Genomic DNA, 144,179 nt, shown 5'->3' on the forward strand with positions numbered 1-144,179 from the left:
TGTTCCTTGTAGGAACAGTCCAGCCCGAATTGTCAAGCCAGGTTCTCCCTGGACCGGAAACAATTATCCGGGGACCAGTTTCAGGGCATCACCCTTCATCGGCCAGGCTAACTTGAATCCAGTGCTGTAGCGAGCAAGGGACCCATGCCTAGGTATACCCTTCCCAATTAGGGGGACATATTCAAAAGAAACAATTGATGGATGGAATGATGGATAATGCAGACATTCACCCCCAGACATAAGGATCTGGGTTAAATCCATCATTCTTTTGCTCACACACCACCACAGTTTGGGCCCAGCCATATGCAAATCAGTCTTTTCCCTGTTCCCTGTGGGAACAGTCCAGCCCGAACTTCCATGCCACGTCCTCCCAGGATTGGAAACAAGCATCCAGCGACTGGTTTCAGGGCATCACTCTCAAACAGCCAGGCTAGCTTGAATCCAGTGGTGTAGTAAGCACCGGACCCACATCTGAGCTTATCCTTCCCACTTAGGACGACATATGTAAAAGAAAAAATTGATGGACAGAATGCTGGACAATGAAAACATTCACCTCCAGTCACAAGGATCTGGGCTAAATCCATCTTTCTTTTGCTCACCACCCCAGTTTGGACCCCGCCATATGCAAATCAGTCTTGACCCTGTTCCTAGTGGGAACAGTTCAGCTCGAACTGCCAAACCAGGTCCTTCCTGGACCGGAAATAAGCATCCTGTGACCAGTTTCAGGGCACCACCCCTCATCAGCCAGGCTAGCTTGAATCCAGTGTTGTAGTGACCGCGGGACCCACGTCTAGGCATAACCTTCCCACTTAGGGCAACATATGCAAAAGAAACAATTGATGGACGGAATGCTGGACAATGCAAACATTCACCCCAGTCATAAGGATCTGGGTTAAATCCATCATTCTTTTGCTCACCACATGTTATGTTATATTAAATTTATAAAGCGCACAGCTACTCGAAAGTTTCCCGGCGCTAACAGAAGGAAAGGACCAGAAAGTGCACAAAACAGCCACTAGAAGAGCAATGTTTTCATTTTTTTTTTTTTTAAATCAGGGGGTCCCGGATACACCTGAGCGCCCAGGGCAATGTGTTCCAGGCCAGACTGGCTTTCCGCACAAACGAAACACCACCCAGTCTTTGGCGGTTAAACCTGGGGACCTGAAGCAGCTGCTGTGCGGACGAGCGCAGCTGTCTTCCTGGTGTGTAGAAAGCAAACCTCCTCTGCAAACTGATGGGACCAAGCCCATGAAGGGCCATATGGGTGATGGTCAGCATCTTAAATTTTACCCTCGAGTCGACTGGAAGCCAATGCAAGGACCGCAAATGAAGGCGTACACTATGCCTAGACGTCAAACCAAAGAGCAATCTGGCTGCAGAGTTTTAGACAACCTGCAGTTTCTTAATAAGGTAGCCGAGCTACTTACCAGTAGAGCGTTGGCATAGTCCAACCGGGAAAGGATAAGAGCCCGGACCACTGTTTCTCTGGCATTGCCTGGCAAGAAGGGAAGAAACTTTCTCAACATTTTTAAAGTGCCAAAGCATGTGCCCGCCAGCTTCCTTATTTGTGTAGACAAATTCAGGTTGTCGTCAAACCAGACGCCCAGATTTTTTGCGGCACGTTTGTCTGCCATGGGACAAGGAAAGTCAGGAAGCCAGAGCCTTTCATTGAAGTCCAAAGATATTGACCCATAAAGAAGCACTTCCGATTTCCCTTCATTGCACTTCAATTGAGCATTAGCCAACCACTGGACAACCAAAGCCAAACAATGTTGGGCTGACACTACCGAGTCATCCTCCCTGCCCCACAAGAACAAGAGCTGGGTGTCATCCACGTAGGCCATCACCTTAGCCCCGAGAGACTCCGCCAGATAAACTAGGAGAGTTATGTAGATGTTGAAGAGTAGGGGGCTAAGTGATGACAAAACAGAAGTCCTTATCTTAGGTACCTCCCCTCCGCCTGGGACGACTCTTGGTGGCCAGAAGCCCTTGGAAAAGCACCCATCCCAACGGATCACGCACGGAACCTAGGCGTCATCCTGGATTCCTCACTCTCGATGACCAGACAAGTCAACGCCGTCTCCTCATCTTGCTTCAACATGCTTTGCATGCTCAAAAAAACATTTCGCTGGATCCCCACCGAAACTAGGAAAACGGTCACCCACGCACTGGTCACAAGCCGCCTTGACTACGGAAACACCCTTTACGCCGGTACCACCGCAAAACTTCAGAAAAAACTCCAACGCATCCAGAACGCATCAGCCAGACTCATATTAGACATCCCGCGTAAAGAACACATTTCTGGTCACCTGAAAAACCTCCACTGGCTCCCCGTCAATAAGAGAATAACTTTCCGCCTCCTCACCCACGCACACAAAGCTCTCTACGAACTTGGACCCGAATGCCTCAATTCACGTCTTTCCTTCTACACCCCCTCCCGCCAGCTGCGCTCTTCCAACCAAGCCCTCGCTACTGTTCCCTGCGTCAACAAAACCACCATGGGAGGAAGATCATTCTCCTACCTAGCGGCCAAAACCTGGAACTCACTTCCCATGCACCTTCGCCTCACTCAAAACCACCTAGCATTCAGAAAGCAGCTTAAAACCTGGATATTCGAGAAGTAATTCCCCACCCCTCCTCAATCGCCTTGAGACCCTCTGGGTATGTAGCGCGCTATATAAATTTATTGACTTGACTTGACTTGACCCCTGTGGTAACCTGCATCACCCCAGTTTGGGCCCGGACATATAAAAATAAGTCTTGACCCTGTTTGTTGCGGGAACAGTCCAGCCTGAACTGCCAAGCCAAGTCCTCCTAGCACCTGAAACAAGCATCCTGGGACCAGTATGGCCAGACGTTGGTTCCGTGCTCTCCATGCCACTGGAGTCAAGCTATTCTGGCTAATGAGGGGGGGAAACCCCAAAACTGGTCCTAGGATGCTTGTTTCCAGTCTAGGGAGGACCAGGCGTGGTAGTTCGGGCTGGACTGTTACCATTGGGCGCAAGGTCAAGACTGATTTGTATATGGCTGGGTTCAAACTGGAATGGCATGGGGAGCAAAAGAAATGATGAGGCCCAGATCTATGTACTGGTTGAATGTTTTCTATGTTTTCCCTTTTAATCCAAGAATTCGTGTATATATTTTTTTTGCCACTAATGTATAAATTTGTTCAACCTTTACTTATGTGAGAGTAAATTTTAATTCATGTCCATTGTCGATTGTACTATATGTTATGCATTTTTTTAATATATAATCTGAGAATAAAGCAATATACATTTTCTTAACCTCTTGTAGCCATTTGTCTGTGATTATATTCTATAGGTTGCCTAGGTTGTTTTTTGTCAACTGGTTGAATATATGACATTGTTCTGCATTCTGTCCATCAATTGTTCTTTTTGCATGTATCTAATTTGTGGGTTTACAGCTCGCCCATAGGCTTCCCATTTCATGGCTCTATCGTCGCTCCATTATTCGTTTTCTCCATTTGTCCATGACATGCATGAGTCATGCCTCTTCCAGTATTTAGCCATCCATGAAAGCAGCGACCAACTCCTTTTAAACATATGCAGCTGATATTTTAATCCATTGTTTTGGGACTTCTTTCTTATTTTTTTTAATGGGTGACCGGTCCTGCCACATGGTAAACCATTAGAGTGCATGTTAGGAAAATATGAACTACTGGGAGCCTGGCAGGAGCTGCTGCTTCCCCAGACAGTTTCAGTTTGAGATGTTTGTGGCCACTTGCTCCGGGGCACACCGAGGGTGCCCTGGCTGCCTTGGCTGGCCCTCGAATGTCCGGCACAGCCCTGAACCCTACACAGTGCTTCTTGGAGCAGAAGAGAAGTTCACGCTGCTTTCCCAGAAAAATGACCAAAGGCTAGAAAATCCTACCAACAATGGATAACCCTCGCTCATTTGGCATAGGACAGATGTGTTCTGTTTACAAGGCAAAAGCCACTGCTTGTCTTGTTTTTTTGTATAGAACTTCCCATGTAGGTTTTTCAGCAGGCGCATTATATTGCAATTGAAACATAATAAATGTTATAATAAGTAATATGTGAGGTTTCTTGTTGCGTGTTGCACTAAGCAGTGTGTATTTTTCTCCTGCTTAGCCATGCAGTCACTTATGTAAAAGCTGCCGCAAACAGCCGGGTCTTCAGCAAGACACAGAAGACTGGACCCAGTAACTAAAGTGTGTAAAGTACAGCATGGAGAAGGGGTGTGTTCCAAAGCCACTGAACACCAACGGCAAAAACTTAGAAACAGTAGTGATGGCAGGCAGAATGAAGACAGACATTGCCCCAGGTCCATGGAGGCCACAGATGGAATAGAGATTGGCAACCCTGTAGACTGCGTGGTCTGTTTCTGTTGCCAGTTCCTCTGAATCTTGATAAAATTGTTTGAGCTCTTAGATACATGATTTCCTTACCTCGAGCACATCAGATCTTAATGGCTGTGGTCTCACCTGGATGTTGGTTATGTGGAGCCAGGGAAGCAGCTGAAACCTATGGTTTCATCTTTAGTACTACTGACACTGCCCTTGCAACCCCTAGTTTCAAGTATTCAGAAGGCAACACAGCCCTAGAATCAGTTTCATGTTGTACTTTCCACTACATTCCATTGCATTCTGCTGCAAATAGGTTGTGTTGGGGTGAAGGTGTGACGATGGTTCACATGCCACGCGGACTGGAGTATGTGTTGTCACCTCGGCTGCTTCTGAATTTTGTTGAATTAATATCTGTGTGGAGTGGTTTCTAGTTGACTGGTCTGTGACAACATTCTCTTTGTTTTATTCTAATATCAACGAATCGCTATGTTGTTTGACAAAACATTGACTTCCAGATTAACTTCCTCAAATCTCACTCCGGTGGATTTTTTGACTGTGGTGTCTGGGTTTAGTTTTGCTGCTGCTTTTATTGCTGTTACTGCTTCTAAGAGGTCTGATGCCTCCTTTCAATGAGACCTTTTTTCTCCCCCCTTCTGCCCGGTTGCCTCTTCCTCTTGCCTTCTTCCCGTCTGTTGTATAGCCCGGCCCCTTCCCCATGTCACCTTTCTTTCTGTCCCCTCTTTTCCTTCTGCTTAGTCTTGCCATCTCCCTCGGCCTACCTCTGTTTGCTCCTGATCCCTTTCAAACCTTATATTTTCTCTATTTCCTTCCCAACTTTGTGCCCCTCCGCATCCTAATCTTACACTGTCAGGGAGTGTCTGGATGCGGACTGGATGCCGCATACCAGGGGGCTCAGCATTTGCAGAAAGATGAGCAAAAGTCCAGTCACGGAGGGGTTAACAAACTCCTTGCGTCTTCTCTCCTACAGGATGACGCAGACGAGGACGACCAATCCCCGCTGAGAGAGGCGGAGAAAAGCAGTCTCTCGCATGAAGACGGCGCGAACGCGGAAGCTGGAGATGGAGGAACCAAAGACGCCGCGGGAGCCAAACAAGAAGACGTCGGACTGAGGAGCATTCCTGCCGAACCGAGGGAAGAAACACCGCAGACCGTACACCCAGTCAACGCAGCCCCGGCAGAAGAATCCGAGACGTGGAGCGAAGACTGGTGGACACCCCCAGGAGCCATGAGCTGTCCGCCGTAACTCATGGAGAGTTATGGCTTTTGTCGGTGAGTACTCCGTGACCTGGGGACACTTGAAGGGAAGGAAGGGAGGGGGACACGGGACTTCCAAGGGGTTCAGGACCCCAGTAGGCCACAAAACAACCCAGAGCACACCCGGCCGAACCCATAATCGGAAAGCAGATCTGTGTGTTTTTTGTTTTTTTTTCTTGTGTGAGGCTCATTACTTCTTTAAGTGATCTGCTTGCTTTTACAAAGCCTAACTGGCTAATTGTTTTTTTTTTCCAATCACGGAGTGCAGGGGAGGGGGAAGCATCAAGCTGAACTTGAAGAGGGGGCTCAGTTTAGTTTTTTTTGGTTTCCAGTGCACAATTTCCTTTCCGCTTCCCTGGCACCACCTTCACTCACATGTCTCACCGTTATGACCTTTGTACAGCACGACTGGCACAAGGTTAGGTGAAGGGTAGCAAAGGAATCAACAATCATACTTACTGCCATTTGTTTCTCTTTCCTCTGAGTATCCTGGGAGTCGTCACCAGCCAGAAGAACCCCACAACCTGGAAGTAGAAGACATCCAGCCCATAATGCACCACCATCCCACTTCTGCTGCGCCATACTCAGACTATAAGATTTCATTCTGGACAATAACTACCCACTTACAAATACCCTCAGATATTTTTTTTCTTATCCCAAAGACTTCAATAAACCAACTTATCACCATACTCCGGCCTCCTAGCTTTCATTTCCGACCCTCGCTTCGAAATACACATAGCCCTGATGTTTCCCCTCTTGAATCAGCTCTTTCCACAGCCTCCTCCCTACCTCGCCCCCTTCCCTGTCCCCACCACTTTTATTTTTCACGGTTTCTTGTTTTCTTCATTCCCCTTCTGTCTACTCCTGCTCTTCCCTCTTCACTTTACCTCCTACCTCGACGGCTGCGATTCATGCTCCCAGTTCCATCTGTCCCTGCTACGTCACCACTTTCCTCAATGCAGCAGGCGATGCCACCCATCCCCCCTTAAGCTCATAGACGCCTAGACAACATTAACATTGAGCATGCGCATGCGTACATTGCCAGCGAGGACCATGGGTGGTTATGTCCAACCTCTATCTTTACTATCTCTCTGCACATCAGCTCGACATCCATAACTTGTTCACTAGGGTGTGGTCAGACCCTGCGTACAGAGTGGAGCCCACACAGCTGGACTTCTCCCAGATTTAGAGCATGCTCTATGGAGCTCCGAACCAACTCTCTGTTAGGAATAAGCTTTAGCCCAAACCACCAGAGTACTACATATAGGTAGGACATTAATGCATGGTTAAAAAAGGGATTGTGAAATCCACCGATGTGGGTACTTTGGAGACAGCCCCTAAGGCTCGTAAAAGGCTGTCTCCTACATAAGTCGTTGCTTGGCTTACTGTTCCTGATACGTGACCACGCCCCCCCCTTGACCCGTGCTAGGTCCTGGTTGCCGCGTGTTCAGCGTTCTGATCAGCTTCCAGCCCTGTCTTCGGTTGCTTGACCTCAGACTCCTGCGGACCTCCTGGGCTCTCCTTCCAGTGAGTTACCTTCTTGCTGGCTTGTACGTGGCTGTTCGCTTCTCCCGCTTCTGAGCCGGGCAGCCCGTCTCGCCCCTATTTTAGTATTTGCCCTTCGCCTCGGTTCGCGTTGCTGCTCTGCTCCTGCATCAGAGCCGGCCATCATGCGACACCGCAACCTTCTATTCTTTTTTGCTCCTGAGTTCGTCTGCACGCACGTTGCTGCTCCGCTCCTGATTCCTGAGCCGGTCAACATGCCGTGTCCTAGGTGCTGCCCTCTCTGTTCTGCCAGTATTTGTTAGCGTATGTGTTGCTGCTTCGCTCACATGTACTTGCTGAGCCGGCCAGCTCACTACGCTTTTGGGAATTCACTGCCTGTGCACACTCGCATGGCTGCTCCGCTCTGCCCCATACTCTGAGCCGGTCAGCACATGATACTTAAATGGCACTTCTTACTTTTCCCAGTCATGCACCCCCATTCTCTTCTTGCTTATAAATTCACATGAAGACACCTGAGCCCTCAATATCAGTTGTTTTTTACGACACCACCCATTATCCTCCATCAAACCTGGTATGAATAAATGGATGATAGTGTCCCAATTGTTGCTGCTCTGCTCCTGCATTAGAGCCGGCCATCATGCGACACCCCAGCCTTCTATTCTTTTTTGCTCCTGAGTTCGTCTGCACGCACGTTGCTGCTCCGCTCCCGATTCCTGAGCCGTGTCCTAGGTGTTGCCCTCTCTGTTCTGCCAGTATTTGTTAGCGTATGTGTTGCTGCTTCGCTCACATGTACTTGCTGAGCCGGCCAGCTCACTACGCTTTTGGGAATTCACTGCCTGTGCACACTCGCATGGCTGCTCCGCTCTGCCCCATACTCTGAGCCGGTCAGCACATGATACTTAAAAGGCACTTCTTACTTTTCCCAGTGATGCAACCCCATTCTCTTCTTGCTTATAAATTCACATGAAGACACCTGAGCCCTCACTATCAGTTGTTTTTTACGCCACCACCCATTATCCTCCATCAAACCTGGTATGAATAAATGGATGATAGTGTCCCAATTGTTTCGAGCATACAAAACAGAATCCTTTTAATAGACAGTCTTGATTCAGCAACTACTGCCTCCTATTTCTTTCAAGAAGTTCCGGGATTTTCCTCTGGGTAAGTGGATTGTATATCACTGAATTTGACATGCATTAATGTTCTATGCTGCTCTGTTTTGTTTATTGTTCATCAATAGTAAGCGCAATCTTGCATTTTGTTACAGCACTCTGCATATCTGGTTCTCTCACTACAGAGTTTCCTGTGATATCTTCTGGGGAAGTGTGGTGGCCACTCTATGATTTATTTCCCATACTTTTAGTGAACAGTTGTTTGTGAGCGTATTACCTAATATTCCTCCAGGTGCTGTTTTCTTGAAGTTTTGGGAACAGCATCTTTGTTCCTGTCGAACCACGCTTGAATCAAGCTGAGATTTAGCCTTTGGCGCGACACTCTCATTGCCTACAGAGATCTGGGTGGTATTTCTTGCATGGAAATCGACCATGCGACACGTGCGATGGGGGAATACGCTTAAGCAGCAAACTCCACTGTGGCTTAGCACCTGGTTTAGGGAAACAGCATCCCTTAGGGGCTTCGCCCCTGGGACTGTATTGGTATCACAAGGTTGGGGATGTCTAGTCAGGGACTCATATACAGTCCTTTCACAAACTGCAGCAGGCATACAACCTCACAAACTCCCAGTTTTACAAATATCTCCAGCTCAGACACACACTTGCCGCCCACTCTCTTCCACCGTCCCCCTGTCACAGTTCAGTCTGCTGGAAGCCAAATGGCTGATGGGACACATTGGTAGAGAGGGATCTCACACATCTACCGCACACTCATTAATTCACCCGGGAAATTGGACCACCTCAAGAACCAGTGGGAGGAACAGGTGGGACCTAAGGAGGACGGAGACTGGAGGGACACATTAATGGATCCATGGGAACTTACAACCTTGGCCAGGCTGCACCTCATTCAAACTATCTCTACTCTGTTTATCTCTCCCTGCACTGCCTGCATAGGGCTGCCCTGCGACCTATCCCCACCTCCCTACAATGTGCTAGATGAAACACGATCTAACACCCAGCAAATAAAGTAAAAATAAATATGAACCTTAAACAAGAATTGGCAAACCCAGTAGGTCTCACCTGTACAGGAGCTATTGGTTTTGCCAAATGTTTCAGCAATGTTGTACACTAGAGTGGCTGCTTTTTAGCATGGCTAAAAGTCATTAGGGTAAAGGAGAGTGTCATGGAGTGTCATAAAGTGGTGTATAGTGGAGTGTAAGGGAGCAGTGTGAAGTGGGGTACAGTAGAGTACCTGTGCTCTTTAATGTTTATGTTTCAGAGTTGGCCTCTTTGATCAGATCTTTTGGCTGTTCCCCTACTTCTTATGCAGACGACACCCAAATAGTGGTGTCGGTCGCTAACAACACTGAAGTAACCATCTCTCAATTTCACAACTCCATGAGAGCAGTTAGTGGTTGTATGGGAAAGCATTGTCTCAAATTAAATGCAGAATGAACTGAGGTGATACTCTTTGGTAATAATCCTTTATTCTGGAGCAAGGCATGCTGGCCAACAGAGAGGGAAACCCTTCCTACCCCTGCTCACAAAGTAAAAAAACATAGGTATAATGATAGACGACAAACTGAGCTTTAGTAAACACATTAGCTAAGTTGTATTGGCCAGTTTTAAAACTCTCAGAATTATTAGAAAGATCCTTCCTTTTAATCCGTTGACCACCAGAAAAACTGTTGTTTCTTTATTAATCCTAGACAAACTGGATTACTGTAATTGTCTTTTCAGCAAGCTTCAAAAACAACATATGAAGAAACTTCAGAGTGTACAGATTGCAGCAGTCAGGGTCATCTTAGACCTGCCTAAATTCCATTCAGTTTCATCCTCCATTAAGGAACTGCATTGGCTGACTGTAAATAACTGCATTAAATTCAAGGCATTATGCCTTACCTATAAAGCCTTGCATGATCTAGGTCCCAGCTACCTTAAAATAATTCCTCTCATTGTACGTACCAAATAGAGATCTTTGATCTAATAACACCCTGACAGTGTCCTGTCCCAGGTTTAGCAGACTTAAATGGGGAGGCAGTTGTTTTACCAATGCAGCCCGGCCCTATGGAATAGTCTACCAATGAGCATTAAAGCAGCCCCCACACTGCTGAGTTTCAGGAAGCTAACAAAATCCTGGCTTTTTAACCTCTAGGTATCCAGTACCCTCACCTTCCTGCCAATAAAACAGCGCCAAGACACCCATGGGTATTCAAGCGCTTTATACACTTTTTAACATAACAGAACATAGAGTCGAGTGGCATGGAGAGAAGTGAAGAGTCATGGAGTAGTGTACAGTATTGTGGGTGGAGAGGGTGTCAGAGTGGAAGGGTGTAGAGTTGTGCGGCGTAGAGTGGAGCACAGTATCAAAGTAGAATAGAGTGTTGTTGAGTGGAGTGGCATAGAGTATCGTGGAGTGACATAGGTGTTGCGTAGAGTGGAGAAGAGTGTTGTAGAGTAGGGTGGTGTACAGCAGTGGTACCGATAACATGGTTGGCTTAAGGTCTCAAGGTACAAATGCCCAATTTGCAATTCGGTCATTCATTACCAAATTGCAAATTGGGTTTGCGAATCGGTATTAGACAGGGGCACGTTTGGGGCATCCCTGCTTAATAGCAACTCGCAGTGTTATGTGTGAATGTTTGCGACCGAAATGCGGTTGCAAAACATTTGCATTTTACTGCCATCTCCGGGATGGTTGTAACCCATTTACATGATCGGAACAGGGCCCCAAGGAACCCTTTCCCCTTTGTGAATGTAGGAGAAAAGATCTTTTAAGAACAGGCAGTGGTCTTTGGGACTCTTAAAAAATTAAAAGAAAACAGTTAATTTTACATTTTGAAGCATATCCCGTTTTCCTTTAAGGAAAATGGGCTGCATTTAAAAAAAAATACTTTATGTAAAAGCAATCACACATATGGTGGTCTGTTGCCCCAGCAGACTACTTTTTCTGTGATTTTTGCCATTCACATTGGGTTGCAACCTAAAACTTATAAAACTTACCTCATTAATATCATTGAGGTTTGCCTATTCGCGACCCACTGGGAATTGCCAAATGTTTTGAACTCACATTTGAACATCGCTGTCTGCAATTAGCGAATCACTTGATTTCGCTATTAGGTAATTGCAAACCCCAGAATACGTAAAAATTGCGCTAGATGTTTCAACTCCGGTATCTCCTAGAGTTTGATTGAATGATGATAGCAAAGAGCATAATTTCTTCCACATCAAGGCTCCAGAGGTAAATGTCATGCAAGCACTGCAAGGATTAACCAAGAGTGCTATAGCCCACATTTTTCTACTTTCACTTCTCTAGCTATTTTACATTTACTTCTGGCTGCGATCACAGAATCATCAAGCTTGCATAAAATGGCCAACATCACAACCAGCTATGAATATTCTCCAATGAGAGCTTGTTAAATCGGTTTGAATCTGTTGCTTTGTCACTAATCTCACAAATTAGCTGAAAATTCCTGAGTTAGTCCACACATTGTTAATAGTGTTGCTTTTCCAGGTAGCATGAGCAGGTGTCCTTGGTTTTTCTTCATTAGAACTCTCTCACAGAATAAAAACCATTGTGCTAGTCTCCCACAAGTATCCTGGTATGTCATATTTTTTCCTAGATGTAGGGGAAGGATCAACAGCAGAGGATAGACACTTTTATAATTCCCTCCTATTAGTGCAGTCTTTTACCATCTCCTTTCTAACAGCTGGCATTTGAATGTCCCACATAATTGCAATTTTATAATTTTTTATAATTCCGTCATCCAACAATAACCACTTTTTTGCTTGGGAGTATGTCCACTGATGGGTCAGTATTATTGTTGATGTACTTGAATTCTTACCAAATTTACTGCATCTCTATGTTTATTTCTATGTATGTTCAGTGATGTTGTGTGTTTGCTGATGTCTTTGTAGGTTAAAAAGTGACAAAAGCTCTTCACACATTTACTGCAATAATATGGCTTTTCCCTTGTGGGAGTTCGTTGATGTGTTTGTAGTTTTGATAATCAACAAAGGCTCTTCACACATTCACTGCAATGATATAAGTTTTCTCCTGTGCGTTTTCTGATGTGTTTGTAGGTTTGATAATTGACTAAAGCTCTTCATACATTCACTGCAGTGATATGGCTTCTCCCCTGTGTGTGTTCGCTGATGTCTTTGTAGTTCTGATAATCGACCAAAGCTCTTCACACATTCACTGCAGTGATATGGCTTTTCCCCAGTGTGTGTTCGTTGATGCTGTTTAAGGCCAGATAATTGACTAAACCTCTTCACACATTCACTGCAATGATATGGCCTTTCCCCTGTGTGTGTTCGCTGATGTCTTTGTAGGTCTGATAATCGACTAAAGCTCTTCACACATTCACTGCAATGATATAGGTTTTCCCCTGTGTGTGTTCGCTGATGTCTTTGTAGGTCTGATGATCTACTAAAGCTCTTTACACATTCACTGCAATTATATGTTTTTTTCCCGGTGTGCATTCTCTGATGGTGTTTTAGGCTTGATAAATGTATAAAGATCTTCTCACATTCACTGCACTTGAATGGTTTTTCCCTGGTGTGTGTTCGCCTATGTAGTTTTTGGTCTGATAATCGATTAAATCTCTTCACACTTTCACTATAATTATATAGTTTTCCCTTGTGTGTTCGCTGATGTCTTTGTAGGTATAAAAATGGACTGTATCTTTTTACACACTCACTGCAGTGATATAGGTTTTCTCTTGTGTGTATTTGATGATGTGTTTTTAGGTTTGATAATTGACTAAAGCTCTTCACACTCTCACCGCAGTGAGATAGGTTTTCTCTTGTGTGTGTTTGCTGATGTGTTTTTAGGTTTGATAATTGACTAAAGCTCTTCACACATTCACTGCAGTGATATGGCTTTTCCCCTGTGTGTGTTCGCTGATGGTTTTGTAGTTCTGATAATCGACCAAAGCTCTTCACACATTCACTGCAGTGATATGGCTTTTCCCCTGTGTGTGTTCGCTGATGCTGTTTTAGGCCGGATATTTGACTAAACCTCTTCACACATTCACTGCAATGATATGGCCTTTCTCCTGTGTGTGTTCGCTGATGTCTTTGTAGGTCTGATGATCGACTAAAGCTCTTCACACATTCACTGCAATGATATAGGTTTTCTCCTGTGTGTGTTCGCTGATGTCTTTGTAGGTCTGATGATCGACTAAAGCTCTTCACACATTCACTGCAGTTATATGTTTTTTTCCCAGTGTATTTTTTCTGATGGTGTTTTATGTCTGATAACTGACTAAAGCTCTTCACAGATTCACTGCAATTGAATGGCTTTTCCCCTGTGTGTTTTCGCTGATGCTCTTTAAGGAGTGCAGAATCACTAAAGCTCTTTTCACATTCAGTGCATTTGAACAGTTTTTCTCCTCTGTGTATTTGCTGATGGCGTTTTAGTATTGATGACAAAATAAAGGTTTCGCTGCATGTGTCAGATACTTCTTTCTTGATTAGTGTCTCTGAGTCGGGTATGTATTTGGCTACATCCCATGACTGTTTTTCTTGATGAGCCAAAATCACTGATGAAGCACCTGTATTATTCTCACATTCCCTGTATGTGTGTGGCATTTTGCATGTTTTCTTTCTGATTTACCAGTAAAGTGAAAAGGCCACTACATACTTGCCACACTCATCATGTGTGTAGAAAGCTTCTTTGTGGATGATTATATCTTTAAACTGGATAAAGGTATGGCACGCTTGCGGGTAAAGGTCCATCCTCCTCTGGTCGGTGCAAATTGGGACAGTATTCTGTATTTTAGATAGCAGAATGCCTCTTTCCATTACCCTTCAGTTGTTTGGCTTCACTCCATTGTGCTTTTCTCTGGTTGCTGTGGAATGGCCTGAAAGACTTTACAATACATATCTAGCCCTGATTAGTGGTCTGATATCACTTTTAAAAGGAAAGCAATGCTGTAATCACATCATACCAATCACACGAATATAGGTGTATTGGACATGTTTACCCAGGAAGTGGATTATCAGTGTTGTTGTCATTTTTTAAACGTAATTTCTTAGTTTTATGGCGTGGAGGTGCAGAGCTCAGACTCGTAGAATCATTGAATTGCCCTTGATGCTTCTTACAGGATCTGTCAGTTCAAGTTCTGGTTTGTCTGTCTCTGACTGCGCTTATGTTTTCCTGAATACTGGAGCTCAATATTTCAGACCGTGTTTTTGCAGAATTACAGGATTTTCTTCATTAGTCTTAAACATTTTGTACATTCAAGGATTGTTTTCTGTCGGATGAAAAGAGATTTGTAATTACTTACATGGAAACATTATGGAATGTGCATACACAATTCTTTTAGTGTAATTTTAATACACAACAAAAACAGAATCAAACTGAGCAGACAGAGGGAATAAATGGGTGGAAAGGGACAAGTAAGGTATAAGGATCATGGCTAATTCACAACGTCACTTGATGTAAATATCACAGCTGTCATTGATAATGTCATAACATTATACACTTACGTCTTACATGTTGATAATGTCATAGCCTTAAATGCATAATTTATCACATTTAAGTGTGACACATAACATATGAAAACGGGAATATAGTAAGTACCAACAGGAATAAAGAAGGGAAAACTAGAATGCCTTGTCTGGTGCCTTTTTCTAATTTAAGTGGGTGCGACAGGGAACTGTTAGCGGATATACAGCACTTGGGTTGCTATATAAAGCCATAATCATGGTTATAAATTCCTCTCGTAAGTAGAAGGCCTTAAGGGATTTCCTCGAGAAAGATTCAGGATACTCTATCAAACGTTTTTTTCAGCATCAGGTACAATGGCTATAGAGGGGGATGTGGATGATTTTGCCTTGTCTAGAACATGGCATAGGAGGGGCGTGTTGTCGTTGGACAAATACATTTTTTTTTAAAAATCTGACTTTGGTATTACCTATTAACTTTAGTAGATAAAGGTTTAGGCGCTTGGCTACTATTTTTGCATATATTGTTCAATCTAGGTTTATCAGGGAAATGGGTCTGTAATTTTTGGGTAGTGTAAGAGCCTTAACTTCTTTGGGTATCACTAATATGTTGGCTTCCTCCATGGTACCAGTGATAGTTCCAGAGTTTGCAAAGTGGTAAAATAGATGTAACATAGCTGTTTGAACTGGCTGGGTGAATGTTTTGTAAATTATGGCTGCGAAGCAGTCCAGGCCAAGAGCATTGTATTCATTGAGTATACCAATTACTTTAGCAATTTCAGTCAGAGAGAATGGTTTTGATAGGGTCATTTTATTTTATTCAGATATACGAGGTATATGTCGCTTGTTTAGGTATTTCCTACATTACTCCTGTGTAGTTACTTGTTCTTTAGAATATAACATCTCATTAAGTTTTCTAAAGGTGTCTAGGATTTTCTTCAGATCTCATTTTTGCTATCTTTGATTACCATTATCTTTCTATGGTTCTGTTTGTGTTTTATATATGAGGCCAACATGTTGCCTGCTTTATTGGCTTTGCAAAGTTTGAGGCCATTAAATGTATTAACCCACAGCATTTTCACTAAGAGCTTTGTTGTAATTATGGGCCACATGCATCATTGTTTGATTTTGCAATTCCTAATTTGCGATTTTTAGGGAATCGCAAATTAGGAATTGCAAAATGGGATGCATGATTTTTTCCCCATAATATTTGAGAATCGGTAAAAATCGCAATTTTTACCGATTCGCAAATATTATGGGAATACTAAATTGCGATTTCGCAATTCCCATTGATTCCTATGGGCCAAAAGGCCCATAGGAATCAATGGGAAGGCATTTTCAAATTGCTATTTTCTTTTTCAGAATCGCAATTTGTTCATGCATTACATGGGTGCAGGGGGGGTCCAGAGGACCTCCCCTGCACCCCTGTAATGTATTTTAAGTGCATGTTTCCCACACACATGTCCTAAGGACATGTGTGTCTGTAACATTACACTTTAAAAAATGCCTTTTTGTGCATATTTAAACATTTTTGCAAATTACCACGAGGTTCAACCTCGTGGTAATTTGCACCCCCTATTTTGAAATTCGCAAATTTCAAAACAATGATGCATTGCTTTTAAGGAATTGCAACATTGCGATTCCTTAAAAGCAATCGCATTTTTGGAAATCGCTAAAAATAGCGATTTTCACAAAAATGCATGATGCATCCCAAAAACGTATTCAGGAAGTGCAAACGGCCGAATTTACCGATTCGCACCGTTTGCACTTCCTAAATAGGTAGATGCATGTGCCCCTAAATGTTTCCTGTGTGAGTAGTGAGAGAATAGTTTGTTTAGATTTTTAATGTTTGGTAATTCAAGCTGCTTGAATTCTTGTGCGGTGTTCTTTGTTTTGTTGATATTTGCTTTCCTATCGATGAGGGGGCTTCTTAGTGTAGCTTTAAGAGCATGCAATAAAGTTTGTATGTTTATATACATTGAGGTGTTATCAACAATGATATTTGATAAAGTTGTTCAAATTTCTTAATGATGTCTGGATTTGCTATATTATTGTTATTGAAATGCCATGTCCTAGTTGGCTTTTTTGGGTTCGTTCCGGCTAAAAGTGTATTATTGCAAGAATGTTCAGAGATTAGTCTTGACAATATATTTGTTTAGTTTATTAGATGGGTTTGCGACCCGGAAAGGCGGATTTATTTGATTCTAGTTTAAGAGTTGGTGGGAGCAGAAAAGAAAGCTATCTGGAGTCAAAATATTGTAACCGGCAGGTGTCTTTCAAGATCATATTTAGAGCATATTTCTTTTAGGATTTTGTGGGATTTAGGTGAATGGTAATTACAGGTGTATTGGCGATCAAGGGTTGTTGCTAGTGGGAGACTGAAGTCGCCACCTACAATTTCATTTGAGGGTACATGACTAATCTAGCCTGGTATTTTATTCCTGAAGGAGGTATCATATTTGTGCGGGATATATATATATATATATATATATATATATATATATATATATATATATATATATATATATATATATATATATATATATATATATATATATGTGTCCAATGAACTATAACGTCCCTAAACATAGGGTTTTATATATATATATATATATATATATATATATATATATATATATATATATATATATATATATATATATAAAACCCTATGTTTAGGGACGTTATAGTTCGTTGGACATTTCTCTCATACAAAACCATAGAAATTCCCCCTTTATAGTTAGTTCAGCTAACTATAACTCGCGCACCCGCAATGCACTTCTGATGACGTCACATATTACATCATTCAGGACATGGTCAGTGACATCACCAATAACATCACTCATGACATCACTGATGACATCATCCAGTGACTGTTTGTTTCTGTAAAGTTTAAATATGTTCTATATATATGCCAAGGTGTATTGAAGAATGAGTGGGTGTATAAGTGTGTGGATGAAGGATTTTGTAGGTGCGTGACTGACTGTATAAGTGAGTGATTAGACGTGTCTTACTGAATGCATGGGTTGTTGTTAACGTAACTAGGACCCTATTTAAAACATTCCCGATTCATGCCCTTATGTGGTTATACCAAATCATATCCTTATAAAGGCATAAGAATCATATCCATATTAAGTCATAGCCAATGCAGTCCACATACGGCAAGGCTACTCCAATAGACTCCTAGAAAGCACAACCCGTCCTTAAACAAACCAAGCCTCCAGCAGTCCGGGAATTCCCCCTACTTCGGTATTGATTTGTCCTAGAACTCCTGGAGTCCTGAAAGAACTGCAAGTTCTTAGTGACGTCTTATGTCCAACCTTACGTCAAACTCGGCACCTTCCAGGTATAAATATACCGACATCTGCCTTAAGCAACACACAGTGGTTTGGAGCAGATCGGCTATCTACTTGCCCGACGCCCAGCTGATGCGAGTGCCGAAGGAAGCCGACTCTCCCTGCTGATGCACTGAGAGAGACGCTGTCTTTTCTCCTGCCGAGAAATCCAGCTCCAGTGTTTCCCTGTCACCCTTGCGGGTTGCTGGGGGATCGAGTACTGAGAGAGAGATACAAGACCTCCTCCATTCTATACCCAAGGTACGGAGCTGGTTAGACCCGTAGAGAATTCTTGACAAAGACTATAACTCATCTAATCCTTCCCACGTACTAGGCTTAGGTTAGGTACACCGGGGTAGGCGTATGTTAGAAACACCAGTTGAGTACGTTTAGTCATTATTTTATCATTGTATGTATTTTATCCATTTTAAGTATCTTAGGGCTTAGAAACCATATAAATGCTTTTACAGTATTATTTTATAATACTCATTTTACTGTGCGCACTTTACTTTATGACAAGTATTTCAATTGTAGCAATTCACTTCTCTTGCATGAGAAAGAAGACTGCTCAATAAATAACCCTTTTATTGAAAATGCCCGTCTCTCTATTTCTCTGCACTTCTGGTGAAACGAAGCATGCACGATTGACTGAGTGAAATAGCTATCTATTGTTTCCGCAACTCTGGAGATATTCCTTATTTCACGGGGAACAAAGTTGTCATGTTATATGGTTGTCAGAAGCTAATCCCTTCTTGTGTATTCGAGAAAGTTTCTAGTGACCTCTGAGCTAGCTGGCACGCACAATTAAGTCTAACACATTCAATAGAGACCTAGTCGACCTAAGTCCTACGTCTAAACTATCGTTTATGTTATTCCAATGCACAGAGCCTATTGGGAATATAGGAACTACACTACAGGGTTAGTGACTTAACTGTGTGAATGTCTGTATCAGTCTGTCTGTTGTTGTGTAAGCTGCTGCATGGGTTGGTCAGCAGCTACATGAGTGTCTATATGGGTTATTGTTTGGTTGCCTGGGTATTTGTATAGTTGCCTGTGTGTGTGGGTGGGTGGGTGGGAGGTGTGTGACTGTGCATAGATGTGTGACTGGTTGATTCGCTGGGTGTATAGGTTCAAGAGTGCATGTGCAAACAGCTGTATGGGTGGGTGAATGTGTGTATGGGTGTGTTGGTGAGAGAATGGATGTCTCAGTGGTATATGTCCAAGTAACTACATATGCAAAATGCCGTGCATGTGAGAGTTGGAGTATATAAATGACTGTACGTGAGAGGCAGTGATAGTTAGAGTGAATGTGTACTTGTATCAGTGATTGTATAAGAGAGTAAGGATGCGTTTGTTTCTGTTTGAATAAGTGATGTGGTGTGTGTTTAACAGTATAGTCAGTAAATTGAAGTGTGATTTATTCTTTGCATGACTGACTAGGTGTGTGAGTAACTCCATGGATGAGTGGTGATGTGTGAGTGCCTGTATAGGTGTACGAGTGCTTATGATAGTGTTGTATTGATGAGTGACTGCATGTATTAGTGACTGTATGGGTGAATGAGTGAATGTGTGTGTAGACCTAGGAATCAGTGAGTGTGTATGTAGTAACTGGTATTGGTGTGTCTATGGATTTGAAAATGGTAGTCTGTATTTTACTGTGGTTGAATCAAAGGTTATTTTAGAGTGTGAGGAGGTGCATCATATTTTCACGTGGATGAGGTTATCAGTGATGTCTTTTCAGAAGTACTGTGGCACGTTTTAAGTTAGGGGATTAAGCCCCCTTGAATCCTGAGGGTCCCTGAGGTCCTTGTGGGACCCGCTGAGCAGGCCTGAGGGGTCAGGGTGTTTCTACCCTGCCCACTTTTCTTGGTTTTTTTACCTCTTTTTGCTGTTGTCTTGTGACTCGATTCTACAGACTGACAAGATGGCTGCCAACACTTCCTATTTGGAGTGTTGGCAGCCAGTAAAAAAGAAGCTCGTGGTTAGGAGGGTTCGTGAACCCATTGCGCCATAGATATTTTCTTTTTCTAATTTCTCAGGAACTACTGAACGGATTTACACCATTTAACAAAAAGAGCTCTTCCTGAACCAAGACCTACCTTTTTGCCAAATTTGGTGTAATTCCGTTTGGCAGGTCGGCCTGTAGCGTTGTCTAAATTTCCCTATGGAACATAACATGGGAAAAACACGTTTTGGGACACCCTTTTTTTCCTCGGCCTCCCCTTGACGAATCCCCCCGAAACTTTCAAGACAGGAGGTGACCGGAGCAGGTGTCTAGTTTTGAAAATTTCGCAAATATTCATCAACCTGCACCAAAGTAATTGGTAAAAGAAAAAACGCTTTTCCTATCGAAACTAGGTCCTAACTATAACTACCTACTGGTGACCCCCAGTAGGAGGTATATATATATATATATATATACAGAAAGCAAGTATAAACAGATTTCTTGCTAGGGGGTACTCAAGAAACTTACTTGAGGGAGCTCAGAAAAGAACTAAGCTTGTATCCCGGGAAGTTGCACTGTTACCTAAGGTTAAAGAGGCAGATACATCCCCGGCTGGGGAGTTAATCAGGCCCCTCATGATCATTACGTTTAGCCTACAGCATTCTGCCATCAAAATAATTTTCAGTCAAAACTGGAACCTGATACTAGGAGATCCGGTTATTGGCAACAGGGTGTTGAGCAGACCACTCCTCACATTCAGAAGATCAATATCAATGGCTAGATCCTTGGTTAAAAATACCTTGGAACCGCAGATGTCTAATACCTGGAAGGCCCTGGGTAGGGGTTTCAAAAAATGTTCGCAATGCAAAGCATGCAGACATGGGATCAATAAGACCAAATACACTGTCCCTTTCTCTGAAACCCCCAGAGAGATTACAAAGCGCCTCAACTGCAAAACAGATTATGCAGTCTATGTGCTAGAGTGCAGTTGTGGGCTCCGGTATGTGGGTAGTACCCGTCTACCGGTCCACCAACGTGTGTTACAGCACATTAGAGCCATTAAGAACAAAGATCAGGCCTACCCAATGGCTAGGCATTTTGAGTTAGAACATAGTTCCAATCCATATCATCTTACATATTTTGCAGTAGATACAGTTTGGCCCATGAAAAGAGGGGGTAATCGAGATACGAGGCTTTGTTTACTCGAAACCAGGTACATCCTGGAACTAAACAGTAAGCAACCACATGGGTTAAATGCAACTGAAGATCTGTATACTTGTTTGTCAATTATCAGGGCCGCTATAGATCTTTTGTTATATGCTTTGGATCAGAAGGATGAGACTTGGCAAAAAGATTCAGTCACAGTGTTAAAATTACAACCTGGACTAATATATATCTCATTGACCAATAGGCATATTCACATAGTGGCGAACAAAGTAATGTTACTGTTAGTTTAAAGCAGGGATTTATCATATAGGATGCATTCGGTTGTTTGATTTGTTTTGTCTGTAGTAGTATAAGGTAAAAGAACATGTGTTTCAGTAATATATACTGCCTTTTCCTCTTATGTGTATTTTGAGAGCACCACTAATCCAAAGAGGGCAACCCTGGATGGCTATCCAGGGAGGTATCAATGATTCTATATCTGAGATTTTGATTGTTTTTAACTAGCACTTGCACTAGCACTTTAAATATTGAGAAAAAGAAAAAAAGAAACTATGCACTCACTGTTTTATGTGCCGAGAACATGACAAACAGCTAGAAGTTCAGTATTTTTTTCATGAAGTTTTTGCCCACTTGGGCTTCATTTAAAACATTGATGTTGTGCATATCGCATTTGAGAGATAGCAGGGAAACCTGCAACTAAATGAATTGAGTGGAGGATTGGATATATTCTCACTTCACATCACCACTGTATTTATACAGTTATAATGAAAAACAATGTGAAAACTGTTTTTTTAAAGAAATATTTAAATACATATTTATTTATATATTTTTTATATATCAGTCGGTTGCACAAATGAAATGTATAATGCAATGTTACATTTTGTATTAGCGCATGTGAAACATAGTATTTTTTCCATGTTGTTTACTTTATGTGAAAAAAATAACGCACGCACTGGCACTTTAAATCTCGGCATTTGCTCTCAGCAACTCGCCATGTGATCAAGCTTTGCAAAAGGCGAAACGCGTAATGGCGGCGGCAGGCTTGCTGGAAAATAAACACTTCAATTGAGCACTCAATCTGGGTCTGTTCCTTCGTCATTTGTGAGCTGGGGCGGCTGCTTTAGCCAGTGTGACGAATTTATATATTTATATATTTTCATGATAATGTAAAGTCCATTTGAGTATTCGTATTTTTGCACATATGCACATAACGGAAGTATTTTTTCTATGTCCTTGACCCCCTTAAACTTACTGTTATCATTTCTACCTCTATGTATGACACAGTATTTAAAGACCCCCATTGGTAATTTGAGGCCATGTGATCAAGGCCGTTTTGTGACGGCCGAAACGCGTCATGCCGATGGCGAGGAAAAATAAAGCCACATCTTAAATCTTATCTTGGAGTTTTGGTGATCTGTTCCACGGTGGTGCGAGGAGACGCATTGCAGGACCCTGTGTTTTGATATATATATATATATATATATATATATATATATATATATACACATAATTCCCATCTTCGTATGGTTGGTATGATCCATGTACCTTCTTCATCTATTAGATCTAGTATGATTCAACTGTGGCGTGTTTAGATATTAAAATAATTACACTTTTATATTGCGAGGGAGCAAGTGATTTTTGTCTCCTGAGGGAGAACAATATCTCCTTTGGGTTTTATAAAGATAGTCTTTTATTTTGCATCTTTTAACAGGATGGTTTAGTCCCTAATCGTATTAATAAGTGGTAATATAAAATTAAAAGAGTGATTCCTAATTATTACTGTTGAAACAATTGTCTGTGGAAATCCTGGAAGAGGTAGTGTTGATAAGAATAGTGTCTGTTATGTAAAATATTTAACGGTAGGAGATGAGCTAAAGGGCTATGGTCCTCCCATGTGAGTGAGAAGGCGTAAATGGGGTTATTTAATAATGTTGTGTAAATTAGGTGTTGTACTGATAGAAATAAAGTGAAATAAAAAATATAATAATGTATTGATGAAAGTAATATGAATAAAATAAAAACATCAAAGCCCCCCTCCCCAACCACTTGTCCCCTCCTCCCACAAACCATTGAACTCAGAGGAGGCGATGAAGTAGAGTGCTCATCCTACAGCGCTGTGCAAACTACTGTAGATAGCAACATGTTCAACATTCAATTTGATAGAAAGACAACATGAAAAACATTTGATTTGCTTGACCAAACCGCTTGCGGACAGAATAAGGCTAACTGTGGAATAAGGCTAGCTATAGACATATATATCTCTAAAGTTTATCTAGATATGTAGTTCCAAAACTCACAGAATTGGGTAGTGATGGGGAACTGGCCGCACCTCTTTTGTCATGTGCAATCAAGTAAATGATAGATTCCTTTAGTACTTCTCAGGGTGCATTTTGGTAAATTTGCATCCTTCTACCCAAAATGCAATACCCACTTGAGCAATGGCTCTTGTGTTACACACAAAACACTAGAGACCAACACACTCCTGCAAATAGTCTATAAACAGTTAGATATACAAATTTGTGATGTAGTCGTTATGAACTGAAGAAATGTTCCACACTGAGACTCAAATGTTGTTTAGATGATGTTTATATATTCAGAAGATACAAGCAACAGCTGACCTGTTTCATCAAGAAAGTGACTTTTTCAAGGCTGCAAAGTATATATGTAAACATATCAGAGAACAATTCATGATATTACAAATAAGTGATTAAAAGAAAATAATGCAAAAAAATCATCTTATTATTCTATTTTTGTGATCAGTGCGCAGACCTGCAAGGAAAAACCCTGAGCTAGGCGTGATAATTAATAAACCGTTTTAAGAAGGGCTGGATTTAACATAATGCCCCTTGTGTACATAGTGATCAAGTACAAAGATGATGAAAGTGTCATGCTATGCTATTAGCCAGGTGATTCAAGAGTGTGAAAAAATAAAACAGAAGGAAGAAGAAGAGCCTACGTCCCTCATTTGACTGACCATAAAGTGCACTGGAACAAGGAAAGTAAAGGCACCACACCTTCCATGTCTGCAAGGTTGTGGATAGTGAAACATAGAACGGATGAAAAAGTCATGTGCCACTGACCTAGAGCGTCAAAGTAAAGGTCGCTGGTCTAAAAGCGATCCAGAGAATAACTCCCAAAGTAAACAGGAGCTGCTGATATGTAATACAAAGTAATAACAATAATACTTACAGGGCCCATCTACAAAAAAGAGATTTTGTGATAACAGTAACCGCAAATACAAAGGAAAACTAACATGTAATGTTGGAATATTCATACACAGTCTGTGCGTTTGTTAGAAATTGCTATGATCCAAAAGTGGACCTTGTAAGGTTCTATAAATCAAGACGTTATTTATTAGCCATCTCCCCATCGATTAAATGTGGAACGAAACACCAATAAAAGTCCATAAAAATATGGTGACTCACCAAAGAAACAAGCATTTGCAATACAATAGGTCTCGCATTAGGAAAGTTTGAGCTATTGGTCTTGTAAATGACAATTTTTTTATTTATGTGTTGGTTTTGAAAATAGCTAAATTAATAGCTTTTTCATTTACAATGCCAATAGTTATAACTTTCACAAATGTGACACCTATAGCATTTGTAATGCAACATGTTTTGTATTTACGTGACTTAGATTTATTTATATTACAATGGCTTTTAATTTTTTTAAATAATTAATACTTAAATAAAAGTGATTTTAATTTATAATGACAATAGCTTAAACTTTTGTAAATAACTTTTGTGAAGATTATGTTCAGTGTATTTTATTGTGATGAAAATCCAAGAACAGAAGTGAAATATTAACATCTTTTTGTGACATTTGTAATAAATCTTGAAAAATTGAGAGAACATATTTGAACCTGTTGTTGTTGAATGGTTGTGCAGATTGATGTTGGGGTGGCGCTGAGGGGTGCTGTGGTGGTGCTGAGTGGTGCTGTGGTGCTGCTGAGTGATACTGGGATGGTGCTGAGTGATACTGGGGTGGTGCTGAGTGGTGCTGTGGTGGTGCTGAGTGGTGCTGTGGTGGTGCTGGGTGCTGTGGTGGTGCTGAGAGGTAATGTGGTGGTGCTGAGTGGTGCTGCTGAGTGATGTTGTGGTGGTGCTGCTGAGTGATGCTGTGGTGGTGCTGCTGAGTGATGCTGAGTGGTGCTGAGTGGTGCTGAGTGGTGCTGTGGTGGTGCTGAGTGGTGCTGTGGTGATGCTGATTGGTGCTGTGATGGTGCTGTGGTGGTGCTGAGTGGTGCTGTGGCGCTGCTGAGTGGTGCTGCTGAGTGGTGGTGCTTTGGTGCTGCTGAGTGGTGCTGCTGAGTGGTGGTGCTGAGTGGTGCTGTGGTGGTGCTGAGTGGTGCTGTGGTGGTTCTGAGTGATGCTGTGGTGGTGCTGAGTGGTGCTGTGGTGGTGCTGAGTGATAATGTGGTGGTGCTGAGGGGGTGAGAGGGTGAGTGAGGGTGTGTGAGGGTGGGGGGTGTGAGGGTAAGGGTGAGGGAGGGTGAGGGAGGGTGAGGGTGTGTGTGAGGGGGTGTGAGGGTGAGGGTATGGGAGGGTGAGGGGGTGTGAGGTTGAGGGGGTTTGAGGGGGAGGGTGGGTGAGGGTGAGTTAGGGTGTGTGAGGGTGAGTTAGGGTGTGTGGGTGAGTGAGGGGGAGTGGAGGTGTGAGAGTGAGAGGGTGAGGGAAGTGAGGGTGAGTGAGTGTGTGTGAGGGTGAGAGAGGGCGAGTGAGGGGGTGTGAGGGTAAGGGTGAGGGGGTGTGAAGGTCATAGAACAATCTTCACTGCAGCATTGTGCATATTAATTAATAATAGTGCCTGGCAATGGTCATCCTACACCCATGATGGAGAAGGAAATGGAGCATCCAGTATGTAGAAGAAAATCAAGCAGAAACCAGAGAAAGAAAGTGAATGGCTCTCCTTGGAAAGAATGAACGCGGAAGATGAGGCGAATACGTCACAATGTTAGAAGACATAAAACCACATCACTGGTTAGGCAGCTGATTCTAGTACAGAGTCTACACTCCATCTTAATTTTATGGCCAAATACCAGTTATGTTGCAGTGCCATTTTATAGCCTATTTCTAATCCATATCACTTCATAGGCATATTCCCAATCTGCTAGCACAAATCGCTCCCCTGTGGTTAAATACATTTCCAAAGTCTGAAAACCGCCCTGGGGCAGAGTCCTAAACTCCGTAATCACTGCGTCCATCTCCACAGTGAACATCGATAAACTAATGACAAATTCTGAACAAACAGCCTCCCCGTGAGAGAATCCTGTCGCTAGACTAACAGCAATCTATTCCCAAGGTACACCCCACGGACAAAACGACAAAGTCTCAGGTGTCAGCTACGGCGAGCTCACCTCCTCTGTAAAAGTGTTCCCTCGTGTATCCTGGTCCAGAACAGAAGAGACAGTGTTGGGAGAAGTGCCCGTTTAAATACCCTGTCTAATTAGAAAAGTCAACACACCTGTGTACCCTTAAACTTTCCATGATAAACAGTGAGCACATATTTATGTATTAGAGAGCGAGTTTTTAGCCATACTGCATAAGCTGGTAGCACATACAAATTCTGTATTTGCAATACCCGAAAGTAATTAACAAGATAAGGAAAACAGGTGGCTGACGGGCATCCGGTGCTGCTTTTGATATGCGCGCAGCCGGAACCGAAACCTAACTTGACAATGGGGCTAGGTAAAGAAATGGTGGGACCCTCTGAATCACCCTCACAGTTTGAGCCCTCAGGGCTCCCTTCAAAGGAACATGAGCATTGACATGATAAGCACTTTCAACTTTGTGCAATTTCAGAGTGGCAGATGACGTAAGTGCTGGGATCCTGAGGGGTTCGTACATCTGAAACAAAGAATGACAAAGAGCACAACTTTTACAGCATTGGTCCGACACATATGTGCTGCAATTGTTCCCAGGAAGTAACCGTAATGCAAAAAGTTTGACCCCAGGCACTGGTAACTACTGCACACTCTCAAACGCTCATGTTGCGGTCCTTGTGAGAAACAAAAACACAAGACGATAAGCACAGGCTATTGCTGTCAGACTATATGAATGGAAGCGTCTGAAAAGCCTCTAGGTGGTGCAGTCGCTTAGCTCAACTGAGGAAACGTATCTATTTCTACATGCTTTGGGGTATACAACAGTGAGCAGACTAATGTACTAATCAATCAGTGAAAACGAATTTGTGCCCAAGGAGATATTAACCATATGACTGCAGCAATAAATAAACTATTACTTCACCGTGCAGCAAAACAAACAAGAAACTCTGAGCAGGAGACATCCCAGGCACACGGAGATCTACCCAAACAGAAAAGAGAGTGGTAGAAAAGGGCAGAGACCATAGAGTCGGGGAGAGAATTGAGGGAGAAAGGAATACGAAGGGCTAGAGTTGGAGAGAAATGAGGGAGAAAGAGCGAGAGAGAGAAAAAGAGAGAGGAGGGAGTGAGGGGGGGATACGAAGAGAGAACGGAAAGAAAACGAGGAAAGTAAAGAGGAGGGGAAGAGTGGAGTCAGGAAAGAAGCTTTTAGGGGTGGGACTGCGGATCGCTTTGAACAGGGATGTAATTAGGGAGATAGTAATTAGCAGATAGTACAGCGACTCTCGGGTACTGCATGAAGCAGAATAAAAGACAAGTTAAAACGAGACCTATTGTGCACTGCACAGTGTGGGTGAAAGTGGCACTGCGTTTGAGTGAGTGGCGTTGCGTGTGTGAGTGGCGTTGCGTGTGTGAGTGGCGTTGCGTGTGTGAGTGGCGTTGTGTGGGTGAGTGGCGTTGCGTGGGTGAGTGGCGTTGCGTGGGTGAGTGGCGTTGCGTGGGTGAGTGGCGTTGCGTGGGTGAGTGGCGTTGCGTGGGTGAGTGGCGTTGCATGGGTGAGTGGCGTTGCGTGGGTGTGAGTGGGTTTGCGTGTGAGTGGCGTTGCGTGTGTGAGTGGCGTTGCGTGTGTGAGTGGCGTTGCATGTGTGTGTGGAGTTGCATGTGTGTGTGGCGTTGCGTGTGTGAGTGGCGTTGCGTGTGTGTGTAGCATTGCGTGGCATGGGTGAGCGGCGTGGCGTGGTTGAGCGGCGTGGCGTGTGTGAGTGGCGTTGCGTGTGTGAGTGGCATTGCGTGTGTGAGTGGCATTGCGTGTGTGAGTGGCGTTGCGTGTGTGAGTGGCGTTGCGTGTGTGAGTGGCGTTGCGTGGATGAGTGGCGTGGATGAGTGGCGTTGCGTGGATGAGTGGGGTTGCGTGGATGAGTGGCGTTGCGTGGATGAGTGGCGTTGCGTGGATGAGTGGCGCTGCGTGAATGAGTGGCGTTGCGTGGATGAGTTTCGTTGCGTGGATGAGTGGCGTTGCGTGGATGAGTGGCGTTGCGTAGGTGAGTTGTGTTGCGTGTGTGAGTGAGTGGTGTTGCTTGGGTGAGTGGCGTTGCTTGGGTGAGTGTGGCATTGCGTGGGTGATAGTGGGCTTGCGTGGGTGTGAGTGGCGTTGCGTGTCTGAAAGTGGTGCTGTGTGTGTGAAAGTGGCACTGTGTGGGTGTGAGTGGCTTTGCGTGAGTGAGTGAGTGGCGTTGCGTGGGTGAGTGTGGTGTTGCGTGGATGATAGTGGGCTTGCGTGGGTGTGACTGGCGTTGCGTGTCTGTAAGTGTTGCTGTGTGGGTGAAAGTGGCACAGAGGCTTTGATGTGGCCTGGCGCAGGAGAAATGCTGCTGCTGCTAATTAAATATAACTAGGGTTGAAGGCATGCAGTGGAGCTGATGGCCTATTTGTGGGGCGCACGTGCTTTCTGTGGATTCTGACAGTCTGGAGTGCTGACTCTGCCGTCTCTGGTGTTTCCCATTGTCTTTTTTTCCGCCTGCTGGCGCAGAAAGAAGCAAAAACAGTAATAACATTTCACTTTGAATTACTGTCCCAGTCGAGATAAGCCCCGCTGCAGAGGATGTTTCCTGTAAGCCTTCCTCGCTTTTGTTGGCGCGTTGTTGCCTGCCTGTACGTTGTTACGATCCACGGTACGCCTTACGTAACCCAACTATTCGAAGCCCTGACGTCACAGCAATGGCGAAGCAACCCAGTGTGTTTACAGAGGGAACGTCACCAAGGCTCGTAAAGAAAAACATGTGACGGATCTCTGCTTCTTAAAAGAATAGGCTCTGCCACACCTTCAGCTGAAGGCCATTTTTAGCGATGGACGTGATAGAAATAAGAAGATAATACCATGGTCTGAGAAACAAGGGAACTCCGAGACAGTTGAAATTGGAAAAAGTAGTTTTAAAGTAAAAAGAAAGCAAGTCAGGCCTGGGAGCGGACGGACATGTCGGCAACAACTGTTCACAAACGAACCACACGCAGGACGTGTAGGTTTACAACAACCACATCACGAAACCGAGGCCCTGCATCTGAGAAGGGCTGTCCGTACACGGTCAGGTCAGACACAGGCTTCGGGAGTGTATTTTACTAGGCTTGTGATAAGTGGACGAGAAAGGCTGGTCACTATCAGAAACCATGCAAAGGTGTTTGCGGGGAGAGAGAGGGGAGGTGCTGGTGTGGGAGGGGGTGGTGCTGGTGTGGGAGGAGTGCTGCTAGGGCAAGGTTGTGTTTCGTGGAGAGAGAGGGGAGGTGCTGGTGTGGGAGGGAGGAGGTGCTGGTGTGGGAGGAGTGCTGCTAGGGCAAGGCTGTGTTTGCGTGGAGAGAGAGGGGAGGTGCTGGTGTGGGAGGGGGGAGTTGCTGGTGTGGGAGGAGTGCTGCTAGGGGAGGAGAAGCCTGATGCCGGATGGGGGCGGGAGAGCCTGGGAATGCGAGAGGTTGGGCTTGCATGCAGATGTCCGTGAGGTGTGGGAGGAGTGCCTGATGCCGGATGGGGGCGGGAGAGCCTGGGAATGCGAGAGGCTGGGCTTGCATGCGATGCGCGATGCGCGTGCATGTACACATGAACTGCAAGAAAACCGCGGGGCTGAAAAGCCCTTGGTTTGACTTGTGTTTTGCCGACATGAATTCTCGCTCCGCTCGATGCGCTTGCGCTCATCGATAGGTCGCGAGACCTAAAAATGTAACGTATTGCAGGAATAAAGTGGGAAAAGCAAAATGCCCCCTATAAGACAATTGTGAGTGTGCGCTTGTGAGGGCTTTGTGGCAAAAGAAAGTGAGTGAATTGTGCGATGCGTGGGCAGAGAGGAGGCAGGCGCTGCAGAGGGAGGGGGTGGGCTGCCTGCAACTCGAGCTACCATATGGAGAGGGAGGGGGGTGGGCTGCCTACTAATGCGTGTGGCAACAGAGAGAGAATGGGGCGTGCGCTGGAGAGGGAGGGGGTGGGCTGCCTGGTTAGTGCGTGTGGCAACAGATGGAGAGTGAGAGCAATTAGGGGGGAGGAGAAGTGAGGCCAGCGCGAGGCTGATGGCTTTGATGTGGGGAAATGCGCGTGCTTGTGGTCACGTGATTCACGTGAACTGTTAGAAATCCGCCTGGTTAGGTAATTTTCTGGTTTCACCGCAATAGGTCTCTCTACGAGACCTAAAAATAAGAAAGAGCATAGGTATTCTCCTCTTGTGGTGGAGCAAAGAAATGGTTTCCTCAAGTGAGTAGTGTCCTCCTGCTATCCACCCATTGACATGAACTGAGAAACAAGCCGTGATATGCCCCATAAACATAACACATTACGTAGTGAATTATACTAAATGAAGTATATAAATGGTTGGTACAACCATAATGCACTAACAAGAGTAGAACGTGCCCAACGCAGGTTACCGGTATCATAAATTGTAGGCACAATATCTAGGCCAGGATAATGTAATATGAAAATCAACAAATTCAATGTCACGTCATCATTAAAACAAATGCTATTGTACTCCTCAGATCGCTGCCAAGGTTGCAAGTTCATTAGTAGCCATGCACATAGAGAATCTCAATCAGTGGCTGTTATCATCATAATTACATCCAGGGGGTCTAAATGGGACTTGAAATTCCCCTGGGTCACTCAAGCTTTGTGCCTCAATAAACAACATGAATCAAAAATGTGCTTGTCAGATTGCAGTCCGGGTGCAAATAAATCAATCGCTATACATAAATAGAATATCATACAGTAGTTACTATCACATAGGGGGTCTGATTGTAACCAGATACTAACCCTACGTTACTCGGAATACATATCTCAATCAGCAACACCAATGGAAAAGAAGAGAAAAACAGTCCTTTAGCCCCTCGATGTACAAGAAGCCGAACAATATCCATAAGTGGCATGATAACGGCAAAGCTAGTCAAATCCAAATGCTTAGAGAAAGCATACATGAAGGGTCAAAACCTGTACCTCTGTTGGTAGTAAAGGCATACTGCACACGTCCAACACGTCAAAAGATTCGATACCCGGTGGCCATGGGGATCGCGTTTTGAATGTCCAGAAAATTCCAGGGCCACCCCAATTGTAGTGTGAGCGAGTCAGACATCTCAAGCATAACAAGTGAACCTAGTGAACACTCTGAAATGTCACATTTTAGACCCACTGTTTATGGGGCATTTACCTCTTCTTTTTTAGCGGAACTTTTTTAGCGGAACTGGAGAGGTTCAGAGAGGGGACAAGACTACATTTCACAAAACAAACGGGTACAAAGAACAAGAAGAGGGGGTGCAGCAAACATAAAAGAAAGGGTAACAGCAAGGTCTGTGTCTTGCAACCAAAAGAACTGACACCAAAACAGAATGCCCCACTTGATCTGTCACAACAAATACCACATGATAACAGTGTATCAGTTATTATCTTATTAATCAATGATGGGTTCGGCCGCGGGGAGGGGTTTTGCAGGTTCCGGTCTATCAAGGAGGGGGTCTGTCGAAGAGCCAGGTTTTGAGGTTTCTCGTGAAGATGGGGAGTGATGTGGTCTGCCTGAGGTGTAGCAGTAAGGAGTTGAATGCACTGGCCGCGAGGAAGGAAGAAGGAGGGGCCTCCTGATCTGGTCTTTCTGGCGTGGGGAATCACGGCGTAGGAGAGGTGGGCTGATCGTAGGGTTCTTTAATCAATCAATCAAGGCATTTATAGAGCACGCTACTCACCCGTAAGGGTCTCAAGGCACTGTGGGGTGTGGGGGGGGGGGGTGCTACTGCTCGAACAGCCAGGTCTTGAGTACCTTCCTGAAGGTTAGAAGGTCTTCGGTCTGCAGTAGGAGTATGGGGAGGGCGTTACAGGACTTGGCGGCAAGGTAGGAGAACAATCTGGCACCGGTGGTCGTTCTTCGGATGCGGGGGACGGTGGCGAGGGCAAGGTCGGCGGAGCGGAGCTGGCGGTTCGGGGTGTAGAAGTGTTGTGGAGTGCCTTGTGTGCGTGGGTGAGGAGCTTGAAGGTGATCCTCTTGTTGACGGGAAGCCAGTGTAGGTCTCTCAGGTGGGGGGTGATGTGGCTGTGTTGAGGAATGTCGTGGATCAGGCATGCAGAGGTGTCCTGTATCTGTTGTAGTCGTTTCAGCAGTTAGACCGGGGCACCCGCGTAGAAGGCGTTTCCGTAGTCCAGCCTGCTGCTGACGAGGGCCGGGTGACCGTTCTTCTTATGTCAGTGGGGATCCGCCTGTAGATCTTTCAGAGCATGCAGAGGGTGTTCAAACAGAAGGAGATGGCATTGACTTGCTTGGTCATGGAGAGTGTTGAGTCGAGGATGAATCCCAGGTTGAGTGCGTGGTCGGTGGGTGTTGGTGCTGCACCCAGGGCAGTAGGCCACTAGGAGTCGTCCTAGGCTGAGGGGGTGGAGCCGAGGATGAGGACCTTCGTTTTGTCCGAGTTTAGTTTCAGCCGGCTGCTCTTCATCCATTCTGCAACAGCTTTCATTTCTTTGTGAAGGTTGGTTTTTGCGGTGCGAGGGTCTTTGGTGAGGGAGTGGATCAGCTGTGTGTCGTCGGCGTGGGAGATGATTTTGAGGTCGTGCAGTCTGGCGACGCGTGCTAGCGGGCCATGTAGATGTTGAACAGGGTCAAGCTGAGGCACGATCCTTGGGGCACCCCGCAGATGATCTTGGAGGCTTCGGATCGGAACGGGAGGAGACAGACGCTCTGAGTTCTGTCAGAGAGGAAGGAGGAAGTCCAGTCCAGTGCTTTGCAGCGGATTCCAGCATCGTGGAGGCGAGTGCGTAGGGTGTGGTGGCAGACCATGTCGAAAGCGGCTGAGAGGTCCAGGACAAAGAGGGTACTAATGTCATCGGTAGTTGCACTGAGCGTCGTTTCAGTGCTGTAGTCGCTGCAGAACCTGGACTAGGACGGGTCCAGTATGTTGTTCTCATTGAGGTAGTGGGTCAGCTGCCTGTAGCGGTCTTCTCAATGACCTTCGCCGGGAACGGGAGCAGGGAGATGGGCCGGAAGTTCTTGAGATCCCTTGGGTCTGCCTTGGGTTTCTTCAGCAGGGCGTTGATTTTGACATGCTTCCAGCTCTCTGGGAAGGTCGCGGTCTGTGGATGCTGCTCATGATTTTGATGGTGTCATCGTCGTTGTTGTTGGTCCATGTGAGCAGGGGTTGCTGTGGGTGATGACTGTGGGGTTCGAGGTGTTGTTTGCTGGTGTGGTGGTTTGGTTGTCGAAGCTGTCGTGGATGTCTATGATCTTGCGGTGGAAGGAGGCAGGGGAGTTGCACAGGTCTTGCAATGGTGGGATGTCGTTGGTGTTGGAGCTGCCGTTGGAGAGTTCCTTCACAATGTTGAAGAGCTCTTTATTGTATGCTTCGTTGTCGAGGCGGTCCTTGAAGGCGGTCTTTTTTGCGGATCTGATGCGGTGATGATATTGGCGCATGGCGTTCTTGTGGGCTGCTTGGTTCTCCGGTGTCTGTTCGTGGCGTCATTTCAATTTTCAGCAGTTTTGCTTGGATCTGGAGGTACGCGGTGAACCAGCTGGCATTGGACTGGGGCGAGGGTGTTGGCGCAGTTGTTGATTCAGCGTCTGAGGTTGCTGGCGGCGGTGTCAGGGTCGCTGGGGCAAGCGGGTTGGCTTGGGGCGAGGGTGGTGGTTAGCTGGTCTTCAGTAATTTTGCTCCAGCAGCGGCGGGGGATCTGTTGGGAACAGTGGTGCGTAGTGGGTTTTCGGAAGGCGAAGTGGATGCAGCGATGGTCGGTCCAGTGGAGTTCGGAGGTGTGGTTGAAGGGGATGTGGGAGCTTGCAGAGAAGATGGGATCCAGTGTGTGGCCGGCGGAATGGATGGGTGTTGTCACGAGCTGTCTGAGTCCGAGGTTGTCGATCAGGGTGGTGGAGTTGTTGTTTTCGAGGTGGAAGTTCAGGTCTCCTAGGAGGATGTAGTCTGTGGAGGCAAGGGCGTGTGTACTGACGAAGTCGGCGATGGAGTCGCTGAACTGTGGTCGGGGTCCGGGGGGTCTGTAGATCAGAGTTCCTCTGAGGGTGGTGTTGGGATCGGTGTGGATCTGGAACTGCAGGTGTTTGGCGGTGTTGAGGGTGTCGTCGGAGTTGGTAGAGACCTTGAGGGTGGATTTGTGAACAATGGCGATTCCTCCTCCAACTCCATTGTTGCGGTCTTTGCGGGTGATCTTGTAGCAGTCCGGGATGGCTATGGCGATGTTGGGACCAAGGAGTCGTTCAACTAGGTCTCTGTCAGGAAAGTGACGTCCCGGGAGGAGTTGTGGAGCAGGTCCCAGAGTTTGACGGTGTGCTTGCGTGTGGAGCGGGTGTTCAGGAGTATGCGACGGAGGTGGTTGAGTCCTGCGCTGGTGGGCAGATTGGCAGCTCTGGTGCTGGTGAAACTGAAGCTCTGGCAGGAGAAGGGTCCATGGTTGTGCTTTGGGGCCGCTTGGAAGCAGGTGTGTTCTCGTCCAGTGTTGAGTGCGTGGAGGGTTCTGGCATTGTAGCGGAGTCGGGCGTCATGGCGTTTGCTGGGGCCAGGGGTTCTGGTGCTGGGCGCGGTCCAGGCGCGGACGGGCGCAGACGGGCTTGCCTTAGGCACGCCTTCGGCATGCCCACTGTGCGCAGTCACACAGCGGCCGCCATATAAGGGGAGGTGGGAGGGAGTAGCAGCTGGGAGGCTGGAGCGGGACGGCGAATGGGAGTGCAGGGGGCGGGCCGCAGGGGAGGCAGCAGCGGGAAACAAGCAGCACTGAGGCGAAGTCAGCTGAGAACAAGTGAAAACAGTAAACAAGTACAGAATCAAGGGGTACAATTACAGAAAAAGGGGGCACAGATACATCAATCAAGGAGCACAATAACAGGTCAAGGGGCACAGAAAACAAAAAGGCTGAAGGGGGCAGCAGACTTACATCGGTAGCGAACTCGCAGCAGTAGCGGCAGAAGGCACGAACACACACGTGGTGCTGTGCGGTGTGGGGAGCGGCCTAACCTGAAGCAGGGTCAAGGGTCACTGGGTGAAGGGTTCTTTAGGGTGCATGGAAGTTAATTCGGCTGTTGAGGTATGTTGGTCCGTTGTTGTGGAGGGCTTTGTGAGTGTGGGTGAGGATCTTGTAGGTGATTCTTGCCTCAATGGGGAGCCAGTGGAGTGTGCGCAGGTGTTGGGAGATGTGGCAGTGTAGTAGTAAGTTGAGGACAAGTCTTGCGGTGGCGTTCTGGATGTTTTGTAGCTTGCGGGTATGTTTTTTGTTTATTCCGGCATAGAGTGCGTTGCCGTAGTAGAGTCTGCTGGTGACGAGGGCGTGGGTGATGGTTTTTCTTTTCTTGTGCGGGATCCATTTGAAGGTCTTACATAGGAGGCGGAGGATGTGGATCAGGAGGATGTGACGGAGTTGATCTGGTGGTCCATTTTGAGCTCGTAATCTAGGATGATTTCAAGTATGCGTGCGTGGTCCGTGGGGGCGGGTGTGCTGCCAAGGGCGTTAGGCCATCAGGTGTCGTTCCAGGCACCGGGGTGTGGGCCCATTATGAGTACTTCTCTTTTGTCTGTGTTGAGTTGCAAGCAGCTGCTTTTCATTCATTTGGCGATGGCTTCCATGCCTTCTTGGAAATTGTGTCTGGCTGCATGGGCTTCGTTGGACAGGGAGAAGATGAGCTGGGTGTCGTCTGCGTATGAAACAATGTTGAGTTCATAGGTTCTGACGATGGGGCAAGGGGAGCCATGTAGAAGTTGAAGAGCTTTGAGCTGAGGGAGGACCCTTGGATGACTCCACAAGGGGTAGGTGTAGGGCACGAGAGAAAAGGGGGGAGTCTGACCCGCTGTGCTCTGCCGGAGAGAAAGGAGTAGTTCCAGTCGAGGGCCTTGTCCCGGATACCTGCTTCGTGGAATCTGTGTATTAGGGTGCGGTGGGATACCATGTCGAAGGCCTCTGTGAGGTCGAGGAATATGAGGGCTACTGTTTCTCCTTGGTCGCATGGGAGCGGATGTCATCTGTTGCGGCGAGGAGGGCTGTTTCTGTGCTATGGTTTTTCTGAAGTCAAATTGTGGCGGGTCAAGGATGCTGTGTTCTTCGATGAACGTGACTAATTGGCTGTTGATGGCTTTCTCAATGACTTTAGCTGGGAAGTGGAGTAGGGAAATGGGTCTGTAGTTTTTGAGGTTGGTGGGGTCCGCAGAGGGATTCTATAGGAGGGGGTTGATCTTGGAGTGTTTCTAGTTGTCGGAGAAGGAGGCGTTCGCCAGGGAGCGGTTATTGGTGTGGCCAAGCATGGGTTCGATGGTGTTGGCGGCTCTGTTGTAGATGTGGTGTCGTGGAAGTTGAATTTTTTGTATTTTTCGGTTTTAATCTCTTATCTGTAATATCATGAATTGTTCTCTGATAAGTTTACATATATACATTGCAGCCTTTAAAAAGTCACTTTCGTGACTAAACACGTGTCAGGTGTTGCTTGTATCATCTAAAAAAATATATGATCATCATCTGAACAACATTGGAGTTTGGAACATTTCTTCGGTTCATAACGACTACATACAAAAATTGTATATCTAACTGTTCATAGATTATTTGCAGGAGTGCGTTGGGCTCTAGTGTTTTTAGATATGTAGTTAGATGGGTTTTATTATTATAGTATTCATATATCCAAAGACATTATTAAATGCCGCCCTCTAGCCAGATTTTATGGAGTGTAAGTTTGAGTGTGGATAACTGCGTTTCTCAATACAGTAGAAGGTACTTGCTTGACCGACTAAGGGGCATATTTACAAGAACTTAACGCCGCCATAGAGGATAGAGCATCGAAGGCATTGGGATGGGCGTGCAAACCTACTAAACAGACGCCTCTCTGGAATTGTCCCTGGTTAAAATAAATCCATAAGCTGAAGGGCTTCACGGAGTGGGATGCAGCAGGCATATCTGTCATAGGTGACGTTGTAGCTAAAGGTAAACTTAAATGTTTCCGCAGGTTGCAGACAGACTACGGGTTGCACACTTCCCAATTTTTAAGTATATGCAATTGCGCCATGCTTGGCAGGTGGGGAGCGCCCTATCCTCCTCACTGCCAGAATGTGCACCATTGTAGGGATGTCTGCTGCAGGAACAGCTGCTTACTAAGGCAGTAGCACTCACATATTGCACCTTGAATAATAATGCACCAGACATGTTGGGTAGACTGCGGGAGACCTGGGAAATTAATGTAGGTACCCTCGAAAACATTGACTGGGAGCCAGCTTTGATGCATCATCTGGAGGTGGCCATCAAATCCTGTCTCCGCCTAATACAATATAAGATACTTCACAGAGTCTATTATAATAGGGCCCGACTACACCGAATGGGCCGCGCCAGCAACCCTAACTGTCAGAGGTGTGGTCACGGGCAGGGAGACTTCTACCATAGCTTTTGGGACTGCACCAAAATACAGACCTACTGGGGGGAATGTATTGGGGAAATTGAGCAAAGTTCTAGAAACAACACTATCACTGGACCCCAAATTCATACTGGGCACACCTGGGGACTTAGATTTGGTAAGCCTGCAGCTAATTTTTGCCAAGCTGGCCCTGGTGGTGACGAAACGGGAAGTAGCATGAACATGGGGAACTGCACTGGCACCCCAGCTCTGAGAGTGGAAGGTGGGAATGGACATGTAAATGGCAGCAGAAAGAGTCACCTACAAGGCAAAAGGATGAACTAAAAAATTCCACAGGGTATGGGGTAAATAGAGGACATATTATGGGTGGATATATGATGTTACCACGCGTACTTTTAGCACGCATACCATTACCACGCATTTTTTACAACGCAGGTCATTTTACAACTAAAACCTTTACAACGCAATACACTACAACGCAGATACTATTACAACGCATACCATTACAACGTAAGTATAGGTAAGTATATAATATTAATATATATTGTAATTAATAATTTTTTTATTCAATTTAATTATTTATTATTTAATTATTAAATAATTTTATTAATAAAATTATTTGTAAATATATGTTAAAAATACCACTGTACCCCAAAACCCTATCCCAACCCGAAAACCTAAAAATACTCCTGCACCCCAAAACCCAAACCCAGCCCTAAAACCTAAAAATACCCCTGTACCCCAAAACCCAAACCCAGCCCTAAAACCTAAAAATACCCCTGTACCCCAAAACCCAAACCCAGCCCTAAAACCTAAAAATACCCCTGTACCTCAAAACCCAAACCCAGCCCTAAAACCAAAAAATACCCCTGTACCCCAAAACCCAATCCCAGCCCTAAAACCTAAAAATACCCCTGTACCCCAAAACCCAATCCCAGCCCTAAAACCTAAAAATACCCCTGTACCCCAAAACCCAAACCCAGCCCTAAAACATAAAAATACCCCTGTACCCCAAAACCCAAACCCAGCCCTAAAACCTAAAAATACCCCTGTACCCCAAAACCCAAACCCAGCCCTAAAACCTACAAATACTCCTGTACCCCAAAACCCAAACCCAGCCCTAAAACCTAAAAATACCCCTGTACCCCAAAACCCAAACCCAGCCCTAAAACCTAAAAATACCCCTGTACCCCATAACTAAATACCCCTAATAAATGTTTTAAAAAAAAGATAAACTTACCTATAATTATACTTACGTTGTAATGGTATGCGTTGTAATAGTATGTGCGTTGTAGTGTAATGCGTTGTAAAGGTAATCGTTGTAAAATGACCTGCGTTGTAAAAGTATGCATGGTAATGGTGTGCGTTGTAAAAAATGCGTGGTAACAGTTACATACCATTATGGGTTCGATGGAGGGTTAGGCAAAAGCTAGCTAGACTTTTGGGAGTTCCTCCTTCAACCCCAACCATGAGTACAGGTTTCCTGACAGCCCAGAAGGGAAAGAAGCATGAGATATTACCACAAAGTTGTGTGATTAGGTGGGACTTCGTGGACAGAGTGGCCGTACGGGTTACCGATATGGATTATTGGTGATATGGACGGTATATGCATGCCACTGTACGACTGGACCTGATTTTGTTATGAGTTCTTTTGATTCTTGTTTTTGCACAACCAAAATAAAAATATATTTAAAAAAAAAACTATGAGACCTAGTGTGCATCAGGTTCAGTTTTCTGTCATGTATTCCAATGCAGTCTTTTTGTAACTACGTTTAACTTGGATGCTGATAAAGCTAGGGATGGAAGGCATAATACTCAAGACTCTGACTCTACACTTCTGAGCATGCATACAACCGATAATGAGAGCAAACAGATGCCAGAAAAGAGGCAGAAAGAGAGGGAAAGGAACCCATTGGACAGGGCATGAGGCAGGGATGTCCTCTTTCACCCATACTCTTCCCGATTGCCCTAGAGTCCTTCGCATTTATCATATTCTCCTCAGAAGACATTTAGGGAACTGAAACCATAGCTGGAAACCTGAAAATTATGCTGTATTCGGACTACTACCTCCTTACCTTAACCTCTCCAGAATTTTTTTATGCCAGCACTGATGTTCTACATATCCGTTTTTACAGCATTTTCCAGGTACAAAATGAACTGGACCATAAGTGACGTCTTACCCTGTAGTAAGGAATAGGTGTTAGATGCGTACATTGCTAAGTTAGAGTAAGTAATAGATGCTTGGCTGCCATTCTACCGCATTTACACATGACACTACATAGCTCTGTTCTCGTAAATGCTTTGCTGGTGCGGCATGATAACCGTCTACCTTTCACATATTTAGCTGTGCACCGCACTCACTGTCTGCACAGTGTGTTCAAGGTCAAATAACAATGTATGCTTTTGATTCACTTTGGTCAGTCCCACGCACACAGACATAACATGAGGCGCAGTGGGCCAACTGAAACTCGGGTGCTTTTAATATGGCTTTACATGCATGTGGAGGCACTTGGAAAAAACCTTTCCAACATAGAAGAGCTGTGATGATCCTGGGATGTGATTCATAGCATCTTATCTCGTAGGTATGGCGTCTCGCTGACAAAGCCCAGAGGTCTTCTATAATAACTTCTATAATAACTCTAAACTAGCTCATGAGCACGACGAGGGTGGTGAAATGCGCTATAGTCCTGTTTCCACTGTCATTGTAATATGATTTCCCCTTTTGTGCTTTATGGAATTGTAACAATGCTGATTATATTGTTTTTATGCACTGTGCTGCTAGTATTGGCTAGAGTACTGCACCTTAGAGCACGTTGTGGACAAGTATGAGTGTGAACAAAAGAGTGTTCTAGTTTCCCACTATTCCCTAGAGTTTACTAAGTCGCATGTTCTAGGTTGTCTAATTATGGGTAGCTTCGCTGTAGTAAGGAGAAAGAACGAGACACTATTGCTAGTCGGATTGGGGTTCTGGGCAATGAGGTGGCTTTTTTGGTACACAACAATACACCGAGGTTCTGGTTTCCTGCACATAGTTCTGTGCATGAGCAGAATCCCTGCATCATGGCGCCCAGCGTTTGGTCTGGTACGTATTTACGAGACGGTTTAGTAATACTTCTTCTTGTCCACAATACCCTCACTCCATATTTTCTGGTAAACAGTGGTGACGGCATAACCTACCTGGATTGATACTTTATAGGTCTTTTCAAGCTTGATATTATAAAATGGTTTTCTCATTTGTATGAATTACGATCCTGTGCGCTGCCAAGCTTTTAAGTTGTTCTCCTTTTCTTAGTCGCTATGGCTGAAGTTGCCATTGTAGCGCATAGCCGCACACCGCTCCATCGTTATTTTGTCATATATGGAGTGCCAGACACGGGCATAGCACTTATTTTTGTAGTTGAATCCAATCCAGTTTTCCACTTTGAGGTATTTTACTCTTGGGTAATATTTCCGGCAGTGAATGGAGATGATGGCTTGTTCCATGACTACACTCCCACTGCGGTACCTGTAGCATATCGGCCATATACTACTCTCGAAGTTCCGATTACAGAATGGCAACATAGTATTTGGTTTAATGGCGCCCTCCCCCACACAGTGACTCGAGTCTGATTTGGCCCTTTGTCGATTCCAGAGGCCACCTAGCTAGTTTTGGCTGGGTACACACCACATCCACGTTATCTAGCAGCCACTGTGGCTGAATTGCGTGTCTTGCACACCTCCTTAATTGAGGTGCATAGGGCTCTAGTATAATACGTTTCCTGCAATCTCCAGATGGGTTCACCTGGGGTTGCGGCGCAAACAGCTGGCCAGGCCGGGATGTTCATTAGTCCCGTCATGGCTAATTTGGTTATGGGCAAGCGACCACAGAATAAGGATGATTTACCGTAGTGGTTTTCTGAGAAATTTGACCAGCTGGAAGCGGTATTTCCTAAGACCTCCCCTGTGGAGAAACACAGGATCTTAATTCTAAGTTTGCAGAAAGACTTCATACCAGAGGTAACAGATTGATATAATTGGGGTAAAGTGTACGCAGCAGTATATGTAAAGTGTTTTGGCACTCCCTCTATGACTGTGTTGCCCTCCATGATTAAGCATGTTCAGGATGAGCACGGACCGGAGGCAGCGGTGGAGTTGGGGATGAGGCTTGTCGGAGTGTTTGATGTTGTTGCTGATCTCATCCTTGCTAATGTCTAGGGAGATGCAGTTAACTTTCAGGTGTCTAATGCTTTGCGTCTTGTCCCAGAAAGGGACAAACCCCGAGAGTTACCGAAAATTATTGCGAATCCTTATTAGACCATTGGACGGAATAGTTTGGGTTTTAAGCCTTTTGCTAAAGTACCTGCACAACAGCAAACTCAGAAGGCACAGTCTACTAAAAACAACTGTCCTAATTTTTCAAAACCGAATTGAAAAAATAAAAAACAGGGGAAGCAACAACAGAAGCAAGGGTTGTGTGCAGTGTCACCGGTACCTGAGTCTTCTGAGCGCACTTATGATTTGCACGACCACACGCAAATTAGCTCTCCTGACAGGTTTCAGGTTCCTAATTATGGCACAATTTAATGGCTTTGCTTAGATTGAGCCGCACATCTTAGATTGTTACGCCAAGTGTAATCGTGACAATCAGTCATTAAGCAATTGCAACTACGGCGAGGGTGCTGAAGGTATGTGACACCCACCCACCAAGGTGTCGTTTCCTCCCAAGATCCAAAGGAACTTGGGTCACATATGCAAAGATAAAATACCTCAGCACACCCTTCTCATTATTTCTGTAAATAGTAGTCTCAGTGTTACTTGACACAATTTTGGCAAACTCAGTGCCCTATATGATACAGTCCAGGAAAAAAACTATAGTCTCAGGAAGTAATGATATGATAGTCCAAACAGGTCTCCTTGGATTGAAGTTTGTTTATTTTCATATACCACTGGAAGCAAGCAGCCGACGCGCGTTTCGCCCACAGGGCTTTTTCAAGGCTGCGAACAAAGTATTGATACATGTCCATCAGGAAAACATTCACTTCCATTGATTTACAATAAAAAGTGTACTTCTCCAATTCATGCAACATCACACATGGTTCCTGTTAATTAACTGGGCCATCCCGTGATATGTGCTGGTATTGTACACCATTTTATATTTGCAATTCACCCTGGTGCACCTGAACTCCCAGATTACACCTATCTGTGATGGTGGAAATAGAATATTTACAAAAGTGATAAAAGATAAGGGGATCAATAATAAAGCCATGATTAAGCATGTTCAGGATGAGCACGGACCGGAGACAGCGGTGGAGTTGGGGATGAGGCTTGTCGGAGTGTCTGATGTTGTTGCTGATCTCATCCTTGCTAATGTCTAGGGAGATGCAGTTAACTTTCAGGTGTCTAATGCTTTGCGTCTTGTCCCAGAAAGGGACAAACCCCGAGAGTTACCGAAAATTATTGTGAATCCTTATTAGACCATTGGACTGAATAGTTTGGGTTTTAAGCCTTTTGCTAAAGTACCTGCACAACAGCAAACTCAGAAGGCACAGTCTACTAAAAACAACTGTCCTAATTTTTCAAACCCGAATTGGAAAAATAAAAAACAGGGGAAGCAACAACAGAAGCAAGGGTTGTGTGCAGTGTCACCGGTACCTGAGTCTTCTGAGCGCACTTATGATTTGCACGACCACACGCAAATTAGCTCTCCTGACAGGTTTCAGGTTCCTGATCAGCGTTCTCCCCGTTCTTCACAGGAAACACCAGGCTCAGAAGCCGGTGGAGCTGATCGCCAAGGCCACGAAAGAGGTCGAGGTCCCCCGCAAGGACACGAGCCTCAACAGACTGACGGCAAAGGGAAGCAAGACAATTTTCCTCGTCAGCGCCCTCCGTTTCAGAAAAAGAACGTTGCTGCTTAACCATCGAGATATGCCACAGATGGTGAGAACCCGCCTTCCGAATCAAACTTGGGCAGTAACGCTGCAAGACAGCGCAGCGGAGGTTAGAATAGTGTGGCAAGCACTGCGTCAATTTCTGGAGGCAACAGCAACTGACACTTTCATCACAGTAGAAACTGCTGACACCGGAATGGCTCCCCCTGACAGATTATATGAAATTGTATTTCTGATTGAAGGTGATATACAACATGTTGTTAAAGGTATTTTTGGGGAAAATCTGACTTCTTCATATGACATCTTGTTAGCTGAAGCAGACTGGCCTCCGCCTTTTCTTTTAGTAGCTCTGCGGGGGGAGGAAGTAATCCTCCCTAGTTGTTCACACAATGTATCCAAGGAGCAAGCAATGGCTTTTGCGAAAGAGTGCGCTTTGGTGCTTGCACTGGCTCTGTACCGTACTCTGGTGACCTGGGATAAAACCTCTCCCCCTCATGAGATACTATTACAGTATATGCCATAGCCACAACCCCAATATCACCTCCGGCAGGAAGCGAAAGCTCCCGTTTCTGAAATTCTTGAACAATTAGAGTATCAAGGAGGGATTGAGACATGTGTTTCACCGATGAATAACCCTCTTTTTACTGTAGCCAAACCAGATTACCGATATTTGAACTCTCATTCTTTTAACTGTGCGGTTCAGAATACCAATAGCTCCGGTCTTGTAGACAGTCTTGGGCGTAAAAAATATAAAACTACCCTTGACATTTCCAATGGCTTTTTTAGCCCCAATGTGTCCTCTGTAAGCAGTCAATGGACAGTATTCACCTTGGGCGGCACATAAAAACAATTTAAAAGGTTAGTGATGGGCTACAAGAACAGTCCGGGCATTTTTGCCGCACGTGTTGTCTCTTTGTTAGATGACATAGACCCAGATGCGTACTCGTGGTTGATGATATTTATCTCACGGACGACGAATTATGGCCACATCTTTGTTGCGTGGGCCGCTTCATAGTTTTGTTTGCGGACTACCGTTACAAATTTAACTTTGCAAAATTACACACTGCAGAGTACACAGTTTTGTTCCTAGGCTATGAGCTCAATAACGAAGGTAGAGGCTTGGAGCCTCACTTCTTGGAGAAATGTGCACTTTGCGATCTCAACAAAAATTGAACGGAAGGTTCCCCTGGTTTACTTAAACACAGGTAGGGGGAGAGTGCTGCGATTAAAGAAGGGGGACCTGTGATTTTTGTGGTGGACTCAATAGGGTCAGGAATACTGACTAGAACAAACCAGTATTAAGACAAAACTTATTGACTGGGGGTCCTTAAAGTAATAACAACACCAGAAAACATGGGCGATCTGAATGTCAAGCACTATCCCAGGTTAAACAATGTATCCTAATTAAAATTATAAACATATATAAACAAACAGGTAAACACACCAGTAGAATGAAAAGTATGAACAACATTTATTAAAATACCTCCCTCTAAGGGTTACATTCTAGATAAAAAACATTAAAAATAATCACATAAAGTGAAACAATATAAAAAAAGGGGTCAAAGTACAAAAGGTCGACGCTGCGTCCTGGGATAGTGCTTGACATTCAGATCACCCATGTTTTCTGGTGTTGTTATTACTTTAAGGACCCCCAGTCAATAAGTTTTAGCTTAATACTGGTTTGTTCTAGTCAGTATTCCTGACCCTATTGAGTCCACTTGGCGATCTCCGACAACCCTGAAAAAATTGCAATCTTTGCTGGGATATTTAAATTTCTGACAAACTTATATTCCCGATTATGCCCAGCTTATTAAGCCACTGTATGACTTGATACACCTACTTTTCAAAAGCCTGCTGGCTTCCGGAACATTCCGTTATTCTGCAATCCTTGCAGTCTGATCTTCTTGAATCTAAATACTTGTTAACGCGTGATAACCACACCAACCTGGTGATGAGAATAGTGCCAGGGACAGTTGGTTTCTAGCTACTTGACGTTTAATGAAGTTGACACAGTACCTATTGCTTACAAGTCATGTTTGTACACTTCGGCTCAACTGCGTTTTTCAACTGTTGAAAAAGTATTGACCGCAGTCCAGATAGCGATCGTTAAGGAATGTAAATTGGCGCAGGGTAAATGCATGTTGGTTGTAACACCATATCCTGCTCTTGAAGCAGTGACGAAAGCAAGTGTACCAAACTCAAAAGCTTTACATCTGTGTTGGATACAATGAGCTACTTTGTTGACATTATCTGTTTTCACCTATATCTTTGACTCCTCTTCGCAAACTCATGAGTTCTTACAGTATGAATTTGTTCATCCTACTCCTCTGTCAATGCGCTTGAGGACTACCATTGTATCATTTACACCAACGGTTCTGGGCAACCGGCGACCGGATCTAAACATTCTTATTCAGCAGTATGCGCTATAGTGGCAGGTACCGGAGTGAACGGTGAGTTCAAGTCCAGTGTTGTACACACGCAGGCACTAGGGGACTGTACCTTCCAGTGCTGAGCTGCATGCTCTGGTGCTAGCAATAGAGTTTGCTGGTCCTAATGTGACTACCCTGATTGTAAGTGATTCTTACTACTGTGTTCGTGATTCTAGCAGCGCAAATAAGCATAAAATGCTTTGGGTTCGAGTTGCAAAACGTAAAGAATGTCTGCCTCTCACACAAGTGATTCATACTCTTGGCCACCAGCGCGAGGCGGAACACGTGGTTGGTAACAGTTTGGTAGATGAAGCAGCTAAAACAGCAGTAGCCACATACTCAGTTGCAGCAGTTACAGGATCCATGACTAAAATTGATGATGACATCTTGGCAGCTATAGCTGCTACAGAGAAGGGAAGTAAGTACCCACAGGGGTTCCCTTCAAAATGCTCTTATCATTTAAGTCCCAATAAAGTTCCCTATGTGAGAATTAATGAAGTTGGTGACAGGTTGATTCCCAACGAGGACCGCAGACTAGCCTTGATAACAGCCGCACACGAAGGCATGGCCTTGGCTCATGCCGGCATTTCTGCGACTGTCTCTATCTTGCAGCAGCGTTATTGGTGGCATAGGTTATATAAACAAACCTGTAATATGTGCTTTCTTGTGACATTTGTCAACAGATTAAACCTTCAACAGCAGCACGCCCACCACAAACACAGCTGTATATTTCTAATAAACCTTTCAGTTGTGTTTATTTAGATCACTGCGGTCCGTTTTCTTCAGATACTGCGTATAAGTTTATCTTAGTTGCAGATGATTCTTGCACACGTTTTCTTTGGGTTTGGCAACAACGCAGTGCTGACGCACGAACTGTCATCAGATATTTGCGTGTCTTTGTGGGAATATTTGCTTGTGGCACCTTTTATTCTGACCAGTGTCAAGCATTCGCCTCTAAGGCGTACAAGGATTCCATGAGGTCATTGGGGGTGCTGGTCAAATTTTCATCTCCATACAGGCCTGAGGGCAATTCAGTTGTGGAACGAATGAACAGTAACTTAAAGCAATCCTTGACATCTAGAGTTATAGGTACTGGCAGGAACTGGTTCGCCTATTTATATAGCGTATAACGTGTACTAAATAATCTCCCTAGAAAATCTCTGGGTGGGCGGACCCCAAACAAAAGGCTCGTTGGCATGAAGATGTTTGTTCCGGACCTTAAAGGTCTAGACATGGTGGCGACTGCTGCATCCTTTGACGTAGATAATCATTCTGATGTATTACAGAAACTACAGGAGACTCGTGACAGTCTTGCAAAGGAACAATTGCCCTCCGCCACTGAAGAGGTGCTGCAGATGCCGGTGGCAGCTGGCTACCCAAGATCGGAGACCTGGTCTGTGAGAAAGTGGAAAACAAGAGAGAGTTTGGCCCCTCTTATCGTGCACCTGTCCCAGTGCTTGGCGTGAAGGGTACTCATACAGTCCTTTTACCACAACTTCCTGGTCGCAAAGACAACAGATACATCACAGTGGACAATGTCAAACTAGAACGCGTGGCAGATTCTACATAGTATGACACCTGCTGCTTTCTGCCCAGTTATATCCAGGAATACGGTTATGGCCACTTCCAGCATCAGGCCTAACGCGTCCATAGAGATGACCACTGTTGCTAATCCTTTGCTGGTCCCTCCGGATTGCAGTCTACATGAAGAAACTGAATATGTGTATCCCACTACGGAGTCATTGCCTGGTTTGCGAGACAACAGACTTAACCAGTCACGTTTTTCTTTTGACACTAACTCTACATCGTCAAGTCCCCCCATCCAAATTTTCTATTTTTGTCACCTGGTTTAAACGAAATTATTTGGTTCCTCCTTGGACATACATTTTGTTGGTGCTCGCTATTTTTGTGACAGTTTTCTTCCTTTTAATAAATGGTCACTACCTCACTGAACGCTCTGCTGTAAAAGTGATTGATGGAACTTTGGCACACCACTCTGCATCTCACATCATGAGAAGGGACCAGACTTTCAGAAACATCTCTGCCTGGCCAGTTGCAGATGGAATAGTTTGGGATGCAGTAAACTTCTAAAGTCATGGCCAGACTTAGGTGGTTAATGTTCCAAATGTACTTCGTGTTTCTATGGGGGATGTAGTAAAACATAACATACGCTCTGATGAATGGGACGTACAAGCTTTATTTTCTGACTTAAAGTATTATGCTGCATTTGACGCTGAGGATTTGTATTTGAATGCTGCAAATTATGCAGATTTATTTTGTTACCAGCCCTACGGCCATCATTATTTGCATAAAGCTAATACATTCAGAAATGTTCAAAAGTACACACAATGGAAACTTTGCCAGGTCCCATTGAAGGCAGTTCGAAAACTCTTTTGAAAAAATGTGTATATTTCACAGATTTTAATAAATCTAATCCAGATTCATTTTATTTTAAAATGAATACTACATTCAATTCTAAAATCATGCTCACCCACACTAAATTAGTGTATTCCAAATTCTTTATTGATGAATTAGCTGTGGGAGGCTATGAGCTGTGGACAGATACAGTTGACCTTAAATCAGTTTGGGGTTCAAAATCCAGGCAGGTGCAAGGCTCTGAAGCATTGCATCACGCATGACTAATCCCACTCCAAATACTGTTCTTAAACAGTTCGATTTATCAGACAACCTGTCTGGGGTTAGCCACTTCAAAACAAATGGATGCACCTAAAATACCTGCTCTAGCTCCTTATGAAAACTGAAACAATCACACTGATTTAGTGATTGAGGATTTGCAATTATTGCTTACCAATATTAGCTTTATTATTTCTAGCCTGGACCCCTAGGGTTGGATGGTTTGGCAAACAAGTTCAGATTCTTGCCAACAACGTTCTCTAGGCAAGGCCCAAGGATACACTCAGAATAGACCTGATCCACGTTTTTCGGACTCGCATTTGGTTACCACCTATTCAGTAGGAAAATTATGTCAAAATTAGTTGCAACACTCAACCCTAACATCTGTAAAACACCATTTATCTTTTTTGTAAGGTGACATTGACTTGACAGATTTTATAAAAGGGCCTGCTGGTCCTAGATCAAAAAGATTTCTTTATGCAACTTACAATGAAATCTGGAAGCTGTCCTAAATTGAAGCTGCTTCGTGTCTAAGGGCAATAGAACAAGCAAATTTAGAATAGCATTTGCAATGCCATAGGTCTCGCAGTTACTCAAGTTTGAGCTATTGGCATTGTAAATGGCTATGCCTTTTATTTTGGTATTAGTAGCCCGCCCAAGAGTTGCCCGGGGCAGAAGGGGGCTGGGGGCAGCATGTCAGGCTTGCGTGCACTCCCGCCCCGGCTTCTGCCCGCCACGACATTGTCTGTGTCCCGGATAATGTTGAGGCGGGCGGGGGCCGGGGCGGGAGTGCACACAAGCCTGAAATGCTGCCCCCAGACCCTGAGCCTTACCGCAGTTGTTTCGGGCCAACCTTCCGCACCGGCTCCCTCCCGTCCCGTGTCCCAGAGCCTTACCTGAGCCGCCGCTCCTCCCCGAGCTCCTCACTTCACGGCCGCTCCTCATCGTCATCACGTACGTTGCGGCCAGCGCTACGTCGTGGCCGTCAGCGTCGCGGCCGGCGCTACTTTCAGGGCACTACTTTTTTTTACAGTTATATTTTTAAATTTACGTTTTTTTTTAAATTTTCTATAGCCTATGACCATCTGCACACCCTGAGGATTACAACAATGTATTGGGTTTGTGGATTGGCGCTGTGGTTCCCGAGTTTACCTTGCCAAAAGGTTTGTGTTCTCTCTTTATAATAGTAGTATAGATTGGTTTTTAAAACATAAATAAAAGACATTGTCATTTACAATGGCAATAGCTTTAACTTGCGTAAATGCGAGACCTATTGCATTGCAAATGCTTTTATTTACAAGCACCTGCCATCTTAGGTTTAATATTAAACCATAATTTGGTTGAGGCTATATATCCAACAGGATACATATAGAACGCATTTTATTTCCGTTGAATATAGTTCCTAATGTGGTTCCTGCTGCCATATAGTTGGCCAAAGACATGTTGGTAAGAAAACCATGTTTTATTTTAGAACCAAAGTGCAATGCAATGCAAGACTCACATATTTTCCTACAGAGCTATCAGTCAATGCTGTAGATAGGCCCTATTTTACAGTAGCTCTAGATGGGCACTAAAAAGCAGTAAAAGGTTGATCGACTGCCTTCCGGTAAATACCAAGGGTGGGCAGATCCAGTGGTGAACGGGGGGTTTTGTGGCCTAGGACGTGGACATTTTTCATCGCCTGTGCAGGCGGCCACCGCCCGCTGCAGGGGATGACTTCACATGCCATGGCAGCGGTTCATAATCTAACATGGAGGGGGTGGTTCGCAGACAGGAAGGTACTCGCAACACCGAGGTCAGATGCTGTGGACTGCGCTGGACTCCAGGGGAAGCCAGCCCTGAGAGAGCACATTCACCTACATTCACAGGCATTGAATCAGATTTCCTGCATGATCAGATTCTACTGACTACTTGTGCACGAAAGAGAACCACTCACAGGGTACGAAACTTCTGGCCAAATGCAGGGCCTCAGAGGCAGATTACTGGATCTTGCGATCTCTATAAAGCACATGGTACAGGTAATGTTAGTGTGACAAAGCATACATTTTCAAGTGCCATAGTGAATTTAACATTATTGATTAAAAGTGAATTGCAAACAACATGAAAGGCAAATTTTAAGGGGAAGGTGCTCAGTCTCACCTTACAAATGAGCATACTACAAACTGGAAGTCAGGCAGCCTTCGTTGGGACGTGTGCCAAAAAAACTGGATGGAACCGCCGGGGAGGACATCCGGAACTCTGCAGCAGGCTGCATGCTGAAGTCCTGGCCCCATCAGAGGGACCGGGTGAAGAGCGAGGCAGACTGGATGGTACTACAGGCAAGACTCCCGAGTGGTGAGGAGAGCCCCGCGGCGTGCCAAGAGATAGCCAGGGAACCTGCAGAACGAGCCGGTGAGTCAGAGCGTAACTGGATGCATTGCTGGTGCCCATTCTGTTAGTGGACCCACGCCATGAGTGTGCACATCGGCTGTCTCAAAGAGACGCCGTGAGCGTGCACATAGTAGAAAACAACAGGAGTATAACCCATAGACCGAATTGAGGTCTGGGTGTATCTGTATTAAGAGCAACAATATCTCAATCGGATTTAATGAGAAAGACAAATATACGTGTATGTACAAGACATTACAAGATCGCAAAAGAACGAGAGACTCTCAGTATCAAGTTTTTTAGAAAGTGCATATAGCATCATATATTTAAAAACATTTTATACAGGACAGTTGTGGAAGCACTGTTGGCATAAAATGCTGTAGCAACCCAAGGGGGCTTTGTGCACTTGGTGATCGTGAGACAAAGAGTGACGGCACGAGTGACAGGTGAAAAAACACAGCAAAGGACGCAAGGTGACAAACTGGAAGACAATATGTACAGAAACAATGGTTCGCCATCAATAAATGGAGAAGAATGTTTTGATTTGGGAACCAAAGTTGAGGGTGCCCTGTGAGTTGAGTCGAAAGCGTTTCGATCCTATTTAGTCAGGATCTTCATCAGGGCCGGATTGCCAAATTCGGGAAGTGATTTGGCCACAGCGCGGAGCGCTCAGTGTGGTCCAAGAGTTTATCCAGTGGCGGGGAAGGGGCTGGATCGAGCCCAGGGATCGAGGGGCATTCCTTTGTGTTGCGGCAGGCGATGCCAGTATGGCCAAGTGAGTGGTCGTGGAAAATGGCTTTTGTATTTGAAACGGGACTGCAGAAACAGAGCCCCGAACTACATTGAGGTTCCGTTAGTTCAGAAAAGGAGTGGTGGAGCAGAGTCGGACCGCCAATCTCCTGCTTGGGTCCGGGAGTGGTCACCTCACACTAGTAAAGAGTTCAGGAAAGGCGCCGAATGAATCAGGGGGTCATCGGTGGGTGAAGCATCAAGTTGTAGCTGTAGCGATCACGCCTGGGATCCAGGACACATGGCATGCGTGCACATGTCATGTCCGGGCGCCGTTAGAAGTGCAAGCGTATGCTGCGAGCAGGCATTGTGATGACGCCGCGAGCCGAGCCGTACGCTTGCACAGGTGATGTCTTTCAAGCGCGTTCACCTTTGGAGAAGTGTTGCTCAATGGTTGGAGCGGCAGACCCTGATGCAGAGGTCTGGCCTGGGACCAGGGTTCAATTCCCCGCCTCGGCGGGTCTTGGGCTCAAAATTTCACGGACCTGATAATTCTCGCCTCGGTGCCTATTCCAATCATGGAGTCCCACTCTGCAACTCTGGGAAATAGCTTGCTTAATCTTCACAACGGCCCCCACAACGCTAAGGATGCCTGGCCTCCACCTTGGGGGTGCCCAGGAGTGGATGCCTCACAGGGAAAGCCAGGATGGGTTCCACAGCGGTATTTGTACAAGCGCCTTGAGACCCTTGCGGGTGAGTAGTGCGCTATACAAGTATCAATTTACATTTACATTTACCTATCCTATCCCTCATGCTAAGCAAGTCGGCAACAATAGATCTTGCTTACGCGAGCAGGGCATGGCGCTGCATCGCTAGGAGAGACCTAAAAAGTGCTTGCTGTTGTTGATGATAGTAGTAACACTCTTTCTTCCCGCATTTACATATTAGACAATATTGTTTCCTCAGTTGTGGATATTGTTGATGAAGTGTCTGTTTTGTATCATGGTCAAAATCAATTGCATTCAATTATGCAGTTTGCATAGACATTGCAAACTTTGCAGATTGGGAAAGTTCCATGGGATTACATGAAGACGTCATCGTTATTTTCACCATTTAACTTGACAGATAAACAACAGTTTACATCAATGAAGGATTCCACATACACTCTGTTACATATTGAGAGGTTAGAAACTTTGCCTTTTTTGTTCCTGAAACTAACTCAGCAGATTGGCTCATTCATGGGGTAATAACTCTGCCATTTTCTTTGTTTAAATTTAGTTCATGTATGAAACATTATCCCTTGGGCCGTTATGAACCTTTAGGTAGTGCATTTTTACACAAGGCGCGGTCTTTATCGTTCACATACATATGCTTACTGGATGACAAAGAGGTGTACCTCACTGGGGAATCATGTGATTCCTCGCCTGACCATTCTCCTCTATGTAAGAATATACAGCTGCATGTAACTTAAAAGCATCGGATTTGGTGTGTGTTTTAAGGGATATCCGGTACCAGCTATCACACCTACATTTACCATGCTTGCGAATGGTAGATATTTGCTTTTAAATAACTAAGATTGCTGCGGCATGCTTGCTGGCATACTTTACATTGTAACAGTCCCACAACGTCTAGTTTGCTGTAAAAATTAGCTTTTTCCTCCCCTGCATGTGTCTTGACAGGCTTTTTGGCTCTATTTCGGAGTGATAAAGACTTTAAGCTTGCTCACACCTATAGGCTGTATTCTTCCCTTTTAAGCCCTTTCTTCCAGACCTAGAAGAGGATAGCTGCTTTATATGATGACAGATCCCTTACTCTAATCCATCTATTGCCTATTGGCTTTGCCTTTCATTATTTTGCCTATAGTAGAGGGTGGATCTTGTGGTCCTGACTTTATATTACACATTGGTATGGTTTATGTAGGTACTCTGACAGAGCTAAGGGTTATTTCATCCTTCTCAGGCCTACAAGGCCCAGAACTAGAGAGACTCCATTTTGCTTTCTATCCCTGCAGAGATGAGATGCTTTAAGGGAAAAGGTAATATTTTGGTTTTGAGCTGTTGTTCCCCCTAAGCGAACCGGAGAGAACCGGCCAGAGCTGAATCTAATCAAGAAGTGTCCCTGGGCTCAGGTCTCTAGACGAAACAAGCAGTTGATCACTGTGGGAGCGTCTTGAGCAAGGAGCCTGGTGCATGGACCTGGTGGGAGGAGGCTGATGGCTGGAACTTTCCATGAGGAAACAGCATTCCATAATAGTGAAGTGCAGAGGCGGAGTCAGTTAGTTGAGTTGAATTGGAGGAGCGGAGAGTGTTGGTTGAGTTGGAGGAGCGGAAAGAGTTTGAGCTGAAGGCAGTTGATCTGGAGTTGCAGAAGGAGTGGAGAATCAGAAAGAGTTTATGTTGAATTGGCGCAGAGGAGAGGAGTGGAGTTGCAGGAGGAGAAGAGACAGAAGATGCTTGGAACAGAGAGAAGACAGACAGACAGTCAGTGAGCTGGAACTGAAGGAAGCAGTCAGAAGCAGTTACTTATCAGGAGGAGTTGTGAATAGCTGGAGTCTGAAGTAATGTCTTTTAGAAGAGACTGAAGTTATATCGTGGATTAATCTGTGGGAGCAGCTGGAGTTAATTGGACATTGGCACGGAAGTAATCAAACACAGTGTGAAAAAGCTAGTGGAGCGAACGGTTATCAGAGCGGCAGAAACCATTAGATTGAAGTTGGAAGGTGGAGAGAGTCCGTGGGGGACAGGAGTCCAGTGCAAAGTGATCAGCGCAGATGTGTGTCCAAGAGTGCAGGAGAGAATCTAAGACGAGCTAAGGCACAGACGAGAGAGAAGCCCAGATGACAGCTAGAGCAAGACTTCATACTCCCAAGGTGACATCATTCCTTACTTTATAAATATTAACCTTGTCCTTATACTGTAGGTCTAATCCCTTTTCTTTCAGCAGTGTGTTAAAGTTCCTGTTAGTCACAGAGTCCCTGGAGATAACATTGTCCCTGTTATATTGTATGCCTAATCCTTTTCTTTCAGCGGTGTGTTAAAGTTCCTGTTTGTTATAGAGACCCCGCAGATTTGTGTATGTGCATTTTATGGTTATTGTAATAAAGATACCCCAGTTCTTAGTGAACTAGTGTGCATGTGTTGTCCTCCATCCCATAATATTATTGTAGTAGCGAACCCTTAGTGAATAGTGAGAGAGACTTCCCAACATAGAGAGACAGAGAGTTGAAGGTATTCATAGGAAAGTGGTCGTCATTGGTAAGTGGCGTTAGTGAGAGCACTGATTGTGGTCAGTGTGTATACCCGCAAGATTGCGGCTTGAGTGAGCACTGAGGGTAGTCAGTGTGTAGATCCGCCGGATTGTGGATCATGTTGTAAGTTAGAGAACACTGGGGAGGACACCAGTGCTTAGGTCCGCCGGATTGTGGACCGGATTGTGAGGAAGAGAGCACTAGGGCTGCAGCCTAGTGTGTAGACACGCCGGATTGCGTGTCGAGTGAGCACTGATGGTAGTCAGTGTGTAATGGTAGATAATCAGAACTGCCCCAGGGTAGATTAGTTTGGACCCATGTGGTCGCTAGACTATGAGGTATGAGTGTGGTGTAGGGCATGGACGTCCTTAGTAATCAGTGAGTATTCTTAGTAATCCCTATAGATTTAGTGGTGTTTCTGATGATATGAGCTTGTATATTGCGAGTTCCCCATCCTCAGGTAGGTACCCAGGTGCCTGGATAGATGGTCCTGAGGAGGGAGGTGGTTACGTTTTGGCCAGGTTGGTGTTGCTCAGTGAGCTGGTTCTATCTGGTCTGAGAATCTGGTCATTACATCATGGGAAGCTCGATATCTCAATCTGGCCTTCCATTCCGACCTTGAAGGCAGAGTACAATAAATTGAGCAGAATAAGAGCATTATTTTCCCAAAATGAAGTTTCACTCACATCTGCTCGTGAGACATTCGTCCTTCACGTGGCTAACACCCGCATAGAGGTGCAGGCGCTTCTTAATACCGACCTCCCACTCCATTTTGGTGCCTTAATCCGCACCATTTTCAATGCCTCTACCACTGAAGGCTTGGCCCATTATTTTAAGCTTGTGCGCTCTGGCCTTGTGACCGCTTTACAGACTATATTTGGTGTTGATTGTCCTTAAATGGCGACCGCGCGGCGCAGGTGATTGTGACCTGTTCTCAGGACACCCCTGCGCCGCACAGCCACCAGCTGTGTGTGTGCCCCTCGCTGCTGCTCGCAGCCTCGTTGTGCAGTCTGCCTGCCTCCCTAGCTGCCTGCCTCTCTGTTCCTTCCCCAGCTGTTCGCCATATCTAGGTGTTGTATTTTGTTGTATTCTCTGCCTAATTTGTGAAACAGTTGTTGTATTGAGTGCTGTTTTTCCCCTTGTGCCTGCCCGCCCCGCTCCCCGCTTCCCGCCGCCGTTCACGCGGCCATGCCCCCTTTTGCTCCGTGTCCTCCCCGCTCCCGCCTCCCAGCTGCTCCTCCCTCCCACTTGTCCTTAAATGGCGACCACGCGGCGCAGGTGAGTGTGAACTGTTCTCAGGACACCCCCGCGCCGCACGGCCACCAGCAGTGTGTGTGCCCCCCGCTGCTGCTCGCAGCCTCGTTGTGGCGTCTGCCTGCCTCCCTAGCTGCCTGCCTCACTGTTCCTTCCCCAGCTGTTCGCCGTATCTAGGTGTTGTATTTTGTTGTATTCTGTGCCTAATTTGTTAAACAGTTGTTGTATTGAGTGCTGTTTTTCCCCTTGTGCCTGCCCGCCCCGCTCCCCGCCGCCGTTCACGCGGCCACGCCCCCTTTTGCTCCGTGTCCTCCCCGCTCCCGCCTCCCAGCTGCTCCTCCCTCCCACTTAGCCTTAAATGGCGACCGCACGGACGCGCAGCGGTCACGCGCAGCGGTCACGCGCAGCAGGCGCGCCAAAGGCAAGCCAATCTGCGTCCGTCCACGCCTGGACCGCGCCCAGCGCCAGGACCCCTGGCCCCCGCCGATGCAAGACTACCCGACGGGCCTACGACGCCGCCACCCTCAACGCACTCAATGCCGGCCGGAACCCTGCCTGCTACCGAGCCACCCTGAGACGCACCCACGGACCCTTCACCTGCCAAACCTGCCGATTCACCTGCCTCCGGACCTGCACCACCCCCGCCAAGTCGAGCACCAGCAGCAACCACCTGAAGTGCATCCTACTGAACACCCGCTCCGTCCACAGGCACGCCGTGGAACTCTGGGACCTGCTCGACGCGACAGCACCGGACGTCGCCTTCCTCACCGAAACCTGGATGAACGCCTCCTCAGCGCCCGACATCGCCACAGCCATCCCGGACGGATACAAGATCACCCGGAAGGACCGCGTCAACCAGACGGGAGGAGGCATCGCCATCGTACACAAGAATACCATCCGCATCTCGACTAACTCCGACGATACCTTCACTGCCGCTGAACACCTGCACTTCCGGATACACACTGACCCAAAGACCACCCTCCGAGGCACCCTCATCTACAGACCCTGGGGACCACGCACACAATTCAGCGAAGACATTGCAGACTTCATCAGCCCGCACACCTTGCCCTCCGCTGACTACATCCTCCTTGGGGACCTCAACTTCCACCTGGAGAACAACAACGACGGAAACACCACCGTCCTGCTGGACAACCTCGCCAACCTCGGACTCAAGCAACTGGTGAACACTCCCACCCACTACGCCGGCCACACGCTTGACCCTGTCTTCTCATCCAGCAAGCACATCTCCTTCAGCCACGCCACCGGACTCTACTGGACCGACCACAGCTGCGTCCACTTCAGCTTCAGAAAAACTACGACCCACCACTACCCGCAACAGGTTCCCCGCCGGAGCTGGAGCAAGATCACCGCCGAGCAGCTCACCACCTCCCTCAGCCACAACACGCCACCAACACAACGGACCCCAATGAAGCAGCCAGCAACCTCACCAAGTGGCTGACCGCCTGCGCCGACGACCTCGCAGCACTAAAGAACCCTCCCAGCAGGCCGGGCAGCAAGAAAACCCCTGGTTCACCGACAAACTCAAGGAATCCAAGAACTGCCGCACCCTCGAGAAAGCCTGGCGGCTCGACCAGACCACAGACAACAGGACCGCCCTCAAGCACGCCACCCGCAAACACCATCAGCTGATCGGCGCCACCAAGAAGTCAGCACTCAAAGAACGACTGGACAACAATGCCCACGACAGCAAGGAACTCTTCAGCATCGTCAAAGAGTTCTCCAACCCCAGCGCCGGAAACAACGACATCACTCCCTCGCAAGACCTCTGTAACTCACTCGCCGCGTTCTTCCACCGCAAGATCACCAACATACACAACAGCTTCGACGCACAGACCACGCACCCTATCACCGAACCAACGCCCGCCACCACCACCCTCTGCAACTGGACCCAGATCAGCACCGAAGACACCACCCGCACGATGAACTCCATCCACTCTGGATCACCAACCGACCCCTGCCCACACCACGTCTTCAACAAAGCCGACTCCATCATCGCACCCCATCTCCGGGACATCATCAACTCCTCCTTCCACATCGCTACCTTCCCGGAGAGCTGGAAGCACGCCGAGCTTACCGCCCTCCTGAAGAAACAAACGGCGGACCCCACCGACCTCAAGAACTACCGTCCCATCTCGCTCCTTCCCTTTCCGGCCAAAGTCATCGAGAAGACCGTCAGCAGACAGCTTGCCGCCTTCCTCGAGACGAACGGATCCCTCGACCCATCGCAGTCCGGGTTTCGGGCCAACCACAGCATCGAGACCGCCCTAATCGCAGCCACCGACGACATCAGAACCCTGATCGACAACGGGGAAACAGCGGCCCTCATCCTCTTGGACCTCTCTGCGGCGTTCAACACCATCTGCTACCGCACCCTTGTGAAGCGCCTCAGCAACATCGGAATCCGATAGAAAGCACTGGAGTGGATCATCTCGTTCCTCGCCGGAAGAACCCAGTGAGTCCGCCTCCCCCCGTTCAGATCCGAGGCCACCAAAGTCATCTGCGGCATACCACAAGGATCTTCACTCAGTCCAACCCTCTTCAACGTCTACATGAGCCCCCTCGCAGCCATCGCATGCCAACACGACCTCAACATCATCTCCTACGCCGACGACACCCAGCCCTCACCAACGACCCAACCTCCGCCAGAGCCAACCTACACGAAGGGATGAAAGACGTCGCCGACTGGATGAGGAACAGCCGCCTTAAACTGAACTCAGACAAGACGGAAGTCCTCATCCTGGGATTATCACCCTCCGCCTGGGACGACTCCTGGTGGCCCCCGGCCCTGGGCACCGCTCCCAAGCCAACGGACCACGCACGCAACCTGGGCTTCACCCTGCACTCCTCCCTGTCGATGACCAGACAAGTCAACGCCGTCTCATCTTCGTGCTTCAACACCCTGCGCATGCTCCGCAAGATCTTCAGATGGATCCCCACTGAAACCAGGAAGACCGTTACCCAGGCACTCGTCACCAGCCGACTGGACTACGGGAACACCCTCTACGCCGGAACCACAGCCAAATTTCAAAAAAGACTCCAGCGCATCCAGAACGCCTCCGCACAACTCATCCTGGACATTCCCCAACACAGCCACATCACCGGACACCTGAGAGACCTGCACTGGCTCCCCGTCAGCAAGAGAATCACGTTCAGACTCCTCACCCACACACACAAGGCTCTCCACGACCTGGGACCCAAGTACCTCAACGACCGTATGACCATCTACACGCCCACCCGCCAACTACGATCGACCAGCCACGCACTCGCCACCGTACCACGCATCCGCAGAGCCACCGCCGGAAGAAGATCCTTCTCCTACCTGGCAGCCAAGACCTGGAACTCCCTCCCACCCACCTTCGGCGAACCCAGGACAATCTCTCCTTCAGAAAGCAGCTCAAGACCTGGTTGTTCAAGAAGTAACATACCCCCTCCCCCAGCGCCTTGAGACCCTCCCGGGTGAGTAGCGCGCTTTATAAATGCCTTGATTGATTGATTGATTGTTACCGAAATTTTTGCATTCTTATTTTTTCCAGCGTCTTCGGAGGCTTGTCTTTAATACTTGCTTTAGCTGCTATTGTTCTACTGTTGATTTGCCTGCTCCAGAACGGCTGCTCCCTCTGTGGCCCCAAACAGCCGTAACCGGCTGCTGCTGCTTCGTAGTCGAATGCTAGATTGCTATGGTACTTTGCCACTGGCCACTGGCCATTCTCTTTGCTGGAATGGATGGCTACTCTCTTTTCTGACAACAACAATGACTTCCTCTTGGAAGCTGTTGCTACTTACTGCTCCTATACCCTTGATGGATTGACTTGGCTGACTTCCATCACCAGCCGGATATTTTTTCTATTTTTTCCTTTTTTATCAATATCTATTTTTTTTTTGTTAAAGATATTTTTATTGAGAGAATAGAAAGATAGAAACAACAGAGGAGGAGAAAGGGGGATGAAGGCACATGAATTGCAAATCAAAGAAGTACCCACGCAGGGGCCAATGCAAAAGATCGAGCAGCAGTAATAGTTATGAAGGGCTGAGCAGTGTCATCACTCAGGGCAGGACATAAGAGTTCAAAAATAAAAAGTTCAAAAATCAGCCCGGGAGAATGTCAAGCCCCCTGCGAAATCCGGAGGGGAAAGCCCGCCTTGGTATCGGGCAAGTCTATCCAAGACAGAGGCTCAGTCGACCAAGTCCATGTACGCCTCCACGCAGTTCGGCCATAAGAAAAACAACGCGCCAAGGAAGATCATAAAAATCAAATCGTCCACATCCCCCTTCAGAAAAGAAAAACTAACCAAACCCCCCCCCAGAGGCTCCAACCTCCCCAATGCACCCATGTATGTATTGGCATTTATATAGCGCACTACTTACCCGTAGGGTCCCAAGGCGCTTCGACCGCTGCGAAACCCTTCCTGGCTTCCCTGAGAGATGGTCCCTTAATGGGTATCTCCAGGGAGAGACCAGGCATCCCCGGCGGTCTGGTGGGGCCGTTAGTGAAGATGAGGCAAGCTAATGCCCAGAGTTGCCGAGTGTGATCGCTGATCAGAGTGGGCACCGAGGCGAGAGAATTATCGAGTCCGCTGACCCTGGTCCAGAAACCTGCCGCGCCGGGAATCGAACCCTGGTCCCGGGCCGTCCTCTGCTCTCGGGTCTGCCGCCTCTAACCAGTGAGCCACACTACATCCCCCCCCCCGATGGTGGCAGCCAGACAACAACCATTCACACAGCACAGTTCACACTTGAAACAGATGTAGGGCCCGTATAGTGGGCGGCCAAACCGCTGACGGCAACGCCCGAGAGAGAAAGCGGACCAGTGGGCCCCATCTGAAAGTAAAGTTCTTAAAGTTATTCCTGAAAATGTCCGACATACCCTCCACACTCAGCAGCCTCCATAATCTAGCAAACCAAAGGGAAAGAGCCGGGGCCTCCCTCTTTTTCCATGCAGCAGCCAGAGTCAGTTTGGCCGCTCCCAGACAGAGCCAAAGGATGTGCTTGTCAGCCCTGGTTTGGTGCTCCAGAAGCGGGTCCCGAAGGCCCAGGAGCACGAAGCCAATGGAATCTGGAATCGGGTAGCCCAGGATCTCCCTAATATGAGACAGAATCTCCTCCCAATAAGGGCGTATGATGGGGCAATCCCACCAGATATGGCGAAAGTCCCCCAGGAGACCACAGCCCCGCCAACATCTGTCAGAAGCTGAGGGAAAAATCTTTTTCAACCGGGTCGGGTACAGATACCAATCTAGCATGGTCTTCATATGTGCTTCTCTCAGATCGATCGAGTGATTGAATGTGTGTAGATCTCGCCAAAGATGGGACCACTCTTCGTCGGAGATGTCCCGCCCCAGGTGCTCCTCCCACAAACCCATGTATCTAGGGCGAGGTGAGATAGCCGTGGTTAACAGTAAATCATAGAGGAAGGAAATCTCCCCCTTCATAGATGTGCGAGTAATGTAAGATTCGAAATCCGTGGGAGGCCTCGTCGCAGTGTCCGGCACCTCAGGAGACAATGCCCAATGTAGCAGCTGGGCGTGCCGGTAGCGCTCAGTAGGTGGCACACCATAGTCACGCATGCAAGTTTGGAAGGTGAGCGGCTCATAGCCATGAAACAAATGTGTAAGTGCTTGGCAGCCCCCCGCCTTCCACCCATCAAAGGGCCCCTCAACAAGAGCCGGCGGGAACGCTGGATTACAGTGAATAGGTGTGAAGGGGGAAGGAAAGGAGGTCCACCGTTCATCATTAGAGACCGAGTCCCAGACCCTCAGAGTGGTGCTCGTAGGGGTGCTAATGTATGCGTTGCGAGGCCGATCCCCCTTCGCCTTCCAAACCAGGTCCCAAATAGAGCGCCCCGCCACACTCCTGTCCATATGCAGCCAATGCTTCTCTGACTCCATTTGGGTCCATTCAGCCAACACCCGGAGTTGTGCCGCCTTGTAGTAAAGAAGCATGTCTGGAAGGCCAGCCCCACCCTTCCTCAAGGGCCGGCGAAGCGTAAGAAAGGAGAGTCTAGCACGGCCCCCCTGCCAAATGTAACGCAGAACCATAGTCTTCAGACGTCGAAAAAAAAAAACAGTCCAAGGGAATGGGAAGGGCTTGGAACAGATATAGAAGCCTGGGGAGCAGCGTCATCTTGACAGCATGCACGCGTCCAAGCCAAGAGATAAACAAAGGCTTCCAGCGAGTCAGCTCAGCCTGTATCTGAGTCAGCAGAGGGGGGAAGTTAGCCGCATACAGGGTGGCGATGGAGGAGGTCAGCTTGACCCCGAGATATTGAATGGAGGAGCCAGACCAGGCCAGGGGCGTGAGCGGTCGAATGCGCTCAACCTCAGAGGGCGAAAGCGGGAGATTGAGTATGTATGATTTGCCGGGGTTCACCCGAAACCCCGCCACCGCTTCGAACTGGGAAAGCACGTCCTGCACACGCGGAAGGGAAGTCCAGGGGTCAGCTAGCGACAAAAGGACATCATCAGCAAACAAAGATATTTTATGCTGTTCTCCCGAAAAGGGGAGGCCTACAATATCCGGGTCCTCTCGAACTCTAATGGCAAGAGGCTCTATGCTAAGCGCAAAAAGTAAGGGAGATAGGGGGCAGCCCTGCCTTGTGCCTCGGGAATGAGCAAAAAATGGTGAGACATGACCATTCACCATGACTCTCGAACGCGGGCCATGATAATTGGCCAGAAGCATATGTATAAATTTGGGAGAAAAGCCAAAAGCATGAAGAGTACTAAAGAGAAAGTTCCAGTCCACCCGATCAAACGCCTTTTCAGCGTCAAGGCCTAGCAGAACAGCTGGAATCCTAAAGCGTTCCGCCTTCTCAATCAGATGAATCAGCCGTCTGGTGTTATCATGGGTCTGACGACCCTTTATAAAGCCCGATTGATCCGGATGAATGAGAGCAGGCATAAGGTCCTTGAGCCGGGTGGCTAAGATAGAAGAATACAATTTGGCATCAACATTCAGGAGGGCTATGGGCCGGTAGGATTTACACCTGGAGGGGTCTTTCCCCGCCTTGGGAATAATCGAAATCATAGCATCCGCCATAGTGCCCGAAGTGTGGCCCGCCTCCCTCATGTTGTTGAAAAGGAGCACCAAGTGGTCTCCCAACTCGGACGCGAACGTCTGATAAAAGGAGGCCGTATAGCCGTCCGGGCCCGGGGCTTTTTGCGGTTTGAGGGACCGAATGGCTGAAAGCACCTCTTCCCTAGTAAACGGGGCCTCCAAGAGCTCATTCCATTCCTTGGATACCTGCGGTAGCGACAGGGCCTCCAAGTATGCTTGTTGGGCGGCCGGCACCAGGCGGTCCGCCGAGTATAGTGCAGCATAGAAGTCGCCGAAGAGCTCTGCCTTAACCGCATCCCTGTGTTCCACTACCCCGGAGAGGGTCCGAATGCCACCCACATATTCTCTTTCACGTTTATTACGGAGCTGCCATGCTAAGTGCTTCCCCACTTTGTTGCCCTGAGCGTAGGAGAGGCGCCGTAGACGCAGGAGGGTATATTCAGCTCGATTATTATAGTGCGCCCTGAGCTTCCCCCGCACCACAGCAAGAGGGCGAAGTGTCTTTCTAGAAGGATTCTGCTTATGCGCAGTTTCCAACGTAGTCAGTTCCGCCTCCAGCGCCTCCCTCTCCTCACGACGAAGCCTGTTCAGGGCGGAGTTCAATGCAATGCACGTGCCCCGTGTCGTCGCCTTGAAGGCGTCCCATTGGGTAAAGATCGAGGTGTCACCAATCTTATTCGGCTCAAAGAACTCACCAATGGCCGCCCTAAGCTTCTTGCAGGATTCCTCATCTCGCGTAAGGGATGCTGGGAAATACCATTTGCGATGAGGGGACGACTCTGGGGCCCAGATCAAGCACGTCGCCAAAAGGCTATGATCCGAAACTGAAAGTGGAAAAATTTTGCTATCACGCAGGTCGCCCTGTAAAGATTGATGCACAAAAATATGGTCGAGACGGGAGTATGTGTGGTGAACATGTGAATAGAACGTGTAGTCCCTAGTGCGGGGTGGAGGGAGCGCCAGCTATCAATAAGACGCAGACTTAACAAATTATCGCGCAGCTCCGGGGAAAAGAGACCCGTCTCCGTCCTCTGTTGATGTGAACAGTCAAGACTTTTATCCCAAACCAAATTGAAATCTCCCATCACAATCAACGCTCCCTTCCCAAAGTCTCCAATCACACTCAGAAGAGCCTCAAGGAACCCATCTTGCCCTGTATTTGGAGCATAAACCGCCACCCAGGTGCAAAGCTTACCCATGAGCATTCCCTTCACCATCAACCACCTCCCCTCTTTGTCCCCCCGCACCCCCACAGGCTGAAATTGAAGGGCAGATCGGAACAAAAGTGCAACCCCACGGTGCTTAGTAGTGGCTGAGGATTTATAAATCAGGGGATACTGCCTGTGCTTAAGCCTGGATTCATCTTTGCGGGCCAAATGACTCTCCTGCAGGCCCACCACATCTAGCTGATGATCTAAAATATACTTCCAAACTTTCTGGCGCTTTTGAGGAGAATTAAGGCCTTTAACGTTCCAGGAGCCTATCGTAACAGGCAACATCGAGACCTACTTCCCCCCCCAGCGCTCCAATCCATGCAGCCCAACTCTAGATACAAACCAGCCACACCACTGCCATACCAGGTCCCCATCCACCACCACCGGGATCCATCTCCAACAAGCCTACTGAAACCCACAGGAGCCTCAGAAACAAACCATAAAAAAGGGAAAGCAAAGAGTAGAAAAAGAACAATGAAAGCCGGACATGACCGTAAGGGTCGGGGGTAGAAGACCCAGGTAATGCCCCCCCCCGAATCCAGGGTCGGGGTAACCCTCCATCGGAGAACTGTCCCACAGAGTACCTGAGGTGGTAGAGTCCCCCCCGGCTCCCACGGGCCGCTGTTGAGGGGGCCTAAGCTGCCGAGGAGCTGTCCACTCGGCTTGATTCAGTCACCTGGGCCACCGAGGCCAAAGCTTCTCCCCTTTCACTCTGGCTCGCCGACGGGGATGGCCCCTCTTCTGCGCCATGTTGGCCCACTCTCTGCCAAGCCGGGGATCGGGAACGGCGACGTCTTCTTGGTGAGGCGCTGGCGTCCGCCGACGCAGATGTTTCCTCCATTCCGAGCAAGTCCCTGGCGGCTGCTACTGTTCGCACTTGCACCAATCTATTTTGCCACCGGAAGATAAGCCGAAAGGGGTGACCCCAGGAGTAGAACACCCCGTGCTCCCTCAGGAAGGCCGTGACTGGGCGAAAGTCCCGTCACTTTTGCAGGGTGGAGGCCGCCAGATCTTGGAAAAGTTGAGGGCTGTGCCCACGAAAAAGCAAATTGTTAGTGTCTCTCGCCTTCCGCAGGATCGTCTCCTTCAGCTGAAAGTCGTGGACACAAACCAAGATGTCGGGAGGCGGCGAGCGTGCGCCACGCGGCAGGCCTACCCGATATACTCTGTCCATCTTGACTTCATTGCGATCGTCCTCCGCCAAAATGTGCAAAAAGAGAGCCTCCACATATTCCCGCAGGTTTCCACCGTCTCCATCCCACGACACCGCTCTTATTCGGATGTTATTGGAGGTCCAGATTCTGCTCGCGAAGCTGGAGCAAGTCTTGCTGTAGCTGATGGACATCCCCACTGAGGCCCAAGTCGTGGTCCTCCAGGGTCGCTACACGCTCGCCGATGCCGTCTACATCACGGCGGACTTCACGGAGGTCGGAGGCTAGTTGTGCTTTCAGTTCCGTGATATCCTTCTTGATGGAGGAAAAAAGCTCAATCAGGAAGGCCTTCGTGACCGGGCCATCAGCGTCGTCTTTGGTGGGTGACTTGCTAGGACCGGGGGGCGATCCAGATGCCCCCTTACCGGGACCATCCTTCCCCGATTTATTCAGGCGATTCCTCGTCGACATGATGCGACGCCCCAGTGCAGATGGTGAGAGGCAAGATGGCACCATCTCTCCGCCCGGTCGTCGTCTGCGCTGTCCAGCAAAGCTACAGACAAGCCGGCGCCTCCTCGTCACCTCTGCTCGGCGACAACTGCCAGCTAGGACACCGGAATCACAGGCAGGCTCGTCACAATTCCGGTGTGGGGGACTCGCATAGAAGCGCTTCACTCGATCACTTGCCAGAGTCCCGAGTCCCCTCTTGCGAAGAGTCGATGCCGCCCAGACAAAGCCCTGTAGGCTGCTCCGGTGCAAGTGCGTCACCAAAGTAACACTTCGGCTAAGTCCGCCGTCCCGTGTCGTAGCTCAACGGGAGAAGGGACAAACCAATGCAGGGCGCCTCAGCGAACCCAGGAGAGTCAAAAGCCGGGGCTGAAATCGCAGCAATACCGCTAAACAAGGCTATGAAGGGCTCGGGGTGCCGGAGGAGCTCGCAGGCACGTCTTACTCCGTCGCCATCTTGGCCACGCCCCCCCAATATCTATTTTTAAATACAACTTTGTGCAACATTTGACAGTTTGGCCAAAATTGACTTTTTCTCAAGATTCTTGCTTACTCAGACTTGAACTCTGTTGTGCTCCATTGAGTCCATTGTCCATTGGCCTGGCCTCAAGGGGAGGGTGTAGTGAGGAATAGGGGTTAAACGCGTACAATGCTAAGCTAGCATAAGACATAGATGCTTTGCTGCCATTCTGCCGCTTTTGCACACAACACTACATGGCTCTGTTCTCGTAAATACTTTGCAGGTGCGGCTTCACATGAGAACCGTCTACCTTTCACATATTCAGCTGTACACCGTGCTCTCTGTCTGCACATCGTGTTCAAGGTTGAATAACAATGTATGCCGTTGATTCACTTTGGTCAGTCCCACGCACATAGACATAACATGAGGTGCAGCACCCAACTGAAACTCTGGGTGCTTTTAATATGGAATTACATGTATGAGGAGGCACTTGGAGAAAACCATTCCAACATAGAAGAGTTGTGCTGATCCTGGTATGTGATTCATAGCATCTGATCTCGTAGGTATGGGTTCTTGCTGACAAAGCCCAGAGGTCTTCTATGATTACTCTAAACTAGCTAATGAGCACGGGGAGGGTGGTAAAAGGTGCTAAAAGGTGCTATAGTCCTGTTTCCACTGTCATTGTAATATGATTTCCCCTTTTGTGCTTTATGGAATTGAGAAGTGTGGCTCAATGGTTAGAGCGGCAGATCCTGATGCAGAGGTCTGGCCCGGGACCAGGGTTCAATTCCCGCCTTGGCGGGTCTTGGGCTCAATTTCCTCGGACCCGATAATTCTCGCCTCGGTGCCTAATCTAATGAATGGGTCCCACTCTGCAACTCTGGGCAATAGCTTGCTTAATCTCCACAACGGCCCCAACAGCGCTGGAATGCCTGGCTTCACCTTGGGGGTGACGAATAAGATGAGGAGTGGGCACTTCACAGGGAAAAGCCAGGAAGGGTTCCACAGGGGTATGCGTACTGCACCTAGAGGCCTCAGGATATAAGTGCGCTATACAAGTACGAAGTTTAGAGTTTTACAATGTTGATTATATTGTTTTTATGCATTATGCTGCTAATATTGGTAGAGTACTGCACCTTAGAGCACCTTAGTTAAAAAATAAACATTTTAAACTATACAGTATCTCTGATTACTCACGCTGTGGACAAGTATGAGTGTGAACAAATGAGTGTACTGTTTTCCCACTATTCCTGAGAGTTTACTAAGTCGCATGTTCTAGGTTGTCTAATCATTGGTAGCTTCGCTGTAGTACGGAGAACGAATGAGACACTATTGCTAGTCGAATTGGGGTTCTGGGCACTGAGGTGGCTTTTTTGGTACACAGCAATACACAGAGGTCCCGGTTTCCTGCGCATAGTTCTGTCCATGAGCAGAATCCCTGCAAAAACCCACTATGATCTCTACCACAAGGGAAGCCCTCCATGAACATCAGTTTTGGTAAAATCCCAGCCAAGTTGATATATCACAGATGATTGATTACTACCGATTATCGAATATGACTGTACTGACTAATCAAATGCACAGGGAGTTCACTAAATGGTAGTAGTTTATCAACAGGGAGGGATGAGGAATCGATGTGTCCGTTTCTTTCCCCAGGGTAAGAATTCCAATTTATCAAAAGTGAAAAAGGACACTTGTTACACTTTTCAACCTTAGGTTCAAGGAAATAGAATACCCTCAAAAACTCAATGTTAATCGGAGTGCGGTATATGTGTTTCATCCGCCCCACGTTGTAGTTATGGCAGTTATCATAGGGTGTTCTTAGTTGTGTTGGCTGCCAGCCTCATCCAGAGGCACCTCTGGTTTCAAGTGCAGTGTCCAGAGATTGAGGGTTTCCCCACTTACAACGTGCAAAACAAAAAGGTGCAAAATAATGTTAAAAATGGAAAAGAATCCCAGTGATTTATTAAGGGGTAAATTTGTCGACATGTTTCAGCTCCTTAGGCCCTAGGGGTCTGTGGAGCTTTCATCAGGACTTACACACAAGTATAGGTACTCACACAATTTGTGCAGTATCAATTTCCATAGAAAGATTAATTCATGGTGGAATCAACTCTCCAGGTTCTGATAAGAGATATGATGTTAATAGGAGCAGCTGCAATTTTGCCTCATGTTCGATAAGGTAGTGGGGAAGGTATTCCTTATGTGGAGTAAACCTATTTGTTTCTCTTTTGCGGGAAAAGGAAGGGAGGTTACAGGATAGAGTTATCTTGAAAATATTCTATTGTATAGCTATGCAATGTTAATTCCTTGTTGCTAAGGAACCAAAAACTCCTTATTTCTACTCGCTCCCAAAAACCCATAAAAATAGGTCACCAACACCGGGACGGCCTATAGTCTCTGGGATAGGGTCAGTCCTTGAGCCACTATCAAAATTCGCACATGGCACATCAGATCTTACAGCAAGCATATCATTTTGCCACAGATCTGGAACGCACCAAATGGGTACTCCTGGAAGAACAACAACTATGGGGGGGGGGTCACAAGTACCGCAAATGATATATCTGTATCATCCCTCATAGATACCTTTAATAGAACTGCTTTGTGAGACTCACTCAACAAAAGAAGAGGGTCTAGCACTGCATAAGCAATGCAGGATGAAAATCTACACCACCACGTACTCAGCATTTGCTATGGGCAGGGGGTGCAGTTTGGGATTGTTCCTGGGACCGAGTTTCTCTGGCTGATAGAGATCACAGAACAAGAAACTCACTGTGATATTAGCAGGCAAATTGGATGGCAAGGATATAGCCTTTGTTAACATTTATGCCCCCAATGTGGACCAAACGATCATTCCTATCCTCCCTAACGCCTCGCCTCACCGGAATACATCGTTACCCTGAGTTACTTGGAGGAGATTTTAACTGCGTGGCTGATGTGACTTTAGTTAGATCACAACCCCGCGCATATCACCACTACATTAAACTACCCATGCGTTTCGATATTGGATGAACCATTGATGATTTGTCGAAACCTGGAGAACCTTAATTCCGGCTGCAGCTTCTTTTTGTACTACTCAGGTATGCACCAGCTATCAGTTTGCTTACATACTTTCTGATGCTCGGCTTGCGTACATGCGAGAAATACTGCGAACACATGCTGTTTTTACTGATTCTGGACTAAGCATTGTCCATACCCTGAATACTGATATGGAAGTTTAATACTGCAATGCTGGATGAGGCAGCCTTCAGATCTACCCTCAGGAACACGATCAGTAAATACTTTATTGAGAATACAGGTATGACTTCCTGACAGAGAAAGCTTTTGACTCTCTGCGCTGGGACTTTCTTTACACTACACTGGCCAACATGGGACTAGGGAATAGCTTCCTTACCTGGAAACTTCTGATATATTCACCCCTGATGTCTTGTGGTCTGAACCGGGGTGTTTTATTAGCACACTGTAAGACAGAGACCGGACCTGATAGGATTGTCCGCTGTCACTAGTGCTATTTGCCATGGTTGTTGAACCACAAATCAAATGCATTCCCAATACATGCTCCTACAATGGGTGAAATTCTGCCAGAAATAGGTGAGAATCTCAGCTGGAATCTAGTTACATTTTGCTACCTGGTTGTTCATATTTACCGCAACTTAGCCAATCTCCTTGAGAACAATTTTCAACTAGCACTGACTTCCCTGCAGACTTCCATACATTTCAGTCTAACATTTCCTCTATAAGTCGCGGGCAGGGTCATGCCAACAAAGATGGTTTTCCTTCACAGTCTCTTGTATTACTTTGCAGCTTGCCCAATATGACTCCCAAAATCCATCTATCTTTAAGGCGATGAAAAGCCAATTGATATTCCTCATATAAGGCATGGGAAGTCGTAGACTGACATTAACCAAACTGCAGCTCCTCACTAATGGAGGTGGGTTGGTGGTACCTGACCTGGAGCTTTATTTCCTGGAAGAAAAACTGAAATGGGTAGCTTACTGGAGACATTGTCAGGGAGGTGAGGTGAGGGCGGGGGTTGGGGGAACAATGACTGTTGTATGCTTTCTCCTCACCCTTACCCTGATATTGGCCACACTGATTAGCCGGAATGCTTGAACAGGTGCTGAATATTCTTATCTCCTTTTGAATACCCTTCAATTGGTATGGGCCTAGGCCTTGCAGATAACACACATGAAGGTTCCTTATGCGAAGGACCCCACTCCTGTCGGCATTATTACTAGTCCAGCATGAGAAATATTGGTCTGGGTTGTGAAAGAGAAGGGGTATGAAAGTGCTAGGGAACTGGTAGGCAGGGGGAAAAATAAGGGACTTTATGGATCTCATAAACGAATATGCTCTAATCTCTAACACGCTTTTACTGTATGGGGCAGTGGCAGCAAACATGTGGAGGGACTGTGGGAGGACATGTAATAAGCCCTGGAACACAGAGGCCTAGTCACCATGGGGAAATAACGTCAATCCACAAGGTGGGGTAGACTTTTGAGAAGTTTAATTGCTGTGTCAGTAACATGGGTGTAGATGAGCCCGGCAGATCCTTGCAACTGTAATACTATTCAAACTATAACATAAGAAATTCCATTACAGAAGACGGATGGGTCCATGAATGCTAATAAATGACCTATGGTTTGTACTTCGCTCCAGTGTCGATTCCTCCTTACTTGTTAAGAACCCGTGGACAAAAGGATGACCCTGCACTAGTGGGTTATCAAAAACTCGCTTCCACAAATTGCGGGCAACATGGGGCCCCATCAATAGGGTGATCAGAATTTTAAAGCCAAAAACCGGAACATTTCACAAAATTAGAAGAAGGACTACAATTTTACTGCAACCAATGTAAGGCAGTAAGAACCTACATAAAATGCAATTTTTAAACCCAGTAGCTTGCCTGTTAATGAAATTGCTTTCTTGAAACAACTGCTAACTATCCCTGCTTTGTAAAACATAAAAAACACCTCCCACCGTGTTCAGTCGACCCTCTTTAAAAACAGGGACATAAGCTAAATTTTTTAAAATTTGCTGGGACAGCTGGTTAAAAACTGGGACCATCCTGGCAAAACGGGGATACCTGGTCACCCTACCCATCAAGGGCTTGCAGTCAGACAGGGGAGGAGATCAGGTCGGTAAGACGAACTTCGCTGAGGGGCGCCCCACCTGAATAGACTAGTGTTCTCGTGGTTCAAGGTGATTTTTCAGCTCTCCGACTCTGATCTTCCTGGCGGCTGCTGGCCTTGACTGGGGCCTTCGGACGGTCATTCTTTTGGATCAGGGAGTCTCGACAGGTGGGAGTTGAAGGCTACACATAAGGTAAATCTGTATTGAACCGGTACATTTGGTTACAATTTGTTTGGTATTTGCTTGGAATTTGTTTGCAATTTGCTTGCCATTTGTTTGGTATCCATTCGCAATCTGCTTGGAATTTGTCTTGGAATTTGGAATCTGTTTTGGGAAACTTGCTATTTGTTTTGATTAACATTTTTTTACAGGTAATGTGAGAATATTTTTTATTTCTCCCTGTTTATAAGTTTTTTTATATCTTATATAAACATGCCTGTATTTAATATACTTTGGAAGTTTTGTTGCTGCTGCTGCGATAAGCAGAGCATTTTGGAAGCATGTCAGCCTGCGCCACCAGACAGTACGACAAATTTTGAGATGTACATCAAATATGGTATTTGTCCCATCATGTATAATGCATTGTGGAACAAATATACAAAAGGGGATCCCCAGTTGCAAAGGCCATTAGAGGGATCAATGGACCCTTACAAACTTGAGTATTTAGAGAAGTTTAGGCCAGCTATGTTTGACAGTTTGCATATGTGGAGAAAATAAGTGAAGTAGTGGCAGCTCAAGGCAGAAAAGGTACAAAGGAAACAGGAAAGGAAGACAGAGTATCAGAAGTATAAGGAATTGAAAGATAAGGAAGTTCAGGAGAAAAGGAATGTTTAGATAGAGGGCATAGATTATTAATATCTAAGGAATATATAGTTAAACCAACCGTAGCAGTTCAGGTCCACCAAGAAGATGTGGTTTCAGACATTGAAGGACTATTGATCGAACTACCCCCGCCCCCATATGTACCTTAACACCTCTTCGCCCTGGACCACCAAATGTCGTTCCCCCTGTACCTTTGGCTACATCTCCTTTGCCTGCGGTTGTCCAGCTCCCTATTTTCCAACCATTACCAGTACATCCCTTACCCCCTCCATCCCAGGCCACTGCGCCTTAATCCCAGGCACTGCACCCTAAATGACTGATGACCCTGCACTTTCTGTAGCTGTCTTGACCCCTCAAATTCTTTACTCTACTGTATCTTAATCACGTCAGGATGGTTTAAGGTTGATGATGTTAAATTGGTTGAGTGATCTAGAAATGGAGGTAGGAGAAATGATAGGTCAAATACAGGATTTTTCTGAGGGCGAGCTTCTTTGTATCACAAATAAGCTTTCTCATCAACTTATGGTCCAATGGGAAACGACTACAGGACAAAATGTCCCTGATGATGTTAGAGCTATTAATCAACAGTGTCAGATAGGAGCCTTCCCTGTAAGTAGAGTGAACACTGCCATAGCAACGATAATTGGATATCATAATGAACTCTCTTTCTCTCCTCAAATAAGACCTATGAGGGAAGCTACGCCACAGTTAATTTCAGGAAGAGGGAATGCAGATAATGATGACCCTAATAATCCTGATGCTAGAGCCCATTTTTTTATACAATTGGATATATACACCCTGGAAAAGGACAGATGTACTCACTTTAAAAGCCTCTTTACCAGACATGTGGAAAAATCCTAGAGGATTTTATGATGATGTACAGACAGCCATTGATTCTTGTGTCATGACCTTAGCAGATATTGATTTTTTTTTGGTATGATCCTGCCACCGGATATGTAGCGACTTATTCGAAAACAGGATCATGCTGTTGATTTGGGAGGATACTGGGCTGCCATCATAACCTGGTCAGAAACCTAGTCAGAGCTCATTCTGGATCTTCCTGGTAACATACTTACTTATATAACAAGCATTGAAAATGCAATAGGTCTTGTCTTTGATTAAGTTAAAGCCATTTGCTTTGCTAATGGTATTGTATAGCAAAGCAAATGGCTTTAACTTAATGAAAGGCGCGACCAATAGCATTTTTAATGCTTGCTAAGTGAGTGACCAGGTACCAGTCTGTTTAGATTAGGTAATACCATCTGACGAGTATCCCTTTGGCAATTAGAGCACATTTTTGTCTAACTGTCCTAGATCCCCCTCCTTTACAATATATTCAACTACCAACATTGATTATGCGTAACAGGGCACAGTGTGGTGCAGTCCAGGGTTAGTGTAGTGAGCAGTATACATACTTCATGGCACTTTAACTGACATCCCGCAATATAGATGCAACCCGTAATGAGACGTATTACAGTAATCCATTTGACATAATTCTGAACACCATAGTAAGATTATAATCAGGTGAAAACACGACGTGTCCTCCGTTTTTAAATCTTGGTTCTCTGCAACTCCCCATTATTGTATTTCTGCAATTTGCCATCACCACCCCTCATGTATTACAACCTCCTTCTCTGAAACTATACCCCAGAAACCTAGCACTATGTGATCTCCTCTCGCCTATCCATGCACCCCACCAACCATTATATGAACTCACATACCCCACTAATGATCACAACTCCCTCTAATTAATCTACCACAGAGAAAATTGAGCAAATGTTTGGAATGGTTTACTTGACACCAGAAAATTCAAATAACCAGTACCAAGCAATAACCAGGGCGACTGGTATTATGTGCCAGGGGAGGACCAAATTATGTGGCAGGGTGACAAATTTATATAGAAATTATGCAGCATAATGTAGAGCATTTTATGATAGTATTAGTTTATTACTTTGATATGTTTACACATAATAACACTGTCTGTAAAAATATATCATCTTGTTTGTACCAGTTTAACTTACAAATACAGCAGTAAGCCAGTGAAAGATGGCCTGTCGATCTTAGTGATGGGCCTTCCACTGGGCTTTCCACTGTGCAACAACAGAGAGTGATTAAACTAATGCATTCTGGGGGTTATGAGCTTGTGTTGCTTCCGTTGAAGTAACTGGACTAGCAAACTAGAAAGCAATGATTTGGAGGTTTGGAACAGCATTGTTGCAAGAGTGATCCATGTTAAGACTGTACTCATCAGACAGTCTCATTTTTTCAACAGGGTGGCCTATATTTACAAACTGAAATTACAAGACCCAGTATGCTTAACGCTGTTTACTTAAAACTCAATCAATTTCATAGTTGGTGGCGACGTAGCCGCTAGAACAGTCACATCCAATGTTTAAAACTTGTCTACATACCTGCCTTCTGTTATATAATGCCACAAGGGGTAATTGCATGAAGATGAGAGAGGAAAGGAAGCATTGTCACCTTTTTTCAGTGCTGGACTTTTAATGTATTACCCTTTGTGTTCTGGGAATTGTAGTCTTGGGTTTCTTACTTTGAACCAGCTGGAGTAACTTCAGAGTAAGAGGAGCCCAGGTCTGGAGACATGGATTCCTGCGGTGGCAAGCTTAATGGAAGGCTAACCACACTGCCCAGTTACACACATATGGTACCGACATCAATTAAAACCACATGTAGCTTTAACAATTTAGAAGTGGACAGTGGAGCAAAGATCACATGAATACGAGGCCTGTTATTAATTCTGGGGAGGGGGAAGGAAATGTCACCTTGGTTTCGAGCAGCGCGGGCCGCGTTCCTCCGGAACAAATGTGACAGGCAATGGAAATGAACGGGCAGATTGGCACTATAAATTACATTTAACTCTATCAGCGCTCTCTTAAAGAGGGATCGGAAGATGCATTCTTGCTTCAGACACTTGGGCACAATGGAGAGCAGGGAAAATAAAAACAAATTGTCTAGCTTAAGGTAAAAAAAAATAATCACCTTCCCGTGGCCGCATGTCTGGGGCACACCTATCCCTGCAGCCCGGCGGCGAGGGGGAGGCGGTGGCAGCAGGGGAGGCAGCGAGAAGGAAAACAAGCCAGGTTGCCTGGTGAGCATGAAATCCACCATCCGTCTACTCCTGCAGCCTCAGTGATAAAAGGCGCACGAACCCACACACACGCATCCACTTGTCACGCACTTGCCTCGAAGAAAAAAAAAAGCAAAGCACATTTAAACAAAAAAATCAGGGATACTGAGAAAAAAGCATCCATCTAGCCTCCCTGGTCATCGCGACTGTATAGCCCTATTTTAAAAGAAGAAGCTCTTTCAGCCCCTGCCGCGAGCGAAGGCAACAGGCTATGCTTCCTTGCGCCATCTAAATCTAACAAGACCGCATGCATCACAAACAGCAATTTCCAAACAAAATCATGGGAGCTGTATCGATTTTCTCTCCTCGAGGCAGATATCCCCGCAATACCTTATTATTGAGTGAGAGTGATCCGCTTGAGCGTCCGATGGTCTCAGAGCATAGCTGCAAGTGATGTGTGCGACATGTTAGCCCAAAAAAAAAAAAGACGCCCCTTCGAAAACATGACCCGTGATTGTCGTGAAGACTTTTCTTATCAGCTTGCTAAATAAACAGGCAGAAAAGAAAAGTCTTCACGAAAGCCGTGAATCGGGTGAGGCAGTCCAAGAAAAAGCCAAAGGGAGGCAACAAAAAACCCTCCTTTCCAATCGGAAGTCAACGTTGACCATAAAGGCTCACGCTCCCCAATGGAAATGAGGGGGCGCCCTCAAGTTCCCTTCTCCAAATCGAGTTGTTTACTATAAGTCTCGAGGCGAGGAGCGCATGCATGCTCCAACGACAGCCGAGACCTAAAAAGGAAGGTTGGCTTTTTACCTTACTGAGAGGAGATGCACTGTTTGTTAATGCTATTTTTATTTGTCATCTGGGCTGTTTGCCGACTTCTCCATCACAGCCCATAACATTCATGGACAAAAAGCTGAAAAGTTCAACAGGCCACTTTCCAAGTATTCATCTTTAAGCAAACACGTCCTTTGAAGTCGACTGATGCTCGTCATTCTCAGACCATTTATGATATGTTGACGCCTGTCTTTGTGGTTAGTGGCAGTTTTTAGAGGCGTGTTTGACTTGAGTGTTGTAATTCAGTTGCTACATCACATTTCCCTATACAAAATTCAGTGTAGCATATTTAATGACCTACAAGTTTGCATTCTGTCCAGTCTAGTGGAGTGGAAAATGTGGAGTTTTCTAGTATATAAGACAGGTGACATCTACTGAAAGATGCAGTAAAATTGGGGCCGTGTGTCGAGCATGTTTTTGTTGGTGCATCTTTTGTAAAGCAGAAGCGAATGACACAAAGGTACTAGCTAAAACAGTAAAACATTAGAATAACTCGAATCGGTATGCTAGCACACGTTTAAACCTGCAAGAATTAATAACATTGGGTCCATCATGGGAACCATTTATGAATGGGTGGTTTAGCTTCCGAAATAAAATCCATATAACTATTCAGGACGATAGTATATCGCTGAGCGGCTGGTACTTCGAAGTGATCAAGTCACTCATTACCTCTTTACTGTCCATACCACTCAACCTCATTTATGTAAACCACAATATTTTTCAATCAGTATCATTTGGTTGCAGAATTATTTTTCTATCCAAACTCCTTGTGATTCATTTTCCATGGAATTTGTTAGTTCATTATAGTAAACTTTTTTGATAGAATTTAACCCGGTGTCTCTGTGGTGCTGTCTGCACTAGGGGGTAGATTTACAAGCCACTTGCGCCCCTTTTACACCGCCGTTGCGTCACTTTGTGATGCAGCGACGGCGCAAAAGAAGCACCAGGGTGCGGGGTACTTACAACGTGACGCATCTGGGAGATGCGTCACGTTGTAAAGCCCTGCGCCAGAAGGAAGCGTTCCTGCACAGGGGGGGCATATGGCGCAGGAACACCTCTTAAAAGTGGCTGAGAGAAATCAACAAGATTTCACTCAGTCACTTTGGGGCCCATGCTGCGTCAAAACCCTGCGCCTGCTTGAAGCAGGCGTAAGGATTGACGCAGCATTAACAAAATAAGGCCCCCCAGAGCCTTGCTGGAGCTGCGTCGCGCTTGCGACGCAACTCCAGCAATGCGGCGCATTTACGGCACAGAAGCGTCACGCATCTGTGCCGTTTTTGCCCATTGGTGCGCCGCATTGTAAATGCGGCGCATCAATGGTAGCGGAGGCATGGCGCACAATAATTGGCGCATCTCTACTGATATGCAGGGATGCGCCACTTATTGTAAATCTTTATCCTGCACGTGTATTTGCCTTGCTAGTTCAGAATAGAAGCTGTCTGGGCTATTAGTACCGTTCTTAACTGGAAATCCCACATCGAAACAGAATAAATGAGTGGTTGTATTTTCTTTCATGTACCCTCTACAGTGGTGGAAAGGAAGGTTATAACACATATGGTAAGTCAGCTCCTCCTTAAGGAGTTGCCTCACAAAAGCTCTAAGAATATATCTTTCTGGAAGGCGCTCAATATGTTAAGATGTCTATGTTTGAATTAATTCTCATCAGGGTGCAAGACCCCTACTTCCTGTAGATAATTAGATTATTAGACTATGTGCATAAAGACTTGTCAAGATAAGGCATATTCACATTTAACACAGACGGGTCTAAGAATGTTCACCCATGGGATTCCGCAGAACCCACCTATAAATGTAAATGTAGCCGTATTTGTAAAGCGCACTGTTACCCCGGAAATCCAGTGTGTCCTGGCACTGTACTCATACCGCTAGGGAACCCATCCTAGCTTTTCCCCGTGAAATGTCCACTCCTGGGCATCCCCGGGGTGCAATCAGGCATCCCCAGTGCTGTTGGGGGCCGTTGTGGAGACTAAGCAAGCTATTGCCCAGAGTTGCAGCGTGTGACTCATGTTCAGAGTAGGCACCGAGGCGAGAAATCAGGTCCGAGGAATTATGAGCCCAAGAACCGCCGAGACCGGCCGAGGCGGGAATTGAACCCTGGTCCCAGGCCAGACCTCTGCACCAGGGACTGCCGCTCTAACCAGTGAGCCACACTTCTCCACATAAGTGGTGCTGTGGTCATCTCCATAGATATACAAAATGTTTCGCTTCACAAAAGCACTAAGACATCCCTATTTCAGCCTTAGAAATTGGTTGAGCTGGACTGGTATAGTGGGTGGAGTCGAAGGAAGCCAAAAGAAGGGTTTAGAATCCCGTGCATAACCAGGGATTCGCAGACATGGATAAAGATGAGGGCAACTTCTAATTATGGGCCGGAACCCCTAACTGCAATATATTGGTTAATCTTGTTTGTTGTGACTGGATTGAAGCAACTGCCTTTATTAATCACCATGCTGGGCGCACGATCCACAGAGAATAGAATGCCTCCATACAATAGCATGAAGTTTTCCGGTGACAGCTAGTAAATTGTTGGGGCTCTTAAGAGCTTTACAGTGCTAACCTAAAGAACCAATTGCATTCTAAAAAGTGTTCCAAGCTAGAACTCTGCAGCAATTAGCAATTAATAACTGATACCTCCTGATGATTAATGGATAACCTATTCCCCAGAGATCCTGAAGTAAACATATTGTTGCCACCACAGAAGTTTTATTTAAAATACCAGATCGCTCAAAAATGAGCCATAAGGTTGCAGTTGCAAACATGCAAGAGCAGCTGGGCTAGATAGCAAGTCATGAATGTCATCCTATGTCTTCTACTTCCAATCATGAAAGAAATGATTGAGAAGTGGTGGTGGACATTTTATGTTATTTGCATCAGAATAGTGCACAATCTGCCATTGGTCTGGAATTGCTAAGCTTTCAGTTGTCTCAAGGTCACTTTCCAAACGATTCTGAATTCTCTGTTGTAGGCCAAAGTATGGCGCTGCTGCTTGAGAAACTGTCCAGTTGTACATTTCTTCCTCAAATTTTTATGGTGTGCGTTTCGCCAGCCAAGACGTTTCGCCCCCTTATGGCGTGCAGGACCAGGGCTTTCTCATGGCTTGGAGCTCCTTTTTTATATAGACATATATTGCAATATCGCCCTGGAACAGAATGCATTATGACTAATAGTTCTATGCTGACCAATTTTTTTCTGGATACTGACCCAAAACAATCAAACAAGAGCCATACGCCGTACAAAGTCCAACCATTGACAAAGCTTAGGCCTGCATGCCATCAGAGAGCGAATCATGTTCGCTGGCAGAAAGCATTCTATGAACTTTTGCAAAAGACATTTACGAAAACAAAGAACCTGAAAACTAAGAATGCAGTGTTCCTCATGTAAACGCCAGAACTGATTAAAAGCATATATTTGCAAAGTACAAATACAATGTAATTTTTTGGGCACTTTGTTCGAACAAACCCTCCATTCTACTTTGATCCAAACCGTTATTAATGCTTGGCTTACTCTCTAACATTGTATTTAACATTTGATAAAGTATTGGCCTTTTCAAAAGTTGTGTATAGATAGATAGATAGATAGATAGATAGATAGATAGATAGATAGATAGATAGATAGATAGATAGATAGATAGATAGATAGATAGATAGATCAGTTGCACTCCTCACAGATTCCAAAAGTAGGCACTGGCACCATGAGATTTGAAGTCAATTCTTTTAATTCACAACAAAAACAACAAGACACAACGCGTTTCGGTGGTAACTCCCACCTTGTTCATATATACAGATATATCTTGAAGCAATGTTGTAATGAGACGTCCATATGATGTCAGAGGTGGATACCACAATCCCTCTTGCCTGACCGGTTAACATAAAAGGCTTCACAAGGTCAACTGTTGGTTAACTGTGGAAGCACAACAAGTCTTAGGTTACCCGGACGCGTATCCTAAACCTGATCAGCAATCCTGTAAAACAAGCATTTGCAATGCATCGGTCTCGCCTTTGGGACCTTATAGGTATTTAGCTATGTAGCACATTAGCCTGGATGCTGAAACATCTACTGTTGTTTAACATGGAGGGAAAGTAAGCACCAAACTGCATGATACGCCAGGTATGGGAACAAATGGAGAGAAATATTGAGCAGGAAATGGTGTAGTCCAAAGCTCTGTTTTTAATATAAAATCAGGGCCTTCGGTGGTCATATCACTGAAAATACTGTTATCCACTAAAAAATACTCTGCACCACATAGAAGAAAAGGCAAGGATTCCAAAGTCAATCTTTGATGGGTTTGTATAATTGTATTTTGCCTATGATTGTGAGCTAATGGTGATTCAGAAAGGCATCAAATTCTTCTTTTGTTGTTCATAAATGACAATGAATATGAAGATCCGGAAAGTATAAAGTGTTATGTATAAGGTGGAACTGCTTAGTTCAACAGAGTGTCCCACAGAAAGCTAAACTGATTTAGTTCGGGTTCTCTTACCTGCACAGTTTTTATTTCATATTGGCATGTTGGCATGGTCCACACAAATTAAATTCCATTTGGTTATTAATCGGGATTGTTCAAAATTGCTATAAATATTTGTCATCTTTGTATTATAATGCACTTGATAATCCAGGCTGGTACTACTCAAGGTGTCCTGGAGTAAGCGCTGCCATCTAAATTCTCTTCACTAAGAAACCGGTCCTTGCTGTTTGTTGGCTCTCAAAAGTAAGTGAAACTGCTTAGGATGGAGAGTGCTTCAAGTGACATTTAAAAATCTAACCCATTGATTTGGCGACAATATACCGTAATGAACTTTAATGCAGTTTTGAAAAGCAAAGTAATACCAAATCAAATGGCTGGACTGAAATTGTCAATATCCTTACAAATGGTTTAATAGAGCTACCTACAAGTTATTGCTCTGTTTTGATAATTGATTCTATAGCATGAAGCTACCCCCAAAGAAAATCACTGGGAAGAAATGGAAGTTGGATTATTAAGCTAAAAATACTATTACACCCTTATGTTAGCCTCCTGAAACTGTTGCAATGTGTGTGTTGCTTTAACGTTCTTTTTTGGCCATAGAAAATAATCTGTAGATGATCCTAATTTGAGTTGGGGGATAAGTAAAGTACTGCCGTAAAAAACAAGACAAATATGAAAAAAAAACAATCTCGCCTAAAAGCACGTTATAGAAAAATAAATAAGGGTGATTGAGCAGAATTTTTGGCTAAATGTGATTTACACGAAATACAAAGATGGCTAGCTGTACATTATGTTTAATAAGGATATTTGATCGAGAGCAGGCACTAACTATCGAAAAACTTCCCAAAGCAGAGATCATGTGTAGCTCTTTGTGTAGATGTTCTTAGCTGTTCTGGAGTCAGGGACTATTCCAAAATCCTGGAGGGGAGCCGTTATTAGGCCTCTGCACAAAAAAGGCGATAGGAATGATCCTAAGAACTAGAGATTAATTAATCTACTAGATATTGGAGTAAAAGTATTTTCGAAAATAGTTTTGGGAAGACTAAAAGACTGGGTGGATTCACATTCGATCGTACCGGTCGAACAAGGAGGCTTCAAAGAGGGGCACTCAACTATAGATCATTGCTTTGCCCTATGGGCATTAGCACGTAAATCAATGGAACAGCAGGGCTGATTATACTGCTGCTTTGTTGATTTTCGTGCAGCATGTGGCCTTGTGGATAGGGAGTGCCACTGGAAAACATTAAGAGGGTATAATATTCCGGAGGAGCTCCTACAATAATTCAAGTGTTGCATGAACAAAACTGGGCACAGGTCATTAAAGATATGAGAGGGGGTTTGACCCCGGAAACAGCTATAAATAATGGCCTTAGACAGGGTTGTGTTCTAGCCCCACTTCTATTTTCGATATTTCTTGCTGACCTGCCATCGCCCTTGATGACCGATAGAAGTGCAAGCCCAAAAATTGGTGGGAAGCATATACCATGATTGCGGTATGCAGACGACTTAGTAATTTTAGACCAAACAGAAATGGGTCTGCAAAGAAAGTTAAATGCGTTCAATATATATTGTGCCTCTAAACGCCTTACAGTAAATAAGGATAAAAACAAAAATTCTGTGCTTCGGTAAGAAAAATCAAAAATTTAATTGGACTTTGGGGCAAACGAAATTAGCAATTGTTAACCATTATAAATATCTTGGGATATGGTTCGAAAAGTCTCTAAAATGGACTACGCACCTGGAGGCCCAGAAATTTAAAGCCCTAGCTTCAGTTTGCAGGCTGAAAAAGTTCAATAGTAGCTATGGTGACATGTCCCATAGACCACTGTTGAAGGCATTTAATGCAATGATCCCCCACAAATGCATTATGGTGCAGAAATCCTATGCTTAGGAGGGATAAGTACCTGGAACAGAGAAGAGGGGAAATGTTTAAAAGCACTATTGTCATTACCTAGCTCATCAATGTTACAGTCAATTAGGTTAGAGCTAGATGTGACTTCGTGGGATGTCCAGGTACAAGTAGGGTTGTTAAGGTTCTGGAAACGGCTGGGAACAGGAGAAGAGTTGAAAGTGTCACAATGGTGTATGGAAGAGATTCAGAAGAGTGGACTTAGGTGGGCGAATGAAATAAGAAAGAAACTGTACTCCATCTGTGATAATTTAAAAGCGGAAATGGACTCGCAGTCCTTGTACATTGCAGAGTCAAAGAGTGAGCTTAAACTCCAAGGGAAGGAATTGTCCAAATCAAAAGATATAACATATTTGTTAAAAAAGAGTCTGTGCAACCCTTGATAAATAGCTGGAGGAAAGAAAATTGGTACCCTTACTTAGACACCCTGCCAAATCTGGGGCTTAGGATGAAACTTTTAAGGGTGAGAATTGGGATTAACCCAGCTCGGTCAAATGACAAAATAAAAAAGGAATTGTTGGGTCCAGAGGGTAGATCCACATGCAGGATTGGTACGAAATGTAATTGCTTGCATATATTAATAGACTGTCAAAAATTTGTAGTCCAGCAAAAATAGATTTTACGACCGATATTTGTAAAGTACAGCATTGTGTCCTGTCTGCAAGCAATTGAGCTCCTCATAGATATGTATCAGCCTGATATCGCCATTGCGGTGGCAAAGTTTATCATGGAGGTTAAAAAGGTGTTTATGGAATAGGAAATGGAGGATCAAATCGAGTAACGAGGAATAGAGGATTACATTTTATTCTTTTAATATTTTAAAACAGGTTTTTAGTGAAGTCGATTTACCCTTAGGATGTTGGAATATATTTTATTGCTGTATGAAATTGTTTTTAATATAACTATGATGGAGGATATGGAACTTCATAGTACTTATGGAAACGATATGCGGTTTTAGTAATCTTTTTTTAAGAATTTTAAAGTAAATGTGTATTCTTTGTGGTTTAAAGATAAATGATCTAAATAAACTTACATTTTGACTTTGACTCTGTGTAACTATCAGAACATGGCATGAGGATGTTTATGCGACAGTGCCAGGAGGAAGCACGACAACATAACCATAACATCATCTCCTACGCCGACACCCAGCTGTCCTTATCCCTACCGAAGACCCCCACACCGCCAAAGCCAACCTCCACAGAGGAATGGAGGCCGTCGCCGACTGGATGAAGGACAGCAGACTGAAGCTGAACTCAGACAAGACGGGGTCCTCATCCTCGGACTCTCCCTATCAGCCTGGTACGACTCCGGGTGGCCCACATCGCTAGGCACATCCCCGGAACCCACCGACCACGCACGCAACCTGGGGTTCATTTTCGACTCCGCCCTCTCCATGACCAAGCAAGTCAACGCCGTCTCCGCGTCCTGCTTCAACACCCTCCGAATCCTCCGCAGGATCTTCAAATGGATCCCTCCCGACACGAGAAAAACCGTCACCCAGGCACTCATCACCAGCAGACTCGACTACGGGAACGCCCTCTACTCAGGAACAACAACCAAGCTCCTGAGACGACTACAATGAATCCAGAACACCTCTGCACATCTGATCCTCGACGTTCCCCGATGCAGCCACATCACACCCCACCTGAGAGGCCTACACTGGCTCCCCGTCAACAAGAGGATCACCTTCAAACTCCTCATCTACGCACACAAAGCACTACACAACACCGGACCCACATACCTCAACGACCGACTCAACTTCCACACCCCCACCTCCGCTCGGCCAACCTCGCCCTCGCCACAGTTCCTCGTATGCGGAAAACCACCGCTGGTGGCAGATCCTTTTCCTACCTCGCCGCCAAGACCTGGAACGCCCTCCCTACCATCCTACGACAGACCCAGGACCTGCTGGCCTTCAGAAGACTTCTCAAGACCTGGCTCTTCGATCAGTAGCAGCCCCCTCCACCCCCAGCGCCTTGAGACCCTCACGGGTATGTAGCGCGCTTTATAAATGCAATGTTTGATTGATTGATTGAGTGTCAGAAAACCTGAACATGTACAGGGATACAGGGCATATGGCAATGTTTTATTTTGGACCTTGCTTGGTTAATTAATTTTCTGCTCCATGCCCCTAAAAAAAAAAAAGAACGCCTCCCTCTTTTGCTTTGGAACGTCCAACTATTCCACAAAAAGGCAAAGATCATCATAAAATCTAAACCAATGTCCTTCTGGGTCGAAGCGATGTGATGTGATCTTAGCAAGGGGGTTTGTGCATCTTCCTTCAATCTTTCTTGAGCCATTCATGTCCCTTTGACTTTAAACCGCACTGCGATCTCACAGGTTGCACTTGAGAGGAAAGACAGGAACTCACATACTTCTTTTTAAAAATCGCTGTTTTTTTAATATCACCGTTGAATTATTTTAATTGCTGTTTGACTGTATTGCCTTTTAAAACTACTTGCACAATAAAAATTCACCTTACCACACGCTATTTTAGCGTGATTCGAACTCCCAGGCAGCCACCGCACCATCTTGGTTGAGGGAGAGGCAGGGTCACGGCCATCGGCAGGCGCCATCTTGGAGGGTCGCTAGTCGTTGTAGATGCTCGGCGGATCCCACTGCCCAGACTACTTAAAGGGGGGAATGTAAGCGTGCAGCCCTAGACTTTAAACCGCACTGCAATCTCACAGGTTGCACTTGAGAGGAAAGACAGGAACTCGCATACTTCTTTTTAAAAATCGCCGTTTTTTTTACTAATATCACCGTGGAATTATTTTAATTGCTGGTTGACTGTATTGCCTTTTAAAACTACTTGCTTACTTGCACAATAAAAATTCACCTTACCACACGCTATTTTAGCGTGATTCGAACTCCCAGGCAGCCACCGCGCCATCTTGGTTGAGGGAGAGGCAGGGTCACGGCCATCGGCAGGCGCCATCTTGGGAGGCGCGTTAGTCGTTGTAGATGCTCAGCGGATCCCACTGCCCAGCATACTTTAAGGGGGGAATGCAAGCGCGCAGCCCTAGACTTTAAACCGCACTGAGATCTCACAGGTTGCACTTGAGAGGAAAGACAGGAACTCGCATACTTCTTTTTAAAAATCGCCTTTTTTTTACTAATATCTGTTGAATTATTTTAATTGCTGGTTGACTGTATTGTCTTTTAAAACTACTTGCTTACTTGCACAATAAAAATTCACCTTACCACATGCTATTTTAGCGTGATTTGAACTCCCAGGCAGCCACCGCGCCATCTTGGTTGAGGGAGAGGCAGGGTCACGGCCATAGGCAGGCGCCATCTTGGGAGGCGCGCTAGTCGTTGTAGATGCTGGGCGGATCCCACTGCCCAGCATACTTAAAGGGGGGAATGCAAGCGCGAAGCCCGTCTGCGCCCATCCGCGCCCCGGAGGCGCACGGTGCAGGAATCGCTGCCCGTTTGGAAACTGGCCAAAGGCAGATAACATATGGTAGAGAACGACTTTTGGAGCTGGGTAAGACAGAGGGCATTTCTGCCTCGGCCCCCTTGGGAGTTGATGGAAAGACTCTTAAGGGAGGGCTAATTAATAGCCGGTCAATCATGAAGCACACTACAGAGGTTTCAGATTTGATTGAGGATATGGGGCTCGATGTACTGTTTCTAACAGAAACATGGGTGAATGTAGAGTCCACTGTTGTACTGGGATTTGTCTGCCCTAGTGGCTATAAAATGCTTCATAAGCCTAGAGCCACGGGCGGAGGAGGGGGAGTGGGAGTAATCTTTAGAGAGGAGCTGGATTTTAGACTCCTACAGATTAATGAAGTAGAAGGTATAGAAGTGATGGGGTTCTCACTATATTCCTTAAGCGGGAACCTACTTACTGGATTGGTACGCTATAGGCCCCCGGGGGGCGCCACAGACTATCAGATTTTTTTTTAATATTATTACTTATCTTACGTTGGCTCACTCTAGAATAATTATTCTTGGAGATTTCAATCTCTGGGAAGATGGGAAGGCTAATAGCCATTTGCGAGATTAGAGACACACTTGTACAAATCTGGATCTTACTCAGATGGTGGAAAGCTCGACACATGAAGGGGGGCATGTCCTTGATCTGCTATTTTCTAATCAGGCCACAACAAGGGTATTAAACGTAGTGCCTCAGAGTTGGTCGGACCATTATTTAGTCCTTTTCAGCATCAGGATGGTGCACTCGAGGGACAGTGAAGGTCAGCAAAGGTCCAATAGGATAGGTAGGGAATGGGCAAAACTAGATCAGACCAGAACCTCAGTATTTGATCCAGAGGCCATGTACTTTGATCCCATGTCAACTGTAGAAGAGAATCACAAAGTCTACACTAACTATGTATCTGCTATCTTAGACCAGGCAATTCCCATGACGAAGATAAAAAATAGGAGGAAGGCCACGGCGCCCTGGTTTAATGAGGAGCTGAAACAGCTTCGCTTGCTCTGCAAGAAGGCAAAGAGGAAATGGAGAAAGGGGTATGGGGAGGAAGATAAATTTGAACTAAGACGGAGACAACTGCACTATAAAGAAAGCATCTTTAAGGCCAAGGCAGATTTCTATGCCAGTTCAATTGCTCATGCAAAAAACGGGACAAAAGCGCTCTTTAAAATCATTAAGGCACTGTCTGCCCCTAAATGTATGGACAATAAAGTGGCAGCATTTCAAAAACTTTGCGACGAAATTGCTATATATTTCCAGGACAAGATCACTAAGATCGAGGATATTCTCAATGTTAACAACAAGGCTGAACAACTTAATCCTGGACAGTTGGGAGCTGAAGATCAACAACAACTGGTATCTCTGAACAACTTCCAAACTCTCACTAAAGTTGCATTTGACAGTCTGGTGGAGAGTGTTTCCTCAGGTTCCCCGTATGATCCCTTCCCCTCCAGAATATGGAGGTCATCTGGCCGAGACACTCTTCCTTGGTTCAGGCAGATATGTAATCAGTCCCTGGAGGAAGGAGTGGTCCCGGAGGATTGAAAACTGGCGGTGGTGACTCCACTGATTAAAAAGCCTTCCCTGGATCCGTCAGTACTGGCTAATTTCAGGCCTATTTCTCTCCTACCCTACCCGGTGAAAATCCTAGAAAAAACAGTTAGTAGGGAACTGTCACGTTTTTTGGAGGAGAACTCCCTGCTTGACAAAGATCAGTTTGGCTTCCGCCCAGGTCATGGGATGGAGACGACCCTGGTCACAATGTTGGATAACATGTGGATGCTTGCCGACAACGGGAATGCCACTGTGCTAGTGCTTCTCGATATGTCGGCCGCATTCGACACGGTGAACCATCTCATCCTACTGGAACGACTAAAGAAGCTAGGAGTGAAAGGTCGGGCACCGCAATGGTTACAATCTTACATAGCAGGACGACATCAGGTGGTAACACTAGCTCCATTCACTTCTAGTAAATCACCAGTCATCCATGGGGTGCCGCAGGGTTCTGCGATCAGTCCCATTCTATTTAATATTTATCTGCAGCCCCTGCTCCCCATTATAAAGCTTGACAGAACTTGTTTGTGTATTCTTGACACCCGAGCCTCTGATAACAGTAGGACAAAAGTTTACATATCCGCATGTTTCTGCTGGAGGAGGTATTCCTCGCACTGATATCCTACTGTGTTTTTTTTCTACATAGATATGGTAATGTTCTTTACCAGCATCCCTTTTGTATATTATTCTTGCTAAATAAACTCAGTTCAAATTTCCATTAAACAGGCAAAATCCCTCTCCGATTTGTATACCAAACTGTACACCCGTAAGCATTTTGAAAGATGTGCAAATTAGAAAATTATGCAACGAAGATGTTTAATATTTATTGAAACAATGAATTCAGAAGTACTGCTATGCTTCTTGCTACGGGGTAAATGCACCAGTTTTCGATCTTCTGCACCTTCATTACTTAATGTATTGATACCTGCATTCTCCCATTGCCATGACTGTTCAGTGCTCATCTAGTCTCAAAAAGATATTTGCCCATTCTACTGAAGCCAATGTTCACCATGCTGGCATCAATGCAGCCCTCAGGCACACTACAGACCAAACTTTGTGGCCCCTGGAAAATGTTTGTGAGTACCCCCATGTGCTAGAGAGTCTACTTCAATTGTCAAGCACACAATTCAGCACCAAATCCAATTGTCAAAGCAAGGTCACCAATACGGAGCTCCCTCCACCCACACCACACCAACATACATTTTAGAAACATTCTGAAAAAGTTAACTTAAACATGCCGCGCCCAGAGGTGCACATCACATCATAGTCACTTGATGGGCCAACGATCAAGTCTAGGAAACAATCTGTTTGGAACTGTAATGGACAAGGGGCAATCAATCTCAATAAACGCAACACCATTATCGACATTCATCCATACTCACAACATTACAAAAAGAGTAGCTGTATCAAAACCATTTTACACTCACATCAAACAACACAACCCTTTACTAAATAAGAAAATGTAATAAAACTATATTAGCTTTACACAACCGAACAACCATAGACAGCTGATGAAATGAAATCCCAGAAACCTATGAAAATGGCAACCAAAACAGTGCTAAAGTACCATACATACTAATTGTTGAAGGCGCTAAACAACTGCTGATAACATAGCAAACCAGATCGTAGCAGCCGTCTGAGAAGTGCCAGCAATAGCAGCCGAGCTAATAACTCTCTACGGCAGGGATGTAACCCCTACGAGGTTACACATAAACACGTCAGCATGGCCACCTTTAAGAGCAAGGGGCCTGATTCACAGAACTAACTTAAGACACAGTCCTAAATTTACTACTTTTGGTATTCACAGAAGTTAGGATTTTGTCTTACGTTTGTCTTAAGACAGACTTAAGACAAAATCCTAACTTAAGTCTGTCTTAAGACAAACTTAAGACAAAATCCTGACTTCTGTGAATACCAAAAGTAGTAAGTTTAGGATTTTGTCTTAAGTTAGTTCTGTGAATCGGACCCAAGATATCCAACCGTAGAAGTAAAACACATACTATCTGCAACTGCAAGATAGAATAAAATCGCTGCCCGGCAGCCATTTTCTCCAGTGGCATTTCACACAGGAGAGTTTCAAGACTGGTTTCATGTAATGGGCAATCCAATTGAAACCTTTTTATGTATGATTTTTGTTTCGAAATTGAGTGTTCTGACATTTCTGAAGGTCAACCGAAGCCGCAACTTTTATTACTCTGACACTCATTTAGAAACCATGGACTCGTAAGTCAGAGCCTCGGTACAAGGGCAATCATAAAACACTCTGCATGTCATTTCAGCAAAATATGCTCATGGGTGTCATATGCCTCCCATCTAGGTCAGAGGTGCTGCAACCTACAGCAGCAATTTCCTTGACAGTATATAGACCAATTTATCTTGCACTCACGGACCATACCAGAGCGTTGCTTCAGAAGAGTCGCTGAATACCATAAGATACTTTCATTTTGGTCTCCACACGATTTCCACTGCTGACACTCTAAGCACGAGAGGAACAAGCGCTCACCATTGCCTTGTCCTCCCGATGACCCCCTGCGCCTCTGAGCTCCGTGCCTGCTTCACAGCTTTAAGGCCTCCCAGCTGTGGAATGCGCTTCCATTGGCACTCCGCAGCACTCCTAACCTGCTTCAATTCAGGAAGAATTTGAAGACTTGGCTTTTTAATCATTCTGTTTAGGTGGCTTTTCTTTCTCCTTCTTTTTTGGGTTCTGTTTTACCTGTTATGTTGATTTGACACTGTAAGTTGCCTGTGGAAAGCGCCGGGACACTCTTTTAGAGTAGCCGCGCGCTATAAAAATGCATTTTAACATAACATAACATAACATAACAGCTATTGTGAAGACTTTTCTTATCTGCTTGTTAAATAAACAAGCAAAACCCTCCTTTCCAATGGGAAGCCAGCTTTTACCATAAACGTTGACGCTACCCAATGGAAATGAGGGGCGGGGCTTCGAGTCCCCTTCTTGTTTACCATAAGACTTGAGGCGAGGATCGAATGCATGCTCCAACGCCAGCTAAGACCTAAAAACAATGGTTCCAGCCAGGAAAATAGATTGGGCACTTCTTACTGCTTGTAAACAAAAACAGGGAGAGGATGCAGCTTATTTCTTTACTCGCTTTGAGGAAGTGGTCCACGATTTTAGTGGGCAAAATACATCCACACCTACGGATGCACATTTATTTGTAGATCGATTCATGGGAAATTTGCTTCCCGAGATATCGGTACATTTAAAGAATTCTGAAAGTACATGGGCTTCAGTAACCTCGAAAGCTAAATTAGATATGGCTCAGTATTATCAGAATCAGGCGACCACTGAGCAAGAACGAAAAGAAGGAAACTAAAAGAATTGAAAACTAAAGTAATGATGGTCCAGGCCTATGGACCCCAAGGACGAGGTCGTGGTCAAACCTATGGTCAGAATTTTAGACAAACACCTCCAGTAGGGCACCCCGTGGACAGACTCCATTAGGACATGATCAATGTGCTTATTGCAAGGAAAGAGGACATTGGTATTCTGAATGCCCAGTTTTAGCTGCTGGTGGGAGAGGAAGAGGACAGGTGAATGCGAGTCGGGGGACTTCAGCTCCTCGACAGCAGCCACAGCAGGTTCAAGCTCAAGGGAGAAATAGGTCAGGAAATTACTTTGATCAATGAAATAATCAATATTCTATGGAGGATTGGGAATCAGAGGAAACTGTAGAAACACAATTTTGCCTAGGACAGCGTAGCACAAGAAGGACCAGTTAAGATACCTGTAGACCAGTCAGGGCCCTATATAACAGCCGCCATACTTGGGCAGGACCAGAAATTTTTAGTAGATACAGGGGCGACAAGTAGTGCGATATCTCAGAAACTGGTCCCCGGGACACCCTTGTCTGGACAAATAATTACATCGATAGGGTTTGATGGAACACCAACTCCTAGCCCTGTGTCCCAGAAACTACCTTTGCAGGTTAAAAATGTTATCACTTCAGCCCCTTTTCTACTTTCCCCACACGCCCCAGATAATTTGGTGGGACTTGATCTTTTGAAATATTTCCATGCTACTATACATTGTTCCCCATCTGGAGTACGTGTTATTTTTGGGAAAAATACATTGCCTAAACAATACAATTTTTCTTTATGTTCGGATCTTGATTCTATTCCCTTATGTGTTTGGGCTTCTGCTGATACCTATGTGGGTAGAATGGACATTTCCCCAGTGCACACACAGGTTCGGAAGGATGCTTCCTTACCAAGGGTCCCACAATCTAAAATATCAAAAGTAGGTGAGGATGCATTGATATCTATCATTGACGGCATGATACTTACAGGAGTTGTTGAGGAAGTTTCCTCTTATCTATGCAATAGCCCCATTCTCCCCATCCTAAAACGGGGCGATTGGGGACAAGAGAGAAGGATGTGCATTGTCAGTTTTGACACAACCATATGGTAATAAGCATCGTCCATGTGCTTATTTCTCAGCTGTATTAGACCCAGTGGCCAGAGGACTTCCAGCATGTCTTAGAGCGGTTGCCGATACCGCCATCTCTATATGACAATCTGAGGGGATAGTGTTAACTAACAAGCTTATGGTTATGGTACCACATTCTGTAGATGCACTCCTGAATCAGACTAAGACACAACACTTGACTAGCGCTAGGCTCACAGGCTATGAAACTACGCTTTTGGTACCTCATATGACACTCAAGAGATGTATGACAAATTCATGAGTTGCACAACTGTATTTTCCTAACAGAAGAACAAACTAAAGGAAGAATAGATCTTAAAGATACACCTTTGTCAGATCCTGAGGGAGAACTATGGGTGGATGGCACTTGTTTAAGACTACCTGATGGCACTACCTCTGCATCCTATGCCATTACCACATTACAGACAGTGGTAGAAACAGCTTGTATCCCACAAAAATGTGCCCAAGCTGCTGAACTCATTACCCTTTTGAGGGCTTGCGAACTCAGTCAGGGATTATCAGTATATATTTTTACAGATAGTCAGTAGGCATTTGGGGTGGCACACAATTTTGGCAAGCTTTGGAAGGAACAGGGATTCCTAACCTCCCACGGTTCTAAAATACAACATGGCGAATTGGTAAATAGTCTTCTTACTGCCTTGACATTGGCAAAGAGTGTCGCCATTATCAAATGTAGAGCCCACAAAAAGGTTACAGACAAAGTAGGACAAGGAAATGCTTTCACTGACGAAGTTACACAAGAAACTGCAAGTGCACCCACCAGTAAAAGTATGTGCTACAATCCCAAGCTGAAAGATGGGAAAACACATATACAGACATTAAAGAAATACACCAGTCAGCCACTGAACAAAAAAGGGCAGAATGGCAAAAGGAAGGAAAGTTAGATGACGAGGGATGTTGAAGGTCAAAAGATATGTCAAAATGGAAGTTACCCTATGCTTATTTATTACCTTTTGTGACTATGGCTCATGGACCTGTTCACATTAGTGCCAAAAACACAGTCTCCCAACTAGAACAGGTTTGGTCTAATAAGCACATTCAGACAATGGCTGAGAACTTGGTTAAACATTGCATGATATGTCTACAGCACAGTACTGGGAAGGGAGTATCAACCCCTACTGGTGGATTTTCCCCACCTCAGATTCCCTTTGAAGCACTCCAAATGGATTATATTAAATTAGAACTCTGTAACAATTTAAAGAATGCACTAGTAGTGGTTTGTTCCTTTAGTAAGTGGGTAGGAGCTTATCCCACCAAAGACAACAGCTAAAATCTTGATAAAAGAGTTTGTTCCCCGCTTCGGAATTTGTAGCGTCCTATGGAGTGACAACAGCCCCCACTTCACTGGCCAGATAATAGAGTACCTAATGAAGGGTTTAGGGGTAAAGTAGAGGTTTCATGCTGCTAATAATCCCCAGGCAGCGGGTCTGGTAGAAAAGTATAATGCCACATTGAAGTTAAAACTAGCAAAGATACAAGCAACAACGGCCCTTAATTGGCCAGATGCCTTGCCTCTAGCATTGTTATCTGTTTGTTCCATCCCACATAGTAGGAATGGAATTTCTACCCACGAGATTGTCTTTGGTAAGCCTATGAATGTATGGGGACCCCTAGGCCAAATATAATCAAAGGAATATGGTACCCTGTTTTGAGCGATTACCTGAAATATTTGACTGAAAAGCTGTCTCTGATTTGCGTGGAGAAGTGTGGCTCAATTGTTAGAGCGGCAGACTCTGATACAGAGGTCTGGCCCGGACCAGGGTTCAATTCCCGCCTCGGCGGGTCTTGGGCTCAATTTCCCCGGACCTGATAATTCTCGCCTCGGTGCCCATTCTAATCATGGGTCCCACTCTGCAACTCTGGGCAATAGCTTGCTTAATCTCCACAACGGCCCCAACAGCGCTAGGATGCCTGGCTTCACCTTGGGGGTGCCCAGGAGTGGGCACTTCACAGGGAAAGGCCAGGAAGGGTTCCACAGCGGTATGTGTACAGCGCCTTGAGACCCCTTCGGGGGTGATTCGTGCGCTATATAAAAGCACTACATTTACATTTGCATGAACTATTCCAAGCAAATCAGAAGGTTCGGCTCATGGTCTCCAACCTGGGGAGTTTTTTTGATAAAGATTTTCCATCGTTTAAAAAATCTGGAACCTCGCTTGAAGAACGCAGAGAAAGTTTTGCTTGCGAACTGCTATCCGTGTCACCAACAGACGCCATTGGATCAATGCTGCACACTGCAAGCGAATCGATTCCTCTTTACTTGTTAAGAACCCGTGGACATAAGGGTGACCCTGCACCAGTGGGTTATCAATAACTTGCTTCCACACCTCCTTATGTTTCTTCCTTCTAAAAATCCCTGTGTAAGATTCTCCCTTTCATTCCACAAGAACTGAAACAAATCGTAATAGTTGCCCTAATTTTTTCTAGAATTGACTATTGCAATGCTCTTTTCCTTGTCATTGATAAATGCCTATTATCAAAACTTCAGTTCGAGCAGAACGCCACAGTGCGGGTGCTGCTGGACATCCTTAAATTTCATCCCATTTCAAACAGCATTAGGGACCTCCACTGGCTACCGGTCCAGCAAAGAATTGAATTTAAGGCTCTTTGTCTGGTACATAAAGCACTACATGGGGGAGGGCCTCGGGAGCTACAGAAACCTTTTTCCTTGCATGTCCTGCGGCGCTACTTCAGATCAGCCAGCAGGGGGCTGGTTCAGGTCCCTAGAATTCTAAGGGCAAGATGGGGCGGAAGAAGTCTCTCCCATAGGGCAGCTAAGCTTTGGAATACGCTGCCAGTTCTAAGTAGATTACAATCAAACAGACTCCTGTTCAGGAAGATGCTTAAGACCTGGTTATTTATTTATTTATTTATTTATTTTTATTTATTTTATTCGATTTATATAGCGCGTTATAACCCAGGGGTCTCTAAGCGCTTGGTTATTACCGTCCAAGTAAGCAGTAACTATACTCTGGGCTTCTCTCAGGTGAAGTGCACACTACTTTCAGTGCCAAGACGCTTCGGCATTCGCTGCGCTTTACGAAAGATTACTTACTTTACTTGTTAGTTTTAACGTTCTTTCCTTCCGCAATGTGAATCACTCTAAAGTTAAACTTCAATACTTAGATAGATAATCTGGCCGTGGCTTTTTAGATTTTGTTTCTAGACAAAATATCAACGAGTGGTCTGTGATCTGTCTTTAAACAAGATATTCTACCCAAGAGATAGGTCTTAAACTTGTCAACATCCTAAAGACATACCAACATTTCTTTTTCTATTACAGAATGTTTCGTTTCTAATCCGATCATCCTTCTGCAAGCAGACCATACAGTGACTTCCTTGCCATCCTTCACATGTGGCAAAACAGCCACCATGCAGTACGCAATAGTAGCTACATTCTCACAATGTTTGCGTCCTTCCATATAAGATTGTAGTGGGGAGGTAGAGAAAATATTTTGTTTGATGCAATCAAAACTTTGTTGACATATTGAAAACTATTCAAATTCTAAAATTTCTTTTTAACTATTGCCTAAATCATTCAGTCAGGTCCGTACATTTTTTATAATGTTAGAATTCACAAAGACCTAAAAAAATACCAGAGATGCCCTTATCCATTGGATGTGGTGCATTTACAATACCATCAATAACGCTCGGTTGGGGTTTAACCACTTCTGATGTCAACAGACGGCCTAGGTACTAAACGTAATATACTCCAAAGATACATTTGTCTTCCCTGATAGTAACCCCACTGGATTCCAAGGTGGACAGCACTCTTACAACATATTTGTCATGCACTTCTTTCGTATCAGCAAATATCAAGATGCCATCCTGAAATATTATTACATTTGAGATGCTCTCGAACATTTTCAACATGACATTTTGAAACACAGAAGCATCTGAAGTCAACCCAAACTGAAGTTACAAGGGCACCTAATGACACGCCGGTTCTAAAGCCAATTTGGACTAACTTACAGCACATACTTCCACTTTTGTAAGCTACAAGTAGAAAGTGAGGAAAAAGCACTGCACTGTGTACAGATTACCTTTTCTTTCAACATCTTTTATAGTGTAGTAATATATTGTAGAGCATCATGCACACATTTCTTCTTCTGGAAGTCCCCCTTTACTGGCTTATTAAAAGCAGGGCCCTGTAAATTCCCTCATGGAGCAGTCAGTGTGCACAGATTTCTCACAGTGCAGTATAAAGCAGTGCAGTATGCATACACTTCTCATAGTATAGTAAAAAACAGTGCAGTGTGACAGATTTATCATATCATGGTCAAAAGCAAAGCAGTGCAGTCAACAAGTTTACTTTAAGTATGTCCTTGTCGTGTAGTAAAAAGCAGTACAGAGTGCACAGATTTTTTAGTTTGGTAAAATGCAGTATAGTGTGCACATATTTCTTAGTGTAGTGAAAAGCAGTGCAGTGTGCACAGATTTACTGTTTAAGTCTTAAATACCTCTCAGTGCAGGAAGAACAAGTGCAGTGGAGATATGGCTCATGTTATAGTGAAAAGCAGTGCGGTGTACACAGATTACCTGTTTAAGTTGTAAATACCTCTCAGTGCATGAAGATGCAGTGCAGTGGACATATTTTTCGTGTTATAGTGAAAAGAAGTACAGTGTGTGCAGATTTCTCGCAGTACAATGTAAAGGAGTGAAGTGCTAATAATGTTCTAACAGTGTAGCAGAAAAACAATGAGATATGCACATATTCCACACTGTGCAGAAAAAAATCTCAGTAGTGTTAAAAGATTTCTCAAAGTGCATTAAGCAGGAGTTCAGAATGCACAATCCATAGTGCACATACTTCTCATACTTAAACAGCATTGGAGTATGTATAGATTCGTCAGAGTGCAGTAAACAGCACTGGAGTGTACATTGATGTCTCCTACTGCAGCAAAAAGCTGTGCAGTGTGCCCTTATTTCTCAGTCTGTTGTAAACAGTAGGACAGTATGCAGTGGTTTAAATGGGAAAAAATAAGTGCAGGTACTCATTAACATGAGCTAGCGGTGTAGTAAGTGGGCGGGGCCAGGGGCGGGGCTAAGGGCAAGACATGATGATGCTTAACGACTTCTATTACAGTTGCACCACACAACAAAACACATGATAAATGTGTGTATATAAACAAAGCAGGTTAGTAGTACACAACATGAAAGAAAAATGAGATAATATATTAACATTTCCTTTTTTTGCAATAGTTGCACCTTCTTAGTGCCATACTGTTGTTTGGCACAAAACTATATATTTTTGAGCATGTGAGTAGGAAGAAACTGAAAATACCTCCACTACGAACCAAAGCTCTTATGGCACCAAGCAAATGTAGCAAATCATCATGACCCTCCCCAAAAGATATTATTTTTCTCTTCTATCGATCTATCCATTCATCTCACCATTTACCTGCTGATGTCCACCATTTACCCTTTACATTCTGTTGTCTATTCAGTTTTTCATCCATCATTCAGTTTTTCACCATTCTGTCTGTCCACCCTTCATATCCAAACCTATCCATCCATCTTTAAACCTATCCATTCATCCTTTCACTTATCCATCTCTTTATCCACCCTTTCACTCATCCATCAATCCTTTCTCTCATATATCCATCCACCCTTTCATTCCATCTACCCTTTCATTCCATCCACCCTTTCACTCAATCCCTCCTTTAATTCATCCATCATTCACCTTTTCATCCATCCCCCCTCACTTTCATTCACCCATCCAATCTTTGACTTATCCACCTATATCCACCCTTTTATCCATCCATCCATCCTCTTTCACCCATCCATTCACTCATCCATCCATCCATCGATACATCCACACTTGCTTACTCATCTAGCCACTCACTCACTCACTCACCCACCAACCCTCCCTACTACAATATTTATGAACCTTTGTCACCGAGCAGACATGTACACACAAAGCTCCACCCATTTTTCCTACAAAAAACAAGCATACAAATGCAGGCAAATACACAAAAAAACAGACACACTAAAGACTCCGGTATGTTAAAAGCCATGTCATACTCTTCATCATGGCTTTTTTAATTGCCACTACCAGGGGACTGCCATGATTCCTATGTTTGTGCAAATGCAGAGGATAGTGTGAATGTGGTTGACAGCACAGGGCCTGAATGGACCCTGTAGCTGCCAAGGTTTCAGATTGCTATGTGTGACATTTTCATATTTTGATTGTAATTGTGAGTGCCATTTCAACGACTATGAGTGACACTTTCTTTCTCGCTAGCAAAATTAAGCAAGTAAGACGAGGGAATCATATAAATATCAGAAAAAACATCCATTTGAGTATAGCTGCTAATGTTTCAGATTGCTTTTGTGTGACATTTTCATAGATTCAGTGGATTTACGAGAGTAAGGCAACAACTAGATGTGCAACATTTAGAGGGGCACTTTCTTGCGAGCATAATCATGGTATGAAGTCAATAGAAATAGACAAATATCAGAAATCACACTCATTTAAGCAACAAGGAAGTCAAACTCTGCAGTAGGTGCTTTTGAAGCAATTCAAATTCTAAAAAAAATCAGTACCCTCCACCCCAACCTCAGCTGCAGGTGTGGCCAAACCACATGCAACAAAGGGATCTCTGTGACAAAAGCAGCAACCCACTGAGCTATCCACATACAATCAAGTACAATACAATATGCTTTTTTTGAAGGAGGCATATTAACCCTCTACGCTACTTAATGGTCAGAGTGAAAAGTGCCAGTGGAGAAAACTCTGACCTCTCTCCAGCAGGAACCATAATCACCTGACTTAGCAAGTCTAACTATGCTGAGAAAATAAAGGGTGCTGCTCCGTAGTGTCAAGCAGGGATGTTAAACGCTTTGCACTACTAACAAATCAGCAAAGCTGCTGGTTTAGAGAAAAGGTAGCACTGGGCTGGCGGTGAGTGTGGGGCAGAAGTTGGGCTCAGGACTGGGCACAGCAATAGCCCATCATGTGGAGGGCAGGAGGAGGTGAGCAGGTGATCGAGTCTCGAACACCGGCTTCCTCCTCCAAGTCCATGTAGCAGGAGAATTCCTGGGTGCTCTGGGGCCCGGCTGGCAGGCAGAAAATGAAACACCCTGCCACAGCATGGGCGGCGACCACTGTGTAACAGAGCAAGATGGGAGCCAGGCGCATCTAAAGGAGAGTGTTAGGAATGTGGGGAAACAATGGGCTGGCGGCGCTAGTTTTGAGCATATAAGAAAGCCTTCTATGCACAGACCGGGTAACTGAAGCATGTGGCGTTTGGAAGGTAGGTGCATCAGTGCAGAAAGAAGTTAGATTAGCGCTCCAAGGGCCACTTCGATCGCATCGTCTGGGCATTAACCCTCTGATCCAGAGACAGTACGGGAAGTGTGAGAATCCGCTCCTGATAATATGTCTAACGTGTTACCCTGCACGGAATTTTCCCTTCCTGAAGTGCTGCGCTTTGAAAATCACAGCGCACACTGTAAAACGAATCTCGACCCTGCTCTGTCCAGCACAGCGTGACGGCGAGTACTAGACATTATTCAGATGAGCCCTGCTGAATAGCTCAGCAGGGGCTCAGAGCAGGAGACAGAAGCGGCGCCTTTGCTCCCAGAGACATGTCCCACTCCTGCTCGCCACTCAGACTACCTTTTCATGAGTACCGGTACTCTCCTCGGGAAGTAGAGAAGTGCCGGTACTCAGAGCGATACATTTAAGAAGTACCGGTGAGTACCGGCCCATTTAAAGCACTAACAGTATGAACACACTTCTCATAGTGCAACAAACAGCACCATGCAATGCTTATCATAGTCTAGTAAATGTAATGAAAGTGTGTACACTAAGCACAGTAAACAGCAATGCAGTGTACGCAGATTCGTCAGTGCAGGAAAAAGCAGTGCAGCCCATATGTTGCCATCACACAGAAAAAAGTGCGGTGTGAACAGATTATTCAGTGTAATTAGATGCAAGGTGCACAGAGTTTTCATAGTGTAGTATAATGTAGTGCAGAATGTACACATTTCTGGTGTAAGATTCAGTGCAGATCACTCATATTGTATGATGCAGTGCAGCGAGCACAGGTTTCTTACAGTGTAGTAAACAGCAGTGCAGTGTGCACAGGTTCCTCATAGTACAGTAAAAGGCAGTGCAAAACTCATATTGCAGTAAGAAGCAGTGCAGTGTGCAGAGGTTCCTCACAGTGCAGTAAAAACCAGTGCAGCATGCACAGATTTTTCACAGTGCAGTAATATGCAGAACAACATGCACAGATTCCTCATAGTGCTGGCAGTGCTGTGTGCACAGATCTGCCAGAGTGCAGTAAGATGCAGTGCATACACCAATAGACCCGATTCAGGCGGGAGACTACCGATTTTCAAGGCAAAAATGGCTTTAATTCAGCTGTCTCCCACCTGAAATTGCATTTTCTACAATAGAAGTCAATGGGAATTTTCATTCTCCCGATTTTTTTACTTTAAATCTCCCACCTCCCTGTCCTAAAATATTGGCATGTATGGCAGTGCAATGTGCGCAGATTTTTCACTGGGCAGTAAAATGCAGTACAATATGCACAGATCCCATCTATTACACAAATAATGAACACAACACCCCAGGGTCTCCGGATAGAAGAGCTAGCACAGCCCGGTTACTGGTAGAGATTTCCTCCAGGATGATTCAGTCTATTTCTGCAAACACAGCAGAAGGTGCTGACAATCTCCGAGTCCTACCTGAGTAGAAACCTTTGCAGATATTCCCAGGCTCTCTCCTCCCCCCGGGGCTGGAGTGAGGCAGGTGAAGGTTTGGAGCCTCAGGGGCGCCTGTGAGTGTCTGAAAGTTGTGATGTCAGCATTCGTCACTGATGCTGTCTCTGTCACTGCTGACCCGGAAGAGGAAGTCCTTTTCCCTTTGCTAAAATGTGTTCAGTGGATTTCATCAGCAGGAGAGGAGCGCCCTCTGCTGTCCACTGACAGAAACTGCCTCTAGTCATGAATGCATTTCACACAAATAAGCATTTCGTGTGCAGGAAAGGCCTGGGTTTTAAGATGTGACAGATGCGGTTTCCATCTAAAACCTGCTGAGATGGCGACACTAGTCGCAGACTTGGATCATTTTAAGACACAAAAAACAACAAGTATCTGCAAGTTTGAGCTATTGGCATTGCTAAATAATGCAACACCAATAGATCAAACTTTAATAATGCGAGACCTATTGCATTGCAAATGCTTGTTTTCATTTGTTTCATCCGTGATGGATCTCAGATGGCCAGGAATCCGATTCCTCATGTTGGTCGCATTAACTTGGGGGACTGAGAGCAGACCACATCCACTGATCCTCTCATTAAGGCACATGTGTAACTTCACCCTTAGCTGATATACCAATGAGTGCTGAGACATTTTGTAAAGTAGGCGGACCGTAATGTTCTGAACTACTTGTGAACGCTGCACCACATATTCAGAAGGCCCAAGTCAATGAAAGATGAATGACTGTCATGTGTGCATCTGTCAGTTTAGACACCTGCTGGAAACATCCACTGCGCTAAAGCTCAGTGTCTGTCATGTACTAATGTCATATAATGACAGACGTCACAGGAAGCTATGAAATAAACCAATCCCGAAAATACAGATGGAAAACTCTTACTTAATATACAAACGTAGTGGGTGTACAAAAACACATACTGTGTGACATGAAGTGCACCATCAGTGGGCCCGATTCACAGAACTAACTTAAGACAAAATCCTAAACTTACTACTTTTGGTATTCACAGAAGTTAGGATTTTGTCTTAAGTTTGGCTTAAGGCAAACTTAAGACAGACTTAAGACAGACTCAACACAAAATCCTAACTTCTGTGAATACCAAAAGTAGTAAGTTTAGGATTTTGTCTTAAGTCAGTTCTGTGAATCGGGCCCTGTGAGTGCAGAGGTCATAACACATGAAATACATCATCAAAGAATGTACAGACAAACTATACCAGCATTAAACAAACCATCAGTTAACGTGCTAACACCGTTTATTGACGTGGAATACACCAGAAGCTAATGTACATACCTCCTATGAAATGACACCAAATGCAGCAGCAATCCCTGTGCTGAGGACGTTTAGTGGCAGGAAATTTTACTACAGCAATTCATGATATGAGGTCCTACAGGGACATGAAATACATCAGGGGACAAATCATGGTGCCTTTTTTGTGCGCTGACTGGGTCTGTGTGCTTCTTTGTGGTGTCTTGAGCACATACATTAACTAGGAACTATCCCCTAGTTAATGCATGTTTTGCTCACAGCAGATCTCGGAAACAAAGAGCCTCTTGGTGTTTCCGGGCTCTGCTGTCAGAAAAACATGTATGAACTCGGATATCATACAGCCTTAGCAGTCAATGTACAGGCAATGACACAAAATACACCATACATGAATGCACATCAGTCAGAGTAAAATGAAACACAGCAGAGTTGAATACACACATGCCACCAGCAGTGAACATTCTTACACAATGCACAGTGATATGGAATATCCCACCACTGAATGTGCAGACGTAACTGTACTCGTTGCCGAAATCAGCAATGGTACAAGCAGCAAGATTGGAGATAGGACTCACTTCCTGGGCAATTACATCCAGGATGGCACTAATATGGTTCTGGCAGCGTCTGGAGACAGGGGAACCTCCCAGAAAAATATCACAGTGGTGTAGAGAGGAAATTGCCTCCAACGAGTTATCGTGGGCTAAAGAAACAAGACTCTCACTAAAGGAAGCCTATGGGAAGCTAGGGATAGAACTAGATACCCAGTTAGGACATACCAATATAGGCAAAAAAGAACTACGGTCATTGGGAGCGGAGGTGTCCTGCATATGCGATCAAGAGTATCTCCGACAAAAAACATCGGTGTCCCATATGATCCAAGTATGGATTTCAGAAGTCCACTCCTACCCTTACTTGGATAGGTTGCCGAATCAGCACTTAAGAAGAGAGGTTTTAAAACTGAGAATGGGCATAAACCCCTGTTATGTAAATACCAGGGTTAAAAATTATATGATAAATAGTAATGGCAATTGCACATGTACGCTAGGTACCTCCTGTGATATTATTCATATTTTATTAGACTGTAGGATGACCCTTGATATACGTAAGGAGATTTTAGGCCCGCTATTCAAAACTTATAGGATTAGGAATAGAAAGCAAGCTGTAGATCTCCTGGTGGGGATGGTAAATCTGGATATAGCCTGTGCCTTGGGTAAATACATGAGCCGAGTCAGGGGGTTTCTCCAGAGTACAGAGGTATAGGCGTATGGTAACGAGATTGCACTTCAATGTATGTATTATGTTTGGAAGACCTGGTCACATATGTTTTCTTATGTTCACCCTTGTAATTTTCACATCCTAGGAGGATACTGATTAATAATAAAGTTACTGGGGGTTCCTCCCGGAAAGGACTGATTTGCAATTTTACAAATTTTATATATTTTGTGTTTTTATAAAGTTTTATAAATGTATTTTGTATACTTTTATGGTTGTAATAATCCGAATAAAGTTTTAATGACTGACTGAATACACACATGCCACCAGCAGTGAACATTCTTACACAATGCACAGTGATATGGAATATCCCACCACTGAATGTGCAGACGTAACTGTACTGGTAATGAAAGCAGAAATGTCAGACAATGACTCCACATGAAATACACCAGTAGCAAACACACAGACTTACAATTACATAGAAACACGCCAGCAGTGAAATGTCTACCGTTAAACAATCAGTGCTTTAAATGGACCGTGTCTGTCAGGTGCTGAGTACCTGCACTTCTTTATTGTGATAGGAGGGTCCCTGCACTTCTTTATTTTGATAGGAGAGTACCTGCACTTCTTTATTTTGATAGGAGAGTACCTGCACTTCTTTATTTTGATAGGAGAGTACCTGCACTTCTCAGCAGATGTGCAATATTCTAAGAATCTAGTAGGCACTCTGCTAAAGGGTACCAGCCCTTCTATTTTCTCATTTCAAGCACTGTGGACAAAGACATTAAATGCTCCAACATTCAATGCACAGACATCAAACAATGACAAGAATGAACAACTGTCTAACAAAGACATGAAATACACCAGCAGTGAACGGCCCTTACCTTGCTCAAGTCTGTACAGCCTTTTCTCGAGTTTCGACATGGCGTTCAGAACCAGAACCCTGATTTGTTTACTTTGCAACATTTTGGCTTTGTGTGGCTGATTACTTCTACCTGTACACAATCCAAGGAAGCCGTTCAACGTACCAACACTTTCTGGTACCAGTGTACCTACCAAAGGCACTGTCACAACAAAAAGTTATTGACTTAACCAATGATGATGAAAAGTTAGTCAGTTTAGCAGAAGATGAAACAATTGAAGGATTTGAGTTGGCAGGTCTGCTACACACAGATGGAATCAGAGCAACTCCCAGCACCTGCGTTTTACTGGGCTCATCAGTAGCAGGGCTTTCTTCCCTTTTCCGTGTACCCACCCCCATCAGTGGAACCTTTCCCTGGTTCGGTCTGACCAGGATCATCAACAGCGGACCCCTTCTACCCACAGCCGGGAGCGACCTCTGGGCAGGAGCCTGGGCAGCCCTCCTCTCTGGGCAGGAGCACTTACCGCAGCAGGACGGCGGAGCTGCCGCTAACAACAGCTGTCGATGGCTGTGAACACTGCAAATCAAAACACACATCACTTGGGAGCACGCGGCGGACGAATCTGGCGGCATATTATCAAGGACCGGTGTTAAAATTATCGCCATTTTATCGGCAGCGTATTATCAAGCCCATTATCGCTGTTTTTTCGGCAGTTTCCTGCCAATAAAATGGTGATAATTTTAACACCTGTCCTTGATAATATGCCCCCTAGGGATTTAGGAATCAGAGGGTACAGTTTTCTTCAAGGTCCGCGTCCAATAGCAAAGTTTAGGGCTTTCGAGAAATACCAGCTTTAATCTTTGCGATTCCATTTTGCCAAATCGTGTGATCTTGTGTAAATCGCTTCTCCTTCTTTTGAGTTATTGGTTGCTCTAACTACATGTTATTTGGATGAACCCTTGTATCTAGCTTTACAAGTGCACACATGACCAGCTTTGTGTTGTTGCTCGGGGCACAGTGAGCTTTACTTCCTTTCTACACTCCGGGCTGTATCAAACAACGTTGATTTGAATGAGAAGCAGAAATTCCGCCTAGCGCTGTGCATCTGTCTGATAAACACTCACCCCGGACCCGAAGAATCGCGTTTATTGAAACATGCAAACCCACGCGCATACGTTGGACTGTGACAATGCAATGCTGTCTCCCGCGCAGTGCTTGCATTGCAATGCTTGGGGCTGTTGCAGCAAAGGTGCAGCATCACACATTACATTGTTTATCTGAAAGTGATCGCGAAAACTATTTCTATTGTACAAAAAAAAAACACGACTGCGAATGGTGCGCGTGCGCCACTACGAGCCATATGTCTTCAATTATCGTGCCCGTGTCTGGGCATGATAATTGAAGACATATGGGCTTTGGTGCACGTAACAAACACCAATAGGCCATGGGCGGAGCAATGCTCCCGCCTTTGGCCTATTGCGTGATCTGTTTAAAAAAAACAAGCACGCAAAGCCCAATCGCGGAACCCAAAAGGAAAAGCACACACAAGCGTGTGTGATTCTAGGGTCTGTTTCTAAACCCCCTACAAAACGGCTCGCCTGTGCGAGCACTGCTGCGCAGTGCATCACGAGGGGCGAGCCCTAAAAATGGCGTGTGCAATCCAGAACCCCTCACAAATGCGGTATTACTAGGGGGCTGGTTGTTTTAATTTACAGAATTATAAATTTTAAGGAATCTCGGTTATTTTAAAGTATTTTTATATTTGGCTTGGTTTGTTCTGTTTCAGATAGGATTTGAGAGGTAGCTTGACACATGCACAAGTTAATATTTAAACACGGGTTTACATAATATTAGTTTGGGGTGACTATCCCAGATGGTATTATAGGCCTCAATTATGAAAAGTGTTGCATCGCTGGGGGGAACCAGCCATGCAACACTTGTCATAGCGCCATCGTTGTGACAACATGGATGCGCCGTATTTACTGTACGGCGCTCCATGTCGCAAGGATTTACAGATACATCAGTATTCCTGGCATATCTGTAGGTGCAAAATTGATTCATTGCTGGAGTGTGTCTGAAAACAGGCGTACCTCCAGAAATGTGTCCTTTTCACATAGGGCAAGCCCCATGTGAAAGGGCCTGCATCCGTCATACGCCTTCTGTTAGGTAGGAGTAAGGATTTGATGCAGTGGGGTCCTAGAAGTACGTAGTGAAATCTGATAGATTAAACTGCGCCACTTCTATGACCCTTGTTTGCGGGGGGACGCCCACCCTGCATACATTGGGCCCGATTCGCAGAATGAACTTAAGAATCAATCTTAAAGTTACTACTATTTTGGTATTCACAGAATGCACTTACTACTTTTGGCATTCACAGAATGAACTTACTACTTTTGGTATTCACAAAAGTTAGGATTTTGTCTTAAGTTAGTCTTAAAACAGACTTAAGACAGACTTAAGACAAAATCCTAACTTAAGTCTGTCTTAAGTTTGTCTTAAGTCTGTCTTAAGTTTGTCTTAAGACAAACTTAAGACAAAATCCTAACTTCTGTGAATACCAAAAGTAGTAAATTCATTTTGTGAACACCAAAAGTAGTAAGTGCATTCTGTGAATACCAATATAGTAGTAAGTTTAGGATTGAGTCTTAAGTTCATTCTGTGAATCGGCCCATTATTCCTGATGCAGGTATAATGTAGCGCAGGTGTTTACAATGTGACACATCTGCATAGATGCCTCCCTTTATAAATATGATTCAGAAAAGGGGGAAGCGTGGAAGGGTATACTCAGATGTGAGTCCCTAGCTCATTGCACCATCAGGATTCAAGCAAGCCGGGCCGAAGACGGCTGAAATGCCAGAAACCGGTCCCCGGTAGCTTGTTTCCTTCCCAGTATAAGAATTGGCTTGGTAGTTTGGTCTGCCCTGTTCCCATGATGCACTGGGCCAGGGTCAGACTAATTTGCATGTAGCCAAGTTCTGAGCTGGGATGGTGCAGTGAGCTACAAAACGGTGATGGATCAAGCCCTGATCTTTGGACTGGGTAAGAGTGGTCTGCTTAATTCAGGCACTCTGTTCATCACCACCCCCTTTTCTGAATCATCCCTTTATAAATATGTCGCAGGGTGGCGCATATTTTACTCTGCCAGGGCGTCACACAAAAGTGACGCACCGGAGGCGCAAGGGGATCATAAATAAGTCCCTATGTATATAAAGAGTGCAAGAGTGCTTACATTCATTCAGGAGTGGAGTATTAACTGTGATTGTGTATTTCATGGTGTAAAATATTTATTTTATAAGTTTGAAAAGGTATGAATGGTATACAGATTTTTAGGATGGATTTTGAATAGAATTGATTAGGATTGAGCCACATGGATGTTTTGTTGGTGGGTAGTTTTCCACACGTATGCTGGATATGTTGTGCTGTTCTTCTTGCCCATGGGCTCCAGGTGTTATACGCTTTTTGGGGTGGCTTTTTGGTTCTTGATATAACAGACTTCCTGGCGAGAAAGAAACTGTTTGCTGTACCATATTTCAGGTATTTTTTATTTTCTACTTATTTTTATGTCAGCTGACCAGTGAACAGAAGGGCAGTAGATGCTTTTGAATTTAATAACTAAATACTCCTGGAGAAGATCATTTTGCATGGATGTTCTGGTGACTGTTTTTTGTTATAGTTCCTCTATAATTTTTTGGCAGATTTTAATGGTAACTTTTGTACATGTTGCACGCTTTTCTAGCCTCGATGTAGTCATATCAAGAAAAAACAAGTGTTTGCTAGACTGGAGGTGTAATAAAGACGATTTTGGACATCAACAGTGACCGGAGTATTGTACATCGAACTCCTGTAAACTTGGAGTGCTCAAATGATCACTGTGCAAAAACCAAAGGTTTCAGTTATGTGTGGATGATAATGTGAGTTATAATGTTACATTTTAAACTTAATTAACACTGAAATTCCCCAGGTATAGTTTGCTGAGTTAACTATAACCTGCACCCCGCCAATCACAGGGTAAGACCTCACACATTACACCACTCATGACATGTTAAAATGACATCATTAACGGCATCTCAAATGACAGACCAATTTTTTTTTTTATTGGCCCCGGGCAGGGTGTGGGGGATTAGGGTATCCCTACACTGCCTCTTTATGTACTATTGTTTGTGAAATGCAGGACACAGGGACTAAGGGGCATATTACCAAGCAATAGCGATAATTATCGCTATTGCTTGGTTAGAGACAAAAATTTACCGCTGAGCTGCGGCGATTTTTACCGCAAATAAACCTTGGTATTACCAAGATTTATCGCAAATGCGATAAAAATCGCCGCAAAGCATGAATATCGCTGACTTTGCTCTTAGCCATGTTATCCTACTCCCATTGGATAACATGGCTAAGAACTGCTCAGGGCAGGTGTTAGCTTTTGGAGATATTCGCGCTTAGCGCGAATATCTCCAAAAGTTGGTAATAGGAGATAGCGATGTTAGCGACTGTTTCCAGTCGCTAACATCTTGGCACGCCCACTTTCCATGTCATTAGTGATAAATATCACTGACATGCAAAGTGGGGCCCAAGATGGTCGCTATCTCCTACTTGCAGTCGCTAACTGGTGTTGGCGACAGCTAGGTAATAGGGAGATAATTTTATCTACGCTTTCTTGGCTTTTAAAGCCAAAAAAGCAGAGATAAACCCCTTGATGATATGCCCCTTAGTCTCCACGTTCTGTAAGGGCAGCCACAATATGTTTCTTGAGGTTGCAGCCACCCAGTCACATCACTCGCTCCCGCTGGACCAGTCTCAAGTTGAATTATAATGTTTTTATTTTTATTTCCCTGTTCTTCCACCAGATCAACCGTCCACATATAACTACCTTTTACATTTTAATTTCTCAAAAACTACATAACAAATTTATATCAATTCAAAACAATCTTTGACAAAGTCAATAGGTCACGCTTGCATTTTATGTCCTGGCTAACACATTAAAGTAAAGCCTGCTGGATGGAAAAGAATAACAAAACAATGTTTGCTTTTTGTACAGAATGCATCTATGAGATTTAAAAAAATAATGTGATAATTCAGTATACTTTTCAGATATGAAATAGACTGTTATGCATTTGAAAGCAAATATTCCATAGGAGGAAGAATAGCCACACCAAAGAGTCAATAGCATGAGGTGAGAGGGTAATTCTCCTCTGAGTGGACCCAAAGCTCAATCTATGCACAACTTGATAACAACAGATGAACAAACAGCAGCACCATCACGCTAGACCTAAAAAGCTTGAGACATCATGGTTAATTGTTCGGGGATTTACGTCTGGGAAAAATAAACTCTAACTGGAGAACGTTATTATAAACAACATTTACAACTATTTTCATCTTTAAAAAAAATTATATATATGAAACAAAAGCTTGGCAGTACAATCCCTGAGACAATTTTATTTCCGTACATTCTCTAAAAGGGTGCTTAGGTCTTCTGTGCACAGTACTATTTCCCAATGCAATGCAACAGTGAAAATTCAACCGTTAATGACCGTCCCATGTATTTGGAGACTCTGGGCCTCATTCCTCTCATCAAACCGTTGCTATTTACACTGAAGTCAGAAGCCTCTGGATTCCTCCCAATTGAACCAGATCTTGCCTGATATTTTCGGGCACCCCCTACTTTGGAACACCACTTTTTCAGCTGCAAAACACCAATCTAGATCCTCCCTCCATTCTGTAACACTGGGAAATTGGTGGGCCCCCAAGCCTTTGCTACATTTCCTTTTCTCACTATATCTGCTATTATGAGCCAAATTGTGGAGTACTTGGGCCATCGGACCTCTCCCGCCAGTGTGACCTCCTGGTCCACTACATCGGACATTATCTGTGTAACCTCCCGCCAATACTGCTGAACTCGAGGACATGTCAACAATGTGTGGAAAAAGGTTCCAACCTCCCCACTACCCCGTCTGCAAAGTTAGTATCACTGCGGCCAATGCGGTATAGCAGTGTCCTTGAAGTGTATGATCTGAGTAACATAAGTAGTTTTATAAGGCAGAACCGTGACCAGACCGCTACCTCCCTAGGGCTCTGTTTCGCCTCTGCACAATCGTCGTCCTCTAGTATACCCAGCTCGGATTCCCACGTGCCCCAAAGGGGCCTCAGGGGATCAGGCATGCTGTTCAGAATTTTCTTCTTTACCAGGAAGTTGGCCTTATCAATCATAGGATCTAGTAGAATCCTGTCTTCTTCACTCTACCAATTGTTCACCTTTCGGAATGTGGCACCTAAGTGCATGTTTCAGTTGAATGTATCTAAACTGTTTGGTGGAGTCAGTCATATGATACTCTTTCTTTAACTCCTCAAAGTCGATCATTTTGTGCCCCCTCCATACGTCTCCTAAGTAATCAATACCCAAACATTCCTCACTTGCAGAAACCCTTTAGTCAACCTACTTCTTGTAGTAGGTCTCTATCCCACAGAGAAGCCCTTTCCGTCAATTTCTCTTCCCAGGCCAGGAATGTTGTTGTCTCCCTCCATATACGTATTGGTGTTTGTGTGTGTATGTTGGCAGTTCATTTCCAACCCGCCTTCGATAGAGTGCCGCTAGGTATCCCCACCCTTCCCATAGACTAGTGATCAACCCTGTATGCTGGATCCTCCCACCCCAAAAACACCCACACGTTAATTCTGACCAGCTGTGCCGGCCAGTAGTATTTCCTGATGTCAGGGATTGCCAGTCCACAGTCATACACAACCCCCTCTCCAGTTTATGCAGGGCTATTCTAGAATTACCTCTGTCCCACAAAAGCGTCTGTATTTTGTTTTGCACAAAAAGGCAGACAGTATTTTGCTGGGCACGTTCTGTAGGAGGTATAGTAGTCTTGGAAGCGCCATAATTTTAACCAAAGCAGCCCACCCCATCAAGGACAGTGGCAGCGGTCTCCAGTGTAGCACATTCCTGCGCAGTCTATCGAACTGAGGAAATAAGTTATCCTCTAGAAACTCGCTGTTCTTCTGTGTAATTATTATGCCCAGATACATGAATTTGCAATCACCAAGGTTTGTGCGCTGAACGGCAGAGCCGGCACATCTCCAGCCAGCACATAAAGGAGAGATTTGTCCCAATTTATCCGGTAGCCAGAGTATCCACCGGACAATTGAAATATATGTTGTTCCAGAGCTATCTAAGACCACGGATTTGTGATATATAACAGTATGTCATCGGCGCACAGCGATATTTTCTCATCTTATCCATTGCCTCCCGCTATGCCCCGTATTAATGGGTCACTTCTGACCCACACCCCTAATCGCTCCAGTGCCAAAGCAAATAAGATAAGGGAGAGTGGGCATCCCTGCCTCATACTGGTGTGTAGAGTCACAGGCCTTGACACTGCTCTATTCACTCTTACTCTAGCTAGCGGGTTCGTATACAGGAGTTGTAGCTAGGCGCAAAACTTGGGGCCAAAAGCAAACCTCACGAGCACAGTGAGCAAACACTGCAATTCGATATTATCAAAAGCCATACAGGCATCAAGAGATAATAGCCCGCCATCTTCTTCCGGCCTTATCTTTGTGATATGCATCACTCCATATAGGCGCCTTAAGCCAGGTGCTCCTGTGAGACATGAAGCCCGACTGGTCGGGGTGTACGATGGACGTTATGACACCACTGAGTTTGGTCACCAGTACCTTCGCCAGCACTTTTGCCTCTATGTTTAACAGTGAAATAGGGCGATATGACCCACAGTCATCAGGGGACTTACCCTGTTTTGGAATAGGAACTATAGTGGCAAGCCATTAGTCTTCCGGAAGGCTACTCTGTTCCAATGCCTCCTAAAACATATTAAGCATATGTGGGCCACCACCATTGCCCTCGCTTGTATAGCTCAGCCGGTATGCTGCTGGGTCCGGCCGCCTTACCTGACTGTAGTTCCCTAATGGTTTGACCTATATCCTCGACAGTTAAATCCTTATCTAACTCCTCTCTCTGCTCTTGGGATAATCTGGTGAGGAGGACCTCTTTAAGAAGCTCAGCACAGTCTGAGCCCATTCTTCTGGAGGTGGACGTGTACAGTTTTTTGTAGTCATCCCGCTAATCTCCCCTTGCAGAGTACGGACCTCTAGCACCCAATTTCTCTCTGTACTCCCTTGTCCAACCATGCCATAAGTTTATTGGCCTTGCCCCTTCCATCATAAAGTCTCCTATGATTTGCCCTGGTGGGTCAGGCGTCTCCTTCTCTATATCTCTCATTTCCTGCTGTTTAACCCGTATGTGCTGTGGAGCAAGGGCATTCTGATCTCCAGTCTCCACATTCCACATCACAAGGCTCATGATGTCTTTCTCTAGGGTGTCACATCGGAGTAACTGTTCCTTCCTCTTCCCCCCCCGGCTAAGCCTGGAAATGCCCTTGCATGACTGTCTTGTATGCTTCCCACAATATGCAGACCAATTCCACAGTGCCGACATTATTCTGGTAATGCTGTTCCGTCCATTCACTCAATTTGTCTCTGACCTGTCTTTCTCTAAAAAGCCATCGGTCCAGTCGGGCGGTAGTGTATTGTCTCTGGGGGGCCACAGCAGGTGTACACCCATAGGCAAGTGGTCCGATATCCCTCTCGCTTTATGGGTCACTCCCCGAAACCAATGAGCATCAGTATAGTGCGTCATCAGGTAGTCCAAACGGGAGCAACCCCCATGTGGTGCTGAATAGAATGTATACTGCCTGGCCCTGGTGTGTGTTCTCACCATAGATCCACCAGTCCAAGTTCCTCCATGAAGGCTTGCAGAGGCTCCACACCAGGGGGCATATTATCAACAAAAGGCCAAACATTATCGCCGCTTTAATCGGCAGAAAACTGCTGATGAAATGGCGATAATGGGCCTGATAATATGCCCTTGAGAATTCCCATAGAAGCCCAGGTTCTGGTGTGAACATGGGCTTCTATGAGAATTCTCAAGGGCATATTATCAAGCCCATTATCGCCGTTTTATCAGCAGTTTCCTGCCGATAAAAGCGTTGATAATGTATCGCCTTCTGTTGATAATATGCCCCCAGGTCCTTTAGCTGAGTTCGACATCCGATCTCTTTCATGGTCCATTGTAGCGTTCATATTCCCCTCCCGCCCCCATAATCAATTTTCCCAGTCGGGAGGTCAAGTAACAGTGCACATAGCAGAGGCAGTATGACTGCCTGCAGCCTTGGTGGCATGTATACAGAAAATATGCTTAGGACCCTACTCTCCCATCTCCCCATTAAGGCCACAAATTTGCACATCTGGTCATGCCAAACTTGCCTAGGCACAAAGGGAAGTGCAGTCCGGACTAACATACCTACTCCTCTGGACCCTGATGTGAACCCTGCATGTGCAAGGAGTTTATATCCGTATCTATCTAGTGCTTTGCAGGTGTTGCCCTTGAGGTGTGTCTCCTGTAGTAAAACTATGTCTGGGGCATGCCTGCGTATATATTGAAGCACCATTGTGCATATTATTTTGTGGACTAGGCCATTAACATTCCAAGTCATGATTCTTATATTGGTGCCTGCATGTGCGCTCCTCCGTGGCTGGTCCGGGGCGCTCATCCCACTAATCGGAGTTGACGAGTTATATACTCCCTCCGTGCCCTTTTGTCTTCACTAAGCTAAGTACCGCTTGAAGTGGCAACTGAATACCCAGAAACATAACTTCCCCCACCCTGCTACTCTGCACTGTGGGCTCAAAACCTCCCACCACCCCAATTTGCAGAGCGCATGTCACCCCATGACAACAATTGAATGTGGGGGTGGGCTTAGGCTGAGTGAAGGCCCACTGGTCGCCCCTTCATCCCCTCTTATGCATAACACAGATGCAATATCTTCATTGACATGTAGAAAGATCAAGCAAGTGAACTAATGCAAATTCTCAAGCAATAAAGTTATATCTTAGCTGTATATGAGCCCCAGTCCACCAATCCACCAGATCATCCGACTTCTGCATTGTAGCTTCTGTATTGTTGACTGCACGATTCTTCAACTGCTCATTCATCCAGTGAAGTCTCGGTCCAACTGTTATTACCTCCTGGCCGTGAAATGTTCTACAGCATACAGAAGTCTTTCCACATCTCCTGATGCGGAACCCGCCTCATCTCTGTCCAATCTTTTAGTGTTCCTGCCTGTTCTTTTGTTGATTTTTCCCAACTGTCCACCATAAATTGAGGCAGTCCCACACCTCCTCAGGAGTAGAAAAACACCAGACTTTTCCTTCATCTGCTATTCTGAGTGTTGTGGGAAATAGCATGGAATATTTTATACACTTTGTGTGTAGGGCCTTCTTCACCTCCAGGAATCTCCGATGTTTCTGTTGTACCTTCATGGTGAAGTGGGGGAAGAAAGTGATCAGAGCGCTCTCATATGTGAGTGGTGGTGCACTCCGGGCCGCCTGCAAGATTACATCCCTGTCACAATAGTTGAATATTCTCGTGATTTTGGGGCGCGATGGAGCTCCTGGTCTCGACTCAGTGTCCGGGACTCGATGGGCTTGCTCTACTGAGAAATACTGGGGTAGTCCCCTAGGTTGGAGCATCTTCCTTACAAGGTCTTCTACAAAGAGGTCCACGTCCGCCCCTTATGCTTTTTCTGGCACGCCAATTTTGCATACATTATTGCAGCAGTAGCTCCCTTCCTGGACTTCCAACTTGACTGCCTATGTCCTAGTTGCCATTGTTAGCTCACTGGCCTGGTTTTTCAGAGTTTTTGTGTCTGCCACCAGGCCAGTCGTAATCCCCTCCACCTCCTTCACAAGGGCTCTCATGTTCCGCAGGTCCGCCCTCAACAGGGAGACTTCCATTGTCACTGAATCAATCCTCCCAGTGAGATCCATCCTGACCTCCTGGATAGCCGCCATAATGTCCTGAAACTTGGGCTCAGTGGCCACCTTGAAGGCTGCATCACCAGGAAACAAACCCTCCTCCAACGTGTTTTTGCCGGTCGGCAATCCCCTTGACCAGCTATATTTTATAACAAATTATCATAACTTCTGCACCTCCATAGAGAGGGTATTTGGTAGCCATTCTTCACAAACTATTAGGGAGAGGACTTGGCCTAACGGCTAGGGTGGTCGACCTCGAATCTGGGGAACTGGGTTCAAGTCTCGGCAATGATGCTGAACATCCTGTGATTCTGGGAAAATTACTTAATCTCCCCGTGCCTAAAAAAAAAAAATGTATGTGTCCTCAAGTAACACAACTAGTGCTATGTTACCCGATTAAGGTCAAGTTTGCGCTATATAAAACTCGGTGAAATAAAAAAAGAAAGAAAATAAAAAACTATAACTTGCCTCTCTACCACGAACTCTGTTCTCACAAAAGATTTGATTTGTAAGTGAGATAATATTAAATGGTAGAAGTAATGCATGGAGAGGGCACCAGTTATAGTTACTGTAATGTGTTTACTGAGCCGAATACACTGTGTAGGAGGTGCACTTATTGTAATAATTTGAAGGTGTTGTGTAAATCAAAAATTCAAGATTTAGGTTTGGTTTGTAGATAAAGAATACATAAATGTATATTAATGTAAAGGTGGTGCATAAATTATAAATTTAAGGTAAAACTATAACTTAAGACTTTGTTATGTTTGTATATTTTAAGTTTGATTTGTATAGAAGGACTAAAGCTTTCCTAACTATAAAAAAGGTTTACCCTTTGGTTTTTTCACTGGATTTCATTGGTGTTTTATTTTTAACAAAAATATTGTTTCAAATCATACAGGTTTCTCCCTCCCTTTTGCTGCCAAAGTCAGTGAGAAGACCGTCAATGCCCAACTAACAAAATTCATCAAAGAAAACTCTATCCTTGAACCCTCCCAATCCAGATTCCACAGCAAGCATGTCAGCACTTTCATCAACAATGATTGAACATTCATTTGACCTATTGACTAAGGATGCTAGATCTTCTCTTAATGTTTCCTCACATAATGTAATCAATTCATGTTCAACTCGAACTAATGTATAATGTGCATTAACTGGTGTATTTTCCAGATGGTTCTTTAGGATCACATCTCCTGCTTCAATGCGAAGTTAGTACAGACGTTGCACATTTCCGGTTGTTCTTTTTTCCCAACGTAAAGCAATGTCATATTAAAATAGTAGACTAAATTGGAAATAACTTTTTCCGATTTTCTTCAACATGCCTTTAACAGCGTTGTCTATTTGGCAAACAATACTTGTTTCCGGTTTCTTTCTGATTGCCAAAAAGTGAGCTGCATCCACTTGTGTGTTTTTATGCCAAGACAATAAGACATGCTTGTGTGCACTTTCATGGAAGTCTTTGTATTTAGTGAAAGGCATAGTTATGAATGCTCCTTCTATCCCAAGATGAACTGGCTGTGGAAAAAGTGTGCAAAACTTGCAAATTGCACCTTTCAGTTGTGGAGAGTAGCTAACTACCTGAATCCTTCTTGAAGTCATATGTTTCTGGTGGAGTATACGTATTTATTAGAAGATTGTATTTCACATCATCTGTTAGTTTTTTGGCTGAATTAAAATGCAATCCAATATCATTTACAGGAGCATCAACATATGGCTAGATTCTGTTGGAGCTGAAAGTGGACCTGCAGAACTGCTTGTGCTTGGTTCTTCTGCCTTCACCATGTCTAGATTCCTTTGTTGCTTCCGTAATATCAGATTCTACATCACCCAATTTAGGTTTTGAAAAATATTTTTGGATGTCCATTGCTAAAAAGAAATGGGGATCATTAAATACTCTGTGGAGCTCATCACCAGGCTGGCTGTCCATACTATACTATTACTATCCATACTAATATAATAAAGAGAGAGCCCAAACCTTTGAGGCGGGTAATCTCAGGAACCACAGCACCAATCACAACACCCAATACAGCGTTGGAAAGGGCAGATGCAGCAGAAGGACATAGGCTATGCACACGCTCACCATATACATTTAAAAAGTAAAAGAAACATGCCAGCAAAGTAGTCCCTTGTGGGCGTGTCTGCGTTGTGCTGTGGGCGTGTGCTGGGGGCGTGACAAATGCTGGGGGCGTGTGGTATGTTCCGCCCTTCATGCCATGTCTCATATTGTGTGCTAATCCCACACTGCTCCCTTTCAATACCCCTGCACCCCATAATCATAACCCACCCTTACTCCTTAAAATACCCCAACACCCGTAAACACTAACCATCTTAACCCTATAAATATACCCTGTATCCCAAAACCCAAACCTACCCCTAAACCCTAAAAATACCCCTGTAACCCAAAACCCAAACCTAGCCCTGAACCCTATAAATACCCATGTACCTCCAAACCTACCCCTGAACCCTAAAAATACCCCTGTACTCCAAAACCAAAACCTAGCCCTGAACCCTAAAAATACCACTGTACCCCAAAACCCAAACCTACCCCTGAACCCTAAAATACTCCTGTACCCCCAAACCCAGCCCTGAACTCTTAAAATACCCCTGTACCCCAAAACCCAAACCTACCCCATACCCTAAAAATACCCCTGAACCCTAAAAATAACCCTGTACCCCAAAACCCAAACCTACCCCTGAACCCTAAAATACCCCTGCACCCCAAAACCCAAACCTAGCCCTGAACCCTAAAAATACCCCTGTACCCCACAACCCAAACATAGCCCTGAACCCTTAAAATACCCCTTTACCCTAAAACCCAAACCTACCCCTGAACCCTAAAAATACCCCTATACCCCAAAACCCAAACCTAGCCCTGAACCCTAAAAATACCCCTGTACACCAAAACCCATACCTATCCCTAAACGCTAAAACTACCCCTGTACCCGATAACCCAAAAATATATCTGAACCCTTAAAATACCCAAAGACCCCAAAACATATACCTCAGTACCCCAAAACATATACACCTATACCCATACTTATCTTATCCAAACATAAAAAAACATGATTTTACCATTCCTGAATTTACAACGAATTTCGTTGTAAATGTATGCGTGGTAAAAGCATATAAAATGTAATACCATGCGTTATAATGGCATTGCGGAGTCACGGTACTTTCGTAATAAAAGTATGCAGGGTGATGGTATGCGGAAAGAAAGTTGCAGAATAATGGGTGTTTACCCTCCCCCGGTAAGTACATTGGTGGCACGGCGGCCCACATCTCCAGCACATACTAATATTTTTTCACCACCCATTTGAAAAATGCACAGGTCTCTCTCATTGATGGCCAGCACCGACATACACTTTTAGACACACCTCCCGCCATGAGTTCTAGAATTACGAACTTTAGAGCTGGGGAGCTACGTTCGAATCTCTGCATCAGCTCAACATCCTGTGATTCCAGGCAAATCGCTTTGTCTCCCCGTGCCTACCACAAATGAATGTGTTCTTCTGTAATGTAAATTGTGCTCATGCAATGTTGTCGAGTTCGCGCTATATAATATTGCAAGGAAAAATAAAGTAGAGAAACTCGAGTTCACACACTACTGAACGCGCACTCTTAAGTGCATCAGCAGTGCACTGTGAATCCGAGCGTTTTACAGGCCTGTCACAGATAAGAAATGCTTTCAAAACGAAATACTGCAAAACAATATACTACTGGCCGGCAGCAATTCATACCCGGCAACGTCGGGACGGGCTGCTAGTATTGAATAAAATGAGTTGTAGATGAGCTTTAGGAAGTTGAAAATTCCCTTTAAATTTCTCCCGCAAGGGAACCAGGTTTCCTTGCTTAATCCTGTATTATATAGGTAAAATGAGATTTGTGAATGTTAAGTAGCTCATTGCTATTTGCACTATTTATTGAATACATACAGCCCTGTATGCAGTAACAGAAAGCTCCACTCCTGCTGCCTTCTCCCCTGTGTGCTGTTGCTGCTTCTTGGGCTCCCGCCCTCAGGCTTGCCCCCTCGCCGCTTCCCCTGTGTTTGTTTTCCTGCCATTGCTGCTTCTTGGGCCTCTGCCCTCAGGCTTGCCCCCTCGCCGCTTCCCCTGTGACTGTTTTCCCCGCTTGTCTCCCCCCGCCGCTGCTCCCCTGCGGCCCGCCCCCTTCCTTCTTCCCGTTTCCCATTTGCCACCACGCTCCCGCCTCCCAGCTGCTCCTCCCTCCCACTTGGCCATATATGGCGGGGACCGCGCGGCAGTGAGCTGTGACCCTTGACCCGGTCACTCCACTCAACGCACGGCCCCCGTGTGCCCTGGTCACCGCTGCTGCCTCTATTCGCCGCCACTCCTGCTGCCTTCTCCCTTGTGTGCTGCTTCTTGGGCTTCCACCCTCAGGCTTGCACCCTCGCCACTTCCCCCATTTTTTATATTCCGCCATTGCTGCTTCTGCGGCCTCTGCCCTCTGGCTTGCCCCCTCGCTGCTTCCCCCGTGACTGTTTTCCCGCCCTTGTCCCCCCGTCCACCTCCGCTGCTCCCCTGTGGCCCCGCCCCCTTCCTTCTTCCCGTTCCCCATTCGCCACCTCGCTCCCGCCTCCCAGCTGCTCCTCCCTCCCACTTCGCCATATATGGCGGGGACCCAAGTACGCGCAGCCGGCGCGCCAAAGGCAAGCCTGTCTAAGCCCGTCCACGCCTGAACCGCGCCCAGCGCCAGAACCCCTGGACCTCGCCGGAGCCAGCCAACCTGACGGAGATACGACGCCGCCACCCTCCACGCACTCAACACCGGCCGACAGCCAGCCTGCTACCAAGCCACCCCGAAACGCACCCACGGAGCCTTCACTTGCCACGCCTGCAACTTCACCTACACTCGGTCCTGCACCGTGCAAGCCAGAACAACCGCCAACAACACCCACCTCAAGTGCATCCAGCTCAACACCCGCTCCGCCCACGAACACGCCGTTGAACTCTCGGACCTCCTGGACAAAACAGCACCGGATGTTGCCTTCCTCATGGAAACCTGGATGAACGCCACCTCAGCCCCCGACATCGCCATAGCCATGCCGGATGTCTACAAGATCATCCGGAGGGACCGCGTCAACCGAACCGGAGGAGGCATCGCTATTGCCCACAGAAACACCATCCGCATCACGACCAACACCAACAACATCCTCACTGGCGTGGAGTACCTTCACTTCCAGATACACACCAACCCCAAGACCACCCTCAGAGGGACCCTCATCTACAGACCCCCGGGACCACGCTCACATTTCAGCGAAGCCATCGCAGACTTCATCAGCCCGCTCGCCCTCGCCTCCCCGACTACATCCTCCTAGTAGACCTCAACTTCCATCTGGAGAACGACAAGGACAACAACACCACCACCCTACTAGACAACCTCGCCACCCTCGGACTCAAGCAACTGGTCAACACCCCCACTCACTACGCCGGCCACACACTCGACCCTGTCTATTCCTCCAGCAACCACATCTCCTTCAGCCACACCACCGAGCTCCACTGGACCGACCACAGCTGCGTACACTTCAACATCAGGAAAACAACGACCCACCATCGCCCACAACAAACCCCCCGACGTTGTTGGAGCAGGATCACCACCGACCAACTCACCACCTCCCTGAGCCAAAATCCTCCCACCAACACTACGGACCCCAACGAGGCAGCCCGCAACCTCACACAGTGGATCTCCGACTGCCCAGATGCCCTTGCTCCACTGAAGAACCCTCCAAGCAACCCCGACAGCAAGAAAGTCGCATGGTTCACCAACGACCTCAAAGACTCCAAGAAATCCTGCTGTGCCCTCGAGAAAGCCTGGCATCACAACCAGTAATCGGAAAACATGATAGCCTCAAGAACGCCACCCACAAACACCACCAGCTGATCCGCACCACCAAAAGGACAGCCTTCAGAGAACGACTGGACAACAACGCCTTTACAGCAAGGCACTCTTCAACATCGTGAAAGAGCTCTCCAACCCCAACGCCGGCAACAACGACATCACGCCATCGCAAGACCTCTGCAAATCTCTCACCACTTTTTTCCACCGTAAGATCGTCGACATACACAACAGCTTCGACGCTCAGAACTCTTACCCTGCCACTGAAACAACGCCCACCACCCTATGCGCCTGGACCCAGGTCAGCACGGAAGACACCACACACACGATGAACACCATCCACTCGGGCTCCACAGCCAATCCCTGCCCACACCACATCTTCAACAAAGCCGACTCCATCATCGCACCCAAAGTCCGGGATATCATCAACAACTCCTTCGCATCTGCCACCTTCCCGGAGAGCTGGAAGAATGCAGAGAACAACGCCCTCCTGAAGAAACCCACCACAGACCTCAAGAACTTCCGCCCCATCTCGCTCATCCCCTTCCCCGCAAAAGTCATCGAGAAAACCGTCAACAAACAACTGACAGCCTTTCTTGAGACGAACGGCTCCCTCGACCCATCGCAGTCCGGATTCCGAGCGAACCACAGCACCGAGACCGCCCTCATCGCAGCCACCGATGACATCAGGACCCTGCTTGACAACGGAGAAACCGCCGCCCTCATCCTCCTCGACCTTTCTGCTGCATTCGACACGGTCTGCCATCGCACCCTGACAACCCACCTCTACCATGCCGGGATCCAAGGAAAGGCTCTGGAATGGATCACCTCCTTCCTCTCAGACAGAACCCAAAGAGTCCGTCTCCCGCCCTTCCTCGCAGAAACCACCAAGATCATCTGCGGAGTACCTCCAGGCTCCTCGCTCAGCCCCACCCTCTTCAATGTCTACATGAGCCCCCTCGCAGCCATCGCACGCAAGCACAACCTCAACATCATCTCCTACGCCGACAACACCCAACTGATCCTCTCCCTCACCAACGACCCCGTCTCCGCCAAAGCCCACTTCCAGGATGGCATGAAAGACATCGCGGACTGGATGAAGCTCAGCTGCCTGAAGCTGAACTCGGACAAGACGGAAGTCCTCATTCTCGGCCCATCCATCTCCGCCTGGGATGACTCTTGGTGGCCCACTGCCATGGGCCCCCCACCAAAGCCCACGGACCACGCACGCAACCTGGGCTTCATCCTTGACTCCTCCCTCACGATGGCCAGATAAGTCAACGCTGTGACTTCCTCCTGCTTCAACACCCTCTGCATGCTCAGTAAAATCTTCCGCTGGATCCCCACTAGAACCAGGAAAACGGTCACCCAGGCCCTGGTCACCAGCCATCTGGACTACGGGAACGCCCTCTACGCTGGGACCACTGCCAAACTACAGAAAAGACTCCAGCGCATCCAAAAGGCATCAGCACGACTCGTCCTGGACATCCCCGGACACAGCCACATCTCCACCCACCTGAGAGACCTGCACTGGCTCCCAGTCAGCAAGAGGATCACGTTCAGACTCCTCACCCAGGCACACAAGGCTCTCCATGACTTAGGCCCTGAATACCTCAACAACCGCCTCTCGTTCTACATGCCAACCCGCCAGCTCCGCTCCGCCAGCCACGCCCTCGCCACCATCCCACGGCCCCGCAGAGCCACCACTGGAGGAAGATCCTTCTCTTACCTGGCGGCAAAGACTTGGAACACCCTCCCCACCCACCTGCGACTCACCCAGTACCATCTCTCCTTCAGGAAGAACCTCAAGACCTGGCTTTTCGAGCAGTAGCGCCCCCCCCCTTCCCAGCGCCTTGAGACCCTAGCGGGTGAGTAGCGAGTAGCGCTCTCTATAAATGTTATTGATTGCTTGATTGATTGAAAGCTGTAAATCCACATCACTTGCCACGTGCACCTTGGCAGTGGCACTGGATGGCATCCACATCATTCACGAGATGTAATCCACATCACCATTTATAACCCTACCACACTAGATAATAAACCATATGGGGTGGAGCTTGCTGGCGCCGAAGATGGCTCTATCCTTCATCAATCCTGCATTTGCTTGAGGCATCAATCCCGTAGATGAAAGCTCTGCATAGCTGAGAGGATCAGCTGTCTAATGATCCATCCCGGCCGCGCTGAGGCGAAGTGTACACTGAGGGACAAGTGAGACAGAGTGGCGAGCAACCTCGGCCGCGAATCCCTAGACCCGAGTTAATTTCCTGCCGGCTGGCAGTAAGACCAGGCTGGGTGACTGTGCCTACGTGTGCTGGTCGGAGCCCTGAGGAAACGCATATCACCCTTGTAAGTGGACGCTGATTGCGGAAGGTAAAGTGAGGTATGCGATACCCTGACCCAGCGTGAGACGAGGCGCGAAGACGCGACGACGCGCCTACCTAGCAGGGCGCTGTTGGTGGCGTGTGTCCCAAGATTGAGGCTCGCTGGCGGGACCGGATCGGAGGTGTGGTGAGCGTGACGGGGCATCCATGCTCTGGAGCGTGCTCAGGTCCTTGGGAGCTTAGCTACGTGACCCAGACAGCATAAATCCGCCATAGCAGCCTGAGAGTAAGGCGGAGAGCGAGGTACGAACCGCCATTGGCAGCCCCACTAATTAACCCACTGTGATGCATACTCCGCAGAGCAGCTGGACCTGCTTCCTGCTTGGCCCTATTATTTGAAGACACCTAGCTCCAAGTGTTTCTGCCTCTGCTGTGAACCCCTACTGCCACGGATGTTATGACTGCAACTTGCAGGCACGAGGTACTCCCCTGGCTTTTGGTGGTCTGGTGCCCACAATGCTAGGTGGCTAGGAGCCCATATTGATCTGCTAGGGGAACGCCGACCAACGTGAGGCCCCAGGTGGAGAGTGATGGAGTGCCCACCGCAACAACACCCATGCTGGTGTACCAGGGGCCCTCGGAGTGTCTGTGTGTGCTGGGCTGCAATCCCTGTGCGAAGCTCAACAAACTGTGATTGACCACTAACCCCCCCTATTAGCATACACCAGCCACACCACGCAAAATTACTGGTTGTATCGTGTTGACCTGTCCAGACCATGAATGCAACAGCACAAATAAGTTTAGCTCTGGGTAAGGCAACCAAACCCTCAAGAATACCGCCTACATCACCAAAATATGTTCTTCAAAAATACAAACTATAATACGCGGAAGTAGCAGAGCTAGACAGTGCGCTGATGCTCTGCTCTAGTCATTGGTTTGCATGACTTGTGATATAAAAGGTGTGAATCAGCTGGCCTACTCAGATCATGAAAATTGAGATTTTCCTAGCCTCGGTGTCTGAAAGACTAGATTATATTAAAGAAACAGAGGCGAGTATTATGCTTTCTTTTCTTGCTTTAATAAACACCGCAGCCAAAAGAAAAAACTTCATTACCCAGAACACCCTGGGAAAGAGCTACTACATTACATCACAATAGTGTAGCCAATAAGACATTGAAAATAGCAATAACTATCTTGGATAAGAGCAACAAGCCGCCTTCTTTTCTTGAGAGAGTCAATCAAGATGAAATTCAGAAAACAAAATTATAGCTTAACAGAAAGTTAATATCACAGTCACCAAATCCTTAGAGATGTCTATAAAGAAAAAAAGATCCATGCCCTGAAATGAAGAAGTAGGTTGTGAAATCCGTAAGGAGGAATCTAGAGGAGGCGATACTCCAGTCAAGCGAATTGGATGTAGCCGAACTTATTGAAGGCACTAGGACTGCAGAAAAAAGGGAGGGATAATGAAACTGTGGTCGGATAATACTCACCTCCGTGTCTTTATTAAAATCTAACCTTTCAGACACCAAGTCTAGGAAAATCTCAATTTTATTACAAGATCGGAAGCTCATATTTTGCCTGTTCAAAGCAATGATATAACGGAGTTAGACGGATGAGCAATTGTTTTACAATAAAAGGTTTCCGGCGTATTAACGTTTCACCAATCTGCAGATCCGAGAAGATCATGTAATCTTGTCCACACCCGGAAAGCCCTAGAGGCCATATCCCCTCTGGCTGAATGGGCGCCAAAGGAATCTGTAGATATGCCAGCCAAGGGTATGACATGTCTAACCCAACGGGACAAAGTAGGAGCAAAGACGAGCTTATGGGGTTCTTGAAAGGAAACAAGGAGATGAGAAGAGGAGAAACTTCTGAGATCTGTTACATCCGTTTATAAACAATTACCAACACATGATTTAGGTTAGGAGGGGAAAAAAGAATAATGGACTGACTATAAATTAGATTTTGTACCTCTGATAACTTGAAAATAATCTCCTAAGGAAGAATAATGGAGAGAGGATACATCTAGTGCTCTAACATCAGAGGCACTGTTGATAGACACCAAATACAAAAGAATATTGAATTTTAGAAATATATGTTTGAGGGATAAATCAGCCTCTGGCCATGAAATAAACAAACACAGTACCAATGGTCTTCCATCCGCTCTGACATGTTCTGCAGAGATCGTTGATCTGTAGGTATTAATGGTGCTATAGGCTTTCCCTTGTGAAGCCAAGAGGCTAGGAAATTAACTAACAAGGTTACATTTCCTGAAAGGGGATCTGAATCCCTGTCCAAACACCAGCTACACCAGACTTACAAAGCTGGTTTGTGCACTTTGGTTGCTCCCGGAGCCCAGAATTGTTGGACAAACCGGACAGGCTCCTCTGAAAGCCTCCATGATATGAGGGTTAGGGAGCCCTCTAGACTGAGATTGCGACAAAGACCCCGAGGATTGAGAAGTAAATCGGGGAATGGAAGAATCCACATCTAAGGTAAGATCTGGGACAGCAGAGGAAATCATTTTCCCGTTCCAAGCATCTAAGTAACTTAGCCACTAGAGGAGTTCTTCCCTGGATTTTGAATCCAGTATTACCGGATCTGGGTAACCTAACAGTTTGCACAGATGACAATTCTCTGAAGGGCCCTGTAATGCAGAGGGCTAGGAAAAATGGCTTGAATTGAAGAAGCAAGAAGACCCGCCAGACAAGCTAGCAATCTGAGAAAACTCAGAGCAAGAGACAAAGCGTGACATATCTCCTTTATTAGATTCACATTTTGATGAGGGAGTTGCAGAATTGACCGAGAAGTGTCTATGACAAACCCTAGAAATTCCAGATGCTATGATGGAACCAGAGAAGTCATTTGAACATTTATTACGAACTCTAGCCTTGATAAAATATCTTGACAGAGATTTAGGTGACTTACAGCCTGATTCATCAAGCATAATTGCGCTTGCAAAGGGCCAGATTCTGAGAATCTGGCCCTTTGCAAGTGCAATTTTTGCTTTTGGGATTCATCATCCCAAAAGCAAAAGTCTCTATTTAAGAAATTGCATATTTGCGAGGAATTGGATTTAAGGAATCTCTAATAGAGATTTTCTATTAGAGATTCCTTAAATCCAATTCATCAACCAATTAGAAAATGCGAAATCGCAATATCTGGTCGCAATTTACCACCAAGTCTGACTTGGTGGTAAATTGCGAAAAAAGAGTAAAAAGCACTTTAGTGCATTTTTTTCTTTTGCATGTTACACACACACATGTCCTTTGGACATGTGTGTGCGCAACACCTGTTCAAATGTGCATTTAAGGGGTGCTACAGGGTGTCCTTTGGACACCCCTGGCACCCTTCAAATCGCTATCTTATTTGCGATTAGCAAATTGCTAATCGCAAATAAGGAATACTCCCCATTCATTCCTATGGGCCTTTTGGCCCATAGGAATGAATGGGGAGTTTTTCCTTATTTGCGATTAGCAATTTGCTAATCGCAAATAAGGAATTTGTAGGAATCGCATTTTATTTTGCGATTCCTACATGAATACCGTTTTGCAAGTCTCTAATAGCGATTCCTTATGATTCTCTATTAGAGACTTGCAAAACGGTACCTTGATGAATCAGGCTGTTAGGGCCCAATGTAAGTAGGCAAATACAGGTCGGTAACGGCCAAAAATAGGTAATTTCGGCCGTTACCGACCGGTATTTGGAAAATGAGATGTAGGTGTTAAAAATGTACCGAATCGGCAAATAAGAATCGGTAAAAATCCGATTCGGTATTTACCAATTCGTTATTTACCGAGTTCGAATTTTCCGATTCGGTAAATAAGAAATGGAAAAAAGGCCCATTGAGATGTAGTAAAGGCCAAAAATACCGAATTCCATGAAATTCGGTATTTATGAGTCGGTATTTACCATGGACTGAAAGCAGGTGGTAACCAGGTGCAGGCTATAAAAAAGGGCCCAAAATGCAACAGTGTTGCAAGTATGGCGGCATTCTATGTGATTGCGAGGCGGCAAAGGCTACAGGCAGCAGGAGAGAGGGTATGGAGAAGGGAGGAGCAGGTGTACAGGCAGAGGATCGCCCTATTCCAACTGACTGAGCCAGAGATACTGCAGAGGTACAGGCTATACCCCAGAACCATCGTGGACTTAATTAGGGACCTCCACCCATATGTTATATGTTATGTTATGTTATATAGGTATTTGTAGCGCGCACGACTACTCTTGAGTATCCTGGCGTGGAGCAATACCACATAGACATCGAGAGTAATGACATTTTAGTAAGCCTGATTGAATAAGTGGGTTTTAAGGAGCTTTTTAAAGCAGCTAAGGTCTCTGGTGTGTCTGAGTGTGAGTGGGAGGGAGTTCCAGAGGGTGGCTGCTGGATCACCCAACACCCAGGGCCCACGCCATCCCACCCCATGTGCAGGTGCTGTGTAGCCTATTAAACACACAAAAGGGGAGAGGGCCAAATTATTTATACTCCAATACCCCAGACCCCCTACAAGGACTATATTCACAACATTAATGGGTATATAGAGTTTTTGAAAATAAATGAAGGGAAATTCCCAATTTGGAAAAAACTGCCCTCACTCATACCGAAGTATGTGACATGCTTCATCATAGGGCCTGCTACAAACGCCATGGTGTAGCCACATCCAGGGCGGAGCATTAGGGAGGGGGAAAAAAATAATAAATTTCCACGTTACCAGACGTACAACACAATACGTAAATACGTACAATGAGTAACATACATAAGTGGTACCGCGTGTAGAGGAACACCTCGTGGATCAAAAGTGCGACACAAATAAGTGCAGTAAGGATGTGTGTTAAAACTGATTAGGGGTGCCAGAAGAAAGAATTACTTTATTAGAACCAATTCTGGTACCCTTATCAGGATTAAAAGAAAAGAGAGGATGGGAAAATGCCTTAATGAGAAAATTAGGTTTCTCAAGGCTTCCCTCCTACCACTGCTCGAGTCAACATGTTTTGACCATAGAATTGTGCCTCGAAAGGTCACCCTGGTCTTCTTCAGGACTGTCACAGTAGGATCCACCAGTTACCCTTATCTTGATAAGATCCTAGGGTAGCCCAGCTAGATGTAGGTCACAAGGATCCGTACTCTGCTGGGTATGTTACTAAATCAGTGGAGGAAGTTTCCCCATATGAATCATGGGAAAACATTCACTAGGGAAAAAAGAGAGAAAAGAACAATAGGTGAAAGTGAGTGCTAATCCCCCACAGCACGTGATTTAATCATGAGAGATCTCTCTTTTGTCCTCAGTATTACTAATATATTCGGACTGGTCTCTGCTATATAGCAATTCAAAGCAGGGTTCCTCTCATACTCATTGAAACTTTCATATAAGGGAAGCCTACACCTGCTTGCCTCTGGGAGCTATCAGAGTGTGATTGCTGCAGATGTGGGTGTGTCCCAGAGCTGCCTGTCCCGTTTTTTCAGGAGTTCCTGGATGCCATGACGCAGAGAATGGAACATTACATCCGGTTTACTGACACAAGTGTTGTTGCACTTTACCTGCAAACCTAAGGCGTTTCCTACTAATCAAGCGAGAGTGGCTTTCCTTATTTCATACTTGGCCGGAGATGCTGCTTTGTGGGCGGTCCCGTTGGTTCGAGGTGATGACCCACTCTTATATGATTGGGATGGTTTTAGAAAAGAGTTTGAGAATATTCTTGATAGACGGGCTTATAGTCTCACTGCAGATAGGGAATTGCTAGAACTGAGGCAGGGCAATAAAGGTTAAGGGCCCGATGTAGGTCGCCCAATACCAGTCGGTAAAGGCCGAAAATCGGTAATTTCGGTCGTTACCTACCGGTAACTGGAAAATGAGATGTAGGTGTCAAAAATGTTCCGAATTGGGAAATATGAATCGCAAAAAATCTGATTCTGTATTTACCGATTCCATATTTACCGAATCGGTATTTACCGATTCCGTATTTACCGAGTCCTTATTTACTGAATCGGTAATCAAGAAACGGTAAAAAAGGCCCATCGAGAGGTAGGAAAGCCCAAAAATACAGAATTTCATGAAATTCGGTATTTAAGAGTCGGTATTTACCATGGACTGAAAGCAGGTGGTAACCAGGTGCAGGCTATAAAAAAGGGCCCAAAATGCAACAGTGTTGCAAGAATGCCGGCAGTCTATGTGATTGCGAGCCGACAAAGGCTACAGGCAGCAGGAGTGAGGGTTTGGAAAAGGGAAGAGCAGGTCTACAGACAGAGGATCACCATATTTCAACTGACTGAGCCAGAGATACTGCAGAGGTACAGGCTACACCCCAGAACCATCCTGGACTTAATTAGGGACCTCCGCCGATACCTGGATCACCCAACACCCAGGGCCCACGCCATACCACCCCACGTGCAGGTGCTGTGCAGCATACACCTGCTTGCCTCTGGGAGCTACCAGAGTGTGATTGCGGCAGTTAGTGGTGTATCCCAGAGCTGCCTGTCCCGTTTCTTCAGGAAGTTCCTGGATGCCATGACGCAGAGAATGGTACACTACATCCGGTTCCCTGACACACCTGCGGTACTTGCAAAAACAAAAACTGACTTCTATGGACTGGCACTCTTCCCGCATGTGATAGGCTGCATAGATGGGACCCACATTCCACTATGCCCACATGCAGCCACTGAACACATCTACAGAAATCGGAAGTCGATGCACTCTATCAATGTGCAGGTGATATGCAATGCTGCCAACATCATCACTGACGTAGTGGCCAAATATTCAGGGGGCACGCACGACTCCTACATATTCCAGAACAGCGGAATATACACACGTCTTGTTGCAGGAGATTTTGGTGATGGATATCTACTAGGTAAATAAGTGTAACACACCCTGATATGAATGGTAGATGTATGTGTCATGTGTATGCAATTCATGGACCTCTCATTTTCTCCTAGGTGATAGTGCATATGCCCTGCGTTCCTTTGTGCTCACACCATACCTCAATCCAACTAACAGAGCCGAAAGGCGTTACAATGTGGCACACAGGTCAACTCGCAACGTAGTGGAGCGCACATTTGGACTCCTCAAGAGCAGGTTCCGCTGCCTTCACAAGAGTGGAGGTGCACGACAGTACACCCCTATCATGTGTTGCATGATAATAGTGACCTGTGCCATGTTGCACAATCTTGCCACCAAAGAAGGCACTGAGGTGGAGGTGACACATCACGAGGACACTGATGATGACCAAGAACATGTAGACCCCCAATCAGCAGGAGCAGCAGCGACAGATGGAAGATTGAGACGGACAGAGATTACACGTAGATATTTCTAGGTAATGTATGACACACAGACAGGAATAGTGTTTGACAATTGTAGTTTAATATTCACTACATCTGAGTCAATATAGGGAAGCCATTGTCCTTAAATGTCCATCTGCACGACTGCGTGTGCTCAGTTGCTGTGACTGTGAGCATTCCTGTGCATTCCTGGCAATGTTCAATGCTTACGGCCATGCACTACATTCCGGGATTGACGTGACAGGGATTCCAAATCTTGGCTGGGGCCTGACTCAGCATTGCTGTCCCTGCCGCTCCTGCGCACCACTGGCACAGGTGTGCTGGAGCCACTCCTGCTGGTGTACCCCTCTGTCTCCTCCACACCCGTGTCACCGGCATTGGCTGTTTGTGTTGTGAGCATCTGCTCCATCGCAGAGGTCACTCTTCCCATGCCCCTTGTCAAGTCTGTGCAGCAGTGCACAATTGCATCCTGCATGGAAATTGAGCGGCGGCACAGTAGGGATGTGGATGTTGCAAATCTGTTGAGTGCCTTGGACTGCTCCCGCATAAACTGCCTCTCCCTGCGACGCTCAAGTTGATCCCTGTCCAACGTATCGAATAGTTTCTTACCTGTCGGTGTAGTTTTGCAGCTTGAAGATCTTTCTGGATTCACTATGCTGTGCATTATTCCGCGATCTGGTGGTTGGGTCCGGATTCGTAGTCTTTTTTCTCTCTTTTTTTTTTTTTTGTAGCCCAGGTGGGCGTCGACGTCCCACCATTTGGTGCACCTTCGTGACGTCGGCACGCTTCCTGCGGAAGCTCCCACCCTTGGGCGCCATCTTCGGATTCTTTTTTCTTTTCTTTTTTGTGGTGAATCCATGGCTATGTGTATTAAACTTTCCTTCAACGTAAACTTCTTCACGTATATTTGTCTTGTTAAACGTTCCTCTCTTACTCTATGTCCTTCCACCTTCTCCAGCCTCATCTTTCTGGCGGAGGTGGGTGGGTTCGCTAGTGAATCCAGAAAGATTTTCAAGCTGCAAAACTACACCGACAGGTAAGAAACTATTCGTTTTGCAGCGTGAATCTTTCTGGATTCACTATGCTGTGCATAGATTTCGTAGCGGTTTTGTCACTCATGTGGCGGCTGGGTGGAAGATGAGCGTTGGTTGTTAAAGATATGTTGAAGCACTCTTTGGCCCACTTGTGCTTCCTTGTTCATCTGCACATCTACGCAATAGTGTTTAGTGAAAGTGCGCACTGAAGCCCATGTTGCCGCCAGGCATATGTCTTGGATGGGCGTGTTTGCCAGGAAGGCGATCGTTGCCCCTTTCTTTCTGGTTGAGTGGGCTCGTGGCCCCTCCGTGAGCTCTTCACCAGCTTGCATGTGGCAGAGCTGTATTGTTTTGGCAATCCATCTTGCTATGGTGTTTTTAGTCACTGGTCTACCCAGGAGACTCCTTGCGAAGGACACAAAGAATTGTTTCGTCTTCCTGTGTTCTTTCGTCCTTTCTATATAGTGCATTACTGCCCGCCTTGTGTCCAGAGTGTGGAGCGCCCTCTCCGCGTTTGACGTGGGCTTCTGGAAGAAGCTAGGTATCTGGATACTTTGGTTCATGTGGAATTTAGATACTACCTTGGGCATGAAATGCGGGTCTGTCCTCATCACGACCCTGTCACTGTGTATTTGTATGTACGGTTCTTGCAGCGTCAAAGCTTGTAGCTCGCTCACTCTGCGTAGCGAAGTTATTGCTACTAGAAAGGCTGTCTTCATTGTCAGCATTTGTAGTGACGCTTTATGGATGGGTTCAAACGGTGGCTTCATGAGTTCCGTCAGTACCACGTTCAAGTTCCAATGCGGCGGCGGCATCCTCTTGGGTGGCGCTATTCTCTTCGCTCCTTCCAAGAACCTTTTAACTACTCTGGAAGTGAAGAAACTTCTTCCTGTTTCTCCTCTTGTGTATGCCACAATTGCTGCCAGGTGAACCCTCGGCGAGGACGAGCTTAGTTTAGCTTTGATCAGGTGCGTGAGGTATCTAAGTACTGTAGACTCTCTAGTCAGTTTTCTCTCCAGGTTTTTCCTATGGCACCACTGCGTGAACCTCTTCCATTTCTCCCCATAGCACTTCCGCGTGCTGGGTCTCCTTGCTTCTCTCAGCACCCGAAGTGTGCTCTCTGGTAGTTTTAAATGTGCGAACTCTAAGTCCTCAGGAGCCACGCTGACAGGCTGAGGCTTTCTGGTTCTGGGTGTAGAACTTGTCCCCCTTCCATGGAGAGAAGGTCTCTTCTTTTTGGGAACTTGTGTGCTCTGCCCTGCGACATCTCCATAATCTGAGAGTACCAAGTCTGCCTCGCCCATTGGGGAGCCACCAGGATGAGAGTCATGTTGCTCGACCTGCACTTGTTCAGGACTCTGGGGATCAGTGGCGTCGGTGGAAAAGCGTACGCAAATTTCTTTGACCAGCTTATCCATAGGGCATTCCCATGGGACATCGGTTCCTGTTCCCTCGATGCAAAGTGTTGGCATTTTGCATTCTGGCGTGTTGCAAACAGGTCTATTGTTGGTGTGCCCCACCTCCTGAACAGATTCTCTTTCTCCTGGTTGTTCAGTTCCCATTCGTGGGACACCGATGCTTGCCTGCTGAGCCAATCCGCTTCCACATTGTCATTCCCTGGCAGGTGCATGGCAAGCAGGTCTATCCTGAGTGAGATCCCCATCTCCATATTTCTTGAGCCAAGCTCGACAGGGGGAATGACTGAGTCCCCCCTTGCTTGTTGATGTAAAACATCGTTGTGGTGTTGTCTGTCTGTATCATCACCCTTTTGTTGTAAAGGTGCTTTTGGAAGGCCTTGAGTGCCAGCAACACCGTTTTCAGTTCCAGGTAGTTGATGTGCTTGACTGCATCTCCTGGGTTCCACAGACCCCTCACTCTGAGCCTGTTCATGTGTGCACCCCATCCTTTCTGGGATGCGTCTGTGGTGATGGTCACAGTTGGGTCCGGTGGCGTTAGAGGTTTCCCCATCGTTATATTCTCCTTCGTCCACCATTTCATCTCCTCCTGCACATTGTGCGTAACAACCACTAGATCTTCCCAACTTCCTTCTGCTTGTGACCATTGCTGTTGCAGCCACTCCTGTAGTGGTCTCATCTTTAGCCGAACATTGGGGACCAGGTGGATGCATGACGCCATCATCCCCAAGATCTTGCTCACCGTCCTCACTGTCAGAACTTGCCCCTTCTGGTAGTGACGTTTCTCCCTCAGCAGGCTGAGTGTTCTCTTCTCGCTGGGTGTCACTATGCATTCGACCGTGTTGATCAGGGCTCCCAGGAAGATTTTCACTTGTTCTGGGTCCATGGAGCACTTTCTCCAGTGGATGGAGAAGCCCAGGTTCGTGAGCGTTCTTGTGACCTGTTCTGCATGAGCTTTGCACCTCGTGTAAGAGCTTGCTTTCACGAGCCAGTCGTCCAGGTAGGGGTACACATGTATACCCTTTCTTCGTAGGTGTGTGGCCAGCGCCGCGAGGCATTTGGTAAAGACCCTTGGCACTGACTGGAGTCCGAAAGCCAGGGTTGTGAACTGGTAGTGGTCTTCGTTCACCTTGAATCTTAACATGTGTTTGTGTTTCCTGTTCATGGGGATGTGCAGGTATGCGTCTTTTAGGTCTATGGTGGACAAGTAGTCCCCGGGTGCTTATTTGTGGGATGACCTCTTGCAGGGAAGTCATCTTGAACTTTTGAGTTTTTACGTAGGTGTTCAGGAACCGTAGGTCAGGATGGGTCTTAGGCTTTCGTCCGCCTTTGGTACTAGGAAGTAGTTTGAGAACACCCCCTTGTTCCGTTCTCTGTGCGGGACTTGTTCTATGGCCTCTTTGAGGAGCAGTTCTTGAGCCTCCTCTTGGAGCAACTGCAGTTCTTTGCCCTTGTGACCCCTTCTCTTTGGCTTTCTGCTTGGTGGATATCTTTCCAACTCTATGCAGTATCCGTGCTGTATAATGTTTAGTATCCACTTGTCTGTGGTTATTTTTCTCCACTCGTGTAGAAAAAATCTCAACCTTCCCCCTACTGGTGTTGTGTGTTCTCTTGAGCCGTGTCCGTGTGAGCCTCCCCTTAGCTGTTGGTGCTCTCCCCCCTGAGGCTTTGGGTGGGTGAGCGCCTCCTTCCTCATGGAGTCACTTTTGGGGGGGTTGATCACCACCTCTCCGTCTCTGGCCCGTCCATTTCCTCTCCCTCGAAAGGACTGGCCCCTATTCTGGGAGTTCCAATTCTGCCTCTGTTGACCCTGGTGCCATTGGTTGTCACTCTGTTGACCATGGTGGTGCGACTGTTGCGAATGTGATTGCTGGTTTCCCCCTCTACCATTTGGTCTCCTTGTGGGGGTGCCTCTCCGCATCCCCCTGAATTGTAGGGCTCCCATCGATTTGGCTGTCTCATTGTTCTTCTTCAGCTGAGCCAGCTTGTCATCTACTGATGCCCCGAACAGCGTCTCCCCGTTGAAGGGGGTGTTCAGGATGTTATTTTGCACTTCTGCCTTGAAGCCTGATATTCTGAGCCAGGCTTGCCTTCTCTCAGTGATGCCTATGGCTATCAGCCTGCTAGATGTTTCTGCCCCATCTAGGGCTGTCTTCAGGCATGCGTTTGCTATGTCCTTCCCCCCTCCACGAGGTGGGCTGCCCTCTGCCTGTACTCCTCAGGCATGTGTTTCAGCAACTGGCTCATCTCATCCCAGTGCTGATATTGGTGTCTATTCAGGAGTGCATTGGAGTTTGCCATCCTCCAATGCATAGCGGCATTTCTTTCAATTTTCCTTCCAGTGAGGTCCATCCTCCTGCTTTCCTTATCAGGTGGTGGCCCAGATGTGGTTGGCACGTTGGCCCTTCTTCTGGCCGTTGCCGTGATTATAGAGTCAGCTGCCACGGTGCCCTGGATATAAGGGGGGTCCTCGGAGGAGAACTTGTATTTCTTCTCCGTCCTCGGGGTCACTGACCTGCATGTGGCCGGTTCCTTGAAGGCTTCAGTCCCTTGGGCCGTGACGCTCTTCAGCATGGGCAGGAAGCTGCTTTTCGTCTGCGAGGGGAGCAAAGTTTCTAGCAGAAAGTCAGCCTTTGTCTGCTCCTCCTCCAACTTCACATTGTAGACTGCTGCAGCCTTCTTAACGACCTCATAGTAAGCCCCGATGTCGTCTGGCGGCGAAGGCCTCGAAGGGTATGTCTCCACAGGTTCCTCGGGGTTATCGGCCTTGAGATCCTGCCATTCTTCCTCTAGCGACGCTGAGGATTCTGAGTAGTAGCTCTCGCTGAGGTAATCTCCTTCCGAGCGGTAGAAGTCCTCCTCTTCTCCCTCATCTGTGGAGTTTGGAGTTTTCGGCGGCTCCTTGGCCTCGAAGTCCTCCTGCACCTCTACCTCTGCGGCGGTCGCAGCGGTCTTCGAGGAATCGAGTAGGTCTTCGAGGGAATAGAGTAGTTCTTCATTGTTTCCTCGAAGACTCTCTTCCTCTGGAGCATACTCTCCATTTCGGCCTCGAGCCTTCTTCTCTTTTTCTCCATCTCTGCCGCTTGCTCGGTGTCAAGCTTTTCGGCTGGTCTCTTCGACGGTACCTTCGACGTCGAGGCCATTCTGAGCGTCTTCTCACTCGATGGTCCCTTCTCGAGGGCCTGCCTCGACGACCTTTGCTTTTCGCTGGTCTTTGCCATCTGGGAGTCCTTTTCGAAGGATCCGCTGGGCCTTTCGGAGGATGCGGCTTCGGACGTTGAAACTTTCGTCGCCGGCGCTCCTTTCGAGGACTTAGTGTTGGGATTTAGAACGGGTTGCGTCCAGTCCTCTCTCTGTGCACATGCTGTAGATTACACCCCTCCCTCTTGGCCCATGTGATCGTATTTAAGGACACGAAACCGGGCAGTCAGTGCTTGGTTTAGTTACCGGTCACGTTGTCTTCTCTGGTGACCGAGCTACGTGGAATTAACGGCTGTGTTCGTGTTGGATTACTGGGAGATACTTTGCGTACTGAGCGAGGCTTCGCTCAGAAAAGGATAACTCCTGCTTCTGGATTGGGAGTACGAACTTTGTTGGGTAAATTACCTGATTTAGGCATTGGAGTTTGTACGCGGCTGCGTGCGGACATCTTTAAACGACAGTGCATTCAGTTCCGGACTTTGGATTACACTCGATATCCTTTTGTGTTATTCGGGTTTCTTTTACGAACCAGCTGCTAGTTGGCGGGATTTTGTTTCCTTTGTTTTTGGTGGCCACTGAATTTTCGGGTTATTGGGAAGCGGGACGTTTTGTTTGTTTTCACCTATCCAAGACGGAAGGGGTTTTTTATGGCGGAAGACTTTTTCCCCTAATGTGTATAAAGAATCCCGGAAGCTACAATAGAGTGGAGTTAACTCTAGAAGACTTCAATACTAAAGAAGAGGCACGACGTCTCCTGTCCGGCGATACTGACACCTTCAGCGGGTAAGACGAGAGGGGTTGTTGTGGTTCCGAAACCCTGGATGTGCATAGAGAGAGTACAGGGGGGTGTGAATTCTCATGTGTATTCTTTCTGTTTATCTCTCCTCTGCAGGGTGTGTTGCTCTCTGTACCCCTAGAGAGCCGTATGAACTGGAGACATACTGGGTCCTCTGAAGTCTTCCTCTTCCCCGGGACGGGTTCTTTTCTATCCTGCCCCCTCTCCTGGCGCAGGCTGTAGGGTTCAGTGTTATACTTATTGGGCTCTGCAGTCTGTGTAGGGATAGAGGGCTGGGAATATCGTCGCTCCTGCAGCGTGGTTCCGAGTGGGAGACAATCTGACAAAAAAACAAGCCCACGAATAGTTGCGCTGCCCGAGCGAGGATGGATGTAGATAAGAATGAGGAGAATGGGCAGGAAGAGAGGGTCCCCACTATGCAGGAATTAATGGGTGCCATAACTGCTTTACAAACACAATTGCAGGATGTAAAACAAGAGAATCAGGGGTTGCGTAGGGAGTTGGATGTGGCTAGGTCCCGAGAACAGGGAAGCTGGGGAGCAGGTAAACCTGTGATACAACCCGCTACTTTTCAATTTGACCGAGGTGCAAGTAATAGCTCTGCTCCTATGACAGTCAATGTTACCACCCCTACTCCTGTCCCTTTAGCTGTCCCTGAACGCTTTACGGGTGACTCGAATGAATTCGCTGTCTTTATGAATCAGTGCCATCTCCACTTCTTGTGTAGGCCCGCAGCTTTCCCTAACGATTCCGCCAAAGTGTCATTTGTGATCTCCTATTTGGCAGGGACTGCAGCTACCTGGGCTGTGCCGTTAGTGGAGAATGACGATCCCGTCTTGAACAATTATGATACGTTCAAAGAATTGATGCATGCCCTATTTGCTAAACATGCATTTATGCAGGCCAGTGACGCTGAACTATAGAAGTTTCGGCAAGGTAAACAAGATCTGCTCACATATGTTTCCACCTTCAATAGATTGGTGTCTGAAACGCATTGGCCTGTTGATAAACGTACCTCCATTTTCTATCAGGGGTTATGCGAGGAATTAAAGGAAGGGAGAAAGAACTAGACACCTTCTGTCACGACCCCTGCCTATTCGGAGTGAATCACAGGGAACAGGGGGGGAGGTAAAACAGACCCCTGAACCAATGGAAATAGGTGGAGTCAGAGGGCCGTTGTCATCAGTAGAAAAAGAAAGGCGTAGATCCAACAACCTGTGTTTATATTGTGGCCATGAAGGACATTATGCAAGGGACTGTCCCGTGAAAGCCTCTAAGGAATCTTCGCGTAAGGCGGTGGTTTGTGTGCACAGGGACGCCCTGGTTAAGGACTCTATGGTTCCATGTACCCCGTATCAAATTCCCGGCATAGTGAAGAGGGTCCCCAGACATTTTACGATCACCGTTTGTTTGGTTATATCAAACAACCATCGGGCTCCTGTGTCGGCTTTGTTAGACTCCGGGGCTACGGGGAACTTTATGGACATCAAGTTGGCCGAGAGAATCGGAGTTCCCTGGGTTTACAAGGAACAACCGGAACCGGTAAGGGCCATTGACGGTACTGAATTGTCATCTGGTACAATCCCACGTCAGACCGAACCTCTATGTATGGTAGGAGACAATGGTCATTCGGAGGAAATAGGTGTCGATTTGATCGATGCCCCTTCTTTCGGTGTGGTTTTGGGAGTACCATGGTTGCAGACACATAATCCCAAAATAGATTGGATCAGGAGAACAGTGACCCTTGACTCCGTTCATTGTTTGCAGAATTGTTACAAGGTCGCAACTGATTGGATAACCCCCTTGACTTGTGCTGCGAGTTCCGGTGGGATGGGTGATGAGTTGAGAGTCCCTGAATCCTATTCGGCCTTTAGTGATGTATTTGATAAAGGGAAAGCTAGAGAACTACCCCTGCACCGTTCATTTGATTGCCGGATTGATCTGATGCCAGGGGTTACGCTACCTTGTAGTCGTGTCTATGCTATGTCAGGCCCTGAGGAACAACATTTGAAGGTGTATATCGAAGAGATGCTGGAGAAAGGGTTCATCCATCCCTCCTCCTCACCAGTGTCATCGGCTATCTTCTTTATTCCAAAGAAGGAATGTGGACTTCGGGCGTGTGTAGACTATAGAGCGCTCAACAAGGGTACGATTAAGAACAAGTACCCTCTTCCCTTGATACCTGTGTTGCTTGATCAACTGAAGCATGCAACGGTTTTCACCAAGTTAGATCTCAGGGGTGCTTACCATCTCATCCGCGTCCGTGAAGGCGATGAATGGAAAACTGCCTTCCGGACCAAATTCGGCCTTTATGAGTATTGCGTTATGCCTTTTGGGCTATGTAACGCTCCGGCTGCGTTTCAGTTTTTCATCAACGAGGTATTGAGGGAATATTTGGATTTGAGCATCATAGTCTACATTGACGATATCCTTGTGTTTTCCACCACTGTTGAGGAACACGAAGTCCATGTGGGGCAGGTTTTGCAGCGTCTGAAAGAACATCAGTTGTACGTCCGACTTGAGAAGTGTAGCTTTCACACACCTAAGGTGGAGTTCTTGGGATTTGAGATTTCCGAACAGGGGATCATGATGGATCCCAAGAAGACTGAAGCTATTACTTCTTGGCCGTCGCCAACTTGCGTGAGAGATATTCAAGTCCTACTTGGGTTCGCCAATTTCTATCGGCGGTTTATCTCGCATTTCTCGGAGATCATAGCTCCTATGACAGTGTTGTTACGGAAGGGGGTGCCTTTTGTTTGGTCCGATCATGCTCAATCTTCTCTGGATCTATTAATCGAAAGGTTTACTACTGCACCCGTTTTGGTTCATCCTGACCCTACATTGCCTTTTTTTGTGGAAACGGATGCTTCTTTGTGCGCCGTGGGGGGGTGTTGTCCCAGAGAGACGTGGAGAATGGATACATGCATCCGATTGCCTTTTTTTCTAAGAGCTTGCTGCCCGCTGAAAGGAATTACACCATGGCGGAGCGTGAATTGTTGGCCATCAAATTGTCATTTGAAGAGTGGCGCCATCATTTGTGGGGTGCTCGGCATCCGATAACTATCTTCACTGACCATAAAAACTTGGAGTTCTTCCGGTCAGCACGCGCCTTAACCCCTCGACAGATGAGGTGGGTCTAATTTTTTAATGAGTACGATTTCATCATTACTTATAGGCCCGCGGTGCAGCAGTTAAAATCAGATGCATTGTCCCGTATCCGTGTGAAACACACTAACCTGACAGTTGAGAAAGAGAGGTGTTCCTTCATAGCTCCCGAAAGAATAGTGGGCAGCATTTCCATTGAGGACTTTAACGAATTGGTTCGGGAAGAACTGGCCAAGATCGATCTTACACCTTGGTTGTCGCAGCCTTTGATTTCCTTAAGAACTGGGTTGCTGTATCATGAGGACAAACTGTTTATTCCCCCTGATCTTCGAGATATGGTATTGGAATGGTGTCATTCTTCATCTCTTGCTAGGCATCCTGGTTCCACCAAGACCATGGAGTTTTGTTTGCGGTGGTTCTGGTGGGAGTCAGTGGCTAGAGACGTACAGTCGTATGTAAAGGCCTGTCCGGTGTGTGTAGTGAATAAACCAACTCATGCTAAACCCTCAGGATTGTTGCATCCTCTCCCTGTCCCCAAGGCTCCCTGGCAAACAATAAGTATAGATTTTGTGACGGACTTACCTCTGGAGTCTGTTTTTTCAGCCATATTAGTTGTGGTTGATTCCTTCACTAAGATGGCACATTTCATACTCTTGGCTAAGTTGCCTACTGCAGAGGAATTGGCCACGATCTTCTTGTCTTCAGTGGTACGCCTGCATGGATTGCCTCTGGCCATCGTTTCAGATAGGGGGGGCTCAATTTGTTTCTCATTTTTGGACTGAATTGTGTGCTGCCTTAAAGATGAAACTATGTCTGTCCTCCGCATATCATCCTGAGTCGGATGGTCAGACGGAGCGCACCAATCAGACCATGGAGCAGTATTTGAGGTGTCTGGGAACATCATTATCTTGTAATTGGGTTGTGGCTCTCCCGCTGGCTGAATTTGCCTATAACAATAGTGTGCATTCATCAGTGGGAATGACCCCTTTCTTTTGTTCCATGGGGATTCACCCTCGAGCGATCCCCATTCAGCCTTCAGGCCAGGTACCGGCTGTAACTGCCTTAGGTCTCTCCTTGGTTCAGATCTGGAACACGGCTTTGGAACATCTAGAGAAGGCCAAGGTTGACATGAAGAGGCAGGCAGATAAACATAGGGCCCCTGCTCCTTCCTATCGGGTGGGGGATAAGGTGTGGCTTTCCACCAAGAACCTGAGATTAGGGGGGTCACGTAAATTACAGCCTAGGTTTGTGGGTCCTTTTCCTGTTCTCAAGGTAGTCACTCCTGTAGCAATGAAGTTGGGGTTACCTGATGAGTATGGGATCCATCCTGTCTTTCACACCTCCCTCTTGAAACCCTATGTCGTTACCACCCAGGTTTTGCCCCAACCTTCCCCTGTAATGATAGGAGAGGAAGAGGAGTTTGAGGTTAGTGCTATCTTGGACTCCAGGAGAAGGAATGGGAGACTCATGTATCTGATAGACTGGAAGGGATATCCCCCGGAGGATCGCACTTGGGAGGCAGCGAGTGGGGTCCATGCACCTAGATTAGTGAGGCTTTTTCATTTGCGCCACCCTTCAAAGCCCCGTCCGGTTGGGAGGCCTTTGAGGGGAGGTACTGTTGGGATTTAGAACGGGTTGCGTCCAGTCTTCTCTCTGTGCACATGCTGTAGATTACAACCCTCCCTCTTGACCCATGTGATCGTATTTAAGGACACGAAACGGGGCAGTCAGTGCTTGGTTTAGTTACCGGTCACGTTGTATTCTCTGGTGACCGAGCTACGTGGAATTAACTGCTGTGTTCGTGTTGGATTACTGGGAGATACTTTGCGTACTGAGCGAGGCTTCGCTCAGAAAAGGATACCTCCTGTATCTGGATTGGGAGTACGAACTTTGTTGGGTAAATTACCTGATTTAGGCATTGGAGTTTGTACGCGGCTGCGTGCGGACATCTTTAAACGCCAGTGCATTCAGTTCCGGACTTTGGATTACACTGGATATCCTTTTGTGTTATTCGGGTTTCTTTTATGAACCAGCTGCTAGTTGGCGGGATTTTGTTTCCTTTGTTTTTGGTGGCCACTGAATTTTCGGGTTATTGGGAAGCGGGACGTTTTGTTTGTTTTCACCTATCCAAGACGGAAGGGGTTTTTTATGTCGGAAGACTTTTTCCCCTAATGTGTATAAAGAATCCCGGAAGCTACAATAGAGTGGACTTAACTCTAGAAGACTTCAATACTAAAGAAGAGGCACGACGTCTCCTGTCCGGCGATACTGACACCTTCAGCGGGTAAGACGAGAGGGGTTGTTGTGGTTCCGAAACCCTGGATGTGCATAGAGAGAGTACAGGGGTTTGTGAATTCTCATGTGTATTCTTTCTGTTTATCTCTCCTCTGCAGGGTGTGTTTCTCTCTGTACCCCTAGAGAGCCGTATGAACTGGAGACGTACTGGGTCCTCTGAAGTCTTCCTCTTCCCCGGAACGGGTTCTTTTCTATCCTGCCCCCTCTCCTGGCGCAGGCTGTAGGGTTCAGTGTTATACTTATTGGGCGCTGCAGTCTGTGTAGGGATAGAGGGCTGGGAATATCGTCGCTCCTGCAGCGTGGTTCCGAGTGGGAGACAATCTGACACTTAGCCTCTGCTTTTCGGGGTTCTCCCTCAGGCTTTCTCGGCCCTGTCTGGGTTTTCGGGGTCGTAGACTCTCCTACCTTTTTTGAAGGTCTCACATCGGTCTCTACGACCGTGAAGTCATCTGGTCCCTCGGCGATGTTCTCCTCTTTGTCGGAGGAGGCACCCAGCTGGTAGAGGGTCGGCGTGGTCCCTTTCCCTTGCATCGTGTGGTGGGCCACCCTCTGTCTCTCACGAACTCTCAAAGTCTTCGGCGTGAAGATTGAACAGGCGTTGCAATCCTCGCTGGAGTGGTCGATCGGCAGGCAGAGGTTGCAGACCGGATGCTGGTCCTTCTGCGCGTACTTGTGGTGGCAATTACGGCGGAACTTGAATGGGGTGTTGTCCATGTGCTCGCTCAGGGGGCCCCCTGCACGCGCTTTCTTCTTGGCCGTCGAGTATCACAAGGTTTTCTTCTCTTTCTTCGTTCTGGCTCTACTCTAGGAGGTCTTCTTCTCCGACTTCCCTCGGTCCTTTTTTCTCAAAAACTCTATGTATTTCCTTCTTTTCTCCTGAAACTTCTCCGGAGCTTCATGCGACGATCCAGACCCAACGGCGGAAAAAAGAATCTGAAGATGGCGCCCAAGGGTGGGAGCTTCCGCAGGAAGCGTGCCGACGTAACGAAGGTGCACCAAATGGTGGGACGTCGACGCCCACCAGGGCTACAAAAAAAAAAAAGAGAAAAAAGACTACGAATCCGGACCCAACCACCAGATCGCGGAATAATGCACAGCATAGTGAATCCAGAAAGATTCACGCTGCAAAACTGACAGTACACCAATGTAGGTGGAGATGTCCGACATCTCTTTGGCAATAGCCTCCAAACTACAGGCAATGTGGCCTATACCCTTATCAATGTTTGTCATTTTGTTGTTCATGCTGCGCACCTGCCTATGCACAGCCATCAGTGCCTTGGCCTGCACGCACTGTACTTTGACCATTGTGGCCTCCAGGCCACAGAATACGCTCCCACCTTCCTGCCCATCGCCAGCCCTCCTGCCAAGGACACTGGTGCGCGCGGCGCCAGCAGTGGTCTGTGATCTGGGCTTGTCAGCCACAGGTGCTAATGTCTGATCTGCAACATCCTCATCCTCCTCATCAGAGGTTTGCAGGATCCTCTGTGGGGGCACATCTGCCCTACTCATCCTTCCCTGCATGGTCGACCTGGAAGTTGGTTTGGGTGTCAGTG

General features: G+C 46.0%; 1 protein-coding gene across 1 annotated transcript; it reads right to left on the reverse strand.

Moving 5' to 3' along the window:
* Nucleotides 1–9,690: 9,690 nt before the first annotated feature.
* LOC147736439 (uncharacterized) lies at nucleotides 9,691–101,278 on the reverse strand. The gene is made up of 2 exons (XM_086953175.1): nucleotides 101,143–101,278; nucleotides 9,691–14,480 (listed from the first exon to the last, which is right to left on the reverse strand). Exon 2 carries the CDS (start codon nucleotides 13,813–13,815, stop codon nucleotides 12,253–12,255), a length of 1,563 nt encoding a protein of 520 aa, XP_086809301.1. The 5' UTR covers nucleotides 13,816–14,480; nucleotides 101,143–101,278; the 3' UTR covers nucleotides 9,691–12,252.
* Between the last annotated feature and the right edge of the window lie 42,901 nt (nucleotides 101,279–144,179).

This window comes from Lissotriton vulgaris, chromosome 1_2 (assembly GCF_964263255.1).
Source record: "Lissotriton vulgaris chromosome 1_2, aLisVul1.2, whole genome shotgun sequence".
NCBI lineage: Eukaryota > Metazoa > Chordata > Amphibia > Caudata > Salamandridae > Lissotriton > Lissotriton vulgaris.

Excerpts from the sequence above, each read along its gene's own strand:
- LOC147736439 (XM_086953175.1), bottom strand. The coding sequence starts at position 13,815 with ATGCCACACACATACAGGGAATGTGAGAATAATACAGGTGCTTCATCA.